This window comes from Strigops habroptila, chromosome 5, assembly GCF_004027225.2.
Source record: "Strigops habroptila isolate Jane chromosome 5, bStrHab1.2.pri, whole genome shotgun sequence".
NCBI classification, from domain to species: Eukaryota; Metazoa; Chordata; class Aves; order Psittaciformes; family Psittacidae; genus Strigops; species Strigops habroptila.
Genome location: NC_044281.2, coordinates 6,307,166 through 6,451,344, shown reverse-complemented (window position 1 = coordinate 6,451,344; position 144,179 = coordinate 6,307,166). Strand labels below are relative to the sequence as shown.

Here is a 144,179-nt window from a genome sequence, read left to right as displayed (position 1 = left end):
AAGGATACAGCTTTGTGAAGGATGGGCGTAGGAGTTAACAACTCTTACAATATTGTTAATTTTAACATGATGGCAACTATATTACACTATGTATATTTCATGCTCCAGACATGTGGGTATGACCACCCCACAAAGCTACGGTCAGTGAAGTGTGTCAGCCAAGGAGGATGCACCTAAGAGCATCATTTCCATTCTGCTATTCATCAGCATCCTCTTCCCTACAACAGGTGAAACCAAATGGCAATCTAACACTCAGACTACAGCACTCTGGATACACTCATCAGCAATACACCTCAAATACATGATAAAAATATATTTAACTTTCAAATACAATTGTATAAGGTACACCAAGAGCCAGAAAATAAAGTCTCGAGCTTTTAAATACAACACACTATATATATATATATATATATAACATATACAAGGAGACAAGAGGAAATCTACATGTGGAAGGAAAAGCTTATCCTGAAAAATGCATGTTATCTATGGTACACAATGGCTTTGCCTGCTAGAAAGTCACTTCCATTTGCATAGCATTGTCGAGAAGTCCAGACCAGGCTAGGAGAAAAAGCTTAATTTTGGTACCACTTCAATTCTTGCACTTGATTCTACTCTTAAATTACAGTTTGCTATTTCTCTTTTGTAGGCTGGAATTCATGCCCCGTTCATAACACGTACAGGGAAAGCTGGGTAAAAAAACCCACACAAACAAACACCACACACAAAACCAAGAAACCATCACGCAAAAAACAAAGGTCAGAGAGTCAAAGAGGTCTCTTTAGGGGGTTGCAGTCATTTGGCATTTTGCTCAAGAGCAGAGTATTCTGCTTCTGACACCCTGGAAGCATCGATAAGTTTAGTGAGACCAGTTTTGGCAGAGTACTTGAAAATAAAGGCTTTCATGAGCTCATATCTGTAGTTGCGGTTAATGAAGCTGTAGAGGATGGGGTTGATGCAGCAATGAACTAGAGAGAAACACTGAGTGATGTGAAGAGTGGCATATAAGAAGTTCTCCATCTGACAACTGAAAGGTATGAAATGAAGGCTGTAGAAGATGTCAAGCAGGACAGCTACATGGTAGGGTAGCCAGCAGACGAGAAACACGACAACGTAAGAGAAAATGATCTTCCCGTTGCTCTTCCTCTCTTGGTCACTGGAGGCGGAGATGGTCTTCGCAAGGAGGAAATAAAAGAGGGCAATAATGGGAAAAGGTATAAGGAAGCCCAGCACGACAGAAATGAGCTCCATGCCAATCAACCACTCTTTGAAGCTCTCCTCTGGATAGACGGGACGACAATAGGTTTCATTGTTGGAAGAGACTGTCTTGAGATAATAGGTGTCTGGCAGAGACACGGAGAAGGCAAGAAGCCACACTAAGATGCAAATGCAGCGACGGATTATCTTCTTCTTGCGATTGCTGGAATTGGTGAAATAGACAACTGAGAGGTAGCGGTCCACACTCATGCAAGCCAGGAAGAAGATGCTGCCATACAAGTTGATGGAAAATATAAGGTGAGTTATCTTGCACATGATTTCTCCCATGTTCCACTGGTTATGCTGGATGAGGGAGACAACCCACACTGGAAGGGTGATGACGACACACAGATCAGCGATAGCCAAATTGAAGATGTAGAGGTGGGTTTCATAGCCAGTTATTTTGGCTTGGAGGTTGACCCACACCACAACCGAGTTGGCCACCAGCCCTGTGACAAAGATGAAAATGTAGAAGAAGGACAGGGTGTACAGCAGGGCACTTTTGTTGAGGGTGCCAGGGCATGTTGTCGCATCGACCGTGATGCAGTCGCCGTTGTTGCACGTCCAGTTGATCTCCGTCAAGTTGGCTGTTTCCAGAAAATCAAGGATGGAAGTCAAATCAAGTGCACTCATGTTTGCTCAGTTCGGAGTTCAAGCGACCTACAGGTAAAACAGGATAAAGAGGGGAGATTGAGATGAGCTCTTAGGCAGAAGCTCTTCCCTGTGAGGGTGCTGAGGCGCTGGCACAGACTTTTCCCAGAGAAGCTGTGGCTGCCCCATCCCTGGCAGTGTTCAAGGCCAGGTTGGACGCAGGGGCTTGGAGCAACCTGCTCTAGTGGAAGGTGTCCCTGCCCATGGCAGGGGTTGGAACTGGATGAGCTTTGAGGTCCCTTCCAACACAAACCATCCTGGGATTCTGTGAAACCACCTGAATTAACAAAGGTATTTCTGCTGCCATCTTCATAACACACAGCACCTGCAGGACACAGCATTTTAGTCTTACGCTTCTAAAGCCCTTTCCGTTAAAGGGATCTATGGAATAAAACACCCAAAGCAGACACAGCAAAACTCCTCTGGCCGACAAGAGGAATAGCACTAGCTTTTTGTGTGGTTTTTTTCTGCTTGCAGCTCACATCTGACATCATCAGGTTGGCTATCATCCCCGGGTGGGAAATCTGCAAAGTACACCGTGGCCAAATAAATGTCAGGCAACTAAATCTGTCTTCTCTAGCATAAATGATGATACTATCGCTTTCAGCAGGGGAATCTTTAAGCCATTTTATCTGCACTCCCTCAAGCGTAGTAGAATTGATCTGGCTGATACATGGTACCGTAAAACATTTACCACAAGCTCTGGTCAGCATCTTGTCAAGCCCAGCTCCAGCTGCATTAAGCAGAAATAGGGAACTGAGGGGCTTTGTACCCTCGCCCAGTTTTAAATTTAAACCCTGCTCCATCCTTCCCCCTTCCCTTGGATTCTCTGTTACACAGCATTCCCTGCCGCTAATGATATCACGTAGCTTGAAGAAAAGAAAGAAAGAAGTCAGAACTTGACCACCAGCCTTAAGTTTTCTCTTTAGAAGAGTGCTTTGATTTACAGAGCACTCCCCCATCACAGCTGGCTCCACAACAACTGCTTCCTCCCCACCCTTCTGCTTTTCTACATCTACTTTTCCTGCCTCTGGAGCGCCTTCTTCTATCGGCAGGCAGCGGACACAGTGAGGTGCTCCTCAGCACTTTCCCCACCAGCAGAAGAAGGGCCCCAGCAGACCCACGTGGCTTATGTAAAACCCAAAGCCAAGCTGCTAATAACCCTTGTGCTTTTGGGGCTGAGGAAAAATGCTGCTCCCCATTGGGACCCTCCCACCCCACAGGACCAACAGTACCACCCACAGCAGCAGCCAGCTGCCTTGGCCTGCGACCCCCATGCTTCAGCCCCACACTCATAGGCTCCAGCATGCCAAAATGAAGATGGAGAGGTGTGTTTCCAAGGGATGGATCCTATCTCGTTCCCCATGGCTTCAGTTGAGCCAGAGCAGTATGTCAGCCAGCCCACCCAGAGTCCCCACCGTGGACACTTCTAGCACCCTCAGCAGTGGCTGCCTTGTCCTTCCATGCCTGCAGCCCCAACAGGGACAGGTACCTCCTGATGCTGGCCCAGCCCTAGGGGCAAGGCCAGCATGAGCTCATGGCTCATGCCATATAACAGCCACCTACATCTCTGAACATCCTCGACCCTACCATAGGACATCTTGGCAGGGCTTACAGGAGCGCAGAGAGAAGAGCTCTGAGCATCCTCTTTTAGTCCCTGCTCCCCAGAAAAGGGACACTGGTTGACACAGCACCTCTCACTCCTCCACCTGCATAATTGTCTCTTCCCAAACCTCCCACCCTCCCCACCTGCCAGAGATACAGACTATGGAAGAGAAGGGAGATAAGGGGGGAGATTACTAGGAAGGACTCAGAGCACTATTGTTCCAGTAGAGAGGAAGCTGGTGGCACTAACAATGAGGGGAGCTCTGCATGCATCTAGGAGAGATCAAATCTCTCCACAAACAGGGCCCAAATTAGCCCTGTGAGGAGATCTAGCCTATCACTTCAAACCTATACAGCCTTCCAGGCTTTCATCCAGCTGGCCTGCTGAAAGATGGAGTTGAGATTCAAACCCAATTAAGCATGGGTTTTGCTGAAACGCTGGCTGAAGAGGGAGCTCAGACAGTGGCAGCTTTCTGTCCTGGGATAGACGATCCCCTGCCTTCAGGAAAGCAGAGAGTGATTTAAGCCATGTCTATGCAGGGCGGAAGGGCTGCCCCCCCTGCAGAGACACAGGCCACCCCCAAGCTGCACCCAGTTGGTGCAGGCACGGGGACTGTACTGCCCAGGCACAGCTCCCCAGGATGTTTGCTTCAGCCCAGGGCTGCAGGGGGGAGAGAGAGATGGGTCTCCTGCTAGACCTCATCTGGGGTCTCACTACTACCGCTGTGTCCCCAGTGCAAACACTTCCGAAGGCCTCTCAAGTGTGGGGAGAATCAGTGTGATCCCAAAGTCCCTGTATCTCAAAACCACACAGCGACTAGAGAAAACTCCCCAAAAGCCACAAAAATCCCAGCCCTGTGGCATGGGCCACCATCTCCTGCTGGTCTCTATGGACAGTGAGGTGAACAGAGCAGCAGGAACCCCAGGATACCCCCATAAAACCCCACCGAAGCAGCACAGGTGGGGCTGGGCATCTTCTAGGAAGGCACGTGGTCCAACAAGGGGAGTAAGCTCATTCCATATCTCAACACCTCAGCTTAAGCCACCCTCAAGGACAGCTGTGACCACCCACCATAAAGCTGCCAGCACATCCCCTAATGGAGAAGAAACTCAGACCTGGCTGCAGGGTGTCAGATCACCGGTGCTAACAAAGAGGCAGCAACAAGCCCCTGAAGCTGAGGCTCACACCAACACTGGTAACACCACAACCATCAGCCTAGAGCAGCAGCTAGGAGAGGGCATCACCGTCCCCGGTGCTCACTCTGGGGATTTTACGGAGCACAACATGATGCTCAGCCCAAATCTCCGCCTGCCTCTACTCCAAGCGCAGGTCTGCTGCACGCACGTGCATCCATCTGCATGGGCCGCCCGCATGCCTGAGCGCTTCCGCATCCCCAGAGCGGCAATAAAACCCTGAACTCGATATGGCCTCCCAGGTTCAAAGCCCTGCTGGCCAGGACGGCGCTATTCCCAGATTACAGCCTTCAGAGGCCAGGCTCTCCATAGTCTGGGATTAGCTGCTGTAACACGAGCTCCGATTCCCACCCAGATTAGCTGGGAGCGAGGGGAGAACCCACCAGAACAACTCCATACAGCCGTCCTGTGCTCCTAAAAGAATACCTTCAGCGCACTCTGCAGACAGCAACAGCATCCTAAACACTTGGGAAGGCAGCTGGAGCTGCGTTCTGTGGCCACTGCACTGCAAAGCGCCTGTCAGGCCATCACCCCTTCACCTGGCAGGCACATGTGCTGTGGCCAGACCCTTAGTTCACAGGAGTTACAGCATGAAGGGTAGGCAATGTACCCGAACTCCTGCTCCAGACACCCAGAGATGTCCCTGGAGCCGATGCAGCCTGCAGGACTGCACCCTCCCCATCCCTGGGCTGTGAAGTAGTAAACCGGCACAAGCATCCCTGCCTGGGAGGGCAGCCTGACACCGCGTGGCAGCGTTCAAGCCCTTGACGCTTTTGGGAACTTCTCAGCACCCCAAGAGCATCTTGCAGCCCAGTCCTGTCTGCACTCAGACCTGCCTCCAGGCAAACGGGGCTTTACCCTTCGGGAGAGGAGAAGCAAATTGAGCTATACCAGGAAAAGCCAGGATAGCTGGTCAGGTTGTCACCTTCACCCTTCCCACGCCAAAGGATCAGCCTGGTTCTCCAACATGGGAAGGCGGGCAGCGCGTCCTTCCAGGACATTTAGCCACTGCAGAGCACTCATGCCTTCAAGTGGCTTTGAAGACTGAACCCGGCACATTTACACTCTCTTCTGCAGTTCTGAGTTGAAGAAAAGAAACCCAAACCGAGGAAAACAAGTGTCTCGTACAGCTCCGGATCGCACCAGGAAAGGAGCACAAAGCCAGCAGCACCGGGTGCCGGTGCGCTGCAGCGTCCCGCGGCAGCGCCTCCGCGGTCTCCGTCCCTCCCGCACACCGCTGGCGAGGTGCGGCACCCGCTAACGCGGCCCCGGGGACACCGACTGCGTGCGAGAACAGGACGCTCCCCCCACCGCGGTCCCGAGAGCGGGCGGGCTGAGCCGAGGGGGCTCCGCGGCGCCGCCGAGAGCCGGGGCCGAGGGAGCGAAGCTTCGGATCCCGCCCCCTGCGCGGCGCGGGGATGGGGACACACGGGGATGGGGACACATGGGTACGCACCGCCCCGCTCTTACCTAGCACAGCCCCGGCGCCACCGCTGCCGCAGCGACTGCCGCCGCCCGCCGCCGCTTATAGCCGCGGCGGGGAACCGCCTCTCGGGGGCGGCCCCGGCCCCGCCCGCACCGGCCCCGCCGAGGGCGTTCGGAGGCCCCGCTGCAGCCTGGGAGGGAAAGGGGGTCGGTGGCTCGTTTGGGGAGTCCGGCAACAGCCGCGGGAGAGCGGGATGCGGGGTTGAGGGCATCAGGCATCCGGGGGCACGAGAGAGGGAGCGACAACAGGACCGGGGCAGGCAGGGAAGGGAGGAGGAAAAAGCGGGTGGCGGGGGAAGGGGGGGGGGGGAAAGGGAGGAAGGAATATAAAACGAAAAGCAAGTTTCTAGTTGTTTTCTGTTTTGTTTTGTTTTTCCCTATAGAAAACAGGGAAATAGAATATTGAATATTCTCTGATATAGAATATTCTATGTTCTATAGAATATTGAGAACCCAAGGGCAAGGGGAGGCAGTGAATTCTCACCTCTACTCCCTCACCCAGTGCAAGAAAAATAAATGCCAAGGAAAAGTGGCAGGAAGCCAAAAACTTGCTAACTAAACCTGAAAATCACAGAATCAATCACAGAGTGCTTTGGGTTGGCAGGGACCTTAAAGATCATCCAGTTCCAACCTCCTGCCACAGGCAGGGAAAATCCACTTCTTCACACTCCTCCTCGACCCAAGAAAGGCAGCTGATTAAAGTGGTCCTGGAGGGGAAGGGGTAGGTCTGTATTTGGCTTCAGTGGTGTCAGCCTGTCTGTCTGTCCCAGGGAAGATGCTAGGATTAGATGACAATCTACCTGCCAACACAGCAGCCGCACCATACGACTTACTGAAGCCTGACAAGGGCACTGACAGCTCGGCTGACATATGGCTCTGAGAGCACAATTAGCTTCAGCATTACTGCCAGCAAAGGGAAGATTCAGCTGTAGGTATTACTCCTCTTGCAGCACCAAGCACATGCTAAAGCCTGGTCATCACCAGGATGTGGGCTGCCACTGGTTCAAAGTGCCACCCTGCAGCAGGACTGCAAGAGGCCACCAAGCAGGTCATCTGGACCACCCCATCCACCACCACCCTCACACCATTGCTGGGGACTCCCTCTAGATGAGGTCTTCTGAACTTCACAGCTGATGGTGAGCAAAGCATTCCAGCATCTGCCTAAATTCCAAGTGCTCACCCAAGCCCATGAACGTTGGTGGAATCAAAGCACGATGAGTTCAGGCAACGACAGGATTAGGGTTAAAAATAAGCATGTACTGAAGCACGGGGCTAAATCGGGCTCTGAAAATCCTAGGGAAAAAACCGTATCAAAATAAAGGCACTCCAGCAGAAGCCCCGAGTCCCTTAGCCAAACAAGTCAGCAGAGTGAGCTTTCCTTACTTGGTGTGCCAGAAACTAACATCAAGTACTACAATTCCTTCTAAAGCTCTCCAAAAACACCGGCCAGCATCTGCAACCACAAAGCTGCTATAGCTGTCCAGGAGTTGCAGACAACCTCCCCCTCCTGCACTCGCTGAGAGCAGAACCCTCGCTTCCACCTTCAGGTTCCTCCCTCCGGCTATCTTTTTATTGGGAGCACGTTCCTCACGCAGGAGAGACAGGGCCCATTCCCTTTCCATTATGAAAGCCAGATTTTGCTCCGTGTTCAGGCATGAAAAACCCACGCCATGTGAAACCACCTCCCTAAAACACGGCAAGCAGAGCTGGACGTTCCAGATAAGATCAGCAGGGGGTTGAGATGCTACCTGCTTGTTGGTATCTGCTGCCAGTCCAAGCGGGTGTCTCAAGAGATATAAGCTCAGATAGTCCTGTGACCAGAAACTCCCTGCAGATGCAGCTATGCAAGCAAGTGATCCATCGCTCATTGAAATGAGACAGGCTGAGAAAGCTGAGCTCATTCAGCCTGGAGAAGAGAAGGCTCCTGAAGGGGACACCTTAGAGCAGCTCCAGTGCCTAAAGGGGCTCCAGGAAACCTGGAGAGGGGCTTTGGACAAGGGCCTGTAGGGACAGGCCAAGGGGAATGGCTTGAACCTGCCAGAGGGGAGACTGAGATGAGCTCTTAGGCAGAAGCTCTTCCCTGTGAGGGGTGCTGAGGCGCTGGCACAGACTTTTCCCAGAGAAGCTGTGGCTGCCCCATCCCTGGCAGTGTTCAAGGCCAAGCTGGACACGACTGGAACTGGATGAGCTTTAAAGACCTGCCCAACCCAAACCAGTCTACGATTCAGAAAAGGGGGAAAGCAAAGCTCTGCAGCTCTTCACCCCACTACGGAGGAGTTTGTGGCAACGTAGCGGGGAGGGACCGGTCACCTTCATGGGGCCCTGCACGAGGTCAATACTCCAGTGCTCAACGCTGCAGATAAACACATCTAAGGCTGAATTCTGACCCACAGAGATAGGTACGGTAGGAGGAGCAGGCACAGGGTGTTGGGCAAAATGTGGCGCTGAAAAGCTTTAACTGCTTATTCAAAGGTTTTGCATTCATACATTAACTGCCTGAGTACAGCAATGTATTATTTTTTCTCCAAAAGCATAATTTTTTACTAGAGAAGGGAGGGAGGGAATGGAGAGATTAAAAATGGGAATTTCTCAGGGCCTGCGCAACCTTTCCCAGCTAGCACTGGGAACATGGGCTGGAAGGATCCTCATTTTCTCTTAAGGTTTCCCTTTGCAACCGAGAAGCAGATGGAAGCTCACACCCAGCCCTTCCTATTCAAGTCAACATAATCCAACAATTAAACAAGTTGGCAGCTTCAAGTGCTAAGGAAGATCTGGGGCAGGGGAAGAGAAAGGCAATAAGGCAAAGCGTGCATGTGTGTTGGGTGTGGAGCATTGGAACAGCACAGCGGGAATCAAAGCGGGACACAGGGAAACATTTCCCCATTGCACACAAGAGGATCTGCCTGCAACAAGAGTGAGGTGGGAGCAGCAGCACCGAGCGGGTGTCCAAAAGCAGCAGCCTGACACAGAGGCGGAGAACAACACGCCGGCCAGGACTGCAAACACCCACATCGAGAGGAGAGAGCCACAGAGAGCCCTAGAGGAAATCAGGCTGTGATCCATGAAGTCTATGAAGGTAAAAAAGAGCTTCCTGCAGTCCTGGGAGCCAGCGCCAAAGGGCTGCTGGATGAAAACGCAGTGCTCATTTCCTCCCTCTTCCAAGACAGCCAGTTCTCTGTCCTCTCCCGGTCACGTTCCTCACTGAATCGCTTGGATGATGGATGGAGGAAGAAGCTACCGGCCTAACAAAAGGAATAAATAGATGACTACATCAGGAGTCACCTCTGAGATCGCAGGCAGAAAGGAAGCGAGCAGTGATTTCCAGCAGGCAGCCGCTGCAGCACTGCCCAGCCTCACTTCCCTTACCAACAGCAAACAATCAAGTCATTGAGCGCCAAGCCATGCCTACAGCAACGTCAGCAGCCCCCGGCAGCCGTCAGGGAAGCCACAGGGCTGCTCTCCTTTCCCGCTCCATCCTCTCCTGTTTGGAAGAGACGCAAGATAAGGACACCAAGGGGAAGAGGACACCAAGGGGAAGAGAGCAAGCAGAAGTGCTCTGCTGCAGAAAGGCACTACTTGTGCTCACAGCAGCACAGGAAAGGCACTCCCAGGCAGCTCCAAGGAGATCAGTGTCCTCCTCTGCCTCTGGGCTCGAGCACACACTGAAAGCCGGGTCATGGGGAGTTTCTCCTCACTCAACACCCCAAGTCCTTCTCCTCAGGGCTGCTCCACCCAGTCTCCCCCAGCCTGTGTTTGTGCTTGAGATTGCCCTGACCCAGATGTGACCACAAACCATCCTAGAGCAAGGCTCCCACTTCCCCTAGCCTCGCCTAGAACACTAACCCATGGAATAAAAGAGAAATCACAGCGCAGGACTTCCCTTTCCCCTCCACTTGTTGGCTTAGAGGTCCATGAGAATTATTTGTGAGGGTTTCTTTGCAGAAAGCCCCATGTAGGCCGGTTTCCATCTCTGCTGCAGCTCCAAAGCTGTATTTTAAACTTCGCCACCACAACAATATGGACCAAATTTAAGAAGAAGATTTTAGAGCAGGAAAACTGAGCTGCTTAGGATGTCACAGGCCTCCAGCACCTGTGGTTTGAAGCACCACACACACCGAAGCCTTTTGAAGAGGTGCTGGTGGAGATCCGTGTTTTCCAGGCACTGTCCAGCCCGGGGACACTGCCGTCAGCATTCACCTCTTGACAAGTGATGCTGAACAGCGCCGATGCAGAGAGACAACGCAAAACACACGACACTTCACGTGGGTCTCCATCAACGGGGCCACCCAGGATTTTAGCTGTTCTTTGTCTTCTCCCCCCCTCCAAAGATGCAGCAGGTTAACACTCCTGTCCAGCCACATGGCAGGGCACTTTCTGTCAATCCCAGTGAGCTTCCCAAAAGCCAAGCACTAGTACAGCAAGCATCCCAGCAGGATCTGACAAGGAAAGGGCTGGCAAATTTACTATTTTCAAGGCAACGAGAGCTTTTGGGAGAAATCAATTGCTGGTGTAATTAGGAACATTACTCGTGCAGCTAATAATTATCGAAGATGGTTTTCTCCTTCACAGTTCATTTCCATCTTACTCTTCCACTAAAATAAAGGTGTTACCTACGGATGTTATTTGCAGCTTCATAATCTACTGACATAGGCATTATTGCCATTTATTTGAGAGTGTGCTGGAGCGTGACCACAAGGAAGATAAACCAGGACCCTGAGCCAGAAATCCTGCCTGCAGCAGCCAGGCAGCCAGCAGTGAAGGTTCTTCAGAGGCATTGATTTTTACATAAAAGCTATTCATAAACTACTCCTCTCCTGCACAGAGCTGTCTCAGATGAGCAAGGTGACATTAACGTGGGTAGGTTTTGACAGAAGCCATGCTATGGAAAGCTGGACTTCAGCCTTGCATCGGCAGCAAGGCTTACAAGTGGCATGCCAGGGACAGAGAGGGAAGAAAGGAGTTTGAATTAGGATGATGGGATCCCCCCCGCCTTCACTTGCTTCCATGTAAAAGAGTCCTGCTAGGTGTAAAACGACTAAATACTACATGCCAGTAAGAAATAAAAAATTCATTAAATCATAAATCTTTTGGAAAAGGGATCTACTGGGAAGATTATATTCATTTTACATGAACATATGAATTCAACAGTGGCATATCATATTGTTCTCTGCGGAGGAAAAAGACATACTGTTTTAAAGTATGATATTTAGAGCAGTCCTTTAGGAAGGAAAGCAAATATAATCTTGGCAAGGAACACTGACTGCATGAGCACCAAGTAAGGGACATTAACAGCAGGGCCCAAGTCCCAGCTGCCGAAAGTCAGTATAGCTTGACTGGAGCTGTTGGAGCTAAGCCCAGGATGGGAGCTGAGAACGAAGGTCACCCCCATTTAGCTACACCTCCTCGAAAATGTTAAGTAAATGAACACAAAGGGTAATTTTTTATGAGGCCCGTTGTGAACAGCCGCTGTTTGCCCGCGAGTAAACACTGACAGAGGTGAGAAGAAAAAGACATCACAGCTGCATTCAGTTTGATGCTTACTGGTTGGGAACTGCGTGGCCATCTCCTTCTGGGTTGCTCCTGGCTCAGCAGTGGAAATTGCTGAGCTCTCCTGGCTCTCAGTCCAGCCAGATACTCAGGATTTAAGTAGAACTAGACAGCCAGCTGCAAAATATGGGCTCACCAAAGCCCTTCTTCAGTTGCAGCTGAATCCTGGCCTCCTACGTGCCTGGTTTCTGTTCTCCAGGAGGCTCCAGTCCTACTGTGGCACATGCCCAGAGATGTCTGCAGCAGACTGACACCGATCTCCCGCCCAAGCTGCAATCAGATTGAGGACAATAAATACCTCCCCCTCCCCTGAGGGACAATATCTGACAGCCATTTGAGGAGCACCCTGCACAGAGCCAGCTACAGCATTTGGATGAGGTCTCCTCACAACAGGCACAATGCTGAGGTGGAATTGGTCTCACAGCCCCTTTCACAGTCACACTCCACCTTTAGCTTCCCACCTCCTTCCTGACCCCACCAGTCTATTTGTTTGAAATAGGAGCATCCTTTCCCCTCTTTCCGTACCTTTAGCATGGTGGCCAGTATAGCTCTATGTGTGATGTAGATTCAAATCTCCTCCAGCTTGGCTCCAGGTGTGGAGGACACTGGGATGGGACTCCTGCCCACTGTGTGTGTTTTCCAGATACTCATCCCCCACACAAGTTCCCAACAAGCTCCTGGAGCGTATCTCCCTGCAGGAGAAGCCTGCAGATCATAGACAAAAACACATGCAGACCTGAGCTCAGATCAGCTTCACACAGCACCATAAGCACAATTCCAATCGTAGAATTGTAGAATGGTTTGGGTTGAAGGGACCTTAAAGCTCATCCAGTTCCAACCGCCTGCCACGGGCAGGGACACCTTCCACTAGAGCAGGTTGCTCCAAGCCCCTGTGTCCAACCTGGCCTTGAACACTGCCAGGGATAGGGCAGCCACAACTCCTCTGATTCTATCATCCCAAGAGCGTTGTTCTGCCATATGATAATATGCTCTCATAATAGTTATGGGAAGGTCTTCAGCAAACATATAAGTTTCTGTACAGTAACTGGTCGCAACCACATCTTTCCTCTGATAATTTGCGATCCAAAGTGGCCTATTCCAGAGGAACAAGGGGAGAAGATAACCTTACCGCACAAGATAACAGTAACTGCTGAGCAGCTCCTGCTCCTGCACCTTCATACAATTCACACCAGTCCAACAATGTCACACTCTTAATCAGCTGATTAACACACTGATAACTGGGCCCATCAGAGAAGATGGGATTTGCTTATCACCCGAATTGCGCAGTACCCTCTGCACAAGAGAGCACACGCATGCAAACTCCAGCTTATCATTCTTCTACCTTTTGCCGACCCAGCCTTCTTGCTGAAAACCTTCCCATCCATCCCAATGGGGTATGAAATTGGAAGCACTATTGGTCCCACTGACAAAACTGCACACAAGCCTGTTCCTAGGTAATTAAATAGCTAGATAAAATAAAAAAGGGCTGATGAAGCATTAACCGTGAACAGTCAAAACAACAAAGTCAGCGCACACAAACCACAAAATCTCTTAATGCAACATTAAGTCAGTGCTATATTATTTATGTATTTGCCATAAGCGTATTCAGCTACCTGCTCGAGAGGAAACAGACTAGTAACGCTGGGTTTTACTCCATACCTGGGCCATGTTCCCAGTTGAGACAAGCAGTTTAGACCAGCCAAACACTTGGACAATTTTAGGTCCTGCAGAAACACTCGTTGCTGAGGTCCTTAATACTGGCTTTAGGTGTGCAAATCACATTGCCAGCAGCTCACTGCCCAATGCCATAGGAAGCCAAAGAGGGTTTAGGCTACTCAGATTATCCAGTGTGAGCACAAGGAGGAGGCAGCCTGTGCTTTAGCTTCTTTCCAGGGCCCCTGGAAAGTTAATCCTATCTGATTACACCACTTCTTTTTTTTTCCATAGAAAAAATAAACACTCTTCTGTACTAAACATAAAGCTGCCTTCTTTTGAAGGAAGATGTATTATCCAGGATAAACTCATTACTTCATTCCATTTTTGTCCCAAGTCTTCAAAACAGTGTTTTTACTTCATGATGCCATATCAGCTGGTTCTGCCACTGTGCCAGGCAGTTCCCAAAAGAGATCCCACTTCTTCTTATAAAAGAACGAAGAATGCAGATGATCTCATGAGTTGCTTAAAGCCTGCATGCCAAATTCCATATATGCATGTTAGAGCCATGCGAACACATACATAAGGAGCTAGGACCAGCTTCCCTTCAGACCACAAACACTAGGAATGCAACAGGGCTTGGAGCAACCTGCTCTAGTGGAAGGTGTCCCTGCCCATGTCAGGGGTTGGAGCTGGATGAGCTTTAAAGTCCCTTCCAACCCAAACCAGTCTATGAATCTATGGTATGACATTGTTCAATGAAGAGAAGTGACTGGTGGATGACAAAACCTGCTGTGAGCTGCCCCAGGAGAGGACCCAGCTCTGAAGCAAGAAGGATGGCTCAGCTGCCTTCCTCACATCAACAGGGACTGCGCAGTACTGAGCTGAAGCCTTGAACTCATTACAATGTCACTCTGTCTTCGGATCCAATATCCTGTAGGGGAATCTTCTGGGAATGTATTTTGGTTCAGACTTGGGTCAAGGAGAGTTGACTTGACCTGAAAATAAATCCAGGCAATCTCAAGCTGAAGAGCTATTGACTACTGTTTGCAATACAATAAAGTGAGGAGATCAAACTCGGCTGAAACCCAGGGCTAACATAAATCCAAGGAGAAAGGGGAACAAGAAAATTCATTCACCACCAGGACAAAGGGGCATTTTTCTCATTGGCAGAATTCAGAGCAGGGACTGAAAGCACTTCCCAGGCAGCATTTTTAGTGCCCTATACAGCAAGCATGTGCTGTTTAGCTGTGCTGCTATCTTCCTCAGACTAGCAGGAAGATAAGAGGTACGTGACTGTATTTGCGTGTGAAAAAGGGTTTGTGGGCTTTTTTTCTTGTTTAGCATCACTAGATGGAGTTCCTCTGCTCACACACAGGGCAGCTTTTGTGAGAGGTATTTTATATGGATCCCCAAGGAAAGATCTCAGCGGATGGGCTCTGAGTGCTATTGTGTGCACGTGTGCGTAATAACTCTCAGCAACTTTCGGTTTATGGTCCAGGAGGAATGCGAGTTGTACTCGCTGCAGCTCCAAGCTGAAATCCTGCTCCTGGCTCACGCTAAGGGGAGTTGTACCATGAACTCCACTGAAGCCTTTCTCCTCTTCCAGGAGCCTTTTCTTTAATGGTCGTTGGATAAAACAATACTTCTCAGGTCTGTACTGCAAGGGGCCTGAGACACACTCCTTTACCCACACTGCAATACGTCATAGCATCACAGACTGGTTTTCCTTGGAAGCGATCTTAAAGCTCATCCATTCCCAACCCCTGCCACGGGCAGGGACACCTTCCACTAGAGCAGGTTGCTCCAAGCCCCTGTGTCCAACCTGGCCTTGAACACTGCCAGGGATGGGGCAGCCACAGCTTCTCTGGGCACTCTGTGCCAGCGCCTCAGCACCCTCACAGGGAAGAACTTCTGCCTAAGAGCTCATCTCAATCTCCCCTCTGGCAGGTTCAAGCCATTCCCCTTGTCCTGTCCTTACAGGCCCTTGTCCAAAGCCCCTCTCCAGGTTTCCTGGAGCCCCTTTAGGCACTGGAGCTGTTCTAAGGTCCCCCCTTAAGGAGCCTTCTCTTCTCCAGGCTGCCCCAGCCCAGCTCTCTCAGCCTGGCTCCAGAGCAGAGCTCCTCCAGCCCTCTGATCATCAGATATCCTCAGGATATCATCTGATATCCACAGAAAAAAAGTAGAAAATCCCATCCTGACACTCCTCCTTCCCAGACCTCAGATCCAGAAGCAGCTCTTTGACTCACCAACTTTGCCCATACCCATAGCACATACCCTACTCAATATATTTCCCAGCTTCTCAATGTTACTGGTTGTCCAGCAAATGCTCAGGAGCATCCTCTGTCCACCCAGCAGTCAAACCGCAGTAGGAGCTTCACTGAGAACACATCGGCCCAAACAAGACTGACTGGGGAAGCTGCTTTCAGGAGATCAAGATAGTCTCTGTGGTAAGCCATGAGCACCACATTCCCCATTTGAGTGCAACTATTTCTAAACATGGCCCAGGGAAAAGTATGTATTTAGTTATTTCACTAAAACCCATTTTATTAACCAACTTGTGCTCTAATGTACAAGACCCCTTTGTTTATAGAGTAAATTATGCTGCTTCTTGCCATCTCCCACTGTGATTGCACGATTCCTGGTCAGATTGTATAATGTTTGATCTAAGAATGCATAAACTCCACTAAACAAAGCTGCAATAGAAAGCTGAATAGCAAGTGGAGACTCCAACCTCTCCAGGGGAAAAGGAAAGGTGAGTTTGACAAAGTAACACGCTGAGAGAGCCTGGGAGTGTTTCAGATGAAATAAAGTACTTTAAGAGGCACTTAATATTCAAACTCAGCATTTCACATCTGCACCCATTAAATCTGTCAGGAACATCACCCCTGGCTCCAGTGAAATCTTCACAAAATTGGGATTTTTTTTACCACTGTGTGAAAATTAACACTTCCAATTGCAACTGCCTGTTCACACTTCTGCTCCAAAAACAAGTCACACGTGAATATTTACAGCCAACCAACACCATCTAACATCAACTCTCTAGTAAAGACCTTCCCAGCACACATCCATCCTCCAGATCAGGAATGAGGGAAGAAATGTATGGATCAGTCTCCCTGCGGTGGCTTTACAGGTAGTGCCCAAACACTGGACATCTCAGGGAGCTCTGGGACAATCACTTCTCATCTAACCTCGAGTGCAGTGGGGATTGCTCTGCTGAGAACTGGTCTAGGGGTTATATGCATGGAAGTGCAAGTATTTTTTAATGGGCACACCTTTCCTTCACAGAAGGTCTCCATCATCACAGCAGCTCTATTTCTCATCCCTGTCTGCTCTGAGACCAACTTAACCCTCCTTTTTAAAAGTCAGTTCCACCTAAACCAGCAAAAACATGAGGAAAACCAATCCTAGAGATTTTCCACCCATCAGCAGAGGTCACAGTGAGGAGCAGACCTGCACAGTCTTCTATCCATTACCTGCCTCTTCTCTGCTCTGGTACTAAGTGCACTGCAACCAAAGTGTCTGGGCTCTCTCTGCACAGCATGGCAACTAGCACCAATAAAACTAAGAGTTGTGCTGGTTCAGCCTGGAGAAGAGAAGGTTCCTGAAGGGGACACCTTAGAGCAGCTCCAGTGCCTAAAGGGGCTACAGGAAACCTGAAGAGGGGCTTTGGACAAGGGCCTGTAGGGACAGGACAAGGAGAATGGCTTGAACCTGCCAGAGGGGAGATTGAGATGAGCTCTTAGGCAGAAGCTCTTCCCTGTGAGGGTGCTGAGGTGCTGGCACAGACCTTTCCCAGAGAAGCTGTGGCTGCCCCATCCCTGGCAGTGTTCAAGGCCAGGTTGGACACAGGGGCTTGGAGCAACCTGCTCTAGTGGAAGGTGTCCCTGCCCGTGGCAGGGGGCTGGAACTGGATGAGCTCTAAGGTCCCTTCAACGCAAACCAGTCTGTGATGCTATGATTAATATTGTAAGCTTGATGAAGAACGTTCTTTTAATGCAGCAAAGTCTTCAACTTAAAGCTGTGGCCATTTCAACTGTCTCTCCTTACCAGTGTGATTAAGCCTGAAGCAGGACAAGAAATCCAAGGAAGGAAAGCCACTAAGGAGAGAGGGGTGGAGAAAACCCTAGTGCTGCCTCACAGGTAGTCACATTCCAAAGCACACGAAGAAACCTCCAGTGAAGCAGTGAAAGCCCAGCATTCCCTCTTAAAAACATTAAAAGCTATGAGCTCAGGTACTGGCTGACGTGCCACCAAGCAGACCTGGAGCAGATACTGCCTACAACTTCGGAAATGCAAGTAAAATATCATCCCCTGGTGGTGTTCCATCCCACAGCCAGTCTGAAGTCATCCATAGACCCTGATGGGTGGTGACTTACACGTGACTTACTGCAGAGCCAAGGAGGCCACCCCACTCCACCCTTTTCAGGCAGGAGGGCCCATCCTCTCCTCCTTCTGCAGGACTATTCATCGCCAGGCTCTGCTCCATCGCCTTTCAGCTGCACCGAGTTCACAAGGTGAAGAAGAAAGAGAAAAGTGATTGTTTTCCAAGCATGCCAGTACCGGCACTTGTCAGAGAGAAAAAGGAGATTCCCTGAGGCTCCTTTCCACTCTCTAAATAGCTTTCAAATGAAAGGCCAGAAAGACATTTGGAGCTGCTCTCAAGTCTATCAGTGTAAATCAGTGGAGCATTTGCTGTCCTCAAGGAAGCCAGAGAAGCAGGAAGCAGGGAACTGCTCTCCTCTGAGTTTCAAATACTTACTTAAAACTGGATTCCAGGAAAGTGAATCAAAAAGAATGGTTGAAAGAACAGGGAGGCTGTTTAAGAGATGGGAAGGTCGTACTTAACAGAGTGATGGGGTAAATTTAACCTCTCTCATCTGAAACAAATCGAGAACTGATTCAGCACCCAAAATGAAACAAACACCTAAACCGCTGTTTAACTCCTGCTTGTAGTGTTAGAGGAAATCCAGTCTTAAAAGCAAGTTTCAGATAGCTCTAGAAAATGCCTTCTCACTCTGCAGAGCATTTTGTAAGGACGACTCAGGTACTCAAGTTCTCACCAGCAGTTGTTTTGCTTGGCTGGATTAAAAGGCAAACAAATAAACAAGCAAAAAACCCCAACGACGCCTTGTGTTGCCTAATGGAAATTTCAGGCTTGTCCTGGACAATTCCCTGGCCCACCAATAGTGCTGGTGGGGAGGGGGGAGCTTCCCAACAGGCAGAAAGGGAAAAAGAAATATTTCTGCATTAAAAATAAATGTTTGTTTTCATGGCAACATTTCAGTCCTCCAGAAGAACGAAAACTGAAGGAACGACAGCTTTCATTGTCAGGCAAGGTTAAGTCATCATTTGGTCTAGATCAGCTGCTACTCCCCACCCTTTGTGGGTGAGCTCTGTTAATATGATTCATCCAATTCTCTCCCAGGAGAGACATTGCTTCGTTGGCATCCCTCCTGTATCCCTCACAGTCCAGCCAGAGGAGAACGGAGGCAGCTGTTCCAAGAGGATTACTCTTCTCTTGCAGAGGCCCATCGCATTTCGTGCACAGAAACAGGAGGAGTTAATCGTGTTCTTGACACGAAAAAGGAAAGAGACGTTTGTTTTCAAGCCAATGATGAGAGCGAAGATGCTGATGACAACCACAGCCGTGTAATCAGCACACACCCACAGCTGGCTCCTGAAGCAAGGCAGGGTTATGTATTGATTACACATGAAGCCAGGAAACGGAGCTGCAAGCAGCAGGATTGCCAGCATGCCAGCTACAATCTCTGCTGGTCACTCTAAGTCCTTTGGATCCCTGAACAAGCTATTAACAGCCAGATGGATGAAAGCAAGGTCAAAAGGCACTTCCAATAGGCCTGCAAGATCTTCACCGAGCAGTTAATTGTTCAAGGCAAGAGGCCCACACATCAAGGATGATTGCTCTTGCCAGTCAGACATTACACAAAGCTTTTGGGGCTTTCCTGGTTTTCCAAGGCAGGCATTTTGTTTTATTCTGCAAGATTTTGGCATGAAATATGTTTTAGCACAGACTGGTGTATGGGTGGAGGGACGGCCAGCCACAGCGGGGCAAACATCCAGAGCCCATGAGCAGAACAACTTCTTGAGAGGAGGAGGACATGCTGGGAGGTCATAAGCAAAGCGAGAATGAATTTAGGGCAGTCACTGGGACTTGTAATTGCTCTCCCAAGCGTGCACACTGTGTTTGCACAGAGCAAAAGGTGCTGCTGACTGCACACGTGCTGGAACTGTCACTAATACTTTGTGATCGCCCAGGAGTGCAGGGCAGGTCAACACGCCACAAACAATTCCTTTGCTACAGAGATCAATGTTCTGCTGTGACTCGTATTTGTTTTATGCCCTGAGCAATACAACTACTACTAGTTCTGCATCAGCTAATAGGAGCGGGCAGGGGGTAGGCTGATGATATCTCAACCCCTCAAGACCTGTTTTGTCAAAGGAGCACCATGCCCTGACTTACCTACAAGAATTTGCTGGCACTCAGTAAGTGTGCCTGGAGAAGCAGTTAGCTAGAAATGCCAACATCCAGCCAGAAAACAAGACTATTTCTCTATGTTTACTCACTAAACAGCAATCTTGTGGCTGATTTAAAACACACCCCTGTAAGATTTCAACCAGCATTTACATTCACCTGGTCAGGAAAGCAGCTAACTTCAGAGCATGAGCCACAACTCACAATCAGCATGGGGAGATTCCAATGGCAAGAGGATTCAAGAAGCAAAATTACCATGTTTATAACCTTTTCAGGAGCTTCAGTGACACATACTTGACACACAGGTTCAGGTAACTTCCCTGCCTTCCTTTTCTCCCTCCTGCAGATGGTAAAAGGGTTCTCATGCCAGCCTGGTGCATGTCAGTGCTATCTGTAAGGACCCTCATTTCTGGGTATTTACAAGTGGTTTATTGCACAGCTGAAAAACGTAACAAGTAAGTTACGCAGCATCTCAAGTGATCGTCCACTTCCATGAGGCACTTAAGATACTTACAGGAATCATTTACAACTGCTTTATAAAATCCCCTGTCCTTTAAAGTGATGCTGATGCTGCAGAATAATATAAATCATTACTGCAGAGGGCTTTCAAAACCGCTGTTACTGAGGGTAACAGGGTTTATGAGCGGGCTATGATGTCCAAGTTAAACGTAGGGGTCGCATGCCTACAAACCAGCTATGTTCTTCACTTCTGAGGGCTTCAGGCTGTCAAATAAAATGCAGAAAGGGCTTCAAAAAGAGTTCAGAATATGTAGGCACACCCCAAGAACCTGCTCTTACAGACACAAAGCCATCTGAACTACTGAGGAGCAAAAAGGCTTTAACACACAGAGAGCTATGGCTTTTGGTGACACGGAGCTATTGGCAGCTGCCCAACTCATTATGCCCAGCCATCCTTTGAAGGCTATCATTTTGTGAAACAGAAATCGATACCCCACACACTGCTCCAAGCTGAGCCAGGGGGTCATGACACCGTATCACCAGCAAAGCAAAGAACGAAGGGATGTGTCAGCAGCCCCAGGCACAGCCGGTTCCCCTTGGTGCAGGACAACACGCAGGTAGGAAGCACAGCGCTGGCTGATCCTGCAGGATGGAGTGAAGGAGGTGAGCCAGTAACACAATACCTCCAGGTTACTGCTGTGAATCTGGTAGCATCAGGGAGCCTGGATCACAGTTCCTCAGGGCTAGCACAAAGGCAGATGCTGCTCATGGGTATTTGCAATAGCCCTGCGTGGCCAAGCTGACACCAGCAGCCTGGTATCAGACCAATGACTCTTAAAAGTGCTGCCTCCACTCAAACCCAGTAACTTCATACAAGAGCATTCTTTGATCACGAGAGTATCATTACAAGTTGCAAAGGCAATGCATATTTAAGTGAAGCGCTTTAATATCCATCAACCTGAGGAATCTGTGTTAGCACTGGATGAAAAAAGGCTTTAACGACATCCGACAGGATCACTGTTGTCCACGTCTTTGGATCTCTGTTGCCCTATCAAGATGCTACACAACCCACTGGGGTCATACCCCTCAATGCCAGAGGCTGGCTCCAGCCGCTTTTCATCACTCAAATTATCACAGGAGACTTCATGCAATTAGGCCTCAAACCCAGCGATGTCAGTTCCTCCGGGGGAACTGCGCCTGCCTCATGAAAGCTACTTCAGCCTTTGCTTTTGCTGCACAAGGTTTACCCTGAGGATTCCTATCAAAGCAAGGCACTAGTCAAGAAGCAGCAAGCCACTGTAGTTTTTACTTCTTTGTAGCTCGTCAAGGAGAATATCAGTGGAAAGGAAACCTCAGAGGCGACCAGGCACAGAGATGTCCATCTAAAGCTACACATCTTGGTGCAAGAAAAACCAAAACCCACCCCTATGTTTTCAGTAGAAGCAAACCTGCTCTCTCTCAGCAACAGAGCTCCATTTCAAAATCAGCAACAGCAGCGGAATGAGCTGCGTGAAGCCAGCTCACACCTCGACATTTCTCCCCACAGACCAAAACCTCCTCAGGATCCACCACCTTTGTATGACCTGGCTGGACACAGCCCATCCCAGGGACACTGTACCTTTTGGTCAACGGTGGCATTTCCCTCTTAGCTGGCCTGGTGAAGGGCTGTTTCGAGGCGATGTTTCTCAGGGTAGCTCCAGCCTCTTAAGGGATTCGAGGTACATGCTGCAAGCTGCTGATCCTGCATGCAGAAATTACAGGGGGAGGATGTATAGGGATAATATTTGCACTGAATGTATGTTTTTCAAGAGCATACTTAAAAGCCAGCTGTGTAAGCAAAGCGAGTAAGGAGCAGTACCTCTAGTGAAGCCCAGCTCTGCAGCACGTGGGCTAGAGGGCAGCTCAAGAACAAGGTAGATTTTTCCTGCTCCTTCCATTCCTGACACTCCCTGATCTGTGCAGTCTCTTGCAGAAACAAACAGGGGCATCCCCAGAATAAAAAGCCTGCAATGATACGACTGCTTTTAAAAACCCCTCCTGAACCCAGGCTGCTGCATCTGGCACATTCAACCTACCTGGATAGGAATTAGCGCCCCAGCAAGACATACTATCTGAATCGAGATGATGCTTCCACTTAAGCAGCCACCTCTCTCTCAGCCCACATTGAAATCCCAAGGCTGACAAGATCAGGGAGAAGAGATGCCAGATCTCACTTCACCAGTCCCCTTAGCATCTTCCTCTGAAAAGCCTAAGGCTTACTTACATGGCCAAACCATATCTTGCATTTCTTCCAATCATGAAAAGCAGCAACGAATGGAGAGAGATAAAGTGGAACGGAGGTTTTCTACAAGAATCAGCCTTGTAAAGCTTTCAGGAATTGCAGCTGACACATATCCACTAGATAGAGACAAGCCGTTCCTAAAAAAGCACCCAGAAGGCAAACAGTTCCATCTAGAGAATAAATTACATGTTGCGTTTTGGATGGGCTGGACTCCTATAGCATATATTTTCACAGACAATTTATGCCCATGCAGCAGCTGTTCACCTAGACCATCCATCACTCCTCCAGCTACCCAGGCATCCCAGAAAATGTGGTCCAATCCTTCCTTTATCCTCCTGGATAAGGCATTTATTCTGAACTGAAACCAAAGAAAAGCATAATATCTATCAGCCTGAATGACTGCAGGGTTTCACTGCTGATGTTTGAGCCAAAACAGTTCCTGAACATCTTCAACTCAGCAAAAGAGGGCTGAGGCTTTCACTTCTTATTGTGTTTTAAAGTTTTATTGTGTCTCTGAAATGGAGACACCATAAAATAAGCTGGTCTTAATCCATATCTTCCCTAAACTCTGTGTTCAGGGGAAACTACAGGAAGAACTAAACCAAAACTTTACAGTTGAAAAATGGATTTAGTTTCATGCAGGGGGGAAGCTCTTCATTGCTGGATGACTATTGTGAGCCAGACATTCCCCTACTGTGGCTGATCCAAAGAAAAAATAGCTGCAATATTTTCCTTTCATTTTTAGCCTGGATCTGAAATGCCAGTGACACAGAGGATGTCAGCATATGGAACATCTCCATCCCTCCTGGCCCTCAGCAAAAAGCAGCAATTGTCAAAAGCCAAGAAAGAAAATGAGGAATTGATCCTTGCCTCAACAACCATTAAGTTGTAGCTTTCCCTTAACTTCCAGAGCTTTATTACACGGATTTTATTTGATGAAATCAATTACAGAGCACACTGGAAGTAAGGTAGTGAATTAGCTTTGCTTTTCCTAATGCCTATCACTTCAGGGTGGGGTTTGCCTGACAGAGGTGTGTGGTATTTAAAGTGATTTGTTTAGGCAGGAATGCGTCTCGTTATTCCCAGGATGGGAAGAAGGCTGCAGAGAGGCTTCCACACAAGAGCAAAGGGCAGAGGTCCTCATGACCATCACCTGTGGCATCTGGTTGCAGGTCCCTGCACAGTCTAACAGCAGCAGTATTCATTTGCTAACATATTCTCCCAAAGCCCACAGAAGTCTTTCTGACATTTTGAACACTGGGAGGGATGGGCAGATGTCAATATCTCCTGGGGCTTTTGGCTGTGTTTGGTTTTTTCCTTGCTGAGCTTACTTTTGCCTGATTATTTGGTTTTATTATTACCAATTCTAGTTCATCCAATACCAGCACTAGAATACTGCAAAAGGCTATGCCAGAGTCAAATGTGCTTGGGCAAGGAGACAGCTTTCCTCTCTTCTACAAATGGTGCATCCACCCTAATACAGCATCAAGTGCTAGGAAAGAATATAGGACAGTTAGAATAGAATATATTCACAGTTGCTATTAACCTATCTCATCTTGAGGTCCTCTGGACAGGAGGGAGAGCCTGACAGTACTCATCAGACACTGCACAAATCAAAAGCAAGTCCAAAGGCTTCACCTGATGTCCGAAGGGAACAATTACATGATAATGATGCTTACTGCAAGGCACAGTCACACTGAGCTGGATACAAAGCCTAGAAAGCACAAGAGAGAGAAGTGCATCACTGAGAGACTGCTAATAAACTGGAGACCGGGGTGAGCAGCACCCTCATACCCCATCCTGCAAAATGCCAAGTGCTGTGGTTCTGATCCAGCAAACACACATGTGGAACAGCTTTCTTGTGCCTCTGGTGCTGGGTTAAGTGATGGGCAGAATGATGGGCATGGTGACATTACCTCAACTGCTTTAGCTAAATATATACAGCGGTCTGTCCTCAGCTGACTGGATCTGAGACACAGGAAACTTTTAAAAGATCAGAAACTGCTCCAGTGTCCTACTGCAAACCAGGTTTTTTGGAGCGCTCCTGGACTGCTTGATAAAGCAATACATTACCACAAAAAGAAAAACCAAATGAGCAAAACCAAGGTTTAGTTTGCTTTAGAGCAAAGGAACCAACAGAAGTGAAACCTCATCTGGTGCCTCTAACCAGCTGGATTCCTGTTTTCACCTTGCTTATAGACTTTCCTCCACCAAGACTAAACTCTGGCTGTCTTTGGAGGGTCCTCCTCCAGCCATGTAAAAAGCTTTTCGCACCCCTCTATGGCACCAGCCTTTAATAAAGCCCAAAAGTCAGACCACTGCTTAGATCCCTTGCTGCTAGGTCTGAGCTCAGGCTGCTGAGCTTTAAACCTCCAACACAGACATGGAGACTAAACATACCATGAAGAGATCTGGAATCAGAAGCACTATGGAGATTTACTTAATTTGATGCTCAACATCAGACTTTTGCTGTACCTAAAGTAAATACTATCCATTCATGGAGGAAACACAGGACTTGATTTTTTTCTCCCCATAAAAATAAGCTCAGAAGAAATGTAAGAGCTACAGCTCTGAGCTTCCTGAGCATCATTTGTAATAAACTGTACATCTACCCATTTTCAGTGGTGGCCTTGGCAGTGCTGGGGAATGGCTGGACTTGATCTTAAAGGTCTTTTCCAACCTGGTTGATTCTATGATTCTCCAGCTTCATAGAAATGATACTGAGTTCAGACTGCCCAAAGTGAGCCCCATGAAGGAAGTTCCTATAGCTTGGCACTGCGTAGATCCCTGTGCTAAGCGAGCTCACACCTACCCCAGTGTACTGCTGGGGCATGTATAAGTGGATGAAGCAGACAGACCAAGCAGGGTGTAGGGAACAAGCTTCCTGCCCAGGTTCCCAGCTGATATCAAATACCAGCACCAGGCAGTTGCTAGCGGATATAGTCCATACAAAAACGAGAGGTCTGGTTTCTGTAACTCACAGCAAGAATGAATGGGCTAAGCTTCACACATGCAAGGATTGAAGCTGTCTTTGGGGAAAGCACTTGCAAGGCAAGCTGACTCTTCTTTCCACATGCCAGCCAGGGACGCCTGCTTATCACCAGCACTTCTGCGTTGGCCAAGGACAGCATGTGATGGTGCACAGTGACAGAAGCTGGTGCCCACAGCCAGGGACCAGGCGCTTGCCTTCCTCTGACAGCAGAAAGCAACACAAATCCCCATGGATTGCACCAGTCTGTGCCCATTCGCAAGTCTTTTGACCTCATTTACCCACTGCTGCAAGTTACTCTTACGCATTTCCCTTCCAGGCTTCCCCTCCATCTACAATAGCATTTCTTACAGTTCCCATCTCCATGACCTGCCTGTTGTCCTACATTCCCACCTGCACACATGAATGTCACCTGCAAAATACAGTCTCAGTCAGATCTCCCTGACAAAAATTCCTCATGCTAACATCAGACATGCTTGAATCAGCAACGAAATGAGAAGAGGCCACAGGAAAGAAGTGGGTTGGGGAAAAAGATGAAGATGTAATGCTAAGCAACCATGTCAAGTCACGGCTGGCCACATCCCATTAACCGTGTCTGAGGGTTCCTTCTGTCAAAATAGCACCTCTGTAGCAAAGGAAGAATCCTGCATGCCCAGTCCTGCAGCTCTTTTGCTGGGCACAGGCTCCTTTGAGGCATCAGCAGCCGTGACCACACATCCCACAGCTCCACAGTTGCACTGCTCTGCAGCAGGAGAACCTAGAAACCACTGGAGGCTCAGTGCTGTAAAACCAACACGTTCAAAGATGCTTTACAAAGTTACAAGCTCCTCTTCCCCATTGCTAGTTCTAGCACAACCACCAGGAAAGATTCCAGCACTGATAGAAGCAGCTCTCTCACCCACCTCATAAAAATGGCTAGAAGTGAGATAATCAGTTCTTTTTCTCTAACATCAACCCAGCCTCCCTTTGTGCTTGAGGATCTCAGGAGGCAGCGCAGAGGTGAAGAGAACACCAGCAACCCCCTTTTAAGGTTGAGTAAACTGAGGCACTGAACAGTTTCTATGATTTACCCAAGCAGAACCATAATCCAAACTTATCTGCATGTGAAATACTGTCTCCCAGACTAACCTAGCCAGTTGAAAACACAACTCTGTGTCATTTAGTATATGTATATTTATATTTCCTAGCTCAAGGGGGTATAAAACTATTTCAAATACTCATTATGCCCATTTCATTAATGTATTTTTAATACTGTAATGTAGGTCAGTAGTTTTCCATTGCTAATGCTCTTAATAACCCATCTCTTCTAAGCACCCCTTCAGGAGAACATGAGCTACAGGACTGAAAAGCACAACTGGAAGAGCTGGGATCCTGGATACTCAGCAACTCTGCAGCGGTCAAAGGAAAATCAGTCTTTGCCTCTTGATAGGTTCACTAACTGTGAGATAAGGAGGATTTTCTTCACAAGTCAGATTATTTGTCCCCCACCACATAAACTAGAAGGTTCTCTTATGTTAGCGGACCTCCTAAAGCTTCTAAGCTTTCCAGACCTGACCACACTGCCATACTGCAGTCTCCAATGTAATACAGAAAGAAATAGAGTGACTGCCTTTAAAATAGCTCCACAGATGATTACCCTGAAATACTAAAGGCAAGATTTAAATCCACAAATACAATGAAATGCACAGTTACAGATGAAATTACCTCCTTAACAGACTTGACCAAATTCAACCCTACTACACACCACCCAGCAGATGAACCTGGCCCAGCCATGGCTCAGAGATCCAATCATAATGAAAGCTTGTCCATGGTTTGAACCCAGGAACAATTAACCTTGACAGGGGGAGATAAGATTCAAGTTTCAAAGAACAGAAGGTTTACTGGGGCTTTGTGTGCTTTCATAAGGCTCTGATTATTATTTTAATGCAGTTGTTTGTGGTTTAGTTTCCTTTTTTCCCTTCCTCCCTTACTGGTAACATTGAAAAGATAAAAGATCCTGCGCTCATGGCAGGAGCCAAAGGACGGCTGAAGTCCAACCTACCTCCACCCCACTGCACTCATTGGATGTGCTTCCAGAGAAGGGGGAAATCAGACAAATAGATACTGTGGATAGCTTAGGATCGACTCGCATCAGAGTTTTTGGAAAAGAGAGAAGAACTCATTAGACTAAAAGGAAAGCCAAAAGCTGTTATGAGAGTGCTCTTTTAGGGGACTAAAATAAGAAGCCAACAGCTCTTGACGTACTTCCCAGTAGGAAGCCTACAGTCATCCGTAACAGTGCTGATAGCCCTCCATGCTTGGCAAGGTTCCCACTCAACCATCTGGAGCTCATCCATGGAGGTGCAACGTTGAGGAAGGAGACGGAGCGCCTGGCAGAGGTGTTCAGATAGCAGCTGGGAAGAGGGTTTTGGCTCCTGAGCTGCAGCGCGGTTTCACTTGACAGCAACTGAGGGTACAGCTCCTCTGCAGATGGTGCAGCTGCACAGGGCGCAGGCAGTCCTAAGCTAACTCTAAGATAACTTAGCAGTTGCTGCTGATGGCGGCAGCAGAGTTCAGCGTGTGTGTTGAAACCCTCCCAAGAGGCTTAGACAAGTAGGTGGGCCACTCGCCCAAGTGACTGCTGCCCTTTGATCAATACCAAAGCTAGTTAAAGACAGCTCACTTCGTGTCTCCAGGAACCACAAAGCCACCACAACTGCATCATGGAGGAATACCTACATCGGTTCTGTTCGCACAAGCTGATGTTTTGATCTTGCTGATGTCTTCAACAGAGTTCCATCCAACTGAGGGCCAGGAGTTTGCTCCGTACCTCCGTCTCTCCTTGAAGGTAGCAGCGATATTCATCCTCCTCAAGGGCTGTTAATGAGAGTGTGTTCTCTAGTTAGGTGGAAGTATGGCTCTGAAGCCGCTCCCACAGCTTTTCCAGACAATGCAGCCACAGGAGGTCTTTAAATAAGAGCAAAGAATCAAAGATGGGAGTGATGTGGTCAAATCAGCTAGGGAAGAAGATGTAGCAGGGAGGTGGGAGAGACCAAATGCACTGGAAGTGCTGCAGTGAAGCAGCTCTGCTCTGGAGCCAGGCTGAGAGAGCTGGGCTGGGGCAGCCTGGAGAAGAGAAGGCTCCTGAAGGGGAGACCTTAGAGCAGCTCCAGTGCCTAAAGGGGCTCCAGGAAACCTGGAGAGGGGCTTTGGGCAAGGGCCTGTAGGGACAGGACAAGGGGAATGGCTTTAACCTGCCAGAGGGGAGATTGAGATGAGCTCTGAGGCAGAAGCTCTTCCCTGTGAGGGTGCTGAGGCGCTGGCACAGACTTTTCCCAGAGAAGCTGTGGCTGCCCCATCCCTGGCAGTGTTCAAGGCCAGGTTGGACACAGGGGCTTGGAGCAACCTGCTCTAGTGGAAGGTGTCCCTGCCCGTAGCAGCGGTTGGGACTGGAGGACCTTTAAGGTCCCTTCCAACACAAACCAGGCTGGGATTCTATGACCCTATTTAAATCACTTGGCAGAGGGGATTGTCAGGATGAGGGGGGCAAGATTCAAGGATGAACCTAGCCAAGCCCAGGCAGAACTCAGCCTCCTCCCAGAGCCCAAAATGGCACCAAACCCACAGCTGAATCACGTCTTATTCCAGATTTTCAGCCACTAGATCAAAGGACACAGGCATAAGGACACAGGAATAATCTGCAGTCTGACCTGACCCAGATTCGTTTTAACTATCCCGAAAAGCTACTGCCATGGCTTTACGAAAAAAACCCACCAAAAACCAACCACTCCCAAAAGCACAGAAGAGCCAGGTTTTAACATTGTGTACATCATGGCCTGGCTTGCAGCAGGTCACCAATCTTGGACAAAATCTGGCTAGAAGGGGGAAGTCTTTCTAGTGGTCTGGAAGCCTTTAAAAAGGGGGGAAAAATGGGCATCACATGCCCAGAAAACCAAGACTCGTTATCAAACTGGCTGCACACAGCTCTCAAGACATAAACAAGCCATAGGCATACTTGATTTTTGATGAAGAAATTGATAATGGCTTCGTACAGACGTAAAGAAATAACTCCTGGGGCCAACCCACCAAACCAGGACTACTTAAATATACCACAGCTTGTGAAAGCTTGCAGAGCAGCGCTCAGACCTGCTGCTGAGCACGGGATGATCCAGCCTCTGCTACATCCTCCTCTTTATAGCTTTAAAGTGCCATCCGAGCGCAGCTTTTTCCTGCTGCTTGATGCTTTCAGATCCTTGACCTGGTAATGATATCACATCTGCTAGCTATTATCAGAGGAGGAGAAAGGCTCTCCCCTCACTTCCCCTCTATGCAAGCCGGTGTGAACCCAGCACAGCACGGTGTTGTGTCTGTGAGAGCTGAAAGCTGTCAGGCTGTAATTCAAACAAACCAGATCTAATCACCTTTATCAGCAGGGTGATAAAATCAGCAAAACTGAGAGGCTACAGAAACACAAGCCCGGGAAGTATTTCGTGATGGGCACAGAAAGCAAACACCTCTGAAGAGCTCTTTTCCCATAGAGATCGCGCCCCACTGAGACCATCAGATCACAGTGGGGCATTGCTGAAGATCAGTGGCTGTACAGGTTCTCTGCCATCTTTTGCAAGACCTAAAAACCATTATTTCCCAAACTGTGCTGCTGGAAGAGGGGTGCGAGACACAGAGGGCTGTGTTCCAGAATGCCCTGTGCCTCCTAAACTGTGGACAAAGCAGTCACAAACCCACCACACGTGGACTGACACACCAGCCAGATGCTTAATAACCTGAACAAGACAGGATCCAGGTACCGTGGAGGTGACCACAAGTCTTAACTTGTTTGCCCACCTCCCCAGCAAAGAGGTGGACCTGGGCACAGGCACACAGCTGGAGATGAGGGTTTTCTGAGACCAGAACCCAATACAGTCCTGGATGGTCAAAGCGGCACAGTGGGGCTGTAAGCATCAATCCTCTACTTGCATGTAGCAGTACCCTGCAGCTGGTTCTCCCTTCCCCTATCAGCAAGCCATCGCCAGCCCCTAATTCCAGATCAACCAGCTCAATGGCCCATAACGGGAACAGTCCTTATCAAGTTTCCTGCCTTGAGCTGCCTGTGCTTTCTGAACTGGGGCTAGTTAAGGTCAGTTCCAAAGGAACCACGTGGAGTCCCTGGCCAGCTAAAGGAGAACCTCTGCCCTTGTATGACTCACCTTCCCATTGCAGAAGAGCTTGAGAACATTTAGGAGGATGAGGAGCATACGAGCGCGCAGCCAGACGGGGAACTTCCTGACATACAGCCCTGTGTAACCGTCTGTTAGTCACGACCTGACCTCCCTCCAGCGAGCGTGACGCAAAACAAAGCTCCACTTACTGATTTCAACACCAGCAGCGACCGTCACGCAGTGAGGGAAAGAGAAGGGTTGGAAAAGACCTTGGGAGGTCACCTAGTCCAGCCCTGTGCCCCGTGGAAGGGTCAGTGCTGTGTTATCCTTGTCAGGCACACATCTAACCTGTTCTGAAAGGCCTCTGGTAACAAAAGCAATGTATTCTAGGGTTTTGCTATTTGTATCATGATTTTGAGCGCTACTTGGAGAATGAAGGGCACAGAAGGGAATAGCTGCAGAACAGCTGAACACTGCACCACAGTAATGTTGAAGGACCCGGGGGAAGCTGCTGATGAGAGAAGGATCTCTCAGTCGTACCTCAGCGCAAAATGTAAGGGCAGGTCCACCAGCAAGGAAACAAGGGCATGAGTAGAGTGCCCCATCTGATCTGGCCAGACAACCTGGGAGGGCTGTGACAGCTGGAAGAGCTGGTGGGGACTGATCCTCCTTCACCACGTGAAGGTACAGACTTTAGCCCTGCAACAGAAGCTGGTCTGACCTTCTTCTCGGGGATTAAACCACCCCAGATAAATGACAAATAAAGCTGTGCTCTCAGTGGCACGGGAGAAGGTGGCTCAGCAAGAGGAGCGGCTGGAGATATTTACACAAACACGCAGACTTCTGCAAAGAACAGTGGAAATGCTTTGCACAAAATCTCATTAGCAAATAAGGGGATTTCAAGGAGCACCATCTGTGCACCACATTGAACACTCGCCCCAGAGCACGGACACTAAAGCACGTTGCATATGGAAACCCAAACAAAAGAATATACAATAATACACAAAGGCAGGGACAGCACATATAGGATGTGGAAGAAGGCAGAAAAGACCTTTTCCTCCCCATCCTCACAATACCCAAAATCCCATTCCCTTCACAGCCTCCCCCCAATGGTTCCTAAGGCATCTCACGTCCATTCTGTGCCCACTATGAGGCCCCATGATGTTATCACAGAGGGGGAAAGAAAGCTTTGTCATGAATGAGAATCAGCTGGCAACCCAGAACCGATCAGTGCGAGGTAACACGGAGGTCCAGTATTGGAAATACTGGTTTTCCTTGAGTGTTTTCCAAGGAGGCCTCCCAGATTTCTAAGGCAAAAGGTTACCTGGAAAACACTGTCTCATCTGTGAGCTTCTTGAGGTCAGGGCCCTGGGAAAAGTCCAGGAGTAGCCACACTAGGGTGACTCTGAAACAAAGCAAGAGACAGTGCTGTGTGAGGGGGTTTTGGAGAGCAAAACAACCCAACTTGACAAATCAGCAGCTTAAATGAAGCATCTCCAGTGACTCTCAAGTGCCCCTTCTCCTTTGCACTTCCAAATGTCTCCCTCTTTGTCCGCCCACCCAAGGGCTCTCCAACAGCATCCTCCAAAACAGCTATTATCGCAATTACTGCAATTAATTGATTTGCATATCCCCAAAGCACCATCATTAGTGCAACACAGCCAAGCGTGTTAGTGTTTAATAATATCAATCAACAATTATTCATAACATCCCGCCCCGGCAGACCTAAATATAGAGACAAGCATTCATGTGAGAACAAAAAGGAGGGGGGGAAACCAGCAGCTAAACAAAAGAATTAATTTAGAGCAGAATTAGGATCATAGAAACAAGAGAGACAAGAGACCAACTCAGATGTCTCGCTCCCAGCTCACATGCGACTCTCCTAACCCGCCTGCTCTCCATTACTTAGCTAGCTGCAACTAAATAAAGTCATTTTCTCCTTGCAGTAAACAGCCAGTGAGCTACAATGAGCATGTACACAGGGGGTAGAAACAACAAGAGGCAGCTTCTACAGCCTGCTGGCCCTGGGTCAGAAAACCACTTTAGCTTGAGAGGGTCTCCATGCAGGACAACGCTTAAGCACATGCTGACATTGAAGTACCTGCTCCTCCTCAGGCCAGGCTCCAGCAAAAGGGAAAAGCTGCTATCCAGTTTTCCAAGCATTTTTAGCAATATGAGCTGCACCTTTTAGGGACCATATGCTCTTTGCTGACCTCTAGATTTGGAGCCAAAGCACACCTGCTTAATGCACAAGTCCTTCAGGACACAAGTAGTCCTCTCGTGCTGGGATAGAAGAGCACCTCACATCAGAGCCTAGAGGTACTATCTGCATGGAAACAGCATTCAATGACACAAGCTAACAGGAAAACTACCATCAGGCCTGCTCTGCATCAGTCCATTTTCAAAACTAAGCTAAGGCATTAATTAAACCTGGGCCCTTGCTCAAGAGACAGGATATTCTGTGAGGGAACCACATCTAAACAAGCCAAAGCTCAAAAGAGCCTGAAACCCATGTTACTGATGCAAACCTGCCACATTTCACACATCAAGAGGAAGGCACAACCGCCTCAGTCTGCTCTGTGATGCAGCATCTAAAATGTACACATTTGCCATTTTTTGTGGTTCCTCCTCCTCTTGATATGGGACCTTCTCCCCACGAGCGCAGGACTGAGATGGTCCATGGCCTGTCCACACACTACACATACCCAGGACCAAGGTACTCTGCTGTGAGAGGGTGAAGACCTGAACAAGGAGCTTTGCCAGAAGGTGCATTTCCCGGCTGCAGCCACCCAAGGCAATGTGAGGCCAGTGTGAGACCATCACCACTGGCGTGACTCTGCACACACAAGGATATGAGAGGGAGCTGACAGATCACTGCCTCCCAGCGTGTTTTGCGTGACTTGGATGTGCCCACATCACAGCCTGGTTTGGGTTGGGAGGGACCTCAAAGCTTTTCTAGTTCCATCCAGCTACTAACTGCAGACAAAACAAAGCTATTTTACGCTGCCCACAGTCTGGACTCTTAGCTACAGACTCGTCCAGCATGACATCTCCCATCCCTGTTTCTTTCATACCTCTCCATGCCTCCATTGGTGCTGGATGCTGAGGGAGGTACTGTACCTTGATAGTAGGAAGGAATCAAACGCAATGTCTCGTTAACAGCATTCTAAAAAGAAATAAATAAGGTTTTAAAGCTCATTTGCCTTTTGCTGGCCAACTTCCCCCGTGCCTGTAACCACACACAACGTGACGGGAGGTGTGCCCAGGAAATAAACTGCTGAAAGTATGAACATGAAGCAAGGAGAACTACGACTGCAGTAAACCACTTCAAAAGGGCTTCATTGTTGCTCAGAATAGCTTGAAAGGAAACTTGCCACTCACGGAAGTTAATCCTCCATCTTTCACCTGTTTTAAAAGAAATACTAGTTTGATAGTCTCTGTTTTCCAGGGGTAAAGAGGGTTTCTGGAGGGCAGGGTCTAAAAGCAAAGCATAAATAGGAAATGTAAAAGCTTCCCTAAAACCTTATTTATTTGTGAAAACACCCAGCAGCTTTTGCTGCCTCCCAATAGCAACTGATGGATTTTAAGGGAAAAGAAAGACATTAGTGGCCACAATGCCGTTTTGCAGAGCAACGTGGAAGGAGTAATCCAAAACAACTGAGCGCCCAAGGATGAAGACCTAGAGAGAGGCTTGCCTGCCTGGGGCAAACTTCTCCCAACTGCTGTAATTACCATGAAAGGGCATCAAGGCCACCTCCCTTGCAAGCTAGAAACATTCCTGTAAGCATTTCATGTGGTTAGCACAGCTTTTTCACTCACTCTAGCAAAGCTGTGACATTGAGCCACAGGAGATGATAGCAGCAAACAGCCATTTGTTTCAGAAAGCAAACCCAGAAGCAAGCTGAGGATGTTAAGCACCTTCCAGCTCCTTCCTACCTCGCTCTTAAACACAGCCATTAAAAAGAAAGTTCAAACCAACCAACAGAACCGAGTAAAAAGGAAAGGCTGCGCACGCAGGACTTCACATTGACAGGGCCACATCCTGAAATGAGTACAAGAGCTCAGCCTGAAAACACAATTGGATGTAAGAGCCAAATTCCTGCCGAGTGCTGGCTGCTGAGAGGTTATCGTGTCCCACCTCCAGCCAGGGAGCGTCCCCATGCATAACCCATGCTCCAGCAAAAGTCAGCTCGTGCCAGCTTTCCTGCCCACAGTGCCTGTGCAGCGGCACTGTCCCATAGCCAGACACCACCACACACTACGTGCTCTTGCTCCACAGTCCAGGGACAGCACATGCTCCTCTCACATGTGGATCTCGACACACGCCAACACCCTGCTCTGCCTTTTGTTTCTATGCGGCTTTAATTAAAGGCAGACACAAAGGGTGGTTTGCACAAATGTGCATGCTTAGGTGTTTCCCTCCCTGGGACCCCACTCACAGGCTGGAGGCTGAGGAGTGAGAGGAGGAGGATGGATAACCTCCCCAACAGTCTCCAAGTCCCTCTATGGCTTCATCCCACACGTGGAGGAGCAGCGTCCTCTCTTAGGACACCTCTAACAGCCCAGGGTGTGCAGGACACATGGGATGCTCCAAGCAAGGACATCCTGCCCTCTGCTTTGCACAACATCTGGGGCTGCCGAGGGGCTGGCCACATGTGTTAAAGCAGGATGAAGCCATAGCACATGCAGGTCTGGCCACCTCATTTCACCTGTCTCAGGGAGAATTATTATTCTGGGGCTGGACTGCTTCTTTTACAGACCCAGAGCTCATTTTCAGAGAGAAAATGGGGGGAGAAAGCCTTCGATCCATTAAGCGCCTTTGTAAAGGACTCACTGTTGGCATCTGACTCTCTCAGTGAGATAAACACACAGTCATTTAGGTTGGAAGGGACCTTTGGAGGCCATCTGGTCCAATTCCCTGCTCAAAGCAGCAGTAAATAAATCGCCGCACATCTCCTCTGCTCCTGCAGCCAAAGGCACAGGTGGGGGACATATGAGGAGCAGGGAAGTACTAAAGAGACCTCAACACAAGAAAAACCTCTCCTGCTCTGACCACCACCATGGAAAACAAGTCTCCTATCTGAGAAGAGGGTGCTAAACCACACGCAGCCCAAACTGACCACCTCGACTCTCTGACCTCTCCCTCTGGAGCCTTGGAATGTCTCCTCTCCACAAAAAAGCAGGTTTTAGCCCTCAAGTCCCAATCAAAGAAACACTCAGCTGCACAAAAGGTGCATAACTGACCCAGAACTGCCTTTGGCCTAAATTTTACCCTTTTCTTCCAAGGACTTGTGGTGTTACTGTGAACCTTGTAAAGCAGTCCTGACCCATCAAGGATCTACCTGACTTCATTTACCCCATGTAGCCAACCTGGGAATAGCTGTAACTGAAGCCTCAAAGGTGTCACATCGCCATACACCAGTGTCAGATAAAGAAAATGCTACAAAGCCTCTGTCTGACTGAGCAAATCCATCTGTTTTACGCTTTGATCTTGATGCAGGAAGCAGAAAACCCCTGTGCTATCCTTCTCCAGCGCAGACATCTTCCCCTGTGCTCACTCCCAGCTATAACCCTGCAGTGGTTACAAGCTGTTTCTCCTCTGGTCTATTTCATTTCAACACACCAAAAGCAGCAACAAGCCTGAAATTGAATCACAGGCACCAGTTTCATTCATAAATCAGGCTGCATGCTTGCAAAGTGAGCTGTAGTTGTTATTTCTCACTGTTTACCACCTCCAAAGCCCGGGAGCATTGTTTTTATCACTATTGTGAGAACAAGAGCAGGGGAAAAAAAAAATCATTTTAAGCTTCCCTTCCCCTCCCAATCAAATATAATGGAGAAAAAAAACCCACCAAGAGGCCGGATGTCAGATCCTCAAGGAGGTTTTTCCTTGAGCTATCTAGGGGAGCTCAGCCTGGTGCTGCAGGTTTCTGAGCCTGAGTTTTATCAATGGGCTGCACTGGGTCCATGTGAAAGGCCAGCAGGTGTTCGAACAATGAGCGCAGGCTGCCTCTACATCTGGGCTACAAAAGCCATCGCTGTGTTTACAAGAAACAGGATAATCAAGAAAACATCCTGCCACGGGTACCTAAACAACTACAGCCCCTTGTTAGTCACTTTTCTCTCACACTGCGCCACTTATTTATAGCACAAGAAGTTGAACCGGGAGGAGGAAAAACAGCAGAGTAGTTTTAACACTCGCTTCCACGCAGGAGTGACGCACGTGCAACGTGGAAGGCATGGACGGCGCCTGACCTGCATTGTTCCTTCTGATCAAGGTGGGATAGTATTAACCCTTCAGCTCTGGCTGGAAAGAATTCATTAGCTGAGCAGAAGTTGTTGCTTTTGCTTCATTGATGCAACCATGTCAGTTAAACCTAATTCGTTCTGGGATGCTCCAGATAGAAACGGAGCCACCACATAGCGCATATGATTTTCCCAGAGCCTAAACATAAAGAGATAGGCAATTATAGAGGAGGGATTGCAGAAATTGCTCATCCATCTTCACCTTCAGCACTTAAGGTTGGATCAGCAGGGTAAAAGAGATTCTTCAATGAACCCAGCTTCAGTGTGCGCTTGAGCCCAGAACCGTGTTGGGCTGCATCCCCAGGGCAAGTGGCACTGTGCTGTTCTGAGTTCTCACCAACACAGGGCTCCCCAGCAGGCTGGTCCCACCAAACCTCCTGCCTGTTTACCACGACATGAGCGAAAGAGGGTTCAGGTCAGCTAAAACCCACTGCCACTGCAGGGAGTAGATAGCAGCTTATGTTGTGTAGCATTTCCTCCTTGTTTGCTTAAAACCACGACAATTTGGGAAGTTTTCAGTGATTCACGGGCACACATAGCCAGGATTAACAGTTAAAATTCTTCTCATTTTTCCATCAAAATCATGAGAGAACTATACACAACATCTCAGATTGCTGCCTGGTGAGCCTATAAAGTGAGTAAATGGTTAGAGGATCTGCATATCTTAAAAGAACTGAGATGGGTCTGTCCCAAAGTGCCATTTCACACGCGATATTGAATGCATCTTCACATTACACAACCAAAAGAAATGCTACTTATTTCCAATATTTGCTTTGCAGAATAATATAGAAGCAACCTTTGCCCCCCGAAGTGACTAAAGCCTGACACAGTGTTTATGCTCATTTATCAAAAATTTCCTAGCTGAAGCCAAATGTTCAAGCCAACCAGTTTTCTAAAACCTCCACTGACAAACGACTTGGATAATGGCCAGAAGCCTGATCCCGATCCCTTTTTCTGTTTCTTTCTCACCAAAAACCCCATCTGGTGCATGTTAATTATCAGTCTGTATGGACTGCTAGCTCTATACTAGTAGGCAGCTTTAAGAACAGCATCCTAGATACTTAAATTGCTGAATACTGATGAACACTTGTCAATACAGAATCAAATCAATACGGTCCCTGATGTTTCCTAACGATAGAAAGCCAGAGCTGTTTGAACCAGCTTCTTTTGAAAGCTTTAATTTTCTCAAACAACATTCTTTCAGGAGAGCTGATTTGGGGTTTTACTTTCTAACAAAGAGAGAAGTGGAGTGCGGCATGGCATTTAATATCTGGCTGAGATTTAAAACGCACGCTCCTTATGAAGTGTGACATTTTATACCTGAAACCACAGGAACATTTCCCACATTTAAGTGATAGAGAGAAAATGCTTCAAATTAGATTTGAACTTTATACCTTCTAATTCTGCTCCAATCCTCCTCCGCCATGTACCACGCTCGGGCCTGATGAACACGCTGGTGCTATATCAAAGTCTAACAGACCTGACTGCCGACAAATCCCCTTCACTTAGCCTTGAAGTAAGCAGAAAACCTCCTGCACATCCAGTAGTTAATGTTAGCTGGAAAAATAGCTCAATGATGGATTGCAAGGCTAAATGAACCAGTCATCACAGCCCAGCTGGCAGAGCCACCCCTCCTGGCTGTCAGCATGAGCTGGTAGCCAGCACTGAAGCCACAAAGTAGACCTAGGTCCCCAAGCTTGCAGCAAAAAGCTGCCCAGAGCTCCTTTACACACTTTAATCCAAGCCCAAAGGAAAAACAAATGCCCATCTGTACGGAAGTCCTGAGCAGCATCTCCCCAGTCTTGCCCATCAGAGCTCCCACTCCTCGCTTTCCTGGACTTGCAGGTCTGCTGTGCAACTCAGTTGTAACCAGGTTCTCCTTTGGGAACAGTTGCCCTGCTGTCACAGCCTCTATCCTTTCCAGGAGAGGTTCTCTGTTGAGTCCTACAGGATGAGAGGGACACTGGCACGCTGGGGTAGGGCTATGGAGCAAGGTGGGTTTCCAGTGTGAGACATGCAGCAAAATCCACCCTCCCAGCACTTCTTCACAACCCGTTTCATCCAGCTCACTAATAGCATGCAAAAGGACCCCTTCAGCAACCCCTTATGACAGCAGGAGATGCCTCGTAGAGCACATCACATCCTACACCTCAGTGAGGTGCAGCACAGATATCCCATGTCTGTCCCTATGGCCGAAGAAGCAACAGGATCTTTTACTCCCAAAGCCTCAACTCATCCATCCCGTGTGACGGAGAAAACCCTCACCATGCAGCCTCTCCCGCTGCATGCTCTTTGGGCCAGCAACACACACAAAAAAACCCACTCCGCCTTCCACCCTGTGCCTTGAGGGACAATCCAGACCTTTGCAAGTACTTTGAAATATGAGTTGCAAAGGCAGAACATTTTTCCTATTATGTTCCTTGCTTTACTTAAGCCCTTACTCAACAAGAGACAGGTGCACTAAGCTCTTTGCCAGGGACCTGTGTCTAGAGGAACAAGGCCCTCCAGTTTCATACATTCTCCCCTTAGAAGCTCACTAGTCGCCTCTTAAGCTCTTAATAAAAGACTTCTTTAAAAAATGATGGCACCCAGTTTCCAAGGCAGCAGAACTTTTAAGCTCATGTTTGCAAGAGCCTAAGGAATTACAGATGCCAGATGGAACACACTGTACAAAACCCATCACCTATTCCTGCTGGATATATTAAATAACACAGTTCTATTTCTTAATGCAACACAATCTGGACAAGGAAGTCATTATCAATGCTATACAAAAACATACAATGTGTGGAATAATAACTACAAATCCTTTAATCTCTGCTGGTACCTAGAGATCTCAGATGGTTGGTGCCTGTAGGGATTATAGGAGACACGTGATCCTGGACTGGAAAGACTGAGATACTTCATGGTGTTGACTGACCATCAGTGGTCTCCTGGACCTCAGCTGCAATTCAGGCTGCAGCGCTCCAGGGGAAGAGATGAGAAGGGAGATAAAGGAAAGGAGCAGAAAGCTGGAGATAGGGATGGAGAGCAGCTGTGCCGAACCTGAAGCACGAGATGCAGCCGTGGTAGAAAATACACCACAGGGCAGTCCTTTGAGGATAACACTGTCCAAACTGCTCGGGCAGACATGCATCCTCTCACTTAAAATTCAAGGATTCAGCTGGAAACCTACAGGAAACCAGGATCTCTCACACTCCCCAGTTACTCCGTTTATAAATGTCTATTTTCTTAGGCTAAACTAATTATTCTCAGTCATACGCTACTCCCATTTTGGCTACAAAGCAGGCTCCCTTCCCACACAAAACAAGCAAAAACACCAGCTCATCTTATTTCATAATTAATTTTACTGCATCACTTTTTTGTAGCTTAATTTCCTATTTTTTCAAGGAAGATGTTGGTTTTTTGGGGGGAAGTGAAAGTCAGCAATGGGCACTCCATCTTTAATACAGTTTCTAGCACAATAAAGACCATCCGTTGCACTGTGACGCCGAGGTGCTAACACAGGGCAATAAATTCAGATTAATAATTAACATCCACATCGTATCAATCAATCTTGTTGCTCTGACTTCGGTTGCTTCAGAAAGCTTCCCACTTGTCTCAAATATTGCTTAGCTATTAATTTTATAAGCTACTTTTGATTGATGCATTACATAATAAGAAAAACAAAGTAATGTTCTATTCCGACTCCAATTCCTGAATTTACATTGAATTACAAGAGTTACTCCCTTTCTCTTGAAGATTTGGGAACGATATCTTAAGGTCTATGGGAAAGGGTATATTGCTTAGGGGTTATGGCCAAATCAGTCCTTAAAACCACACAGACCGATGGAAACAGTACTGCTGGGACCCTGCAGGTAAAACTCTGGCTAGAAAAAGAATAGTTCAGCAGAAAAAGTGATGCACAAATGTCCACGTTGATGAAAATACAAATGCGATGTTCCCATCTGGGCTGCAAAGACTCAGTTAAGGTATTAAATATGAACAAAGCACAAGTCATTTACTGCTTTGAAGAGCCCGCCTAACTTGCAGATAGATCTTCAGACATTGAAAGGAAGCAGGCAAGTTTTTGATGTAAACTGCAGCAGCATGAAGCACCACTTCCAGATTAACACTGCTAATTGCAAGCTGATTTTATGCTCCCCCAAAAGAAAAAGCAACAAGTACTCAAGCTCACTTACTCCTAATAAAACCCCACCAATCCAATACACCAAAAGCAATCGTGCCATGTGCACAGCCATCACGTGGCTCGCGAAATAATATGCCTCAGATGCTTTTTGTTGTGGTCTTAGTTCTTCAAGGTTCACATTTTCGATGTGAAACCTTCTCCTCCAAAGCCATGGGGGCTAGGAACTTTATTTGAGAAGCTGATAGCCAAGACTCTCACCTAATTACATGAGATGGGGCTTCAAGAAAGGGGGGAATAAATAAATAAAACCAGCAAAGGAACGCAAACAGCCTGAGATTTATAGCAAAACTGACTGCTGGCCGAGCACTCATTGTCCCACACTGCTCCATTTTCCCCTTCCCCACCCGCGCTGTGGAGGAGTGCATTTTTCCCCCAAAACCCCCTGTAACGTGCTGTAATCCTGTCTCACTGGCTTTGATTTCCCCCTTTTTCAATAAGGAGCCTTTTAATGTCCTATAACAGATGCTTCTCACCCCGCACGCAAACAATAAATTAAAACAATTATTACTTAAAGAAACTGCTGCTTCACTACCAGCTAGACATCATTTACAAAGAGGCAAAACAGCTCTATCCCCTCCCCACCAATCCCGGGCTTGGAAGCGATGGGTCTGATTTAAACACTGCTTTACAACATGCTCCCATTTCCCCCGTTGCTAATATTTGTATTTTAAAGAAAGCAAAAATCCCAACCCGAGCACATCCTGCCAGGAGGGTGAAGTACCGATAGGTGGGATGGAGACAGCTGCCCCGGGCATCCAGATGTGCTCAGTTCGGGGGTGCAACTGGGGGAGGAAATAACAACGCAAGAGGCAGGTTTCCAGCTGTTGCAAGAGGGGGAAAAACCCCACAAACAATAAGAAACGGGGTTTTTAAGCAGTAGGGGATGGAAAACCACTAAAAACTTGCCTCAGTGGGTGCTCGGAAAAAGAAAACATAGAGGAAAAACGCGCTGAAACCGGGACCATCCCTTACAACGTGCAGCAGCACCGGGGAGGGGATAACACACACGCACCTCGTGGCCCTGTCTCCGCGGTAACGGCGGGGCCCGCGCAGGGCGTTCGGTTGCCCGGGCCTCGGACGAGCCGCTGCCAGCCGGGGCCCAGGCCGGAGCGGGCTCCGCGGCGGCCTCGGCACCGGTGCGGGCTCCGGAGCGGCCCGGCAGCGCTTCGCCATGTCTCAGGCGTGAGTAGCGCGGGGCGCGGGGGCCAGGCGGGGCGAGGGGGCCGCAGGCGCCCGGGCGAAACCCGGCCGAAGGGGGTAAAACACACACAGATACACATAAACCCTCCCCGCACCTCCAGAGGGGAGCACCCGCCGCTCCGAACGCGGTGTAACCGGTTCCGCCGGGCCGTGTCCGGGGCCAGGCCGCGGCTTCCCACGAGGGGATTCAGCCCCTCCACGTCGTGCGATCACCTCGGAAGTGTTTAGGCCTTTATTCATGCTTTTCCTGCCCAGTCAACCTTTCTCTACTTGCAAAAGTACCGCTTTTTCCCCTTTTCCAGGCCAAAATTTGCACATTCTAGATTTCTTTCCATGTAATGAACTCCGTATGCTGTCAGCATGGGGCAAGTCTTCCAACAGTTTATTTGCAATAAGCAGACACTGATGATGGCATTAGATCAAAGTGCCTGCAAGGAGCCATGCTCATCTCTCCAGAAACATTACTAAGATAGCCAGCCTCCTTTTTAAGAAAGTATTACTATTGCTTCCTACATTACTATAGCACTACAAAGTTAGGAACCTAACTGTGAGCATCTTTCCTGCAGTATTCTGCAGTTTGCTGCCTCCCTGTCCAGCAGAACAAGCCCATCTTTCAGCCTGTCTTCATAAATTTAGCTTAACTCAGGTTAATTTTAACAGACAAGGCTCTTAAGCATTTCCTGTAGCATTGCCAGTGCTAAACAGCAAATCCATGCAAACATAATACACATCTCCACACCACATGACTAAACTATATACAGTTCTGTTTCCAAACGAGGTAATAATGCTGGTAAGGGACTCCAAGTTGACATTGATGCTACTTGGCTCACTTAACTGTAATTACTCTATAGCTGTGCGCAGCATGACATTTATAGCTGGGCTAATCCTGCCCTTCATAAATACAAGTCTGAATATACACCAGTTCGTCAATCACTGCATCTATAGAGCCTGAGTTGAGCAACAGGCTGGATAGTTTTGTTTACAGTGTGCCTCAGTCAGCATACCAAGTTTTCAGGACAGTTTGTGCCATTATTTATTGCTCCGTGCTGGATTCAGGTTACCACCTGAGAACCTGAAATTAATAAATATTAAGAAAACCCAACAGTAAAACGTAATCAAAAATGGTCCCAAACCATCAGGAAAAAGTAGAAAATGCTTACCTAAATATAGACAGCCTTAAAGAGTTAATTGTATGGAATCTCAGGCTGGTTTGGGTTGGAAGGGACCTTAAAGCCCATCCAAGTTCCAGCCCCCTGCCACGGGCACCTCACCGCTCCCATAGATAGGACAGGACATTCTGCCTAATGTCTAATCTCAATCTCCCCTCCTGGTTTTTAAATGGTTGTGGCTGACAGTGCTGGCAAATGCATTAGAAAAATTATCAATATTCACTGTTCAGAGCCTTGTGCCTTCCTCCCCAGCACAGAGCTGAGTTGTAATCAATACCAGTAGTTACCATATAGGAGCACTCTTTCCTTTTGCAGAGCAAGATATTTAGGACCAGGCTGAGCGGAATTGGTTCTCAAGTAAGTTACTGATGCTACTGTTACATACTCATAGGATAGTTTGGGTTGGAAAGGACCTTCAAAGGTCATCTAGTCCAACATAACTGTATGTTGCCATGTCATATGGAAGACAGACTCCATCCTATAGACACATCAGTAAGTCCCAGTTAAGTCTGTAGTAGTGATTTTTCAATGCTGTACAGTCACATCCTGTGTACTGCATAGAACTGCAGCACAGCACATAGCTCTTGTTTTGAGCTTAAGGTAACCAGCTGCTTTTTAGACATCTGGAAGAACAGCTGCTTCCACAGAGAAATTGCCTGTGTCTCCTGCAGCCAGTTGGACATACTAGATGTACTAAGTGTGCGTGCAGGGCGGTTGTCTCACACGCACTGTAAGTCAGAGTGGTCAGACTGGCATCTTCTGCAGCACTGAGTCACGCTGCACACAGGTTTACATGGCTGGGATTTCATTATTTCCAACCATTTTATATTCACCGTCCTCAGGGCCCTGTGGTCTGAAGCTCACGGAAGAGTGTTATTCCACTGCTTTAGCTTTGCATTAGGGTAGAGGCAGGACACTCAGTTATATTCTCTTAAGGTCAGTAAGCTCCAGCAGCCAGCCGCAAGAAAAGTCAGCATGGCCAGACACGCTTGACGTGTTCTGAGGGCAGTTGTAGTGCTCACGAGTGAGCGTACCCATTACATTTGCTGTGGGGTTCCTTAAGCAGTGCTGGACATATCACACTTCCTAAAGTACTTAAACCCCAGCATTTGCATACAGATGTATGTTCTGTTCCAGACACTGAGCAGGAGATTTACAGAGATAGCTTTGCATTTACATGTTCCTGCTGTGTTTCTTTTATGAATTTGTTTACCATTTACTTGACCTGTAGGAACAGTGATTTCTTAACTTGCCCTCACACTCCTACTCCGGACACATTAAAGCTGAGCCTTGGGTGCTGCTACCATTTGTACCAAGTTTTAACCAGCTACAGGACATTTGCCACTGCCGCCAAGGAGCTTTAAACAATCACAGCGCTTTAAAATTTCATCTCATGTCACAAATAGAACTTTCTGTGGTTAAAAATTGATCTAAGACAAGATCTTTAGCATCTCTCTTTTTGCTTCTGTTTGAAACAACCAAAGGAGACCTGTGTATTTTGTATCACATCCCCAAAGCTCAGATAAACAAAATGAGGTTGCAAAACCATAACGTAAGAAAACATCAGTGCAACTTTTAATCCTGTCTTCTTTCCCCCCCTTTTTGTGGCTGTATTACGATGCAGTTTCTTATGTTGTGATCACATCCTAGTTTCTTCCCATGGGGCCCCAGCCTCATTCAGCTATTAGGCTGTTGCTGAATATTTCTTTTTATCCCCTCATTCGGGGTCTGGCCCGAGGCCATATTCTTCAAATTCCATCCAAACGCCACAATTATTAGCTTCCTCCTGGGCATTCCTAGCATGTTCTCTCTCATACATCTCTCAAGCATTCATGGATTCATCTTTGCCCCTCTTCCCACCCCTGGTAAGCATTAACATGTTGTCTTGCTTATATAAAAGCAGGAAAACAGAGGCAGAATCAAAATGATCACAACTAAGACCTATAGCTGCAACTCCCTGTCATGCCTCTCTTCATCCTTAATGAGCAGGTAGGGAAGGATCTTGTGCATTACTTGTACATTGTTTCCTTCAGGAAAAAGCATTGCCAGTGGAAATATCCCAGCAGCATATCTGCTAGAAAACAGTGAAAGAAGAGGCTACAGTTCTCAAGAAACTGAGTAGACCATGTTAACTTCAAGCTTCAAGCCTCCTGATCCTAGCAGAGGTAGAGAGGTAGAACAGCACCCAGACACAGCATTCGCCCTTTGTGCATGCAATTGTAGGCAGCTCTTTTCTAAGGGGCTGAGGGAGGGGAAGAAGAGAGGTAAAAAAGATAAAATGATGGTTAATGCTGAAATAAACTTCATTGCCACAGTCAGTGAAGTGCTGCAAATGCTGCTTGGAGCTTGAGTAGGTAGGGTCTCGCCAGCTCTTGCCTGGTTTTGGCTATCTAATTCTCTGAAGAGCTCACTACAGCATCTCCTGCAGCAGCGTTACACAGGGATTGCATGAGTTACCAAAGCTCTTTCCCTGCAAAGGAGAGGAGGCTGCTGTTCTCCTCCCTACCTCCACGGCAAGGGCAGCCTGACAGACAGACGGATCGCCCTTGGCAAAGTTCAGCCATGAATAATGTCACTTAATCACTTTGCAATGTCCTCCTGTGAGAAAACAGCCATGAGTTTGGCTAGAGAAGGTGCTTGAGACCTGCTGAGGTGTGGCGTTGCCACTGCTGTGGGGTGAAGGGGGCTTCCTCACCTTCCCCACGGTGTCCCAGCACATTTATGCCACAAAAAACCTTTCATCCCCTATTCGCTTTCTGTGATAGTACCAAAGACTGAACTTGGAGATGACAGAAGCGCAGAGCTGTTCACATTAACAATGCCACCAGGCTGTATGTTTTCTTCCCGTCACAAACAAAGCCTGTTGAGGTTTATCTTTTACTTTCCCCAAATACTTCAAACTCTGTAAAACACTGTGGCTAGAGCAAGCCTGCTTACAGTGTCATCTGACAGCCCTACATTCACCACCAGCTAAGAAGTTTGGCATAATTGTAAGCCTAATCTTATTTTAGGAACAAGGCAGGCCTGACCAACCTCAGAACCTTGAGTCTGCACTGCTCCAAAGTGCATGCTAAAGGCTTTTACATCAGGAATTGATTCAGACAACCTTTCAGTCTATTTGTGTCATAAGGCCACACTGATCTCTGTTTCTATCTGCACCTCTCCACCCCCAAGAAAAGCTTTGTCTGTAATAAGACAAAAGAAAAAAAGAGAGGACTGCTCCCATAGTATATTTAGCCCAGCAATCACCATGCAATACCTGAGCAGGTTGTAGCAGGGGAACAGCTAACTCTGCTGACCTCAATAAGCCAGCAGTCATTTTAAGTGTGGTGATTTTTAGAAAGAGAAAAGAAAGAACCAAAGCAAAGCAGCAGCATTTGTGCAGCCCCTTTTCCCCTCGGGGCCTCACTTTCCCCTCCCAACCTTTGTCTCTTGTTTCTTTATTTTACAGAGGCTGCAGGGCAGGGTTTCCCTCCCCAGTGTTTGCCCAGGGTTTAGCACAATGGCTGACCTGTCAAGCCCAGAGGATCTAGAGGAGACCCTGAGGACTTGCCCGTACACGCACTTCCTTGTTGCTAGACCCATGTCTCAGTCCCCCTGCTCCTTGTGCCCACGGGAGCCCTGCTCCAGCACGTAGATTCCTGCTGCAGTCCCACTCCACACTCCCTTATTCTCACAAGGCCTGCCAGTGCTTTCTCCATTCCCTGTTCTATGGCTCAACACAGCCCAATCTCCTGAAAAACGCAGGTAGTTTGCAGTGGTGTCATGAATGCTTCAGAAATGTGTTAAAACACACACGATTCAGAGCTCTTGTAATCAAACGGGAGTTTCCAGATTAGGTGAAGAGAGATAACCCAAGTCAGTCAGATGTTTTCCCTTCCATCTCTTTACATGTGTCCATCCAGCAGACAAAAACAGTAGGGCACATGCAGAGCGTAACATTCAACACGCTCTGCATTTACATGCTTGGCATATGAAAGTGAAAGATATTTCTGTCCCCAGGGGACAGCCCAGAAAAAACAGGCATCAAAGGAGCCTGGGTTCAGCCCATATACAAATCTGGAGACAGACACAACTTGGAATGCAAACTGTGCCATGTCCTGAAATAACAGAAATAGTGTTCCCTTTGGCAGCTAAGTAAAAACACCGAGACACTCTGGGGAGAGAGGGGGGAAGAAAAACCACACAGACACAAAGGTAACCCCACTGATGCCAGACTCCAGTACTGGCTCCTGAGTGGTGTGAGGGACAGTTTGCATGCACAGCACAAACCCTTTCAAGAAGAGCATGCTGAAGTCTCAAAATCAGTTCAACACAAGCAGGCAGGCTAACCTCAGCTGGACCTCAAAACCATCTTAGTAAGTGTAAAAGAGATGGGTCGAACAAATGTGCGGAGTTAGAGGGCCCTGGAATACTAAAATGAGGCAGTGTGTAATTTGGCAGGATTTTAAACATCTTGTTATAACTTGAGCAGAAAAAAAAACAATTCTGAAAGCTTCACTCTAAATAAGGAGATCAGGCTTTATTTTGAGCAGTGTAAGTGAGATTCAAACTAGAAGCCATGCTATGGCAAGAGTTTTCTTCAGCCCTTGGTTTAGACTCCGTTTCTACGTCGTGGGAGTGAAGAGAAGGGACACTGGTTAAGAGTTGAAGCCTTAACCTTCCCTCCAAACTGTAAGCTGCCAGAAAGCACTCTGGGGGCTCTGGAGTTAGGTCACTTGATGTGTTTTTAACTCATCCCATTACAGCATTGCTTATTTTCCCCATAACACTCCTATTTTGTAGTTGCTATGACAATTTGCAGCATTACTTATACTGCTACACACATGCAAAGGTTGAGACAGACATCTTTCTTTCCCAGGATTTAATAATCTTATGCCATAAATAGGAAAATTATGCTCAGTGGTGCTGGTTATCTGCACTATAGGCCAGTTAGATGCTTTAATCCAATCTAACTCTGATGCAGTATCATCCTCAGGCACAGACATAGCTCGCACCCTACCCATTACAGAACAGGAACAAGCCTACTAGGTGAATCTGTAACAGTAAATAAAAAGCCAGTGTACTCAAGGCTGTTCTGTACTCCCCCTTCTGCGTGTGGAAGCAATTTTGAGAGAGTTTACAACTTAATGCAAAGGGGGACTGAGCAAATAGGCAAAAATACAAATAGGGACTTCAGGGTCACACGGTGTCTGATTGACAAGGAGCATCAGTGCTGTTCTTTGCTTTTAACACATAACTTTGATGACACGTTACTCCTTCTGACTACCCTTTGAACACATTTTTCTCTAAAGCTGAAGGGCTCCTCAGGATTATAGCAGCTCTGCCAAGTCCCCCAGAAAGGGCTATAAACACCAAGCACATCCGATCCTTCAAGCTAATCCAGAAGGGCTCCCATTTAGATACTAGTAAAACCTGAAATAATGATTTTAATCTAGTTCTGGGAGGGGAAACAAATGGCTGTGCACATGTCCTCTAGGTTTTAATCACGGGGAGCCAAAGCAACACCCAAATCACATTTCTGCTTGCACTTATCTGTTCCCAATTATCAAGTGTCTGCTGTTCCCCATTACATGCCTAACAAACAGAAGCACTAGGGCCATGTCCCCCCAAGTCACTCTGACTGCAACAGGTACACAGAAGCTATCAGCTTATCTGAAAATCTAGCAGTTCCATATAAGTCTTTTCTGTCAATACTTTCTTTTCCAGTGGGCCTGTCCCTTCTTTGCCCTCATTTACACAGAACATCACTGCTGCAAAAGCTCCAAAAATACCACAATATCCATAATCTTAACATCTGACCCACAGCAACGTGCTTGCAATCATCTTAATGCTTATCCGATAAACTAATGCATTATGGTAACAATTATGTTCCGTCATATTGCCTTATGTTAACACACTCTGAAGGCTGGAGCACTGTGTCTTCCTCCTCCCTCAAAAACTCATTCAAAATATAAAAAGAAACTGAATATTAACTGGCTCAACAGGAGGAACCACTTGACATTCCTCGGTCAGAGGAAGTAGAAAGGGAGATTATTGTAAATTGGAGTGGACAATCATGGAATTTGTTCTTGTATAACCTGTTGTCTCCATGCAATAACCTGCACTCAAAACACTCCAGCCTGTGGATACCCACTGTTCATAAATCGTGGTATGGTTGTGGGACAACCTACAGGGCTAGGTTTCCTCCAAGATTTACAACCTCCCCACTGGCAAATGGTCTGTGAGCAGGCACAGCTAGGTAAATACAATACCACGTTGTTTCTTTCTGTGCTGGAAAACCCCGTGAACCTCATACCAGTAGACGTTCTTCCGCATCCCGACTGCAGAGGAAGCGTACAAACCTCCCATTGATTCACTGGCAGAGCTGCTAGGTCAAAGCTAATGCTAGTCTTGTTTGTGCCAATCTTCTCCACTCTGCTGGTTTTGTGTTGTGTATCTCCTGCACCTGGGTTAATTGCTGCAATTAAATCATTTGGGTGGTGCAAAGGGATGTCAATGAAATAGAGAAAAAGGAAGGGGAAAGACCTGGGTGGGCTGCAGAGGCATTAGGAAAAGCAAGACCAGCTGCATCCTGCAGAAACCCAAGTCAGCTGAAAAGTATAATGTGCACTTTAAAATGTTAACAGTGCAGATTCAACAGCAGGGTTCAGATTGTTGGTGGTTCTGCTGACAGCTTCAGGGAGTCCCAACAGCCCCATCAGCATCCTGGACGTGCCGCGCACACCCCACGCTCAGGGCACTTGTGGGCTGGAGTTTGTCTTCCTGCCCACCCCCCTGGTCCCTCCTGCAGCACAAGCCTTGGGTCATTCTGTACTGTGAGATTGGGAATGATAAGATCAGCTGACAGAGCTCCCACTTAGGCAATTACAATCTAGCATAAGCAATGTTAACAGCTGCCCGGATTTCTTATCAGAATTAATACACAAGCACTTGCTCAGACCAGCAAGAGGTCTGCTCTAAAAGCTCATCTAATGGAGGCAGAGCCTTTTACAGTCTTCATCCATCTTTGGCAGGCTCTAGGAACACCAAGCAATAGCTTTGTGGATTAGTCTACATTGCACCATTGAGGCCAGTAGCCTTTATTTCTAGGTCTAAGAAACAAAAGTCAGCTTTCCCTGTTACCTTAGCCCACTGTTTTCCCCTCCTCCTGCAAATCTGACAATGTGACTCAGCTTTTTCTCCCAGCATAACTGAGGCTCAGTGCAGAAGAAACTTCTCAGCTTTGCTAGGAGAGAAATATTGTCAAAGGTGTAAGATGTTTTTGATGTCTCTCACTCCCAAGAGAGAGTCTTCACCTGGCAAAAACAGGACCTAAAAGTGTCTTTCACTACCACAGATGTTAGCACCTTTCAGTGACAAATCTGCTGCTTGAGCTCTTCTATGAATAAAAGCCTCATTGCCCACAGTCCATTTCTTGCCCCTTCAAGATGATTTCCCATGATAGTCTGCACTGGTCCGCTTTTACTACGAAAAGCCACTGACAGCCAGTCCATGCTCATCACATCAGAGCTCCCCCTATTCATGGAATTGTAGGAGGGCTTGTGTTGGAAGGGACCTCAAAGCTCATCCAGCTCCAACCCCCTGCCACTAGAGCAGGTTGCTCCAAGCCCCTGTGTCCAACCTGGCCTTGAACGCTGCCAGGGATGGGGCAGCCACAGCTTCTCTGGGCACCCTGTGCCAGCGCCTCAGCACCCTCACAGGGAAGAATTTTCCCACCAAATTCCTACCAAAACTACCAAGTAAACAGCATTATCACTTCTGGAAATGAAGCTGGTCATAAACAGTCATGTCAAATAGTCCTCTAGCTACTAGACCAGACATTTAGGAGTTGCTTGGAGTGCAGCAGTTGATACCAAAGAAATAAATTACTTTCCTCACTTCACATTTGAAATGGCGCCCACAGCTCCACTCTAACATTGGCACCAACACAGCATTTACCCTACCATTAGCCCTAAGCAACCACTTCAGAGAGGCAGAAAAACACATGCTTCAGAAACATCAATTGGTCCTTATCCCAAACATGCAGAGACATAAACCAGACCTTCCCCATCATAAGGGCTTTGAGAGGACACCCCTTTTCCACGAAACAGTCTTCTCTATTAACACAATGGAATGAAACTCATAACACTATAGGGGGTTGTTGCTTCAAGCATTTGAAGGATGCTTTAAGCATGTAAATGATGAAGCTAGAAAGTTTTTAACTTTTAAGCTTCCATTAATAAACCAGCATTTTAAGATTCCTATTTTTGAAACAATCAAAACCAGACACTTTTGCTAAGGGTTTCTTTTTAAATACATTGGAGTTAAAATCTCTTTATAAATATAACGGCTCACATTTCCAGGCTTGCTTTTTTGAGAAGTCCACGCACATAGAGCCCTGGCATCGTTGTGTGCTAACTCTTGCTTTCATGTCAGGTTAACATAGTCTCTTCTTTTCAATTAGCACTTACAATAAGATGTGGACGGATGCCCAGAAAGACCTCGACATCCAGCTCCAGAGAGAAAGAGAAGAGTTCCTCCAGCCAGAGCAAGACCTCGTGAAAGTATTCAAGATGTTGGCCACTTCCTACATCAAGTACATGCAAATCTTCCGTGCCCTGGAGACGGCCCATGACCAACTCATTCACCAGCAGAAACGGGCAGCAATTCGGCAAGTGCTGGATGGTGTGATTGGCCGGATCCTGGAGATGAAAAAAGAGATGGTGGATCTAGAGAAATCAGAGTTTCATTACATTGATAATATCCTGGAAGATTTAAAGCTTCTCCCGGTAGGTCTGCTCTGTTAATGGGTTAATTCATAGGAGCTTTGCCTATCCTATATTTGAAAGACAGTCACATTTACTTGCAGTCTGTGAAGTTCCACCAAGTGATGGATGCAGCTTCCTGCACGGTCACTAGTGTACTGGGTTATGAGGAATTATGACATTTTTATTAAACATCAGAGCATTATATATTGGAGCGAGATTTTAAAAGCTGATCTGCTTGATTAATATGTTGCGTTTTAGCTTCATCATAACAGCACAGGCTCTATAGATCTTTCTCTTGCACATGTCCTAGCCATGAGGGTGCTGAGGCACTTGCACAGGGTGCCCAGAGAAGCTGTGGCTGCCCCATCCCTGGCAGTGCTCAAGGCCAGGTTGGACACAGGGGCTTGGAGCAACCTGCTCTAGTGGAAGGTGTCCCTGCCTGTGGCAGGGGGTTGGAACTGGAGGAGCTTTAAGGCCCCTTCCAACTCAACCCATTCTATGATGCTGTATTAACTTAGACAGCTTCGCTATTAATATCAGCAGTTTGACTCTGCCTGGTTTGAATGTGGGATTATGTACAAGATAGGCAACTGATAAGGAAGGTCTGCTTCAGTCTGTCCTTTTGCATCACTGTAAAATCAGTCTGGCCCCAGGCATCTTCGAGAGATTACAGGTAGTGCTAAAAATTGCATAGTCTGGTCTATTGGTTTATAGTACAACAAACCACTAACATGAGAAATCTGAGGTAAGTCGCTTATTGTAAAGGAGGCAGGAGCTGAGAGCATGTTCAGTGTCCAGGGTTCAGGACTGCCCTATGCAAAAGCCCTTGACAGACAGCCCGCTAAACTAGACGAGAACGACAATAAGGCAAAGGTTTGAAGCTGCGCTCTAAAAGCAGTAGGAAAGATCAGCTGCAAAAAGGTGGTTACTTCTCTCGCAGACAGCTCCACCTATTGTCACATTCAGGTACCGCTGCTCTTCTACAGTCGGAGCTTCAATTTCTGCCTTTTTCAAGAGCCCGGTTATAACGCGACATAAAATGCCCACTATCATTATAGCACTGGTTTGAGACGTGCAGACATGTTTCTGTTTGCAGTCACGTCCCTATTGCACTGCAAATTTCAGATAGTAATTGTCATGAGTTTTCTCCAGCTCTTTGGCTTTGTTAATCACAGCAGAGAACTATTTGGCACTGTGAGAAGGCATTCTAGAGCATAAACACAGCTTGGGGGAAACTGATCCTTCAAGTTGTGTTTTGAAATCATTAAGCTGTGCTGTTTTCATGACATAGCATTAAATACTTGCAGAAAAAAAAATGGGCACGTCTGAAAAGTCATATTTGACATCTATTTTTACCTACCTCCTACCAAAAAACAGAGTCACTAGAGAGATTTAAGGCTTTTTCAAACATGTTTCCATAGTAGATGGGAATAGAGATTTACATGGGGCTTTTTCTTAAAATATTCAAATATTATTGGTTAAAAACCAAAATCACTGGCCAGTGTTTGACAGATAACTTCTGTTTCTTAAAGAATCTGCCCAGAAAGGATAATTCTAATCCTTCCTTTCACTGTATTATCTTGGGCTAAAGTCCAACATGATTGTAGGCAGAAAGCACAACAGAGTAGTCTCATTTTATATCTTATGCAGTGATATAGCATACTTTTTACTATGTCACTGTAAGGCTAAGCTTCATCTTTCTATAGTTCTGTACCTCATGTTTTTGTATGGTTGCCTTCCAACAGCTGGTCATTCCGTTTCCTGGGGTAATTGTAAAGATATTTGGATACCCAAATCCCATGTGGAGCCAGGAGTGGCTAAAAAGCTGCAAATTTGACTTGAGGATAAACATCACAAGCCTGGCTTTTCTATGCTGGGCCCCAAAGAGAGGTTATGAAGAGAAGTACTCCCACCCTTTCCAGCCTCAGGCTTGTGGCTTTGATCTCATCTTTAGAATCAGTAAAAGTCACTGTCCAGGATCACTTGTAGTTAAAGCCCTAGTTAGATATCGGAAATAATCATCACCCCTGCACTGACTGACTCTCACTGTTACCTGACAGCTAAAAGCCCTCTCATCCCATGTGAGAGTGTCTAGACAAACCGCTTGATTTCTTGTGCCTGAAGACAGCCAGGTTTGTAATCCATCACAGAGAGATTTGCACCATTAAAGTACACCGTATAATCATTCCCATCAACAATCAAGGATGTTAGAAGGTGCAAACAGAGAGCTTAAAGAGGCAAACCTTCAGAAACTTCAGCAGACCAGACCTCTGCATTGATAATATCAGCAACAATAAACACAGTCCCACTTGGAAGCTTTCTTACGCTGCCATAATAGGGTTGTCCTGGTCTGCGCAGTGTGCAACTAAAGGAATTAGTAATGAAATCTTTAAGTTGGCAGTTCACAGGGGCTGTTTGCATTGGCCACAGTCTTCCCTGCAAATTCTTGCTCTAGAAATTGGAGTTCACAAGCAGCACATTTACCACGCATGTGTCAAGGCAGGAGCGGTGCTTTTCCTTTACAGCCAGCGCTTCCCTCGTCCATATCTGTCTACACCAAAGCACTAAGACTGCAAAGGATCAAGTCAGAGGTCTCCCTGAGCAGGTCAAAGCCCATCCGTTTCCATAGCAGACAGAACAGAAAGCACTATGGACAGCATGAAGTCTTGTACCTGTCTTAGGCTCCTTGGGCAAAGGACCAAGTGTTCGCATATACCTGGGGACAACTTGACTGTGCAGCTCCTCATGAGTAGCATGACAGGGTAACTACTGCCTGTCTCCCCCATCCCTCCTTATAAGTAAATAATTTGCTTGAGGAGATATTCTAGATGTTCCTGAAACAGTGTATAGGAAACATGGCACCAGCATGAACCAGACCTATGAAGACACATTCCACCCCTCTCCCCTCAAGGAAATATACTTGCCAATAACTATTCTTGAAGATATGTCTCCAGTGTTCAATACAACACAAAGAACAGGTTATGTCACTCTGCAGCATCTTCACTGTTGCGGGGTTTTTTGTCTGTGTCTTCTTTCATTTCTCAGTAAGGGTGAAATTCTGCAGGAGAGGAATGAGTAGAAGAATCAGTTACAGCTTTTTAATGCTGGAAATGAGTAAAAGACAGCCACTTCTAATCACACCTTACTTTGAGAAATCACAGATACCACAGTCACAAACAGAGAAATATCTGTAAACAAACAGGATTGTGCTTTAGTTCCTTGTAATGGTTAAAAGAAAAAGGCAAGAGAACAGCTCTATTTTTCACGTTGATTAAAAAAAGAAGTGGGATGATCATAGAACCAGAGGTATTCCGTTTGGTGGAATCATGTTGAAATTTCCATCTACCTTGCCAAATATTTTAACAGTTTGATAATAGAATTGAGCCATTATAAGAAGAAAGATTTCTGGGCTCCCATGGTTCAGAAACTGGGTTGATTTATTTGTTTGGTTGAAATAGGCCTTAAGTAATTGCAAAGTAACAGCTCGGCAGCTGTTCCAGAGGTCAAATTCCCCAACACTCCAAAATATTCCACAATTTCAGTCTCATTTCATTGCTTTATAAAGGTGTTTAATTAATAAGTAATGTGATTTTAATGCTCACAAACATCTCATTACCGTTTCTTCCTCTAGGAAGATATAGAAGTACCTATCCCAAGGTATTTCATTAAAGAACAGCTGGAAGTCCTGCAGCAGAGGGAGAAAATCCTAGATCAGATTTTGCTTGAGGCTGGATTGCAAGCAGAGGTAAGCCTAGCACATACTTACATGTTAACATGCTTCGCTTTTTCAGTTTATAGCCACACAATGTCTGAACACACAAGCCGCTGAAGTTAAAAGTACTTTTATAGCAGTTAGGAAGTAAAAGTCTGTTTACAGGTAAGGCACAAATAGAAAATCACATTTAATTTTCCTGTCTAACAATATCCAGTCACATCTTGACTCTGGTTAAGACTGAAATGAATCAACTCTGCTTTATGCATGTAAGAGCATCAGAGAAAGGGCAGCAGTGTGACCAAGTTTAGTAGGTGCTTTAGTTGTGTAGCTAACTCTCATCATGTAGTTAGTCCTACTAAAGTCAAGTTGGTCTTAAGTTTTACTGAACCAGGATTCCTAACTGGAACGGGCAAAACTCGGAGTTCAGGTCAGCACAACTGTTAGCATTTGGTTGTTTATAACCTCTGAACAATGACTCCAGTCTCTTCTGTACAGCTACAGAGCTGCAGCTGCTAGGAGGAGTAGAAATTGAGTTTTGGCAGAGCAAAAGTCATTACGTAGAAGTACATGAGTGCTCTAGTGAAGACTGTTCTGGATTTGATATATTTCTGACCTTTCGGAAATAGCACTTTGCCTACAAGCAGTCATTGCTAACCCCTTGAAATAAACAACTGTGCCTACAGGTCTGGACAGCTTTGATTCATAGATGTTACAGCCATAAGAGACAGTCCCTAATCAGACCACTTAGTCAAACTGCTGCACTGCCCCAACCAGTGAATTCTCTACCAGTAATTGTGCTGGTGGGGAAAGTCTGTGTATTGATCCCACAAAGCAATGGAGACAAGGTTCCCAGGGAAAGAAACAGCACCCGTCAGGCAGAGGCAGGCTGCAGACAGAGCACAGGCTCTTGGCTAGATTACTTTAATAGGTCTCTACAGTAAGTCTCTGGGTAAATTCTCTGCTCTTGTAGCAGTCTGATGGCCTGTGGCGATTCTCTGTTTCAGCACATTACATCTCAAAGCGTTTCTGGTTCCCACAGTTCTGCTCTCACCCCTTTTTAGCATGGCATCCATTAGAGATGAGACTATCTGATGTGCAGCCAGCTCACCTGGGGGCACTGGGCTTTAGCAGGCTCCATTCCTCCCTTGCCAGGATGCCCCAAGAGGCACTGGATTCGATAAACACAAATAATCTCACACAGTGTGAGTCTCGTGTCCTGTGCTGCCCTTCCAGTTCAGTCACCACTGGGATTGCTAGAGGGCTGTCAGCACTTCCACATGCATCATAGCAAGCCACAAACACTCAGGAACTCCTAAGCACTGTGTAACAGACCACGGTATTCTTCAGTGTCCATAGCAGTGCTGTTAGAAGCAGTCTAACATAAAACAAACACAGTTGGGGTTCATCAGAGGAGTTTGCTCTGCAGGTCATTTGTGCTTCTATGTAATTCTCTTTCAGAAAGCCCTGCTCAAAGTATAGTATAGTGAACACCACAATATATAGAAAAGCATTAAATCTGAACTAACTCCAACTAGGGGATTAGTGTCAAGAAAGGACAATAATCAGCTGCTTCATGGGAAGCATGAGGGGTTAACAAGATTGCTGAGGACTGAGAAGGGGGAGTCCCTCTCAGCTGTACTGTTCATATCTGGTTTTCCCCAGGCATTTTCTACTTAGATTAGGCTGCCCAGGCCTGGGCTGGCTCAGAACAGCCTGTCCTTCTGTTCAGCAAGAGGGCTGGGGTCTCAGCAGCACACCCAGTGATCCATCCCTTTAGAAAAGTGTAACGAAGATATTCCATTGCCTAAGAATTTCTCCTTTTAATAGGACAAAGGTCTAATGTTCTTTATGTCTTTTTGTCTCAAATGGATAAAGTTCGGCAGGATGCATAAGCCATATAGAGCCATTCTTGCTTTCCAGTAAAGCATCAGGCTTTCTTTGTCACACATCAACTCATCAAGTTCACTTTCTCCTAAAGGGCCTCAGAAAAAACACATCTCAAGATAGCAAACTTCAAAGGTATTTCAGGAAAACGTTAGGACAGGAATCGCTGCTGTTTGTGACAGCTTTTTTTGTCTTAGAACATTTCCACAAGAGATTCTATTTATTCTTTCCTTTGCTAACTGAAGTAGGCAATTAACAGAACACGCAACTCTAACGCTTGTCTTTGACCATTCCTTTTTGGCTGTGCTGTTGAAGGAACCCGTCGAGGTCATGACATTTGAAGAAGCCATTAAAATTATCCAGGTTGCAGAACGGGCTCGCCAAGGCCGTTGTAGAGCAGCATATATGAAGCGAATTTACCTTGCAGAGAAGAGGGCAAAACAACCTAAACCCAAGATCAGGACGGGTCCAAATCCAGATGATGCTGCCACTCGCATTCAAAAGGTGAAATTTCTGATTTAACAACTGTTCTGGCAGAACCAAGTGACAAGGTTTTGCTCAGAAGAACACCAGTAGATAGAAACACAGCTCAGAGGATGGAAAGCATTCAATAATCGTAGCTTCCAGGGTGCCTAGCAAGGTGACATACATCCTTTAAATCACTTAACAAAACGAGACAGGTCCCTAGATGGGAGATCAATGGAAAGAGTCCTGCCCTGGCAATGCAGGATGACTTTATAACCTACATGTTATTTTTCCATTCTGATTTTTATGACCTCAGTTGCTCTTCCTAGCATCCCCTTGGAATCCAGTGCATCTCGGAGAATTCATGCCTCTTCTGTGATCTCCAGGGAAAGACTTCATTCCATACCTCGAAAAGATGACAGAGGGAGATCACTGTTGACTTCCAGAAAGAGTCCGTACACATGATTAATTCAGATAATTCAGCTCAGTAAGAGATGAGAGCTCAGTCTAAATCTTAAGTCCCAACACTTTGTGTTTAAAAATCTACATCTACCAGAGCAAGGGGATAACAAACCTCAGGATTTGGTTAAAAGAGAAATAGCAGATGGCAACCTGTTAAAGAGTAATAGTTTCAATTGTATATTGTGCCTTTCCTTCCTCTATTTGTTTTTTCCTGTGTCTGCCACAGTAAAGGAAGCTGTAACAAGGCCCATTTATCTCATTAGAGCTTTGTTTACAATTCAGGTTTGGCGTGGATGTATCCAGCGCAAGAAAACAGAGAACCTGAGAGAAGAGGAAATGATATTTCTGGGGATGGTGAGTAGTGCTGCCCTGAGAACACAAACTGCCACTGTCTGTTTGCTCCTCAGGCTTCTGTAATTTCACAGAAGATGAGAAATTAATTTCTAAGATTCTTCCTATTTTTAAAGGGATCTCCAAGGAATACAGAAGTAAACTGAAATGATAGATGGCACAGAAGTAGTGCCATTTGTCTTATGCTGCATGCTTTTGTGCTGTGTATACATGCTCCAGCGTATATGGCAGATGTGAAAACAGGCAGTGCAGAATTTGCCCCGGGTTCTAGAGAATTTAACCCAGGCAAGGAAATTTTATTAATCACTTTTTAATTCATAACTCCAATCCACTTGAGCGGCCCTATTTCTGGAGTAGAATTAAAGCAGCAAAATCTTCTTCAACCCTTTTGCAAGCCACTTCATGTATGTCAAGAGCAGGGCAAAGGGACATAAGAACTGCCATATTAATATAGCAATATTTCCAGAAGCCCATCAAAATATTCTTCATGTTCATACTGCAGAAGTACAGGGAAGTGAACAGCTGTCCATGGTCAGTTAGATTGCATGGGGTGAAAGAAATGAAAGCACCCTTCGCAGAAGGAACCTCTTGGAGAAGGTAAATCTCCTCCCACCAACATCTTCCTTCCTAGCAAGTACCTGAGAAAAAGGATAAGCTCTTCACAGTTGACATTTTCTTTTGCTACCACTGCCTTCATTAGGCACTAATGTGTGTCAAGGCTCACAGCTCTCCAACTCCAGCTATAGCAGCCCTACAAGGGCTCTAGTAAAGCTGTTTCACAGCACCACGTTACAGAAACATTTATCGCTGCTCTGTATTTGGTAGATGTATTTGTACCTCCATGTTCTACAGTTCTTAAATGATTAATTTATAAACTAATAACTTAATTTTGAATGAAAACATGCTTACTGCTTCTCCCAGATGATCTGGTTTATTTTCTTGCCCAGCAATGGAATTACCCTTAGCTACATTATAGGTTTATGAAACTAATTGTACCTATAGCATACCTCTAACGAATATGTATTATCATTAAGAATGACCTTAAAATCTTAACTTTAGGAAGGAACATGTACATTTACCTAAGCTTTGCCATGTTAAATGCAGATAATACCTTATGGATTATTGTCTTTAGTATCTGCTGGTCATTAACAGTAACTGTGGCCAGCATAGCTAAACAGAGTTTTGGCTACTGATTCTGTCTGTGTGTAACACAAAGAAGATTCCCAGAGATTTTAACTAGCACAGACCTAAAATTGTAAATATTTGGGATGTACTGAAAATAAATTAGAAATCACATCTTTAGCAAAACAAGGGATCATTTGCTATCAAATCCCGTGACAGTTTCTGCTGAGTCTTAAAAGTAGAGTCTTAGGAAGGAAATCTAAGCCTGGTATCACTTATTGGAGGGTTCACAGCCAAGCATTCTTTTCATGGTGGCTGATAGTAGGAGTAACTGCTTACTAGGGTACAAATAGCCTAGTTTATGAGGAGGAAATCTATATGATCGTAAGGATGAAGGGAATTAAAACAGAACACATATAATGTGTTCATTTCCTGACCTCCATTCAGGAGCAAGAGAATTGATGTTTGCAGCTCTGCACTCTGACTCATTCCTCTTTATCAAGTGGATAATCAAAGAATAAAGGAAAAAAAACGGTACCTCTAAATAAAAGAAATTCTGTTCCTTTTGCTAGTGTTTTTATATCCCCCATTTGGGTTTCCTTTTTTCTTTCCATGCTGCATTCCCTTCCACAGTCTCCAAAGGAAGCAGGTGGCAGGCAGACACTGGTTCACACTGATAGATAGGCAGTGAGCTCCAAAGGTCAAGTCCCTTTGATGTATGATCACATCAGCCTTCTAAAAAATGACCACAGATCTTCATGTGTAAATATGTTGAATTTGCTTTTCTAATGCTGCACGACTTAGATAAATGAGAAGACCCAGCCATCCATTATTCCAAAGCCCATCCCAAAGGAGACTTGACTTTTACTGCAAAAAGTATCATTTCTCTTATAATTATAGCTGGTTTAAAAATGTCTGTGTTACTTTCATATAAAGACCACTTTGCAAAAAGAGTCCATTTGAAGTTCCAAATAATGCTTTTGGGAAAACTTCAATTACATTGGCCTAAAAACATGGAAATCCATGCAAAGACCAAGAGTTGCCCAGTCTTTTGCTTAATTCAGTATTATTTTCTTTTCTGTCTACTTGCTTCAGAAAAGATTATGTATCTTTTCTGGAATTCGATTCTATTTCATCCTTTGCTTGATGACAGAGTAGAAGCCTATGTTCCAGAGGTTTTTCTTGGCTCAAAAGTAAAGCTTCATTATTATTATCATTTATTAAAGCTTAATTGCAGAAACAGCAGGATTCCCTCAGCACATGTTTTCCTAAATCTCTGATAAATCACAATTTGCTATACTGGTTTAATTTGTAAAGAGAAGCAAGCCTCGCTAAGAGCACATATATCTTGATAACTGTTTCCTGATCTTCCTCACATTGCTGCCACAGTGCTGTTTACTAGCAGGTCCAGCATGACCACCATAACCACAGTTCCAGGCATAGGGCTGTGTTTGAGCCACACTAACCACACTGATGGTGCAAGAAAACACATTAAATTGTCATGAAAACATGCTTGTGCTGTTCAAAAAAACCCCATTTCCTTGCTCTATTTTACCCTGACAGGTCAGTTGTAACATACCATTTTTGCAGTTTTTAAACTGAGGCATACTTCCACTTGTCTGTTTCTGGCATTTATAAATTCTCCATCACTAAACACCCCAGTTGGAGGTTGCTGTGATTGTCTCATATTGCTGCAGTGCAAACTAGCTATCAGCTTGGTGTAACTGAACGTGTGAACTGGATTTTGGCAACTGCTTGGTCTCAGCGTGGTGCAAAACAGCCCAAGCCTAATAGTGGATCTACACTCAGCACTCACCCTAACACTCTACTAACAAGATAGCCCCCTACAGGAAGTTACACTTACAATCTCAGAACACAGCCTGCTGGAAAGAGGAATAGTTGTTTGTAACATAAAATGTTAGGATAAACACTTTTCAGTCAGACTGATCTATGGAAGGATAGGAAGAGCCTGGGAACAAGGAATACAAGGTGACAAGACAAAATCCATCCCTATTTAGGGGCTTAACCCACTGTTACAACTTTGAGATAGTAGTCCAAAGGCCCAGACATCCCCTTGCTCATGTTCTCTCTTAATGAGCACAAGTAATCAATCCCATTGGAGCCAAGTGCTCTACGCTTAAACAATTCATAGGAATGAGCCTTGCATGCTTTGGACACACACACACACATAAGGGCCTTCTTGTCTCACAGATGCATCTATTGATTTATAGTTACACGCCTCTCATACTGCTCTACTCCATGATTTCAGACCTTACCAACCAGTTGGTAGCACAATACATGCTGTCTATGATTTTCTCATGTAGTATTTCCACTGTTCGTTCTATATCCTTTTCACATGAAAGGATCTATGTGATCTTAAAAAAACCCTGTTCTCTCCTCCTTACCTCTTTTAAACATACCCTAATTTAGGCATGTTGTCTTGGATAATGCTTTTATTTATATCTGAGAAAACATTCTACCGAACATTCCTTGTTCTTTGAATTCCTGATAAATATAATTCATTTCATCCAGTCAAGGAAAAAAAAAACAGCATTTCCCAGAATAGCCTTCTGTGTAAACATCACAGACTGCAGCTACATAAATACTATGTGTGATTTAACAAACTGCTAACTCCACAAGTGAGTGACATTGAAAAGGTTTCTTCAGCTCTTGAAAATGGGCAGGTATGGTAGTGGTCCACACCAGGCCTGGTTTTATCCAACATAAGATTAAAATGACTCTTGTTTTACTTGCAACCTGGATGACGTTTTAAATGTCATCACAAAGTTACATATTATTTCACCAGGCATATATATGTATATACACAGTGATAACTAATCTGTCCTGTTTTCAATAGGCATTTTAAACCTGCTTATTTTGGAAATAGGAGGACGCTGGGAAGCAAGGTGGCTGCTAAATAATTTGGCTTTCATTGGCTGGAGTCACACTAAGGATGAAATCACTGCCTGGCAGAGTCCAAAACATACTTGCCATTGTTAGTAGAAGTTTAACAGCATGGCCAGGTATAATATCAGAAATAAACATAACCAACGTTATATAAACTTATACAGTCATGGATATGTTTTCTCTACTTCAACTTTTCTTTATCTTAACAAAAAGTGTTGCATGTCAATAGTTTTATAAACATATATTATACAAAACAGCCATTTTCAATATTTTTTCTAATAAGGCCTCTCCTACAAATGCTTTGTTTGAATGCATATGACACTTTAATTAGCAAAGCCTATTGAAGTGAATCATATAGTAGGGAAGTTTTAATGAATGCAATTGCTTAGTTGTGCCTTTTTTGTGCCTTATTTAGGAATTCAGCCATATAATTGATGTGGCGATCACCATTTGTGTACCATGGCACTTAGATGAATACAATCTTCAGAAGACAAGAGACCTCTTTAAAACACATTCCTTCCCACAGCCAGACAAAATACAATGAGGAAACGAGAAACAAGAACCAAACTTTTAAAGATAATTTGCATCACAGTTTAAAAGTCAGTAGAATAACAGCCATAAGTAACAGGACCCCAGTTGCTTAGGTGGCAAGTTCTTCTAGGTGACTAGTAAGGAGTTACTTGCCCATGTTCACTAGTGGTGAAAGTGACCATTAAAACCGGTTACTTTAAAACTACTTACTTTGCTTAGGAAATTAAGTCCTCCAGAGAAGCAAACTACACTGTAGTACTGAAAATCTATAGCAAAATGCTACACAACTAGTATATCTTTCAAAAGGTTATGGACAATCCTCTCTATAGCAGACCATTTACTGAAGAAGCCCCATAAAACCATGCAGCGTGTGTTTCAGCTGTGCTGTTTCAGGGCTAAGAAAAGACACTGTCCTAAATTAAGTACCCAGTAATAAAAGCTGCAGTAAATCTACCTTTCAGACATAATACGAATGTTAGCCTTAAAACATGAAGTAAAATGAAATGTATTTATTGCATTGAAATGAAGACTATCTTTCCTTGTAAGTGCAGTCATAATGGAACAATTGAAGAGCAGTTAGTTCCACAGCATGGGACCTCCTATATGTAGAACTGTAGCCTTAAGCATGTTTAGCCAGGCTGCACACCTCTAAGTGCTTTATAATGAACAATAAAGCAGCCTGTGTTGGTAAGAGCTGTTGAGCTGACTAAGCAGAAAGACAGGCTAGGAGAGTGATCTGTGCAACTGAGTTCCTAAGTCAAAAGGGAAAACTCACAGAGACTTTCACCACATCAGCTTACCTGGGAGGTGGAGGGCACCTCTTCCATCCTTCCGCTGGTGAGTCTTTTGCTTTCAGGAAACCTAAATTCTCTGCGGGGAGGATACAGGGAGAAGGAGTAAGGAGCAGAAGGATCTTATAGCACTCTCTTCAGCGTACTTGTGACTGATGAGTTGGAATAAAATTCTGCTTTAGACAAATGTCCATTTTGCCTTATTAATTTAAGCAAGGATTTTAAAGACAAAGCCTATCAAACATTAGATAAGCATTTTAAGTTAATGAACCATGTAGTCCTATTTTCCCCCAAACTCAGAAATCTTTGTATTATGTCCCATTTCTACAGCAACATCAATTATTAATATGTATACTTTCGCTGACGGAAGACCACACTAAAAATGTGAGTTTCGTTATCCAGTTCTGGGTCATTAACTGTGAAAAGCTTGTAAATATAATGGTTTATTCACATGGGAAGCCTTCATTAAGATGCATTATTCTACAACTGATGTGGCAGCATTGCATTATCAAGTTCACTGTCTCCATTTAATATTTGTAATTTGTTTCTAAATGAGTTGCTGTTTGTGGGGCAAGTTAACAAATTTGAATTTCACATGGCCAAAGACATTTCTTAAAGATGGGAAAATGCTTCTTCCCCCAAGGAAAAGCTATTTATTAGTTGCTAACACTGTAGATTACCTCCTTTTGATTCAGAAGCAGAAACATCACAGGCGCTGAGAGAAGGAATGTTAGAAATAAATTGGCTTTTGTCTTCTTTAACGTGCGTGTTAAGTGTAGGGGCTATAAAAGCAGCACTCATCACGCTGTCTCAGTAGAACTCTCCAGAACAAGCATGTGGACACGTGGAAAGTTGATCTGCAGCACTACAACACTGCAAGGCATGGGTCAAAGACTGGCCAGAAGTGAGGCATTCCTGCTGGAGCTGTTAGAAACCATCCTCTCACACTGTCCATCTGGCTCGGCACTCCTCCTGCCATTTCACTCCCTGTTTTCTCTTGCATCCTAAGATGGCCAGAGCTTTCTCAGACATCCTTTCTTCTGATGTCTGCTCCTTGACAAGAGAACAGACACTCCACCAGGGCTGTCGTATAGATTCTGTCTCTGTTTGAAGACCCAGGAGTGCTTGAAGACCTTAGTCTCAGGTTTTGATGTTGTCTCCTCATGGCACGATTTCCTCACTGCTGTTGGGTGCTTGCCTCCTCTTCCCCCAGAACAGGAGCCAGTCTTCGGCTCCTGATGTGTCAGCCTCCTGGTCTTCCCTCATGAACAGGCTGTGGTGCATATGTTCCACATTAGACAACCACAGATCCTTCAGGGCTCATTTATCACTGCCAGCTCTGCTCTTCATTTCATGCTCTCCCTCACACATCTGAGCTGGACCGTGTTATTGCCAAAGCTTTTCCACTACAGGAGGTGCCCTGCGTTTGGCAACTGTCTGTCTGCCAACTTCAAAGGATGTCATTTGCTGGTAATGTATCTCCTCCCTGCTACTCATTGCAGCAGCATGCCTGGCAGTGCCAACTCCTGCTCAGATCAAGTGTCCGTTCATACCTGCTCCATCATCTTATCTCGTTGGCTCCTCTTGAACACCTTACCCTCCTCCCCAGTTTATCTGACTATCTAGGTCTGAGCCAGCTCTGCTTTCCCAACGATGGAAACAGTCAAGCAACAGCACATTTCACATCAGCAATGTGAATGCCTTCTCCTCCATGCACATAAGCCCTTTTCCATGTACCTTCATTTAGTAAATATTAATAACAAAAAGATCACTAGGATTGTAAAAGAAGATGGTCAAATGAGAATACAGTCTTACCAGTTTTCCCTGTTCTCACTCAGTACTTTCTTTAGTGAGTTGTCAAAGGTGGGTAGCTGGACTCTTGTTAGTAGGAGTGGTTGCTGTTCCTTTTATTTGCTTGTAGTAAAGCAGTCTTTGGAAAAGAAAATTGAAAAAATATGAAGGGCAAACACAACAGAGCTTCTTTTCATAAGCTGTTCTACAAGGTTATGTCTGTACTTCAGCGTCAGGGCTTTTGAGTGCAGCTCATAAACTAATATCAGGAGATATATTGATAACCATGTGGTGCTCAGACAGGTAGCTGCACAAGTGTTTACTCACGGCTTAGCTGGATTTTGCCGACCAGAGCATGTTCTGTAGCCTTGTTGCTATCAGCATCCAAGCCAGCTGGTTCAGAACTACCTAGCCTGTGTCCATACCAGCTTCATACCTCTAGACTCAAGTGCAGATATATGGCAGTATACAAAGACCGATACCTCTAGGCAGTAGTACTCTGATGGGAACTTCTCTGAGAAGCAGTCCCTTGAGCATTGCTGTAGTGAAACAAATAGTTGAGTGGGAAACTGCCTAGAGGAAAGGGGACCTTGTTCCTAGATCTCGATCTGGGAAGCAGGCCTTGCAGGTGCTCCTCCGATTTCCAAATGAACCCTGAGAAAGCATCATCACATCTGGCTATTCCGAGGTTCATTTGGTATTAGTGAGGTAAATGATGCTGAAAAACAAAGAGTAAGAATAAATGCTGGTGAAGGTAAAGATTGGAAACACTTTGATGGAAACTGAGAATTGACTGAAGGTGACATCTCAGAATGAAAGGCAACATTTTGGGTTATAGGGTGCTGAGGCGCTGGCACAGACTTTTCCCAGAGAAGCTGTGGCTGCCCCATCCCTGGCAGTGTTCAAGGGCCAGGTTGGACACAGGGGCTTGGAGCAACCTGCTCTAGTGGAAGGTGGCCCTGCCCATGGCAGGGGGTTGGAACTGGATAAGCTTTAAGGTCTCTGTGATTCTATGATATATTCAGGAAAAGAGCACGTTCAGCTGCCTTTCAGAAGCATGCTGCTCTTCTTTCTACCTCCTGAATCTTTTCTCCCTGGTGGCCTTGACCAATTCCTCTTCTCATAGCGCAAGTCACACATTGCAAATGCAGAGAAGGCAGTAAATTGCCTTCCTGCACAGGGCCTCTGCGCTTGCTTTGGAGAGCGTGCAATCCCACGGGGTACTTTCCAAAACCAGATTTGCTTGGCACTTGTCAGTGATTTTTGGAACCTGGTCGAAGCACAGAAAAAGATCTTAAATATAAGCTGGCCAAACCTCTGATGGAAGATTTCTCATCTTTGCAGGAGACCTCTGGAATTAGGGCCTGGAACACACTAGAAAATACATCACCAGAGCAAGAAGAATGCATTCCTAAGTTAGGCTGCAATGTGCTGATTAAGGATAAGTTCTATACATTCTGAAGGTGGAAGGCCAGAGCAGAATTATACAGAGTTTCTTATGCAAACCGATAGTCCTAGGCTTTTGTTCACATACACTGCCACCTATATGTCAGTCACCAGCTTTGAAGAGTAAACCACACCATAGTACAAAAACGGGTTATCATCTTTTCCAGTCTTAAGTTTGACATACACTATCAGACTATGATTAGTACTTCCCAACTACATGGAAAAAACTTCCTTCTAGAATTGCAAATGAAACCCCAAAGCTAATTTACAAGTTAATTTTTAAGAGATCATTGCCTACACTTCCAAGGTAGTAATAGCTTGTAAAACACTGGGAACATCTCAACTTTATCAGCCACTGCAAACTGAAAAATGCAAGGTTTCAGACCACCCACACAGATGGGGTTTTTCATGCTTCTGGATTTGCATACCAGAAAGACTTTCATTTTCCTCTCTCAAACTACACATGTAAAAGCAATCACAAAGCAGAAATGAGTGTAAGACTTGAAGCTGGCTCAGAAGCTCTTCTTGCCAAGGTTATCAAATCATGGGAAACTTGGGGAGCTCTAATTTTTATTACAGTGTTTGGGGGGTTGTTTATTCTTTGTTGTTGTTGTTCCTCAAGGGAAGCTGATTTCCTACAGGAATAGGACCAGCTGCAACAAAATACCAGGAAACCAGTGACCAAGCAGCGCGTATGAAAATTGAACAAATTAAACACAATGCTGGCTAATTAAAACGTACCAATGGGAAGTCCAAACATTTGGAAATTCAATTAAAAAACCTCTGGCACCCTTCTGACGTGGATAAAGTTGGCATTTGCAGAACAGCAGCTTTCTCACCTGTCTCATTGAGATCCTAGGATCCCACGCTGGAAGGGTTGGCTTTGTACATTGCAGTGTTGTTAATTAACACTGAAACACTAACAATAGACCATTGTGTGCATCCTGGCAAGTTTTATGTGTGCAGGGATTTTTCCTGGCTTCCTGCAAATTAAGGCTTAAGCTTAGATTCACTGTCAGCCTGGCTTTCCAGTTCATATTAAGTTTCTTTTAATTCATGTATTTTATTTTCTCCTCTTGCTGTTTTCAGAGCCTACCTCCTCACTTAAGGGCAATGAATATTCCGCAGATGGATGCTGGGCAAGTAAATGCCCCGCAAGGTGAGATCCGGGAGAGAGACGACGAGATATCCATCAAGAACAAGCTGAGAGAAACAGAGGGGCTCAGCATCAAGGAAACTCTCCAGGATCAGATTGGCCAGTGTTTCATTGAGTGCAGGTGAGCCCCTTCCTAAGTCCATTTGCCCCAAAGAGCCTGATTTTGCAGTTCTTCCAAATTGCAAAATTCACCTTAAGGTGGTGATCCTGGTCCCAGCTGAAGAGCCAGTTCTGCACCTGCTGCAGAGCTAAGTTCCTGAGCAGCAGGATTCCTAACTGGGGACACCAGAATAGTCATACACTCCTAGCACAGTCCAGCAGGGACCAGAGGTGCATCTTGAAATACTGACTGCATAATCAGGTCCATAGACATTAAAGTGCTTTGGAATTACAAGAAACATACTTAAAGTTTAGGAACACTGACTTTTTTTTCCTCTGTCTGAATACATAAGTTTTAAGAGAGAGAACGCAGTCTTCCATGAGGTAGAAGTATAATTATTTGCCATAGCAAATCACATCACGTCACTGGTTCTGCAATCCAGATGCCTGCTGCTGGTATTATCCAGCAAGCCAATATGAATCTGAAGTACTTTCGTACTTGAGGCCTGACCTTCAAGACACTCCTTCAAATGTAACTTTACTTGCATAGTGCTGCTGATCTCAGTGAAACTTCACGTCTCAGTAGAGTTAAGCACATACTTACACATTCTAAACTGAGTGCTGACACCTATAGTTCTCTCAGGAAGTTTACTTTACTCAAAGAAGTTTTCAGACCAGCAATTTTAATAGGGCAATACTTGCACTAAAGTATATAGGTCCTTGTACTAACAGGCTGGTTTTATGATTTAAGTACATTTTTTCCAGGATTTACCCCATCAAGCGGGTAAGCATCCAAAAGTAAATTGCAAAAGTGCCCAAAAGTTCCAGGATTTAGCAGCAACGTTTCAGCTGCTCTGCATAAAACTGCTCAGCAAAAACAATTCCAGTATTTGTGTCTTGAGCTGCTTGGTGATGTTACAGGCCTTGGTTTTGTCTTGTGGACTAGTGTCATGTCCATTCATCATTCAGTGTTTTTTTCAGGGTACTGGACCTGCCTTCAGCATGCAGCTTCCAGTTGGAAACACAAAAGCATTCCGATGAAATCCTGCTCTGTTGATCACTGGCCTGCTTTAATCAGGTTTCAGTGGCTATGTGACAGGATAGTGTTTGCTAAGAAAAAAAAGCAATCAAACATAATACTCACAGATCTGCCACTGTATTTCTATAAAAGCTATTTCTCTTCTGTCTTGTTCTTTCACCTCTTACAGACACTCCAGACTCCAGCATGTTTTTTCCCAGTCTAGCTCTCCTTTAGCAAGAACTGCAGTTTTACAAACCTCAGTTATTACAAAGCACTTCCCCCGTCCCTGAATCAACCCTGTTCCTAGCGCCAGGTCTGCACAGTTCTTGAGCTGCTGTTTCCTGCTGCTCCCCCCAACTCCCAGCATGTTCCGAGGTATAGAAAGATCTTATTTCCTTTGCTAAATATTACTCATCTAATAGCAATTCTCTAACATAGGTCAATTGCGTCCAATTAACTTGACTCTAGAGCTTGAGGAGAACTAACCGAAATACTGTGCGAACCAATAACTATGTTTCTACAGAAGATTAGCAGAGAACAGTCAGTCTCCCAGAGAATAAGGCTGAGCCATAAGCCTCTTTAAAGACAGCTATAAGACATTATTAAAAGTAAAATCCATTCCATGGAGACATGCAACAGCAGAGCCATCCAAGAGCCTAACCAATCCAAAGGATCATTTGGAAGAAGCTGAAGCCGTCATTCAAATCAAGGGAGGTGGAGAGGGATGGCTGAATGAGCAGTTCATCAAAACCCTTGCTACCTAATGCATAAGCCACCTTGGTCTCACGTCTCTACAGATGTAAGGTGGACTATAAATGCTGAGCTTTCTTATTCAGTAGCCCTTATAAGTGAAATGGGACCTCATTGCTACATTTATATCCCACATGTGCCCAGGGGCCCAACTTTATGTGAGACTTCAAAGCTATAGGCAGACATAGTCAGTATCCCAGCATATAAATATGTGATTAAACAAGTTATAAGGAGTTCTCTAGCTAACCTTTAAGTTAGCTGGTCTGGTCTTGTCAAGTCCAGCAGTCTCGAATCTCATCTAGACTTGAAAATTAACAAAGATTAAAGCAGATGTTTGAATATATGCACTACATTAACTCATCTTGGATAGCTTTACAGATATGCTTTTCCCAAGTAAGTGATTGTATTAAATGGGACTAAAATATACACACAGAGTTAAACAAGGACACCACTGCTTGCAGACAAGCCTTTATGTAGATGTGTTTTTCTGCTGCATCTGAGATAGACTAGGAAAACAGCTCCCCTCCAACCTTGTCCAACCACCACATACAGAGCTGCTTTTCTACCCAACCATCTGAAACAATCCGATACTAAAAAGTAACCAGAAAGCAGTTTTAAGCTAAATCAGTCCATTTTGATAGAAAACAGTTAAAGAGATGCTGCAGGTACAGTTATGTGGCATGCCCAAGTGCAGTGACATCTCTGATAGCACAGGGGCAGTGTCAGACTTGTTGCTGTGAGAGCAGCGTGTTTGATCACACTCCCTGTTATTCTCTCCTTTTAAGTTAACTGTCCATCATGATCTCCCAAATTCAGCAACGCATGCTATAGCCAAGACTAGACAGATCTCATTGATAAAAGCGACGCTGATGATTTAGCAGTGTGGTGGATAAAATCCTGCACCCAGTGAAGCCACTGGGAGAGCTGCCATCAGCTTCAGAAAGGCTGGACATCACCCAATAGCTTAGTTCATTGGAATCCAGCTGAGTGATGCAGGGAGCTACAGGGCTGAGAGGAGTCGGTGAGCTGCCTGCCCTCTTGCTCTTCACAGGAGGCTTCTTTTTAAGTGACCAGAATAGTTTTCCTCACAGACACATCCACTTGCATCCAAAATAGGTTAAAAAGAAAAATAAACCCAGCAAATTTCTCCACATGGGAGCATGTTTGTCATGCAGAGCCAAGCGTTCTGTGTGGTGCCTGCCAGAGACACTGCAGAACTAGCAGGAGTCGTATCCTGCTCCTGCTTGGCTTGCTGAAGAGTGGGCCAGAGCTGAAGATTTACATTATTACCTGCCAGGATATATTTTGGCTCTGCACTAAGCCAGTCTGCCAGATCAACAGCTAAATGTAGCTCATAAATTATTCTTGTAACTAAGTCTTTTGACAGAGTCTCCCATTTTCCATCGTCTATTAAATAAACAGATAGTTAAGGGGGAACAAAGATTCTTTTGAATAAATTTTGCTGTATGTACTAAAAAAAAATAAACCCAAACTTCCATATTTTATCCTCCAACTGGAAAGGGATGTGATAGGAAATGCAATTAGCAAGTATTGTCTTTCAACACAGCTGCTCTTAGATTACAAAAGCAACGAGCACATATTAAACTTCTCCACTTGTAAGAACTGCTGTAAAGATTTACCGCTTGCTTTGCACAAGGGAACAGGCATGGCTGCAGTCATTTCAAGAGCCAAACAGCTTCTTATGAGGATAGGTTCTAAAACAGCAAAATAAAGCAAAACCCAAAGGAACAGATAAATGAAAATGTTCCAGTTGCTTACAGGAATCCTACTGCAGGGAAAACAAACTATTTTGGATAGAACACTGTGCATTTTGCAGCCTTACCATACATCATTCAGTTTATCTGTGTTGACTTCCGTGGAACTCTTATTTGCCTTGCAAAGTATTCACATAAAGCTTTCTAGATTCCTCTTTGGCCTTGTCCCTTTGCACCATACAAGTAGTGCAGTACAAGCGTTCCAGAATTAACAGTTGCCATGATTATATACATCTGAGCCTGGGTTTTAATCACTTGACTCCCACGGATTCCATCCGTTAAGAACAGAGTTTCATATTAAGATATAGCAGTTGCATAGCTGGGGTTTTAGTTTCAATTTCCTGTACCAGTGCAGACCAAACCCATTTTTCTCTAGTTCCCCGTTTTGAGTTTTGCAGTGCATACGCTGAATCCACCATCATGGTCTTCACCACTCTTTACCCACCAACAGTTCCCAAATTATACGTCTTCCTCAGAGTCATCCCTAAAATAAATCTTAAAAGGGGTGGGGAGAAAAGGGGAGAAGGATCCCCTTATTATAGAGAGAGATATAGTAGTATCTTTGTCTAAGAAAAGTCTTCTCTGACAGAAATCAATATGAAGGATAAGAAATCAAGATGAGGTTTTTATTACCAGAGATAGCCTCAAGAATCACAGGGGAGAGCCTAATACACAGGCTTTGCTCTAATGTGTCTTATGCCCTCTAGCTGTAACAAATTATGCTGTGGATTTCTTGGAGGATTTATATGCCAATGCTCAGTGCTCTGGGGAGCATTTCATCAGTGGCATTGCTGACCTAATAACAGGGGATCTAAGTAATAGCGACTTTTATGTATGTTATGTGTTATTCCCACAGATTTGGGGATTGGTTTTCTGGAGGAAGGAGGAGGCGAGGGGTAAATGTGCTTTCATAATAGGTTTACACTTTACTGATTAGCTTTGAATGATCTTCTTGCTCTGCCTGCTGACTTGAGTACTGTCAGAAAAAGAATTGGCCAAGCTTCATGGTGAGTGAATGAGGCTCCTTCTGAAGCAGGGGGTTCCTGCGCTTTATTTATTCATTTTGAACATTCCTGACAGCCAGGCCCAGGCTTTGATGCAGAGGAAAGGGGAAAGAAATAGGAAGTGATCGTGTTATATTTCCCTTTTTCACAAGACTGTTTTGTTGAGCTGAGTTTACTGCCAATATGCCTGTCCATGGGAGTCCCTAGGTAGTAGCAGGGGGTGGGGAAAGGGGAGGTGGGAGGAAGATGAATGGGGAGAGAGAGGTTTTTGCACTGAAACTCCTCAGAATAGGGCAAGTATTCATTTGTGTCAGGTACTGCGCGTATCACATTTCACACTCTCTACACACTGCTCTTTATGAAGTTAATGTTAACGTGCATGAGAAGTTGCCAGGCAATCCATCAGCAGCTGAAGTCTTGCCAACAGGACAGAGACAGATGACACCTCGGCAGTGCCAACCCTCCCCACACAACTCTGGTTCCGAGGGAATTGTCACTTTAAATCCATCTGGACCAGTGTTGTTTTTCAGTCCCAGCTGGCTCATCATTCGTGCCCTCAGCCTGCCAGGAGTGCTTTCCAAGTGACATGGATCGCAGTCTCTACGCAGCATGGCAACAGCTCACAAAACAGCTGATAGGAAAATTGCTCAATAACCAGGTTTAGTGCAGTGAGGCACTATGGCAGACAGGTCTCAAAGAGCAAGCTCCAGTCTGGAAATGCTTGGAACACAACCAGGGACATTACCAGTCCCTTAATCACAGTCCTCTTTCCATACAATGCCCTGTTACTCTGGAAGATGCATTCCCTTCCTCTCTGCCACTCCTGCAAGGGCATTTCTTCTGTAGGAACCTACCAAAAAATACCTCTCTGATGTCTAGTACTTTATATTCAGCACAGACAGGAGTTACTGCCCACAGGAGCCATTTATAGATGGGTGATGGAACCACTCTCTTTCACCTAATCCATATTGTCATTACTTGTTTTCCCTGTCATCATTAAAGGATTGTCACACACCCACAAGCCACTTGCATGTGACATTCCATTTGGAAGCAAAAACTACTAGCCAGAAGCAGCTGTGAGCTCAACATAAAAATCAGGATATCCTGCAAATGGGGATAAGTGGTTGTCTGAAGTTTCATCTGATGAGGATGAGCCAAACTAAATTAGAAAGAGGTCTGTATCTGCACCACAGTTTTCTCCTGTCCTTACCTGTTCACTGGAGTTGAATGTATCTTCTCCTGTCCTCTTGTACTTAGTGCATTGAAAGCCTACACAAGCCAAATTCTTTAAGGTATAGCAGAAAACAAGCAGAAGCTCTTTCTGAAATGCTTACAGCCAGTCTGGGTTGTGTCTCTTTTCCGAGTCTTCTTGTTTTCCTTGGAAAGGTGAAGACAAGCTCTGAATTGTGGGACATGAAGCTCTGAAAGAGGATGGGCACAGACTTAGGTGTCTTCCTCTGCCTAAATGCTTGGTCTTCCTGCAAAATTCCAGAGAGATTAATATGAGACAACGTCCATTTTCTCTATCAGTCATTTCACCTCTGTTTTCTGACAGAGCCAACAACTTCAAATGTTGCAAAGGCAGCAATCTCCATATCCTAACAGTTAGTGCTGGTACCAAGTGCTGTCCGAATGCCAACAGGCCATTGTGCAGAAACAGCTTATGCTTAACATCAATCTCCCTGACCACGGCTCAAGCCTGCTCCCAGATGTTTGACTTCACCTCGTGTAGACAATCCAAGCTAGCTTCAAAATCCAACAGAGCCATGATAGCACATAGCTCTGGCAGCAAAACCTGCCCAGGACCCTGCATCAGTATTCTGGCAGCTCGGTCATGCTGAGCTCCTCGCTGCAAGCAGCCACGCTGCTGAGTTCAAGTACATCTGTGGGAGCTAACATCCTCCCTTTGGGCTCCTGGGTGAGTCAACCTCCAAGACTGATTAATTAAGATAATTAGGAGCTGTAAACATTAATGGGTAACGTTCAAGCCTTTCCTAACACATTCTTAAAGCTTCCACTCGGTAGTTCTCTATTGACTCATTTTGGCAGATATCTTCAGGGCTAGAGTGAGCAACAGAATGGAATGTAAATGCATCACTGGGCTTACCAGAGGAGTACCAGAGCAAATAGCCCACCGGGTTTCTTTAAACAGAGGGAAAATAAGTTATCATAAGCAAAAGGATTGTTTGTCTATGGCAGGAGAGAATGAAGCCCACAGTTCTGCCACCTGTTTTCCCATTGTTTGGCATCATCTATCTAGATTTAACAGCCATTTAAAAGCAAATAAACAGCACGGCTTCAGTCCTTCTTTCTTGCTTATGGGAACACCACACAGTCCTCTTTTGAAAAGTGTGAAAGCCTCTAATTCCAAAGGAGGAATAACTTACTGTGTCCATCTGCAGTTAATCTACTTCATTGGGTGCCCGAGGATTTACAGGAGGCAGGGGATACCTCTGGAAGCTTCTGTGCAGTGGCAGAAGTTGCCTACTTCAGTGCACGCTAACAATTTACGACTGTGCTGACATGAATGGAGGCAGGTTGATGGCTTTTGGGGGGATCAGCCAGAAGCCCCTGGATTCCTATATTTCTCATACTTGGTGAAGCAAGATATAAATCTTGGTGGCAGGTATCTGAAACAGTAAGACCAGTTGAACCCTGGTGTCACGCCTCCAGAGAGGCATTGATAACATCACTAGATCTGCTTCCTAAATCACCACAAACTCTGAAATATGTTGGCTTTCCAGTTTTGTGAGGCTCCTTGAATTTACACTTCAATTTATGATTGCCACCTCTCTGCAGCGATTAAAACCACATGCAAAGGACTGCTGCTGAGCCTTAACTTTGGTCATTGAACAATCAAAAGTTTGAAATAACGAAGGAACACAAAGAAGATTCTTACAACATCACAGGTGAAAAATCAACCTTCCCAGGGAGTTTTCAACGTAAGAAGTCATCCTCATCCTCATTTAATCACCAAGTGCACCATGCTGCATAAGCACATCTTCATCAGCTTTCCCAACACTACTATTCCCTTCCAGATTAACATTCAGATATCTTAAATCCTAAAGTCGTTAGTGGCTTTTCCTGAATGATCTCTCCTTTCCCTGTCAGTTTGCGTTCTGACTTCATTACTGAAAATAGGGTCCTGATACTATTTAACACAGCTAACTCCTTACTCTAAGCAAACTCCCATCCACTTCCAGGAGGATTCATAGAATAAGACACTTGTTTCTGAGCAAGTTTATCAATATCAGGGCTTTTCCAAGGGTGTTACAGGCAGAAACACATATTCTTGCTCTGGTCAGCACCAGTGCAGTATCGGGGAAACTATTTCAGTGCCATGGCACTTTGGGCTTTTCTGCTGAAAACCTCAGTCACAGGCTTTGTGATTTCCTCAGCATTCTGTGGGATGCTCAGAACTTCAGCATCTGCAAGCACATATTCATCTCTTCATCAGGCATGATTTGCATTGCACACCTCTTGCCATGCTTGCATATAAATTATGCATTAGTGACATTAAAAGCTCATCCAGATCTGAACACACATTAGCAAAGCCATAATGACCATGGTTCTTCTTCAGACCAGCCTGTCCTCCTCCACTCCGCTCCTCAACCCGCTTTCTTCTAAACCACTTTGCCCAGAAAGACTTTACCTTTTGCCCACCCCATTTCAGCCCCAGTTTGTCTCCATCTGGGAAAAACCTGGATCATTTGAGCCCTTATTTTCAGACATCTGTATTGTAAATGGACTGACAAACATCTAAACTTTCAGTCCAAATAGTTAACAGCTTGACAAATCTGTAACCAGCTGAGAAACAGAGCTTTGTAATGGATAATGTCAGGCAGGGACACTGGGGAAGTGCTAAAACCAGAAGTGGAAAATGACTGCAGCTGTTTTGGTGCTGTCAGTTGCTGCCCAGTGCACTGCAGTGCACAGCTGCTCATGAAGAGAGTAACCCAGATGAGGTTACTCATCAGAGATTAGAATACAAGAGGGACGAGAGCAGTCACATACTTGGGAGACATGCCCCAGGAAGCCTCAGAAAAGCCAGCAATAGATGAGAGGAAGCAGGTCTTGCACGACCTTTCCCCCTATGCTGCCAGTAACCGGGCTTTCCAAGTCCCTTTTTTGGTGCATAACTTTTCCAGATATTTTAGGGGATCCACAGCCTCCCCATCACAGGCCCAGTTCCAGCAAGTTAGGCAGTGTGATGTGGAGACAGCCATAGGTGTAGTTCTGCACATAAAAACAGGACACCTCTTTATTCTCCCTCTCTCACTCACAAGAGAACAGTATGGAACATGGGAGTAAATGGATGCAGCATGTAAGGCCAAAGCACTAAGCCTCAGCACACGCTTTTAGGGGTACAGCTGCTGCTCAGCAAGAAGAAATCAGAGGACCAAAACCTTAATCTTAGTACAAGGACAAGTTCCTCTGTCCTCTCCTGCTGGCACTTCTAGCCTTGTTCTTGCAGGCATGCCTATCCTGAGCATTATTCTGTAGGATGAATTCCTGGCTTCATTTGCTTCGTACTTTTTGATTTGCAGCACTGCAGAAGCAACACTGACTGTTACAACAAATTTAGGTTAGATTCCCTTTTCTGCCTTCTTCACATGGCTGAAAGTGACCCACAGATACTCACAGTCCCTTGGCCTTGAGCCTAAGCCTCCTGCTTAGCATTAAAGCTCCTAAAAATGTTCACTCCTTTTTATGTCTAGAAGTCTGGAATCAGCTAAAGTAAATAGCATTACTCTGAGTTGGTCCCATTCGCAAACAAGGAAAAACAATCTTGTAACTAATTAGTTCTTTTTCCTAAAGTACTCATACCCATCTATAGTAATACTTAGGGATTAAGAGTCTGAAAATGCTAAGTGTTACCAACATAATGCAACAAACCCCCCACTGATAATTCTCAAGGACGCTTCCCAAACCTGAGATTTGTTTGTTGTCATAGATACTCACAGAGACACAAACAGCAGTTACATTCCAGGACTCTCACTTGCCAGCAGCAATAAGCTCTACACATCTGAAAGAACAGACTGGCCTTTTCCTGGCAAATGCTGCAGCAGTGTGCCCTGTTCAATGGGTATGTTCTGTTCCAGTTCTCCCACACTTCACTTTCTTCATTCCTATCTCAAGCAGACTCCTAACACAGGCAGAAACAGGGAAGTGGGATATTTAACACTGATAGTTAGGGTCCGATTTTCACCTCAGAGCTGGTTTCTGTTCCAGTAGTCCAGCTAGATACCTACTGTGCTTGACAGAGAGGGGCCTGCTCTACCTTCTGATCTATTCTTGGTTTGATCAGCATAGCATAGTCTTAATCAATAAGAAAGAAAGAAGGGAATGAATCCCATGGCAAAGAGGAAGAGACCCAGCCCAGCTATTTTTTTCACTCCACTGTGGTAGGGAGACGTATATTCTCCAGCAAGTTAATACAGAGCAGGTAGAAGAACCAGTTTTCCCCACTTCCAACAAGCAAAGTGGATGAAGATCTGCTGGAATACAGGAACAAGAAACAGGCAGAGAAAAAAAGAATCAGGAGTCCCACTGGTGCCTGGTAGAAGGACAGAAAGGCAGTGACAAGCCAGTGGCTGGCAGAGAAGAGGTGTTTGAGGGATATTCTGGGAAGAGAAAGACTAAGGAAAAGCTTAGAAGTAAGGAGAATAAAAATGAACAAGAGGCACAGAGCAGTGGCTCCCAAGCTACAGCCCTTGCTCCACAGAATTATCTCTTTGGAAAAGCAAGCAAAGGAGGTAAAAAAAAAAGAAAGACATTTTCAACCTTGGCTCTGCAGAATGCAAAGAAGAAAGGAGACATGGACTGACACAAGCAGAGGAAAGGGGTAGCAGAAACAGTCACAAGGAGCTGGAGAGGCAGAATTGGAAATGGAGGGATAAAAGAGGCATAGAACTGGGGGGAGGGAAAAATAGGGACAGTTAGAACCAAAAACTGATAGAAAATATGAAGTGTGTCCAAGGCAAAGCAAAAAGAGCGCTACCCAAATGTGTATGGCAGCAAGCAAGCTCAGGTGGGTGTGTGAAAAAAGACTGGATTGTAAGGAAGTCATGTTTGAGTATGGAGAGGATGGAGGCATACAAGTGGCTGGGCATGACAGCCTGTTACTCTTTCTCAGAAGAGAAAATAGATTTAATTCCAAAATAGAGTTGTTTCACTCTTTTCACTGGCAGTGGGGTTTTCAGAGTTTACATACTGGGGACCATAGCAGCCAAATGACTGATGGAATAGAAGGCTGATTCAGGGCAGTGTGGCTTCAGTATGCCAACATCTTTAACAAACTGTTGACGAGTTACTTAAGTGCTGAATTCCAAGTGAATTCCACACCCAGAGACTTGCATCATCTAGCATAGAAAATCCAGGTTTACACTGGGAATTGGTCTAACATCTAGCACACCTCTAAGAGCACTTCTACTCCCGTCTCCTTTCTCCTTGCCCTCCCTCACCTTTACCTTGGACAAAACAGCTCATCTCTTTTCGAGTCAACCATCAAATACGCCATTAGACTCAAATTCAGCTGCCATAAGGTACCACTGAGAGCACAACTTCAGTGAAAGTAGGTTCTTGGGTGGTTAATAAAACATCCAGAGTTAATTAAATCGAATGAGCTTATACCCTTCAGCTTGGGGCATAAACCAAATTTCAGTAGGGTTAAGCAGAAGTGACGGGCAGTCAAGGAGGTAGAAGGACACAGGCAGCAGAAGCAGGTTATCCCGTCAGCCTCTAGATCTCCACGGTGGACTAGCTGGTACAGGCTCCAGGTGAGAGCAGAACACTGACTGCAATCCCAGGCTTGGCAAGCACATCAAGGGCACATGAGGCAAGACTTTTGTTTTTCTTTGAGCTGATTATTCCCCTTGAGAGCACCAGACCAGCACTTTGTGAGGTGGGCAGTGTGCTGCATGGCTTGGTAAGCATCTAGGCAAACTCTTCCCAATACAAAGCTAGCCTTAAATTTCATCTGACCAAATCCTATGCTTCGATTGAATCTTGGCGTAACGCTGACAAGGTTCGAAGGTAGCATTTCTGTGGGCAGAACAAGATTTTGCCTGAAACCTGAGTCTCTTCCATTTCTTCCAGAGTCAATGTGTTTCAGTTTTGCTGAGAATTTCAGCACGGGGGGGGAGATAAGTCAGACTCCATCAGGCAGGTTGTTTTTATTACCCAGGTCAGAGTCCAGGGCTTTGAAGTCATGGTGCATTTCAGTCCTGTGCAGATACAACAGAAATTAGAACTACTTATACTACATTACTTTACACAGGCCCAGCTATTAGCACCACAAACTAGCTGTGTTTTGTTTTGTCTGCTGTGTCAGGCATCCTTAAGACTTACGCAAGAGCATTATTTCAAGTTATCCATCCTTTGCTGAATAAGAGACATTTAACAGTGTACATTAGGGGGGCTGCTAGTTCTCCTCTAGTTGTGCAAAATAACTACATCAACATAGTACTGTTCAGTGAGATCCCATACCAAATACAATATTGTTTGACTTGGGCAAAGAGTGTAGAACCGTAAAAGAGCTGGTTCAGGATTTTAGTGAGATTTTTACCTAATCCAGGAAACTGCATTACCCTTAACTACAATCTGTTCAAATACTCCCCTCTCTCTTTGAGCATCTTACTGACTCAGTAATCCTTTGGTGGTTGGAAAGGAAGTTTTCTCTCTTGTTTTGTGCTCCCCATCACACAGGGAGACTGGCTCTTTCCCACAGATTTTTCTGGAAAGTGTTCTAATCCAGCAACCATTTTTGAAGATACTGGTTTAAAGCATAGCTGTAAGTTAAAGGCTACACTCTGTGTAGCTGCAGGAGTCCTCAAAGTATTCCAAGTCAAAATACAATTGCTCCAAGGGAGCAAATTCCAGAGCCGGAGCTCTGCCATCTTTTGTATTGCATACATGTGCTTCCCATCATGGGTTCAGCTCTCTGAGCTGCTGCAGAGGGGGTAATGCTATGCCCAAAATATCATTTCACCTTCATCCTCTTCTGGGAAATCATGTGTAATCATAGGTTTATTCTTCATGTATTGCAAGGTTTGCAGTTGCAGGAGGCCTGGGAACTAGTGGGAGTGAAGGTGGGAGCAGCTGATTGTAGCCTCTCCCACGTATGTGCCTGTATTTCATTCCTGTCAAAACCTAATCTGTACATTCTTTGCCTGAGGGAGCTCTGCTATCCTGTAATAAGGCCATTCCAGACAACTGATCCTCTATACGGGCCTGTGAAACAGTACATTTAAATCTTCAGTATTGAAAAAGCATACACAAAAGAAGTGTAAGATGTAGCGAATGAGTAAGCCTGCCCTTCAAATTTGCACTTCCCACACCACCTTACCTCTTACACCACTTTGATAGAAGGAAGTTACTGATATTCAGGCACTTTGCTTCTACCAAGAGTATGGGCTGCAAGTCCAGCTCCAGATTCCCAAAGGACATCCCTATGCCTGTAGGCCCTACCTACCAAAGAGATGCTTAAAAACCACATTATTAAACCATCATGTAAATGAGCAATAGTAATAAAAAAAGCTCCATTTTGTGCTTATAACTGATTAAATTTGAGTGCATCCCACTGTGTAGGATGTGCAGAAGAATTGGGCAATGCCAGATCGCTACAAAAGGTATTCAATTCTGTATCAGGCTCCTAGATTATCCATAATTTTCCTATTTTTTTCCTCACACCTTTTTAAATCACCAAAGCAGAGATTCTAAACTATTCTTCTTGCTACTGAGCTATTTGGTGATTAGCATTGAACAGGAGTCTGTAAACATGTAACTTTATATACAGATTCTCTACAATATTCTCCCGTATCGATCCCATTTTTTCCTGGTTTTACACTGTTTTACATCTGATTGTGATTTATTCAGATAAAGCTGCACAAGCCAATTGAGACAAACATCGAAAACTCAAGCACTGTGACTGCTTTCATATGCATGAAATTGCCACAGATCTATCATGGAATTGTTCATTTAGACTCTTGTGCAAACAGCAGAGAACCAGGACTCTTGGAGTGGACAAGAACGTTAGCAGCAGCAAAAGACAGCAACATATCTGGTTGCCTTCTTTAAAACTTAGGAACATACTATGTGCCATTTGCAGCTTCTTATTCCGCACTGAAGTTTTTCTTCTGCATCACAAGCGCTTTCCAAGGAAGTGCAGTCTTAGCTCTGAGTAGTGCCATTAGCCCAGCACTACAGTGCTGGTCTTAAATGAAGTAGCAAGCCACTCTCCCAAGCAGTAACGTGATGCCTGGCAGATGCTGATTACACATTGTCCTTTACAAATGCTTAAAGTCAAGTCATGGCCAGGCAGCAGGTCAGAGGCACAGTGATCCATGAATGGGACAACCATGATATAGTGGTTGAAGAGGACAGTATGCACATACAGATCATTTTCATCCAGGGAGGCAAAAAACAAGGCAAGTTAGACTTATGCCGGACTAGACTGTATTGCCGCATTGATACCATAGGCCTAAGGCAGATTTAGAGTTCTAGCTACTAAAAATGTGTCTGGTGCCACCTTCAATATCACCTCCGATTTATCCATCTATATCACACTGTGAAATCAGCATGATAAATCAGATAAAAATCACATCATTTTACCACTCTTGCATCAGGTAGGCTGGGTTGTTTTAACCACTGACAGAAAACGTTATGTATTACTCTTATGTGCAATATTTATCCTAGTATTTAAATAAGAGTAGATCAAAGCACAAAGCTTCTTTGTTCATATTCAGGCTTTTATCCCCAATTTTCCTGACATAAAGGGTGCAAATGCTGCATAGCACATGCAAGGAGTTTGGCATGCGCCAAGTGCATTGAATTTATGATGCATGCACACAGCTATCCATCCAGCACATAAGCCATAGGTTCAGGGAGAGCAAAGTCATTTCAGAGAGTTTTTGATCCACTGCTAAGACCCTTGGAATACTTCAAGTACCTTTCACAGTCAGGGGGTGGCAGAAGAAATACAGCACGAGCAAAACCATTGCAGAACAAGGAGGAGGGCAAAATCCTGAGAGAGCTGACAGAGAGCCTATGTGCAAGTGACACTTCTCCAGGTGCTCAACCTGCCCAGGGCACCATTTCTCAACCCTCCTCAAAGCATTATCTTCAGATTCAAGTGACAGGCCGGGGTAAAACAATTTAAAGCAGCCATGCCCAGTTTTACAGCCTTCTTTCCCATCCAGAGACATGCTTTGTTCAGCTAACACCTTGACTTCTAAGAAGCAAAAGCAATTGCTCAGATTTCTCATAAACAAATCCCACAGGACAAAATGCTCTCTCTATTCCATTCCAAACCCCAAAGAAACTTGTGATGTTGGAGGGCAAGTTATTTCTTTTGGCTGGCCTTGCTACAAAAATCGCATGCTTTATTTTCCTCTTTACAGAATTCATCTTGTGTTAATAAAGTACTGTTGATTCCTTCTGGCTGACTCTGCAGGAAAGCTATTCTCACAAAGCTTCTAGTCTGAGCCGAAGTAATCTTGCTTAAAACTGGCCATAATTGTTTCAGTCTCTTAAGTCTAATACTAAGCACAGGAAACACTGCCAATTCAAGTCAGGACTTGGTATTCTATGAAGGCAGGATAAGCTGACCAGAGGTAAGGAATTCAGTAAACACAAGGAGAATTTGACCTGGCGTTTCTTTGAGCCAGCTTCTGTAGTTCTGACCTTGCTCTAACGAGAATGGAAAGATACAAGAAAATCAAAACAAATGAGTGTTTAATGAGAGTTGTGAGCTCCAGAATACTCAGTACTCCATCAGCCAAGTCCCCCAATCGTGGTGCTGGCCCCTGAGGGGAGTTCTTCCTCCGCAGGAAGGATTGCTCAACCCACTGTCCTTACAGCTGAACTGAATTCCTCTGAAGGCTGTAGACAGTCAACAGGAAGCTGACACTGGAAATAAGCCTGGAGACAGTCTGACAATGAAGGAGGGGGAGCAGCCTTTCACCTTTTGAGACAGCCCCTTGAGGAGGATGGCCTGCTTCACAGCTCTGGTAAACATGGGCTGATAAACCAGTCAAAAGAGAAGGAAAGGCAGGAAAAGAAGCGTAGACCTAGGAAGCAAAGCACGGGTGCAGCGTTCAATGTCGTATCTTCTCTGTAGCTTTCAGAGAAGCAGGATTTCTGGTTTTCTCAGGCTTGTTTCTGGTAAGCACAGATTTTACCCCAAACACAAGTACCTCCAGTCAGTTTGATGAATTCCTCAGTAACAAGGCCAACAGCTACTTGAGACTGCTGTGTGACACCATGACATGCCCTGCTCTTAGTTCAGAAACCATTCCCTCCAAGAGCAGGGATGGAACATCCAGGTGTCCTTGGGTCTACCAGGAGGTGCTTTCACTGTGACTGCAGATAGCCACACACCAGCCTTACCAGCAGCTCTGCCCAAACCTGTTCTGCATGGCAAGAGTCAAGCCAAAAACCACTAAGTAACCTTATAGGAATCTGCTTTCCAGTCCCTTTAATCTTATTTTCATTTCCATACCATGGTGGGTAAACTGAATATTTGTCTTCTCTAGGTTTGTCTAAGCTTTCAGCATGGGTTGGATGTTACTAGCTCTTGCAAAGGAGTTCAGAAAGCCATTTCTCCCAGTGCTAAGTTAATTCAGATTTGAGCTCTGAGAAAGCTTTTGGCAATACTTTTTGAGGGTAGGGAGGGACATGTAAAATCAGAGCACCAGAACATTGTGTGAGTGTTAATATTGCCAAGTTTTTCTGCTTATTTTTCCTTTTTTTTTTTTTTTTTTTAATTTAAGCCAATATTGGAACTATAAATCATTTGGTTTCTCCTTGGCATTATTCATGCCCATATTGCCTCTTGTTGTCTTTCAACAGTTTAGCAGTGATTTGCAGTGCTGCCTTCCCACATCTCCTATTCTTTTCAAGAAGAAAAACGTATTGCTGTTTTAAACCAGGAATAATTTGTCAGAGTTTCAAAGGTAACAATAGACCAAAAAATTCTTTTCGCTCCTTTTCACCCTCTGGTTTTTACAGCAGGAAGCAGGATAGCCAGGAATCCTGGCAGAGGAGGCTCAGACCCACGTCTGCCTGAGAGGGAAAACAGTGATTCCCTTTTTCTTTTCCCAGTACACTAATTACCTATTGCTATCCTTAAAAGACCAGGAGGATCCTTGAAAAGGTAAAGCAGCTTCATGACAAAGCAGAACAGACTATTTCACCATAAGAACTCAAGAAGCTAAAGAACAACTGTACTGGGTCAGCCAAAGGTCTACCTTTCCTGGCCAATAATACTACATTGTAATAAAACTATCAGAGAGAATTACCACAGCCCACATTTAGGTCCGTCCCCTCCAACAACTGTTCCCAACTATTACTTGGCTTTGAAGCTCACTTCTATCATTTCAGATCTAAGGCAGGGATTGGGGACCCAAAAGACCATCTTATTATTATAGTTACTGTAATAAAGGCTATCACCTTTCCCCACAAACCTTTCGCACTCATTCCTCCATGGGAGTGTTTCTCCTTGCACATTGTTGGCTTCACAACATTTGATCTTAAATTTTTAAAGCTGAATATTTATGCAGAACAATAAAATTTCCAAACCTCCAAACACTTCTCCCTGCAAGACACTCCACTGAATTACTTCCATACATAACAATTGCACATATAAGTAAACGCTTGGAGGATCAGGACCTTAGATAAAACATCACTTGGAATATGTCTCTGTCCAAACCCATTAAAGATGACAAGAAGCCTACGGAAATTAATCTTGCTTTATAAGTAATTCTGTATTTGAGAAGGTTGTTTTTTCTGGAAGTATTTTTTCAAAGAGCTAAAACACACAAAAGGAAAGAAAATGCTGCAGCAGAGACACCTAAAATAAACCAACACTGCTATTTGAGAGAGCCCATGTCAGGTAAGATCACAGAAACAGGCAAGAACTACAAAATAACAAGGGGTTTATTTCTTTAAAGGATTCCCCCACCCTTTGGTTTTGTCCCTTTTCTGTGCAGAACACTCTGCTGTCCCTCCGCATACAGCCCCTATTCATCCCTTTTCTTCTGCACACAGCCCACATCTTTTCTTACCCTGAAAAGAGTTAAATGCTCTTTTTTACTCCAAAGAGCAATTTTTTATTTCTCCTGACAATGCCTTTTATGCAATTAGCTTGAGAAGCCATGGCCAGAAAGAAAGAATAACACATGTAAAACCATGCCAGAGGACAGAGTAGGTAGTAACTTGTTGAGTCTATTAGCAGACAAAATGTTTAAATCAATGGTGTGTTCTCATAAATCAACAGCAATATTTAGCCTTAACTATAACCATCCCTGAGCAATGTGGAACAGAGAGAAAACACTTAAGCAAAAACCAACAGCGATGCTCCTGGAACAAGGAGGGGAGTGAGCAGCAGATGGGTAAAGGACAGCGTGGGGTTACCTCCAGGCAAGGAATCGATTTGATAGGTCAGAATGGAGGTGCCACAGCATTCAGGGTTGAGCAGAACTTCAGCAGAAACTGCCAATAACAAGGAGTCCTACCAAGCCTGGTGGTGATTTGGACATGCTGAAGAACCATTCTAATCTAGTTAAAACTTGGACGTTTATGCAGGTTGTGTGCTAAACCAGAAATTGAGCCCAGAAAAGCCAGAACTCTGTGCTACACGATCGGAGACAGAAGGATTTGCATTGTAGACCAGAGATGATCATTCCTTTTTAACTATACTTGATAGATCTAAGTTACTATAAGAGGAACAGGTTTCGAAGAGGGGAGAGCAGTAACAGTGAACAAGAAAACAGAATTTAACTCAAGAAACAGTGCAAAAACCTCATCAGACCCCCTTCTCTCTTTTTAGTTGGAAGTAGAAGATTGTCTCTCTTCACTCCTCCATCTTTGTTCATCCCCTTACTCTTCTGATTGAGCTGGTTTGATTCAAGTTTAGGGCCCCCATTCATTCCAATTAGACGGCTTTTCTGTAAAGCTGTTTACTAAACCCATGCTTTGCTCCTGTTGACAGGATTTCACTGCTTTCCAGAAAAGTAATGGATTTCTCACATACCAGTTTCTAAAGGTCCCTTCTTCAGTGGGGCACTGTGTCCTCTGCACAACAGAAACTTTTAGTAGTTCTGTTAAAGCAGTGGCTCTGACCCAAAGAAGGATATTTTGCCTATCTTCAACTCTGGCACACATCACCTTGATTTGAAGCAGTGCAAACAAAGCTCCCAAACACAGGTTGCTTCCCCAGCCTGTGTTTGTGCTGGGGGTTGCCCCCAAATTTCATTTGTTCATTTAGGTGAACGTTTTTATTAGAACTGCATCCTCCATATGAAATCCGATAAGATTTGCTTCTGCTTTTGCTTGCAGTCCTTAGCGCAGTGTCAGCGCTCCCACTGAAGCTATTGCGTTGAAAATAGGAGTTGCTTCTTCCAGGTCTGGCATTTACACATTTTTATGACATGCTGGAAAAGCACAATTAGACCATTTTCCCCCTGCAAATGCTGAGACAATAATAAGTAACAGATTCATTGAGTTTTGACTTGCCTCAGAACTAGGTGTTTCTGACATGTACCACATCCCTCAAATACATTACACGCTCCAATACTCTTATCAAGAGCATAAGCTTTTTACGTTCTCCTCTCCCCATCAACATGCAGCCAGACTTTCCTGACCACCGGTTCAGTTTGACAGCTCTTCACTTTCAGTGACATGCAGAGAACGCATCAGGGAGTGTGAACTCTGGATGATTTGTCAGATCCAGTGATTGATGTGCAAAGAAAGTGCCAGGGTACTATAAATATTGAAAAATCAAAGAAAATGCAGACCAAGTAGTGGGGTGTTTTGAATTCATTCAACCAGGTAGGCAATCTAAATAACAAACACAGGCTGAAATTCACACATCTCCAGTGAGCTAAAGCCCTACAGTGACTGTAGATGGCTCAACCTTTGGAGTCACCAGAAAATGCAGGTGCAGGTGTAATGCTCTTCTACTTCCCAGTTCAAGTTTCAAGCTAGTTGCTGACTATGGGAACCTCTGCAGCTCCACCTTCTCTAAGTCTTGGTTTATAGGTTGAGTTGTGCCGCTAGTGCCGCATAGGTAGAACCAAGAAGGATTTTCCAACATAAATCTCTCATCTACACTTCCAGCAAAGCAAAAGAGCATGCTAGGGTCAAGTTTGGAGCAAGTTCTTATACCATCTGGATTCATTTTCTTTCAGTATTATTGCTTAGAACTGATTCTCATCATGAATACTTCATTGTTTCTAGGATGTTTCAAAAGGGGAGGGCAGTTTAAAATTATCTGACCTATTGTTGCAAAGCAAGCTCAAAAGCATCCTACATGTTTGTGAGATCCTCCTCATTCAAGAGCTGTTCACTGTGGGATGTGCCTGGTAGGACTCTCTTGAGCCCTAGAGAGCTTATCTGATGGAACAAAGATATAGGAATAGCCTTGGCTGTTCATGGAGTGCATGCTGGCTGCTCATTTTACCCTGGCATTTTGTCATTCTCAACCACTGGAAAACAAGCTTATATAAAATAGCTTTGTTGAATCCAAATTAGCATCTCATGACAAATGCATGAGACAACCCATTGTGATGGTTCTGAGTAGAATGCTGCCAAAAAGTGAATGGAGAATGAAAATTGAGATTCATTACATTTCAAAATGAACCTTTGACCAGGAAGATCAATGACTGCATTTTTCTGTGCAGATTTACAGGCCAAATGAATCCATGGTTTAACCTCCGAACTCAGAGGCTAGCATAAAGAGAGGAATTTGTCTACAAAGGCCATGTATGTGCATGCTTTCCAGGCATTACAAGATTGCAGTTGTTTAAACCTAGAAGAGAAAGAAGAAAACCCAGAAGAGGTCAGACAGGGAAACGAGACTTAAGAATACTGCTCCCTGACAAGTGGACAGCAATTGATCTGCTAAACAACAGTACACAGGAAAGGATGAAGTCCAGAAAAAGTAAACAGATGTCCCAAAAGAAAACTACCACTGAAACCTGTGGTATTTATCTCCTCTCAGGGTCACTGATGACCACAGGAACTTAGACCCTGCATTGCCCTCAACTGAAGACCCAGTCGTAGAATCCTAGACTGGTTTGGCTTGAAGGGACCTTAAAGCTCCTCCAGCTCCAACCCCCTGCCATGGGCAGGGACACCTTCCACTAGAGCAGGTTGCTCCAAGCCCCTGTGTCCAACCTGACCTTGAACACTGCCAGGGATGGGGCAGCCACAGCTTCTCTGGGAAAAGTCTGTGCCAGCGCCTAAGCACCCTCACAGGGAAGAGTTTTTGCCTAAGAGCTCAGCAGAAAATACAGATTAGGACCCGGAATCTACTTCCAAATATCCAAAATTCTATTGAATTCTCTAGCACTCAGATATACACTCACCATACGTAGCCAAAGGGGAAAGATTTCTGTCCCCAAGAGCTGTAAATGATTTAGAAGTGAAAAAGCCAATAAAAATACCAAATATAGCACTAATAAATATTGAAAGCTGGCACTAATACCACATTCAGTGGGCAATGGACTCCAAAATGATTCTTCACCCGCAGTGAATATTGCCTTTCCTTCCTCCCAGCTGGCATTAGTAAAAGTAGCAACAGTCTTCATATCAGATTTTGAGCAATTCGCTACTGCAAGCCAGGCCTGTAGCAGCATTTAAAACAAGACTGCATTTAACAGAAAATGGAGCTATTTTCTGTCTGTTTGTAAAAAATGAACCCTGGCCTAAGTAAACTGGATGATGCCAGGTTTGAGGCCACGATCCCATTCTTACTAGATTAACAAAAGTAATGATAATAGAAAATACACTAAGAGCCCTTTGTTCATGCAGGCTGATTTCTGGGGATGCAGTGGCCAAAGTTGTGCATCTGTTTGCATATAGAACTAGTACTTGTTGAACATGCAAGTCAGTTGCATGTTCAGTTACAATCACAGACAGATATTTGTTTATTCTTCCATAATTGGTGTTACATTAATACTAGCTAGGGGTCAAAACCCTACACGTGGTACTGTAGAAACGCAACAGATGCTCTGTTCCGAGGATCTTCATTTAAAATTGAGTCTACTGCTCAACAGCAGGTTAGGAAAGTCCCTGAAGATACCAGTTGTTTAAGAAAGGGAAAAAGAAAACAGTTTTTATGAATCACATTGACCTTTTTGAGCTATTTTCTTCTCCAGGGAAAATGTCATTCCATTTAGAGGAAGCATTACCATTCTCTTTGAAAGTAGGAGAAGGATTTTTCTCAAGTGTCAAGTGTCATTGGAACAGAATATGGTTTGGTAACACCATAAAGATGGTATTGCCAAACAAACAGGAAATCTTCCTAATGAGATCCAAAAAGCTACTGAAGTGAAAAAAGGTTCAAGAGTCTTATAATATAAATGGCCTTTGGACTGTAAATATTGCTTATATTTAGTCTCTTTCTCAAAGGTCTGGAAGCACCCTACATTATCCATGCCATCCATGAAGCCTTACCACTTCATCCATGAAGCCTTACCACTCATTGCCCCCCTCACCAAATTGTGCAAGTATATTGGAACTGTGGAGGGTGGAGATCCACCCATGGGAATGCAATCTAGAATTTGTAGATTAAAACCCAATTTAAATAAAATTCGTATTTGGTTTTTTTTTTTTAAAGCTGGATGTTGAAAGTGGAGAATAGAGCTATAAACAGGAACACTTCAAGCTAAGGCTCTGCTATAAAGTGATGTGCAGTCCTAAGAAATTCTCTAAGAACTCTCAGTGTTTGATGAGCCACAGAACAAGAGACATGGGTTTGTAACCGTTTCAATGAATTTCCTGGCCAGAAGGCCGCTGTCATAGGCAGCAGCTCAGCTCTGTGTGTTTGAACAGGAGGGTATGCTTCCCCACCAGCTAACAACTTGGCCAACGAGATGGAAAAGTTCAGATCTTAATTCCTTTCTCACTTGTATTTCTCACACAGGCATATTGTGGGCAGGTTCCCTGACTATCCTGCTGAAGAGGCAGGAGGTTCAATGGCTATTCTTTCTCAGAATACTCCAGAGCAGGTACTGTCACTCCTTTAATGAAGAAGGTTGATGGGATTGGGGAAAGCATTGCCGCAAAATAGGTCTAAGTAACAAGTTTTCATAACAACAGCCTCCAGTATTCCTGAGTGAACCAGGCGTCGTGGCTATTTGTGGGCTTCCTGATCTCTGTGGTCCTTAAAGCTCCCCTGTTGAGAGACACTGTTGTGTTCACCAGCTGCCTGCAAATTATGATCTAACACAGGCATAGTAAAACAGCATTTTGGATTCAGTCCTTCCTGGAATCATAGCGAAAATCCTGGGGCATACAAGCAGTCTTTGTGTGGTTTAAGGAGATGTAAATACAGACTAGCCCAGCATAAAGCAGGATACTCCAACCATCAGTTGCTTTGCTTACAAAAACAGGCAAGAAAACGGATACAAACAGCTCTCTGTGCCTTACTAAAAGTGAGCTCGGGGCATGCTCCTGGTTTTAGCCAAGTTCAGAGCATGCGAAGGTCAACTCTGCTAGCCTCTAAGCCTCTCTGTTGTTCAGTCCCAGACAGTGCGAAGGAGACCTGTTGGTTGTGTTTTCGGCTACTAAAGTAGAAACACATGCCAGATTCAACAAGGCTTTGTTGGCTGCTCTGAGCAGCAGGGGAGCCACCCAGCAAGTATGGCTTGTTCCTGGAGAAGCCTTCAGGGAACGTGATGCTAATTAGACCTGCTACCAAGAAGTATAAACACAGTTCAGAAAATTGTAAAAGAAGTTATACTGAGCAAAACTGGATAGGGTGGGAGATGCTGGAGAAATAAATTCCTCCTGTCCTACTCCCAGCTTTGAATTCCCACCTTCATCTATTTTGCCATTTTTCTTGGGCATCTGCTTTCTCTTTGCATAAAAAAAAACCTAATAAAGGAAGCCAGAAGTCTGGAGAGATTGTTTTACTGCCTGTCTTCCCTGCAGAAATAAAAAATAGCTGGGAGAAAATAAACTACACCTATTTCCCTAATACATTTTCATTAGCAATTACCCACTTTTCAAGGGTTTTCTCTTTTTTCTCCCTTTTCAGCCAGCCCAACCAACAGCAGAATGTCTATCACATCACCTTAACAGATACCCAGAATACAATTGACAAAAGGAAGTTCAGTACCATCATGATTTTTACCTGAATGTCAGACAAGTAAAACATTTTTTGTTCAACCGAGTCAGCTGCATATTAAAAATCCCTAAGGCAACTGGGCTTGTTCCACTCTGGTCTACTGGGCAACATACGAAATGAAATCCTGGCCCCACTGAAGTTAATGGGAGTTTTGTCCTTGACTTCAGGGGAGACAAGATTTCACCTCTTGTATATATTAGCTTCTGTGAATGGGTTGGTTACTCCTCAGTTAAACTCCATGAAAAATCAAGACTGAACCGTACTTAGAAAGTGAGCATTTTATAAGGCTTGGGTAAAGACACTTTGGGGAAAATAAAATACAAATTAATCACTTCACGAACCATTGCTGCGTTATTATACATTCTATATTTCTTTATCCTTTGACAACTCTGACCTTGACTTTGTAATGGAGCTGGCCTCCTGCACAAACTGCTTCCACGGCATTTTACAAATACCTTTCCAAAAGTGAGGCCAAAGAGATCCCCATGCAAAGTACTTGGTGGTTTAGTCAGGAGAATGCATACTCTCTCTTGACTGAAGAGAAGCTTCTCTCTACACACTCTTAAAGAGAAATTCAAGGTTCTGAGACATCAGTGTAGTCTCCTGCATCTGTTCCAGATGTCTATCCCTAATGGGTTTTCATGTTTTGCTCCAAAGATAACCAGCAGATATGACAGTTTTTAGCTTTGCCCTTATCCTGCTGCCAACAAAATTATGATCTCTTCCTGTAGTTCATTAAGTCTCATGACCATGAAAACAAGCCAAGAGAGTTGGCATTTAGCAGGCACATTCCCCCTCTTCCAGCTCCCCCTCGTTTCCAATCTTAAATAACTTAGCAGAAAAAGAGATGCTTATGAAGAGTTTGGTTGTGCATTCGATTGCATTGCCACATTACTGTAATCACAGCATCAGATGCAGCAGCATCTAGAGAAGCCGGGGGAGATAAAAAAAACTATGTGTTAACTGCTGTGCAAACGTATACCCCTGATCCTGGCTTGGCACTCTGTGCAATACTACTCTCTAATTAGTATTCATTACTACCAACAGCTGAAGATCCCCATGAATCCCTGTAATCAGTAAATGGCAGTGCAAGAGATCCCCAGAAGATAGTTAATATTAGCAACCCTGACTATTCCCAAGTAGAGACAGTACAACACTACTATGCAATCAAATGCTGCAATATTCACACACTTTTGCACCGCAAAAGTTTAGCAAGACTCTTGAACCGACGTATAAATAGAAAAGCCAATTTGACTTTTGTGGGTTTTCAGTTTAGAGGAAAATGTCTTTTCGGCCTCGAAAGAAAATGTTACTGGGGAAGAGTCATCCCTCAACAGGAGTCCTACATCAGGGGCTGGGGGAAGGCTAAAATTCATCTGCTCTTACTGAACACATGCTCTTCCTCAAGGTTAAGGGTTTTATAAGGGCTTTCAGCATCATTTCAAAAAGAGGCAACCTCGCAAAGAAAAGGGCAGTCTAAAATAATTTAGGAAGACATCTGCTTTTATTTCCACTATGAAGTTTTCTTCAGGGGAGAAAAAAAACCCTGTATTATAATGTGGGTGAATTGCTTAGTGTCTCAAACTAACCCTTGCTTGCCCTTCCCTTTCTTTCCTGCTCTTTTGTCAGATTTCTTCAGGCAGCGCCTTGTAGCCAGAGGAAAAATTGCTCTATATAGAAGAGCACAAGCCATTCAAGGTTAGAAGCACAGCCAGCTTCACCCCAGCTCCCAGTCCTCTGCAATTATAGGGCTGCTGAGAGCAGGGGTGAAAGCAGAGCTGGAGAAGCTGCACCAAAAGAGCATAAAGAAGGTTTATCTGACACAGAAAAGGAAAAATCATATTTGCTCTGTCATTCTCTTCTGGGAAGCAGGGAGCCGCTTCAGAAAAGTCAGGCTCCACATGCTGATGGCATTGCCAGCTGCACGATCTTTAAGGTTCCTTCCAACCCAAATCGTAGAATCATAGAATGGTTTGTGTTGAAGGGACCTTAAAGCTCATCCAGTTCCAAGCCCCTGCCACAGGCAGGGACACCTGCCACTAGAGCAGGTTGCTCCAAGCGCCTGTGTCCAACCTGGCCTTGAACACTGCCCGGGATGGGTGTCCCAGGATTTCACCAAAACTACTTGGCATCTCAGACTACATATATGAAGCCAAAGCATCCAGGAAAGAGACTGTACAGGTGTTATTTGGACACACAAAAGCTCTGCCTGCAGTCACTGAGCATGTTTCTAGATGTGGCTTGTTGTGTCACACTGCGTTTCATTCAGTGCTAATTGCAAGCACCATTTTCCTGTTGCCTATATGAGCACTTAGTTCAAGACTTTGCACCATAGCTCGTACTGCGGCTCTGAAAATACTAAACATGTATTTTTGTGTTGCCATCTTACAAAACATATGAAGAAAAGACAGAAGGATAAGGACAGTTCAACAATTCAGTCCAATTATAGCAGGTTCATAGAGAACAGGAACTCTGCATAACCCCTTTCAGTATCAATCATCGGTATAAGAACATGAAAGCAAATAATTCCAATCAGAGTCTGGATTTACTTAAATTATATATATATGTACTTATACTATCACCAGTATTTACTCAAAAACACAGCTTAAAATTAAAATCTTTTCTCAAACAAATGTGTGTTTAGAAAAACCCACGCCTGAGGTACTAGAAACTATTACAGTGACCCTTTGGTAGGGAGCAGAGGGTGGATGTATCAAGGCTGGATTTCTACCAGAGTACCAGGGCTAGAATAAAGGATAGACTTTGAGTAGCTCTGTTGGTTTTGGATACAACAGGCCTGCTGGGACACTAAAACCTATTTTGAACTCTAGTCAATCTGTTAATCTATCCGAGGGAACGAAATGCTTCACTGCTTATCACCGCAAGATATGACTGAATGGTGCTTGGGGTTTAAATTACCATATTTAATTAAATGTAAGATACTGAAATGCTTGGGGAAATCCACTAATGAAATTTCACTGGCTGCAAAGCATAGCCCTTGTCATTGTCCTCTTCCACTGTGCAGGCTTCAATGCATTAAAAGGCATTCCTTACAAAACAAGTATTCTTACTGTTCTAGGAAGCATGTCTCACAATTGGAAATATTTCATTTTCTACTCTTTCATGGTACTGCCAATAGTAATGTTCCATTAATAAACTTCAATGACCACACAATTTCTGATTTACACTCATCAGTAAAGGATCTTAGAATTCCTCTCAGGGACAAGGGAGCACAATGGAAGGTGCCTGGGAACAAGAGAATGGTAGGAAAAGCAAATTTCACCCTCTGCCTTTTTCAGATAATAAAGTATAAATGGCCAGGAACTAAAGTTATGGAAATTGATGTAGCCGTACCCAGTTATCAGCTGCTGGTAGCTTGCAGGGATAAAGATGCTGGGCTATCCATGTGTATCTGTCAGAGTTTGTCACAATATCTCTATCCAGTCAGCCACCAGAACAGTTTCAGTCTTTAGCCATATATTGAAATTAGACATGCCTTGAGGCAAGCTCTCAAACTCTATCTCTATAAAATCAATCTGCCTTAGAAACACTGGGACAAATTAATAATCTGTGTTCCAAGTCCAGAGGGAATGTCAAGTTGTATGTCATTAGAATACTGTGCTTCTAGGTGGTTTCAGGAATTGGTCTTACTATCCCTCACAGTTGGGGACATAGAAATCGCTTCTTTCCTTATGGGAGATTGGGATAGTCAGTACCTGTGCGAAAGTTTGCTGGTGGGAGTGCCCTCAGCAAAAACTAGAAGGACTTCTCTATAATGGCCAACCCGTCTGGAATTCATAGGGGACCACCAAGAGACATATTGGATATCATGTTTCCCCAGTATGGGAAAGCTAAAAGTGAAGGAGGAAAAATACACACTGGTTCATACCTCCTACAGGACATGTAAAACACACTTTACACATGAAAATACTTGGCCAGTTTTTCCCATTTTTTCCTGTCTCTTTCAGGTTGCTGCAGAACTGGCTGCCAAAATGGAGAAGGCTTTGGAAAAGAAAGACCAGAAGGACAAAAAAGAAAAAGGAGGAGAGAAAGAAAAATCAAAAGACAAAAAAGAAGAGAAAGCTAAAAAGAAAGTAAGGGCATCCTGCAGTAAGAACAGCTTGTGAGAACAGAGCCAAAGTCCAGCCTAGTCAGCCATCTGTGGGCAGAAGCTAGTAATTTAGATTAGATTGGTCACCAAGGCTTCAGGCTTGCGTTCAGAAGACAGAAGAACTGGCTGAGGTCAGTCCCTCTCAGCCTTTCAATGACCTGGCTGATTCTGGGGAACTGATTTGTACCTTTCGTATTTTAGGAACGGCCATTTGCGTGGCATGACTCAGTTCAAGGGGAAGAGCAGCAGCTGAAGGTGCAGGCTGCTGAAGTTGTAGATGAGGGGAAGATACACTTCAGGGCTTTGACATCATTGCCCTGACAGTGTGCACACACTTTTCAAAGCATTGCTGCTGCTTTTTCCATGCATATAACAAAAGGGTGCCCAGGTAGCTAACCAAGCATTGCCACTTTTCATGTGGGGTACAGAGAAGTTAGTTACTGCCACTCCCAGCATCCCTGGAGCTGCCAGAAGTATGCCAAGGAGACCACAGCACTGCACCAACATTGCTCCTTCAACACCTTCCTCATCTGGGACACCCATTCTGCTGGAGTGCACAGCTTAGTCTCAGTTGGCTACCGACCTCAGAGCTTGTATGGATTTCAGTCTCATAAGTACATACACACCTGGACAGCTGTGTCCTTTGTTCTGCAAGCTAGTGTTTTATAAGCCTCTAAATAGCAGTCATGCATTTTCAGTCCACATTCTTAAGGCATGAGTTATCTTTCGCTTTAAGTCACAGTGGACACCACTTAAAGTGAGATATACTCCCCAAAGCCTTTGATGTACTAAGGCCTGTTTTCACAGAAGGTATGCTTCTGAATTACTTTGGGAGTAGCTTCACTGAGGAAAGCACCTGTGAAACAGTGCACTGACCAAAGGGCATCTTCAAAAGCAAACTATGCAACAAGAATTTGTAGGCCTTTGCTGAAGCAGCAACTTTTGTTTCCCATCTACTTTATTACATAAACAAAGTCGAAACAATATTTTATGGGGTTTTTTTAGTAAGTGTCATTAATCTCTCTGGGAGTGTGTGGAGGAGAAGGCTGAGTTTTCTGGGGCAAAGCTGACTCTTCACTATGAGTTTTACACAGATACATTTTAAATCCTAGCCCTAGAATAACCATTTAACAAAAAAGATGCTTTTCTTGGACAACATCCATTAATCTGGCCAAAGCTCTCATAACAGCTAGCCAGGAATCCAAACTACGTGAATTTAGGAAGGATCAGTCTATCTAATTGGGAGGTAGATATCCAAGTGTTAACTTGCAACTCAGCATCTTTGCTGGTTGATAACGCTATTTGGGCCATATGAAACGATGTTTGGGGTTTTCGGATTGGGGTTTTCTCCCTTTTGTAAATGAAAAAGGAGAGCAGGCTGAAGGAGCCGCATACATAAACGTGTTTCCCAAGCTCTTTAAGCCTGATCTTGCATCGCTAACTAGGAAGGGTGGTGGCTGCTTCTGTGCAAACAGGATATTTGTTAAGTTCTGGTCACACATCTTCAGTTGTTTGTCATCAGGGTGACACTGTCACAGAGTGCAGTATCACAGCATTAGTGAAGGTATCATACTCCAAGCAGTGGAAGGTAAAATTACTGGTACCACTTCATTGTATCCTAGTGGCAGAGCAGAGCCAACCCGTGGGAGCAGCAGAGGAGAAATGAGTGTAAGGCCTGCAGACCTAAGCCAAGTAATACTGATGCCAAGTTGTTTGTTGCCAATAAGCCTTCTGGTGACTAGTACTAGTGCCAAGTTCAGCTCTCTGGGACCACTTCATGGTGTAACCCCTTAAGTCAGTGTACACACTGCAGATAAAAGTATATATGTGAAGCTAATAGCTTAGAAAAGCTTTTGAAACTGGGGAGTTTAAAGACCATTGTAATACACAGTTATAGAAGTCCGTAGTATCTCAGACAGCCTATTTCCTTTTGGAAGCATTCTTGAGGGTGTCCTCTAATGGATTTCTGCAGCTTTGCCCTTGTCCTTGCTCCTTCCCAACTCAGCTGGCCCAGAACAAACCCCTGTGATGCCTCTGGTCTTGCAGAGGCAATGAAAAAGGCTGTTGCAGACAGTTGAGCCTAAGTCAAAATGAGACACTAATGTTCAGGCACATTGAAAACGTCAAACCCAACCCAAGCTTCTGAAACCAGATGGTAACTCACTCATAAGCTTAAAAACCTGACTTTCACAGGGTAAATTTGATTCTTTGTTGGTTTTGCACGTCAGGAGATAAGAACCAGTGATATCAAAAATGAATCTCAGTCCCCTCCCAATTGTTTTGAAATGGGGTGAAATAACAACATAGAGCTCTGGGACTTTATAACTTCATGTTGTTCTCATGTCTTCAGCCATCACAACTTCTGTCTAGTAAAATTCTGAGCCATTATATCAGGTTCTCTAGGGTTCATTGAGAAAGAACAAAGGGAACATTCTCTCCAAGGTTATGATTCGGACAAGGGTGGAGGGAAATAGTATCTAAGACCAGTTGAGAAAAGTTCTAACAGCAGGACACTTATTAAAATAAGTATAGGCTATAAGTCACAGTGATGCAGGCAGAAAAGTGCCCCACTTCTAGCTTCAGTTCTTAAAGAAAACAAAAGTTTGATCCCAGAAGGAAACCTAAATATTTCTCAAAAGCCTGATAGCAATCTCTTAAGAAGCATATTTGATATCAAAGTAACTCTGTTTGCTTTTCTGTGTAAGGTGCTGATTTGATTTCCCATTGGGCTCCTAAGAACAGAAGAAAACACCACCACACACACAAAAAAGGAAAACAAGCAAAACCCACAGCTTCAGCACCATATGTTCCCTCTTTTCAATAGCAGAGCACATGTTAGACCAGTCTGGCGTGCTTCACCCTAACATGCTGCAACCTGTCTTCCTCACTGAACATGAGTAAGGCTGTGCATCCCTCGATTTCATCCAGCAATGTTTAACAGTGAGACATGTTTTGTCTTTAGTGAAACCCATTAGCAAAATCTCCACACCAAATGTGCACAATGGAGTCAATGCAAAAATTTCCCTGTTGTTGAATGAGAAACACCTAGTGTGAGATAGGCTTTGGAAAGCTTCACAAACATGGTCAGACTGTTATTTCCATATCTCTGCTTAGACTGAAATGTATGCTGTTGGTTCAAGGTGCCTTAGTGCACTTAACACAGGACAAGCATGGGAGCAATCAACTGAACATAGGAAAATACACTAGCTGACTCAAATGAAAAGAAGTTTGAGTCCAGAGGAGGCCACAGAGATGCTGCGAGGGCTGGAGCAGCTCTGCTCTGGAGCCAGGCTGAGAGAGCTGGGCTGGGGCAGCCTGGAGAAGAGAAGGCTCCTGAAGGGGAGACCTCAGAGCAGCTCCAGTGCCTAAAGGGGCTCCAGGAAACCTGGAGAGGGGCTTTGGAAAAGGGCCTGTAGGGACAGGACTATTCTATGGTTCTATGGAACAATGCTGTCTCATTGCTCACATTAAAACAAATATTTAAAAGCCCAATTAGAATTATGACACTTTCATACTTGCAAAGTTTCTATATATTAATATTCTGACTTTTCACAACCTTCTCCACTCCCCCATCTAGGAAGAAGATGAAGGCTGGAAAATGGCTCCAAGTAATTTCCTTTCAATAATGGAGGAAGGAAACAGTCAATACAAAGGTCAGTAGAAAAAGATAACAATTACAGCTAGGATGTTTTTCTAATTCAGCTTAATCTGAATGTCATTCCTGTAAGGTCAAGCTGGGCAGCTGCCCAAACTACTGGAACATTACACAAATGAAGACATCAGATTGAAAGGTATTTGGGAAGGGAGCCTTTCAGTACCTCAATTCTTCTTAGGAGTCTGTCAAAATCATTGATCTAATGGTACAGGAAGGTACATTTCTATGAGTAAAAGTGACCAAACTAGAACCAAAGTGCTTTAATGTTTGTGCAATGTCTTTTCCGAGGGCAACAAAAGTGACATCTGAAAGAATTCAAAAGCACTACTGTAAATGAAGCTTCAGCATTAAGGTTTTCATACTCCTGTAACTCTGCCTTCCTCTGTTCATGGAAAGAGTCCATGAATTCATTCACCTACACAACCTTCAGCTAGTCAAATTATTTTTTTATTACATGTTTTAATAGGAGTGTCCCTGCCCATGGCAGGGGGGTTGGAACTAGATGATCTTAAGGTCCTTTCCAACCCTTACGATTCTATGATTCTATGATTCTATGATCATCTTTCCAAGCAAAGGCACAAAAACTGCTGCTGGACCACGAATATACTTGGCTTCATACAAAGTGTGTGCAACTTAAGCATAACTCAGAGCTAAGAGGCTGGCTGCCTTCTCACTTTGAGAAAGCACCCAAAAATTAGGGGTTTTCTCACTGGGAGAGAGGGAGATTTTCACAAAAGGACATCTTGCTCTTTTTCAGATCGCTTCTATCCTCTCCTCTACACTCGATGCTTGCCCATCTCTTAAACACTTGTCCTCAGTATGTGCTCTAGATACGCAGGTTAGCAGTCCCTTGTGCTGTCCCTGGAAGTGCACTTGTTTGAAGTGGAAAGGAGCATCTGTCCCATGAACTATAAGTGAACAGCACAGTAAGACTCCAAAGGTCAGAGAAGCCAAACTGAAGCCCTCAGTTGTTCAGTGTGCCTGACCCAAAGCTTTCGGGGTTTATTTTTGCTCTATTTTATGCAGATTCTATTCTCAAACTATTAAAGGTCTTTTAATAATTGTTTATTAACTATTAAAAGTCTGCTCCCCACTCTGTGGAGTTAGAGTTGCTAAAATTCCAAATAGGAAAAGGCTCCATTATTCCCTCCTGCGTACAAGTTTCCTGCCTGGTTTGGGTTGACTGGAGGGAAAGAAGTGTACAACTTACTGAATATAAATCAGTACAGTTTTGCTTGATAGCTGACTTCTAGCAGTGAGAGTTTTCTTACATGTTATAAATCCTAAAGCAGTGTTCCACAACGATCTCAGCATTTCAATTACAGACTTTCCCACCCTGTTTTTTGTTCCTCCTCTACCAAGCTAGAACTACTACCTAAACTTCACTGGAATTCATGAAGACTTTTATTCTCCTAGAACTGTATTGGACAGTTTCACTAGTTGCCAAACTACATTTGCCAAGCTCCAGCTGAAACACTTATTTTACATACATACTGTTGTGTGACATCTACTTTTGCACTGGAACAGCAAGACTTTAAGTGGAGCAAGTATAAAGCAGTCTGAATCATTACCTCCATCTTCGTGGGTTTTGCTTCTGAAGTACCTTGTGCTGTGAGGCAGCAAGATGCTATTTCCCCCATTACACAGCTGGCCAGTTGATACTTACAACTTGCTCAGTGTTGCAGAGGATATTTGAGTTCAACCCAAATACTCTATAGCCCAAACTCTGAGATGTGGTGATATTACATATTTTTAACCAGGCGTCAAAAGATTCAAATCCTTTTTCCAGGAGATTGAAAGTGGCCATTTTAAGGGAAGCTTCATGCTTCAGATACATTCATTTCCATTAACAGTCACAAGCTCTTCTCTGAAATTCAGAAGTATTGGAATTAGCTACTAGTCCGCAGAGTGAGAACTAGTGCTGCTGAGATGGCGATTGTTAACAGCCACATTAGTGTGCTAGGCTGGCTTTTGAGTCCTGAACTAGAGAGGTATGCATATGAACTAATCCAAAGAGAAGCATGCATGCTATTTTAGAAGAGGTCATATAAATTGCATTGCATACACACACTCACGCAAAAAATAGCTCCTGTAGCGGGATGACCCTGTCTGTAACAGAATACCAGGCTCTTCTGACCAGCCACTGAAAACACAACATCTTCAGCCTCCTAGCCTCACTTTAAAACTAACTTTGAAACATTCTGTTGGTCTGTAAAAGAACATAGCCTCTAACACCTGTGAGTTATTGATCTCTCTTTTAAAGTGAAAGACCTCTAACCTAGCGGCTAATACAGCACAGGGAAAACTCATTGCCAGGGAATGTCAGAGGCACAGCTGCCTAATCTGTGGGGATGTCCTGGTTTGCCTGCAGTGGATGTTACCCACTAATGAAGTCACAAAACAGCAATAAACAATATGATTAAAAAGACCCCACAGAACAAAAATCTATGGATCCTCTGAACGCAGAACTGCTGTGAAACACAGCACCTGTTGATCCAGTCAGGAAAGTGTTTACAAACTCGTATAACTCCCATGTAACATCCCCTTTCCCCAAGGCTGAAATTCCAGGCTGGCAAGCCGGGAGGAGGTACCTTTTAACTAGGGCAAATCAGCTTTCCCTCTTAAAACACTACATGACATCTGTCATGCCATCTGATGACCTGCAAGTAATTTAAAGAAATTAATGTCTATACCTTTGAGTTTCATTCCTCATTACCAAAGAAAATCCACCATCCTTCTCCAGCTCTTCCATTTTCAATTGTGAAATTGAGAATACTCACCTGCAAAAACTATTCCCTATGTGTAAAGCCACAAATACCCTACACATAATTGGACTCTGAAAAATTATAAGGAGTAGAAATAGCAGCCAGTGTTATAAAAACTAGGCTAAAACTTGAATGATCTCCTATGGGTACTGTGAAAACCTTCCTGAATTTACAGTGCCTTAGAAATGACAGTGGGTAGAGGGAAGAGTACCCTCTACAGAACAGATTCATAAAAGGAACCTATGTTTTAAAGTGTAATTCTAAATCATCTGGAAACTGAATTAGCACATACTGCTGGAGATGAGCTGTCATTTATAAAGATACTATCAGGGCTTGAAATGCAAGGAAATACAAGGTATGAACTCTCTTCCTTTAAATTACCTCCAAAATGTAGAAAGAGGGCATTTCCATTAAAAGGTACCTTTTGCTATTAGTGGAAAATCCAGACATGCGCCAACCTTGCCAGACTTCATTTAGTTTTCTTTCTAAAGAGCAAGTTGCAATTTGCCTCCGTAAACAAAGTTACAGGGTTGGGGGGATGATCATCAGTTTGCACAAGCTTGCTTTGTTAGGTCTCCTTATTACTTGTCCTTTACAGAACACTAAGAAATAGAGGTGCTCTATCAGGTGGGCCTTGTCTCTTTTTGGGAAAGACTTCATCTGCCTCTCAGTTACTGCATCAAGCTTTAAGCTCCCGAAAGTTAAAACGGTCTCTGTGTGGCTGTATATTGCTTGTGGGCTGGATACAGGTTATCACTCTGTGAGACTCCCTATCCCCTTTCACTCCCGTTTCCATGTGCTCAGTGCAGGCTTCTATAGAATCATGCAATAGTTTTGGTTGGAAGGGACCTTAAAGCTCATCCAGCTCCAACCCCCTGCCACGGGCAGGGACACCTTCCACTAGAACAGGTTGCTCCAAGCCCCTGTGTCCAACCTGCCCTTGAACACTGCCAGGGATGGGGCAGCCACAGCTTCTCTGGGAAAAGTCTGTGCCAGCGCCTCAGCACCCTCACAGGGAAGAGCTGCTGCCTAAGAGTTCATCTCAACCTCCCCTCTTTCAGCTTAAAGCTTAAGCATACTCCAGTGCTCCTGGACCATTTTCAGCCTCATGTGAATTACTACAAAGGCTAACTCACAAGGTCACCTCAGCTTTAACTTGACATTAGATAACTGAGCAGGAGAGAAAAAGGAAACTTTTTGATTTAAATTAAACACCTTCCTTTGGTCTCCAAGCCTGCGTTATGCCAGCCAAGAGACATGCATAGAGAGTACGCTCCTCAGGACAGGAGTCATTTTTGACCTCTTCATGGTAAAGATTTAAGCACTATGCTGTTAAACAGAGAGAAGAAGAAAGCCAACATTGGGCACAAGGTGGTTTGGCCAATGCTGTAGTACCTGCTCTTGAAGATGAACAACACTCCAGGCATCCAGCTTCGCATCCTCCAAATGGCAACCTCTACATCCCATTATCCTCCTCAAGTCTGATAACAATTTACAGCCCAAGGCAAAGAAAAAAGTTAACCTCAAGATTTACAGATTCTAACACAACAGGGCCGTGGACTTGGGAAGGGTCCCTAGAGCCTGCTACTTTCATACAGCTAATAATTTAGTAGAAGCTGCTGACAAGTACCTATTTTTTGCCCCCAGCAGCAGTTGGAGAAATCAATGGCTTCTGTAACTTTCTTCCCCTTTTTTCTTTCTTTTGGATAACAGCCGTTTGGCAGAACAGAGACGAGGGATGGGATTTTCTCCAGGATCATGACCCGGAGCTGATGAAAGAAGAGAAACGGGAAGAAGTGGAGAAAGAGATCAGAGTGCAGGTGTGCTTACAATAGTCCGAGGACACTAATAATGTGCATTGCCTGTGTATGTTTCTCTACAGCTGTAAGAACTGGCCCTGGCACAGACCTTAGCTCCTTCCAGAGTCACTGTGATCTGTTCTTTGCTTTAATGCTTGTTTGGCTGAATATTTGACTGAGGTGCGGTGGCAAAGCAGCAGACTTAGGTTAAACTCTGTCTGTCTGCACAGGTTGATGAATTGATGCAGCAGAAGCTGGAGAATCTCAAGCTGGCTGTGGATGGAGAGAAGAGTACCAAACCCAAGAAAGGGAAAAAGAGTGATAAGGTAAGAGCAGCAAGTTGGGAGAATTCAGAGTATATCTCAGTTCTCTGCCCCAACACAGTGGTATTCAGTGCAAACCTCAGTCTCAGAGATACCGGTATCAAAACACACGCCCTAAACATTCACTGAATCTCAAGTCAGAATCACTTAAAAAAAAAATCTTTTTTCAAGGCCTTTTCCTTTAACCATTATTAATCCTTAACCTTTATAAACATTGCTTAGGACAAGTTGAACTGTTCCAGATATAACTCATTACAAAACAGATCAGATTTTCAAGAGATACACACCCTCTTGAACTCCTCTAATGCAGTCAACCAAGAAAATCCAAGCAATTCCTCTCTTTAAGGTGACATGTTCAGATTAATACAGTTTTCCAAGGAAGGCATAGATCTGGGTGCCAGGAATTTTTCCGGCTGCTGGACTGGTTAATGTGTTTCAAAACCATACAGCAAAAATAAATAAAATTGCACTCTATGTTTTGGTGTAACCTTTCCTTTATCCATAGCAACACATAGATCACCTACAGCAGGTACACATGAATTATGTTACTATTTACTATTGAAAGGTTTGGGAACTCACAGTTAAGCCAGTTAAGTATAATGTAGGTCTTTAACCTGTTTTATGTGTATTACTCACTGGAGCACAGCACATGTCATGTTCACATCTAGTTTCACAGTATTACCATACACAGAATTCCAGAGCTCACGGTTCCCTAAATTCCTTACCCAAGCATTTAAACTATAGATCATGTCAGTGCAAAAGAACTCAAAGCTTACAGAGACCCTACCATTCAATCAGCAGATGCACTTCAAATCCTCAGGGCAAATAGCCAACCCTAATCTCATGTTGTATTTCATTTCTATAATCCTTTTAAGTAAGCAAATATTTGCCGTTGCTATACTTCTGCTCAAATTATCTTTCAAAATGCTCTTTCATCTGACAGGGGCAATTTAATGACACAAAACTGAAGCAGCTCTGAAAGCTGATACCAACTGGGTTGATGAATCCCTTTCAAAAATAGGGAGGCTGAAGATATATAGACAAAACATTGCAACCATCTTCCCAGAGTCATCATGGGCAGATGCATTTAGATCAGCTAAACTCTGCTTCAGAATGTCACAGTAGAATTATAGAGTGTTACATTATGTTGTTTGGGTTTTTTTTTCCTTCAGTACAGCATCAGAATAGTTTGGGTGGAGGGAGGTTATTTAACCCTTGTTTTCCCAACCTGTGCCAGTAGCCCGAGAGAACAAGGTGTGAGAAGAGGGGGAAGAAGTACTGATAAAGTAATACAAGTTCCCTAAAGACTTTATGGGGGGGGACACGACAGAGATGCAGCACAACCACAACCGAACAGTTGCCTGGGGTGGGGAATGGAAGGAGGTATGCGGTTTTAGTCGAAACACATCTTCCTTGTGCAGAACTATTTGAAATGGCTGTTTGGCATTGGCAAAGGCTTTTTTCTAATTAGTATTTGCATAAATATCCCAGTCCATAAACAAACACATACCTCTGTGCACAGCCTTCAGATCTGCTTTGTGAAAATCTGGCCTATATAATGAGAATCATATGAGCTGGAAAGTTTTGGAAGCAGCTTATCCATTTGCTATGCAGCAAAAATCCCCTAGGTTTTCAAGGCATGTGTTACCCATACCTCTCCACCCCAAATATGCAGTGCAAGTAACAGTGGATTTGGGTTCTTGTTGTAGCCATGAACATGCCTGAAACACAATGTAAAAGCATTCTCAGGAGGATTCAACATTCTTCAGCTAAATCAAACCTTTTTCTGCACTCTGTCAGTGGGGAATGGACAGCAAGGATGATTTCTTTAAGTGAACTCTTATAAGTGGAATTTTCTGTCTAGGGACAGTTACCCCAACTTCCCAATGCTACATTTGGCCATCCCCTGTGTGCTAAGGAGGGATTTCTTCTCCTTTCTTTGCAGGAAGACACCACAGTAGAACTAAAGTGCTTTTTGTTGTCAGAGAACACTCATTACTCAGGAGTAGATGTTCTATGCCTTTTCAAGCACACCTTAGAATAAGTAGTTTACAATTCACAAAAAATTCTCTAAAGTCCATATTAAAGAAAGTCTTAAGGTGACTCTGTGATTCTATTATTCTGTGCTAATATGCAACAAGCCACTGTGCTATCAATTGTGGCACAGATTTTGTGCCTCTATCCATGTTGGAAACATCTCACCCCACAGATTGTCCCACTATTACTTGCCCTTAGGGTCCAGCATTGATGGGGTATAAAGCACAAGTATCCTTGTTAAGAAACACTGTGCTGGACTCTGATGGCTCCAGATCTGATGACTGTCTCAGGAGAGTGGATGAGGATACAGCAGAAACAAAAGGAATGTGGTTCAACTCTGGTGAAAATTGCGTTTTTCTTCACTATGCACACGGTGGCAGCTTGTCATCTGCCCAGCCACAGATCAGCAAGCTAATATTGTTAGCACCAGTGTAAAAACAGGCTGAGGAGGGAAATTGCCTCATACTGAGGGATAGGGCATAGATGTCTAGGAAGGCTGGCAAAGAGATATCATAGAATCATAAAATGGTTTGGGTTGAAGGGCCCTTAAAGCTCCTCCAGTTCCAACCCCTGCCACGGGCAGGGACACCTTCCACTAGAGCAGGTTGCTCCAAGCCCCCTCTGTCCAACCTGGCCTTGAACACTGCACAGCTTCTCTGGGCACCCTGTGCCAGCGCCTCAGCACCCTCACAGGGAAGAGCTTCTGCCTTATATCTAGCCTGAACAAAATGTCTAAGTCCCCACTCAGCCTAGAGGAGCCTGTTATAAAACTGAAAGAGAGAGGTCTAGCATCTGCCAAAGTGTTTGATGTCTAGAACATTGATGGCATCCTTGTGTCAGTGCAATCTTTTTACTGATATGTTGTTCTGAGTCCACCCCTTTCTGCTGGCAGCCCAAGCTCAGCACAACTCACCAGCTTTACAAGTATTTGGTCTAGATGGATGCCATGTACTGAACCATAGTACGCATAGGATTTAGCAGCCAATGGTGTTTCCCTTGGCAATCTTCAGCCAAGTAAACCACAAGCTTCTTTAAACTGGATTTCCACCCAACTTAAGAGCTGCCAGATAAGCTCTCTGCAGTTACTGACTTGGAAGTTATGTTTAAGTGCTTATCAGAGTGCTTTTTATTAAGCCCATTGTGCTGGTTTTCCTGCTCTGCTCCCCCAAGGATTTGTTTCTGATCCAAGCGCAGGTAAAGCAACCCATTGCAAGTGAACACACCCACACATACACAAAGGCATGGTCGGAATTGGGAAAAAAAAAAAACAGCAAGAGGGGACATGGGAACCTAAGTGTGTAAAAGTTGTTTCTAAAATAGGCCTTGCTAGCATCTCAGTGCAGCTTTGGATATCTCTGATGCAACTGGGCAGCAGCAAAGAAAACCACAAGAGCAAGGCGATGACAAGAATATCAGCTTCAGTGTAGGGAACTAGATAAGAGCAAAGCTATAGTGAATAAGACCCAAAGGCAGGCTGGGTCAAAAGTGAGGAAAGGCTGGATTTGAGGGCAGTGACTCGGAACTGCTGTTGGATTTTCTGTATCTGATGGAGATTAGTATCCAGAGCTCTCAGCCAGCTGTAAAGGGCTGTAACCTGTTTGAATGCTGTAACTAAATCCAACAGGGATCATAGCTCAGAGCCCCTCATTTAGTAAGAGCTTAATAATTAGGGGGAACATAGAATCATAGAATGGTTTGGGTTGGAAAGGACCTTATGATCATCCAGTTCCAACCCCCTGCCATGGGCAGGGACATCTTCCACTAGACCAGGCTGCTCCAAGTCCCATCCAACCTGAATGGAGCATTCACAACTTTCTTGGGCAACCTGTTCCAACATCTTTGTCTCAGGGCTTTTTCTGTACAAGTATCAGAAGATGCTGTCTGTATCTTGGCATTGCAGGAAAGCTGCAAACCGGAGCAGGCGCACACACAAGCACCACACTTGATCCAAGGAATCCACTCACTTCATACACTGCTGCTTACACACTATCACTTCCTGTAAGCCACAGGAGTACTTTCCTCTTGTTACTTTTCCACAGACCTGATGGCAGCAGGACTTAGATAATCACAGCTGAAGGGTGACACAGATCCTGCAGTTCCAATGTGGAACAATTCCCTCAATGAGACATTTTGGCTACCCTGTCCCTTCTGGTGACAGAGACACTCTGCTCTGGAATCTGCTCTGAAATTACGTCCATGTTTGCTCATAGCAACCTCTGAGCTACTCAAAACGTTTTCATGAGCCCACCCAGTCAGACAAGATACTACACTGAGCACAGAAGTCAGTCTTCTATCATCTGCCAACTAATAGCTAATACAGTTCACTACATGTGACTTACCAAAGCAGAAAATAACCAAGTGAATGGATGGCTGCACAGAAGCTAGGCTGACATTTCAGAGATAGAAACAAGGAGATTTCCATTATAAATGATGAGCATGTTCACATTCATTAAACATTATCATTTTCTAAATAAAAGCCGTTCCCAAGAAGACATTTTGGAGGAAAGCCATTGTCTACAATTCAGATTTCCCTTTATGGCATCTCAGTGTTTGCCAAATTTCCCATAAATGCTGTTTATGTTAATTAGGAAAACACATTTTCCCCCTGCATAGTTCATTTTTGTGTTGCTCTTGAGTTACGTTATTGGTGAAGCTGCCTTGAGGACAATACCAGTTGGCCAATAAATTCAACATATGCTTAGTGTCTTTACATAGGTAGAAATAAGCTTTTCTTCCCAGTCGGACCCCAGGATATGTAATTTCTAGCTTGTTGGAAGAAAGGTTAAAGAGGCAAAGCTGGAGGAACAGCAGAAATAAACCACTGACAGTTTATTTCCTCAGTTGTTAAGCATGGCATATGCTTTGTTCTTCCCATTCCTTCACTGCAAAACAAAGCCCCACTGGCACATTCTAATGACTATTTGCTGCCAAGCTTATTTATGTAGAGAAACCTGAGGTGTAGTTCTGCAGATAGGATTGTTGGCATTATTCCCATCCAAAACAGAAGAACATCACTTTCTCCCCGTTAGCTTATCCATATAGTTCTGGGGTTAGTGTACCTTTTCATCCAGGTGAATGTTTGTTGCATTGCAAACAGTAACAGCCCACTGACCCATTTACATTGTGACAGTCCTTGGAAACTTACAATTAATGTACTGGAGAACACTGCTCATCCATTCTAGGAAGACAAACACCGCCAAAAACCCCCAGCATTTTCCAGAGGATTGGATAGGACTTTTTAACTCAACAACACAGCCTCTAGAGCTCTGCAGAAGTCTTCACTGTTAAAGAAATTACTGTATTCCCAGGAAAGCGAATATAAACTTTCGCAAAGAATAAGCTGAAGAACTAAGCATTAAAGCACATGCTTAAACGTAAGCCATGGAAGAAATCCCATGGTGCACAAACGCTGCTGTGTGAATAGTTATGATGAAGTAATTCTAAAGTGCTTTGCAGAACTTAAGTATGGACACTAGAGGTGGGCAACTAGCATGGATTAATGATGTCCTCTTCACTACTAATTATCCCTAACTGTTTATGGCTTGTGAGCTGTAATTAATGGAGGGGCTTGACATTACTGATGCATATCTTTCTTATTTATGTTTTCCATGGGCTTTTTGCAGTATGTAGGGAAGTTAGACACAAGTCAGAATCTTCCCATAGCCTAAGCATGGTGAAAATACCAAGAGAAGAGAAGTACAGGTCATGTTTTTCTGGCCTCTTTAAGCTTCTTCCCCGAGGCGATAGGAAAGTGAACGCAGAAGGATGTCTGATGGTTAGGAAGCTAGCCAGACTCAGGAGGGTTGGCTTCAGATCCTGGTCCAGCTGTAAGCACCCTGTGTGACCCTCAGGGAAGCTCCTTACATATTTCACAGACTCACAGAATCATTAGGGTTGGAAGGGACCTCTGGAGATCATCTAGTCCAAGGCAGGGCCAACCAGCGCAGGTCACACAGGAACGTGTCCAAGTGGGCTTGGAATGTCTCCGGAGAGGCAGACTCCACAACCCCCTTGAGCAGCCTGTCCCAGTCCTCTGCCACCCTCAATGTAAAGAAGTTCTTCCTCATGTTGAGGCAGAACTTGTTGTGTTTTAGTTTATGGCCATTGCTCCTGCTCCTGTCACTGGGCACCACTGAAAAGAGTCCGGCGCCATCCTGGCTCCCTGGTCACCCATGCAGGTCTCCTGCCCCCTTTGCCCGATTTCTTCATCATGGGGATATACTGGTCCTGGGCTTGCAGTAAGTGGTGCTTAAATAATGACCAGCTCTTTTGGACTCCCTAGTCTTCTAAAGACCTATCCCATGGGATTTCTCTACATAAGTCTTTAAAGAGGCTGAAGTTAGCTCTCCAGAAGTTCAGGGTTCTAGTCCTGCTTACTGTTTTGCTGTCCCTCCAGTGTAAAAAAAAGCATGAACAGTCTCTGGAACAGCTACTTGGACCCCATGCCTTTTTCCTTTCTGCTTCCCTCTTGGGCAAGGGCCATACCCACTCAACCACAGAGTTGTGCTGCTCCAAAAAGAAGAAGAGTTTTCTCTCAGAGCAAATGATCCTGGGATTCTTTTGTATACAATCTCCACTGCAAGGAGTGGGACTGATCCCTTTGAAGTACAGTGCTCTTGGGCACTCACTGGGGAGGCGACAGTGGCAGGTCAGGTATACAGGCTCCGTGATTCCAGAAAAAATCAGCAGCCACCAGGTTACTTCATGCAGAGTCCAGTTCAAGAGCACCTGCATGAGACATAGGTTGGACACAGCTCCTCAGGCCAAGCAGCACTTCAACCCTCCAGTGCCTTAGTGAGGCACTTATAGATAGAAACATGTCCTGTGCTCTTATAAATGGGGATATGACTTCCTTTCCCTCCAAGCATTCAAGAATATGATTTTTCCCTTTACGTTCCTTCAGTGACAAGGGCCACATTCAAACACTGAAGCATTTGCTGTTCTAGCCCTCACTTTGCTTCAATACATTCAGAAACACATCTCAGTGCTAAGGTCGCTAATTCCTGTCTATTTTTGTGGTCCTCAGAAAAAAACAACCACAAGGAAGAAGATATCTGAGCTGGAAGAAGATCTGACTCCTGACAGGTAAAGAGAAGACCTGCTTACCTGAGATTGAGTGCATCCTTTTTGCATTGGATACACTATCAACCCATTTAGTTTCTAATTACACAAGGTGCATCTCAACACGGCTATGCTTACCAGCATCAGGAACTCTACAATACATAAAACCTCTTTACCAACACTTATAAATATGCATAAAAAAAAAAGGGTAAAGAAAAACACTTTTACAAGCACATACACTTCAGCTAAAATCTTTTTTGCATTCCCAGTGAACACAGCAACCTTCACACAGCCCCTTCCTGCCCGGTGGCTTTGCAGCACAACAAATAACAGGCCAACAAAACACTGCTTTCACGCTACATAGCGCAGATCCTGTTTTTCCCCACCTTCGACAATGCATACAGATTAAGATCCCCATCCTACACCACCACACCACCAAGGCCAGTCACCATCAGCTTCAGCCAGGTTAATTCCAGCATGCAAAGGTAAGCACATGCAGCATTTAGGCAGGATATAGGCCCCATTTGCCCTCTTTTCCCATCGTCTCTGCAGGTGCAGAAGCACCAAGCAGCTCTGGTGAGTGTCAGATTTTCCATTTCATCTGAAACCCGATAAGGGAGGCTGTAAATAGGCCCCTGTACTCTGTAAATCACCCTTCATGTACATATCATAAATCAATCTTACGTATTATAGAATCATAGGATGTTTTGTGTTGGAAGGGACCTTAAATCTCATCCAGTTCCAACCCCTGCCACGGGCAGGGACACCTTCCACTAGAGCAGGTTGCTCCAAGCCCCTGTGTCCAACCTGGCCTGGAACACTGCCAGGGATGGGGCAGCCACAGCTTCTCTGGGCACCCTGTGCCAGCGCCTCAGCACCCTCCCAGGGAAGAGCTTCTGCCAAAGAGCTCATCTCAGCCTCCCCTCTGGCAGGTTCAAGCCATTCCCCTTGTCCTGTCCCTACAGGCCCTTGTCCAAAGCCCCTCTCCAGGTTTCCTGGAGCCCCTTTAGGCACTGGAGCTGCTCTAAGGTTTCCCCTTAAGGAGCCTTCTCCAGGCTGAACCAGCCCAGCTCTCTTAGCCTTATCAGTAAGAGTTAGCATCATAGAATAGCTAGGGTTGGAAAGCACCTTAAGATATCTAGTTCCAACGCCCGCCAGAGTTCTGGCAGACCCAGTGATTCCTTGTGCACCCTTGCTCTTTTAAGCATCCTTATTTGGAGGATTTAAGAGGATTTCTTTTTCTGACACTACATTTTCAGTGAGCTTGTGATGTATTCACTGACAAGCCACTGTTCTTCACCTGTACACATAACACAAACACAGAGATAGCACCGCTGGGACCTGCTGGCCCAGCAGCAGTGGTGCAGACCCAGCTCCCAAGAGATCAGGTCTGGAGAACAGCATTAAGACAAACACCCTCAATCACTGCAGGGGGAAGCATATGGGATTCACCCCACGAATCCATTTTTACAAGACATACTCAGCAAGACCTGGACTAGATCATTTTGGGGGCTTATACTACACAGGCAGCGATCTCTCTACCTACTTTAAAGAACCTCTCCAAGCAAATATTTAAAGTAAATGTGTCATAGATTATAACAGAGCATGACCTCTCCTACAAAAACAGTGCCAAAGTCTACCAAGGACACGTATATTCTGTGCTTTTAAAATTACTCTTACATATACCTGCTTCTTTACATATAAACTTACTACAACACACAGCCATTTTAAGAACACAAACTTTGTAGCAGTGGCTTTTAATCAGAGTTTATCTGGCATTTTGGCTCCATGCTTTGCTCTTCCCTGCTGAGCAGGGAAGGAGGAAGCATTAGAGAAATAACCAAGAGAAGCTGAGGTTCAGCTCTGTTTTGGCATGGAGGACAGGGCGCAAGGGGCTTCAGTCAATAAAGACTGACCACATCACACTTACTTGGAGGAGACTCGGGGCATGCATCATGAAGCTTGCACAGTAAAAATAATAAGACAGGAAAAGTAGAAGTCATGCTCCCAACAAAAGTGTCAGGTTAGTCCCACTCTACCTTCTGCTTGCTTTATGACACATACTCGACAGAAATCACTGAGAACAAGAGTCAGAGAGGCAAAACCAACTCTGTTGAAAGGGAGTTCCAATTTGCATTTGCTTATTACTACTCTTGTATTAATTGTGCCACTAACACTGCATAAACATGAATCTTCCCAGCTGAAAAAGACCGCAGACCTCAACTTAGATATCTAGTTTTATTAGCCAGCTGAGAGTCCCTACTAAGTATTTTTATTGTAGCCATACAAGAACATCCCAATTAAGATAGATGGCAAAGACAAAGAAAAGGAAGAGGATGTGCAAAGTGCACAAACAGTGAAAGACCTATAAACATTCAAGTCAGTATTGTTTATGCTAACAATACAAGAATTTCCACCAGGCTTATTCATTTTATGTAACCCTTGAAGCAGTATCAATCTGTAGAACCTGGTGCCAAAAATGTCATTGAAATTAATAGGCAGAACTCCAAAAGAGATAGAGAACATTACACCTATAGACAACCAAGTACAAGTGTCAGTGTATTAAATCCTCAATTACTGGGAGCTATTTCCAGCTACTAATGGAGATAGGAAAAAACTGTTCCATTGGAGAAGTTAAGCCCATTTCCACCATATGTTTCCCCCCAATCCTCCTCTGGCCACCATGACCCTAACACTGCAGTAGATGGACCACTGGTTGCTCTGATCGAGTCATTCCCAGCATGTTCCTGACAAGATGAGACTGTCTATTGCAAACAGAATAAATTCCAAGAAGAATTAATGAATTACTACTAATTGGAGAGCTAAGTGAATAGCTATAGTAGTGTTAGGATTGCCATTACTGTATCATTTAAAAATAATCTCCCAGTAATTGATACTAATGAACAAGTCTATTACACAAGTCATAACTGATCCTGCATCACCTGGAAATGGGTAATGGAATCAGTATGAGAGAGAGGGAGCCACGTGGTGTGTGAGGCAGGGAGAGGTTCCTTGCCATAATGCAGAAAACTGTACTTACTGATTTCATGTTGATGGTACTAATCAACTTTACCTCTGAGCTACAGAATGCACTTATAAAGCTGAGGAAACGTAACTCTCAAGCTAGTTCAGTTACTGAAGGACTGAGCTTTTACTGACAGTGCCCTGGGATTTCTGAGTGATGTCTCTTATCCATAGGACCATCGATTCTCTGTACAAGGAACTAGTGGAAGAAGGATTACTAATAAAAGCCAAGACGGTGAATCTCTCAGATTATGTTGGTAAAGTACACATTTTACAGCTAATATGGTGTTTAATCTTACCAAACCTCCAGCCATTCAGTGTTCACTGACCCCTGTTTCCACTCAAGAGGGAGTTCAAGAGTAATTACACTTTCAGGACTTTCAAACTTGAGTATCTATGCAAATCAAATCTGTTTCTGCTGGGTGTCTATTACCTTTCACTTCTGCTGCTGAAACCAAGGGCCTCTTAGTAAAACTGATGCTTAGCTCCAAGCACTAACACCTGGAAGCCTTGAACGGTTTTGGCTGTCATGAGCCACGCTGAGGTGGAACCAGGACATTCTTTAAGCAGCAGTGGCCAGGCACTGGCAAGACAGTGCAAGTCTATGAGACACGGGGTCATAATCCATCCAGAAGACTTCCCAGAGAACAGCAAAAATCAGACCTTCAGTATTTGTTTGTTCAGCAGAGAAGATTCACCCCCTCACCTCCACCTCCCTCCTGCCACGAACTTCAAGCAGTGCTTTGAGGCATATCTGGCCCTTCATTTGAGTAAGATGTGCCTCTGCCTGATTCTGCATTTCATAGTCCTCTTGCCCAGTTTCTGTTACCTGCAGCTGCAGTCAGACATTCTTGCCTATGCTTTACACAGAGGGTGGAACCAAACCACCACCATTTGCAGGCTGCACAGGAGTCTGACACCATCTCCAAAAACCATTTGTAGACATACTGTAAAATCACAGCATCCTCTGCAGCAAAACCTCCAGGATTCAGTTGTTTCAAAGGCCATTATTGTTTTAATTTGCAAACACCCAGAAACCACAATGCTACTGGCTGTTAGTACAGCATAAGAACCTAGCTTTTCTGGCTTAGATACATACAGCACCCCTAAATGCTATGTTTAGATAAACTTAGATAAACACCAATTATTGCCTTCAGAGTCTTTGCCCACTCTGTTGAAGGCTGAATTAACAAGTATTCTGCCCATTTTACGCTCATTAAAGATAATGAAGCAAAGTAATGGAAAGTTTTCACCATTCCTTTGTTCACCCAACCAGGTTACTTTTGTCTAACAAACATTCCCTGACCAGGGATGTTTTTAAAGCACAACTTGGCCAGTGGATAATCATTAACAGATGGTAACATCAAACTTGGAAACAGGCTGAGGTGGCTTTGGGCTATCTTCTCTTGACCCTGAGGTTTGAAGCTGTGGTTCTTCTGCAGCATAGAGCAACAGATGCAGAGCTATTATGAAGTTGGCATAGATTTTTAGTTAAAAACCAACCAAACAAAAAGCCACCACCTCCCTTGAAGGATCTGAGGACACAGTCAAATCTTGCAGAAGTCCTCAACTGCTCAGCCATTACAGGGCTGAAGCCTAAGGAAGGTCACTTCCTCCCAGTTCCTGGGAAAAGGACAGAGATGGAATTGTGCTGCACAGCAAGTAAAAGCACTGAAATGTCCCCCCTCTATGACAAACTGACATCACTGAACTAATTTTCTTGGTGACCTTATCTAAATTAGTCAGAGAGTATCCGCTGTGATTTATGTTCAGTTGCAATTAAACCCTTTGATGCCTTCTAATTAAATCTGTGAAGATTAATTCCTATCCAGTTCTTTTGATTTCTCCTTAAATAAAAGATAAAACCTGAAATGAATTTTGTTCTTCAGAGGGGAGGGGGCAGTTGCACCAGGGCTTGTCTTTCTGCCACCAAATTACAACTCCACTTTCTCTCTTAACCGTTACTGCTAACTTACTCCTGCTCCAAAAAGCCCTAGTGCTCTCCCTTTTTCATTCCAATAAAACGTTCTTTTTTAAGATATTGCCCATATTGACATGCAATTGATGCTAAAAAATAATCATTGACTACATCATCACAAGTAGTTTTCCTGCTTGCGGCCCATCCTTCTGGATCTTTGTTCTCTAACATGTCTTGTATACAGACTTTGACAGGGCAAGCAGTGTGATTATGGCTCTGTAACAAGAACCGAGGCAAGATTCGATCAGTCCAGTTCATGTCAGGGATTTTTAGTTTTCTTGGGTTTTTTTGTTTGAAGAAAAACAGATTTAAGTGCAAAGCAAAGAGCCCACCAAATGAGGTGACACACTCCAATGTCTAACATAGCGAGAATCCGAGATGTGATGCAGTCGGGAGAATGCTTGTTAAAATAACTTTCCCCCTTCTTGAAATCCTTCTGCTAGAGTGTGTTTCACTGAGATCCCAACCCTGCAGAATCCCAAAGCTAGAAATCCTTTTCCAGTGACTGTGATTTATGGTGCTATTAATGATTCTTCTCCACAAAGTTTCTTTCAAAGGTTACTTGAGACTGACCGCTCTGCTGAACACCTTCCACAGCCTGGAAGGGGAATCCGCAGTGTGTTTAACTTCAGTTTCCTTTGCAGTTCACCTTTCCAAGTTTCTCAGGGCCACATTCCACACCAGTATTGCCCTGAGTCCCTGTCCCTGGACAGTGCTGGGTTTGCTGACAGCATGTTATATTGGTATTCTATGGTAGTTTTTCATTACTTGAGCTATGCATTCTCTAACAATGCACTGTCACGTTTATGAAGCCCATGCTTTCTCCCTACAGGCGAGTACAGCTATCTGGGGACCACACTCCGTCAGGCAGATATAGAGCCAATGCCCTCTCTTGCAGATGTCAGACAGCTAATAGCACTGTATGGAATATTGCCATTAGGTAAGAGCACAGCAAAAATTACCAGAGGGCAGAACACAATGGCTTTGCTTCCTGTCAGTAACATGCATTTTTACTAGCTTTGACAAGGCTTGATTAATCGTAATCTAAAGCATTTTGCAGTATAATTGTTTTTCAATTAAGCCTTCTGAGTGAAGACCATATCAATTTAATAGTGCATAAAGGAGCTTGCACATGCTATTGTCAGGTATTGCATTTCCATACCATCTCTGTTCGCATGTTAACAGTTTGTGAATGGCAGAGCATAAAAGGAAATCACTGGGGAAAGATAATAGCTAAAACAAGCTCCACTGATCAAAATTAATCAAGTTAAGGAAAAGGCTAAGGTTGCAATTTACCTTTTACAAGCTGGCTAATGTTACTCAGTACTAAACAATGCAATCGTTTAAGGAATTAGTCTGGATACATTTTGTATATCAGAGAGAACACTTTTAAATGCCTTCGCAGTTTTAATGCCAGACTTAGCCAATACCTAACAAGACTTTGCTGGGCCAGGTTGTGTGCTTTTAATGTAAAAATCTATCCCATATTTTACTTGGGAATGGCATATGCCAAACTCTAGTGATTGCAGGAAGTGCCTGCCTGTCTCAAGGGTCTCTACCCATACTTCACTTGCACCCTTTGCCATTCCTGACTGGATTTCAGGGAGGTTTTAACTAGGCGTATCCTCCCCCCAGGCTGTGTCATTGTCTGCTGTTCCCCTTTATAGGGCAAAATAACAGACAAGTTAGTTTTGCCATTCGGGCAAATGAAGCAAAGCTGACACAGAGCTTCTGCTTTCCCCTCCCCTTTGCACACCTTCCAGACAGACCAGTGCTCGGGCTGTTCTGTACATACATGCTCTGAGGCTCTTCGCAGGCATTTCCTGGCTCCCCCTGTCCCCAAAGAGGGCATGTGCTGTAGAGAGCTCAGTGCCATAGTGCACAAGTCTGCTTCCTCTGGGTTTCAGGTTGAGCTGTAGGGCAGCAGGAGCGCTCTATCTGAAGACCAGGTTAACAAACAGGATGCTAGGAGCACCCCTTCCTTCAGCCTAGATAGGGCTGCTCTTGTCTAAAACACTCTCAGCTGGTTTTTAGATAAACTCTCAGGGGTTGGCTGCAAGTTTGACCACAGTCAGCTGAGAGAGGTCAGCAGTTATTGCTGTCTGCACTGACTACAGTGTGGTATTTCATATAGCAGATAGCTCCTCCAAGGTTATGTTTTAATGCTATCTGAGTGAAATCAAGCCCCCAAGACACCCCGAGGCAGGAGAATCCATAAATTTTCTGCTGTTTAAAATTCTAGGGAGAAGAGACCCTGGACTAGTTAAACAAACAAAGTATTTGCTGTAGCATTTTTAAAATGCCTTTGAGTAAAGAAAGTTCTTGCATGAGCCAAAAAGAGGCACAGGAATGGTTTCACCTTTTGGGTGATACGTTATGGATGACATTTCACTTAATTGGTCTCAAAACTAGTTAATCATATAATGGTGTATGCATAGAAGTAAAAGTTTCTCTTTTTGAGAGTCACCTGATGACAAGGAAAGCCCCAGCTTAAAAGGCATTGAGAAAATTATAAGCAGCTGAAGGAGAAATAATAGCAGACTCAATATTTCATCTTTAAACTCAGAGGAGTCTGCTGCTCCCCTCATAATAAATGGATGTGTAATAGGAATAGATTGGTATGGAACCACCAAATATTAATAAAGCCTGGGTGGCTGACAACTTCACTACACCCTGCACAGCCCTGAAATAATGGCATTCACCTTAGCACTCGGTTCACTGTCATTTATTTGGGACATTAAAGCATTAGGACACAATAGGTAGCCTGATTGGATTTGGTTTTAAACAAGTTCTTACTTAGCTGTCTCCTTAACCTAGAGAACTTTTCCAGGCTAAGCCAGAGACTCCCGGTGCAACTCAGCACTTTTGGGGCCAGCCTCCTCCACTAGTCCCATAGTCTGATAGACACCAGTCCCAAAGACCTTCACAGAAGCAGCAGATGCTCACACAGATTCTCGAATCTGGCTTTGTAACAACCACCACCACAGACACAGAATGTTTTTAGGCTTCGAAGCAGCGATGTTACAGGACTACCACTGTGTACAGATAAAGCATTTGACATTTCCTACTACTTCCATCTCTGGAGGTTTACAGTAACCTAATTCATAGAGTAACAGAGCTGCAGGGAAAACAAGTTTAACGCCATTGGCCACCTATATCTTTCTGTTGTTCTGTTTTCCACAACACAGACATTTCTTCCAGACTTCCCCAGGGGATGGACATATTTCTTGCAGCCCAGAACGAATTTGCCTGGAGCTGCCATAGATGGAGATTTAGAAATGCTGAGCAGTCATTGCTGCTGGCAGAGCAAGTAAACCAAAGCAACCCTGGCACTTGCATTTGTTCACCTGAATAAAAGCAAGGGAACAGAAAAGGATCCTCCTCCTAGCAGATAATATTGTACCTGCTCTGCAACATGCAGCTGCCAAGTTCCAAGCTGGGGAATAATATTAGCTCTTCTGCAGATGAGCTAACACCACACTCAGCAGGCATGCTTAGAGCACTTGTAGGGCTGAGAGAGCTGGGCTTGTTCAGCCTGGAGAAGAGAAGGCTCCTGAAGGGGAGACCTTAGAGCAGCTCCAGTGCCTAAAGGGGCTCCAGGAAACCTGGACAGGGGCTTTGGACAAGGGCCTGGAGGGACAGGACAAGGGGAGAATGGCTTGAACCTGCCAGAGGGGAGATTGAGATGAGCTCTTAGGCAGAAGCTCTTCCCTGTGAGGGTGCTGAGGTGCTGGCACAGGGTGCCCAGAGAAGCTGTGGCTGCCCCATCCCTGGCAGTGTTCAAGGCCAGGCTGGACACAGGGGCTTGGAGCAACCTGCTCTAATGGAAGGTGTCCCTGCCTGTGGCAGGGGATGGAGCTGGATGAGCTTTAAGGTCCCTTCTAACACAAACCTGGGATTCTGTGATCAGCAGTAAAGGATTTTGGAGTACAGCTAGCCTCAGTGACAGACAGTCAGCGTCTCCAGTGCTCACTGAACAGCAATAACATTTAAGAGGAACAATTACCCCAAAAAGGCAGCAGTTAAAGGAGATAAAATAAAACACATGGAAACATCTGGTTTCAACATCACTGACAAACACAGCTCCAACAGATCATCCCATTAGTTAGTTTTCTTTCAAGATGGGGAAGCTGGAAATTGTCAGACAGCAGAAGGAAGGAATTCTCTTAGTCCTGTGTGCAACTTGAGTCTACGGCCTTGACCAATTGCAGAAAGTGAGGACCTGCTCTCACAACAGATGCAAAGCTTAAAGCCACAGGTACATCTCTGCCTCTGCCTGGCAGATCAGGGAGGGAGTTAACAACTGCTGTGTAACTGAAAGCAAGCCCCTGCGCGGAGCACCAGGCCCATCTGTACAGGTAGTGACCAGCAGTAGCTCCATTTCAGTGCTCTTATCATGTGTCCATGCTCTAAAGTTTATCAGTGAGTTCCTGTTCTTTGATCTCACATAGGTTCAGAGCTAGAGCTTGCCCGTCAGAAGGTGTAAACAAAGGTGGTTGAGTTTTGTTACTAACAGGAATGTTAACTCTAATGTGTAAGGTTCTACAGAATTGAACTCAAGAGCACTTGTGCCATATAAAGGAAATAATTAATTCACATTATAAATTATTGACGGTGAAGTGGATGAATCATTCCATTACCTTTATGACAGACTTAAATTAAAGCAATAATAATGCCATATGGCTTTTTACAGGTTCTCAAATAGTCCATGAGAGGGCTCCTTTGGTGAAAGCCTTGTTACTAGCTGGACCTGCTGGTGTTGGAAAGAAAATGTTGGTCCATGCCATCTGCACAGAAACAGGAGCCAACCTCTTCAATTTATCTGCTTCCAGCATTACTGGGAAATATCCAGGCAAGAGTGGCCTGCAGATGATGCTTCACATGGTTCTCAAGGTACTGTGTTTCGTGTACTTCCCCACAGAGTTAGTTCAGTTCATCGCATTTCCTATGGAACAAATTGGGAATTGAATTGTAGTTCCTCCACACTGAGGAACATGCATACAGTCATACTAGGGCAAAGCTGCCCAATGTCCAGAGGACTGCTAACCTAATGGGAACTCTCTCCCTGCTTTCAGGCTTTCAAAGCCATGTGCTGACAGCCAATGTGTGCATTGCTTAGAGGACTTAATACCTCTCAAGAAGTCACTCGTAGGAGCCATGTTTTTCGTGTTAACATTTGTGCAAGCTTTGCGTTACCTTGAATATGAAAAGCATCACAGATAAAGGAAATTCTGTGCTGTTTATGTACACATCAGTCAGGAATGCTTGCCATGCAGCATTTAATCAGATACTACACAAGGGGTGGTCAAATATTTCCTCTCTGGGACTGTTGCTGTTGCTCTCTCCTATACTGCTCTATGTTTACCTGTCAGCAAGTGTTTCAAAAGAGGGAATCCTAGTTCAGGATTACATTAACAGAAATGTATGAGAAGCCTGGAAATGAAAGAAGGCATACGAACTGTGAAGAACATAGCCCAAACCCTCCCCGGGAAGAAAAAACAAGACACTCTCCTGGCAGGATTCCTTCCACATTCTCTGTGCTCAGTGTTTCTGCTAAGGAAGGAAGCTGGTAAACATTTCCAGACAAAATACTCTTGGAAAGAAAAAACACAGTACATACACTAGGAAAAGCCAAGTAAAATAGTTTCACAATGCCAGAGGCCTACTAACAGACTGAATTCAAATGGGTTTTCCCTGGGCTGTATTATCAGATGTATTTTATTAAATCCACCATTACAGCAGGTTTGTGACAGGTGCCTCCATCCCCAGAAAACCAGGAAAGACAGGTTTCCCAGCTAAAAGCAAAGCAATCCCCAAGGACGCCATCTCTTGCTGGTCAGAGTAGTGCCCAAGGAAAAGCAATGGTGCTGTGATCATGCGCCTTTGTAGCTGTAACACTAGCACTAGGTCTAGCACTCCCTGACACAAGCTAGTGCCATTAGACTGAGCTAATACTCCCTCTCCTCCCTCCGCTCTGCACATTTCACCCTTTCTCCACTTAGTTTCTCTGCCCTTATCAATAGCAAAACATGTGTCTGGCTGCAGGCACAGCGCACACACCATCCTTCCCATCATTTAGTCCCTGCTACAGCACAAGGCCTCTAAACACAGGAGAAAGGAAGGCAGCCTTTTTACTCCTATAAGAATGTTCCAGCTGAAGTTATTAAGGTTTTTTTATACATGTGTGTATATATATAAGAAATATGTACAATAACTGGAGCATATATAAAATGTGTGTGTATATTTATACACATTAGATATGTAAGTCTAGATATACACACACACGTATGCGCATAAGTCCAGATAGAGGTAGATAAAACCCCTTAAATTTTTCCACATTACCTAAGAATAAATTGAATTATTACCCCCAAAATGATGGGTCCAAGCTGACTTGTCTACTGTAGCTCTCACAAAAGCAGCAATGACACTTTTGTGAAACCTCCATGAGTTAGCAGGATGGAAGTAGCTTGCAATCAATCATGTCGAATAAGGGCTATTTAAACACTTGCTTAATCAAAAGGTGTTCCGACTGCAACAGCAGTGCTGTTTCAAACTCTGCTCCTTTAACAACAGAGCTAACAGCACGGTATTTCTTCCCAAGGGATACATCACTTGCATGCTCATTTCTGTGCAAACTCATACTGACATAGCACCAGCCTGTCTTAGCATCATTCAAATCAACTGTGTTCAATTTCCATTCCTAATTCCTTTGGTTGCTTCACCTCTCCTTGCGACCTTTTGTCCCCAGGGTCGAGTCACTGATTTGTCCAATCTGCTGCTGATTTTGACTCAGATTCTGTGGGTTCTCAGAGCCAGGCTGGAACCAATCCTCCAACCACACAGGCTCTCACCTCTGCAGCTACAACCCCTCTTTTTTTGCTCTCAACAGTGCCAAATATGTCTCATTTTCCCTATGTCTGGGGACTCTCAAGTCCCTGCCACTGTCATCCACTCCATTTGTCCTACCAACAGTTGCTTCTTCTTTGCAACATCCAGTGCTCCCATCCAGCATCCTAGTCCTGCACCTGGGATGGAGGAACTCCACGCAACAGCACAAAGAGGTCTGGGCTGTAGCCCACCAATTAGACAGCAGCTTTGGAGGAAAGTACTGGGGCTTCTTAAGGTCAGCAAGTTGAATGCAAGTCAACAGCGTGTCAATGCAGAAAAAGTCAGCCAAATACTGGCCTCTGTCAGCGCGAGTAGAGCCAACCTCTTACAGCAATTACTTATTCCTCGCTATTTGGCACTTGCAAGACCACAGCCAGACACTGTGTCCAGTATTTGGCTACCCTGTAATTAGACAGGCACTGACAAAAAAGCGGATCCAGCAGAGAGCCATGAAGAGAAGGGGACTGGAGAGTATGAGATAACTTGAACAAATCCAGTTGTTTCAGCCTAAGAGAAGACTGAAGCGAGAGGGAGCCTCACTGCTGTTTTCACAGGGGCTTCATAGGATAATACAGAGAACAGAGCCAGACTTTTCCCAGAGGTGAACACATACTTGTATTATTGCAAAACTACAGTGTACAGTGGCACATAGAGCAGACATGCCATGAAAGCCAATGGTATCTTGCCACTGCCATGGAGTATTTAATATTAGACAGCTCTCACTCTACTATCTGACACACCATAGTACACCTTGCTCAAGTGCCTTGCACGCAGATGATCACTGGAAGATTCACCACATCTCCATAATCAGATGCTTCTGGTCATGGTTTTTGCAAACAGCAACTGTGACTGTTGTCAGGCAAGCTTTTGACTCCAGCTTTCCAGAAGTGCCTTTATATAGAGTTAGTCAAGCAGAATACACACCTTCTACTTATAGTTGTAAGCGAATGACAACGAAACATGACAGTTCTTTTTCTGCTATCTTATGATCCATGTAACCATTGTTAAACACCAATGTTTAATATATAATTACATTTAGTATCTAAGAATTAATGGTGCTGTGATAAAGGTGAAGTAACCTTGCACTTTCAATTACCTATCACATCTGCAAACAGAGTTTCTGTAATGAAAGGAAACTCTGGAGAGCAGAAAATGACCATTAGGAAACTTTCCGTCCACGACTGAGTGTTGGCTGCTGGCAGTTGTTTCGTGGGAGACACCCTAAACAAGTGAACAGCATTGGGAAAAAAAAAAAAAAAAAATAAAAAAAAATGGAACTTTAATTTGTTTCAGATGCAAGAGCCAAATTCTTTCTTTTTCCCCTCCCTTATTTCAGGGAGGAGACTTGCAAGAGACATACCAGCCCTGACCCAAAAGGAGAGGCTTGCGTGTTACTCAAAGCAGGCTTTTTAAATGTCATACAGAGGAAATCACTTCTCATAGTAGAACAGGAAAACACCAACATCTCAATCTCCTATTCAAAGGAAATGTAAGGAAGATTAATAGTGAATAAGAAAGCTATTGGAAAAAGCTGTGAACACCAAGCCTGAGCACTTGTGTGTGCAAAGACACAGCAAAGCCTGCCAGGTCAGCTCTGCTTCGGAGTAAAGAGAGGATCTGTCTCTAATGTAGAAGCACTTCCCAGCAGTCCCCAAAACAAAACTCGTCCTTCAAGTGTGAGCCAGAACATGCTGGAATATTTCAATTAAGCCGCATTTTCCATGGATTGAGCCACCCTGAACTCAGTGGAGCTCTCTGCCAGCTTGTACCAACCAATGGCTTGGCTTTCTAGTGCTCCCATCAAGGCACAAACCACTGCCGTAGCGCAACAGCTTATATAAAACATGCTAAGGAGGGTAGTGATGCATAGAAACAAAATTAAATCCAGAAAGGATTGAGGAGAGAAGGTAGAATGCATGACTCCATAACACAAAAGTGTAAAAATGCAGGGTAGTTCATAAGGCTTAACTCCAAGGCAGTAAAAATGACAAGCACGGGCCTTCCATTAGCAACCATAAGGCAGCCATGAGGTTAATCACTACCAGAGTGAGACAACCCCTCTCAGGTCCTTTACCAGAGCCACAGCAACGCACAGAAAGCACATTGTACAGAAAGCCACACATGGGAATGTGTTATTAGTGCAACACTGACCAGGCTAAAAGGTTGGGAAAGAGGTGGCCAGGAGGAAATACCAGCGGAGAAGTCATCTCTGTGTATCAATAGCTCAGTGTATGCTTCTACTGAAGCAGTATATGTTTGCTGAAGCAGTGTATGTTTCTACTGAACAAAAAGCATTAACAGAGCACCAAGCTGCAGAATAGTTAATCACCATCATTGTTAGAAGACTCTTCTCGGGTTATTTGATTATGCTATTTAACAAGACTATAAAAGTGTTTTACCAACAAAGGAATACAATGGAGTTTATTTAAGATTAAATTCTATAATCCCAGTGTTTAGAGACAAGATAATTTTGAAGTCTGTCACTAGTCTTTTTCCACTGAATCAGGGTCATTTACCCATAACCACTGCTGTGCTGTCCCTTCAGACAGGTAATTTTTCTGGCAGGCTGAAAAACTAGGTACAATTTACCTTAGTACATTGACAGAAGTCTCTGTGTATTTATCATTAACATGCCACACAAGACTCTCTCATTACCGTTGAAGTCTGGGAATGGTCTGGTCAGCCTTTCTTCCAGGCATCCCAAAGCAATTCTTTTCTCTCAGTGCAGTTCAGCCTGCTAGAAGCCTAAACCCTTGAAGTGTTAAATATCACACCAGTGCTCAAATATACAGTGTTGTTTCTGTGATAAAGCAGCTTTACACTATCAGTTTGCTCTACATTTACTCTGGTGTCAAACAATGAAATGCATCCTGTTGGAAGGCAGTATTTATAGTTATTTTCTGTCTAACAAACCAGGATACAGTGGCATCATCGCTGTAGCACTGGAATATTTGCCTGGTAAGGCTCGCACAGATAAGGGCTGTTCAGACGTTTCAGCATCTTGCTGCTGTAACTGCTTTGAAGCAATTCTGTGAGTATAAACTGCAGAGTATTGAGCGGCTGCTGGCTCGGTGCGGTATTAGAAGGGTTAAGGAGCCATCTGCTGGCAGCTCCGACAAATTGTTCATACCGTTTCAATTACAAATTAATTATGTACAGTGCATTTAATTATCCGTGGATTCAAACTGTCCGTGGATAATTCAGATGAAGCACTTTCACGGGGGATATACAGTCTGCTGCAGCTCTGCCAACAATTTAAATGAGATGCCGATGGATTCTGGGTGTCTGATCTGTCTTCGGGAAAGAAACAGCCAAGCCTATACACAGTGTGTATCAACACCAGAAAAACATACACAGGCCACTGTATACATTTAGATCATCACCTCAAAACAGAAAGCACAGGAAAGTCAAAGAAAGCACCAGAACTGAGGTTATTCATTGTATTTCCACCTCCTCAGTGGGGAAATAAAAGGGACAAAAACCACCAGATGACATGTGACAACAGTGAGCATTCTTCCTTAGGAGCTCAAATGTAAGTATAGTCTGATTGAAAACTTACGGTCCCATTTCAGAGGGCTGCTAACCACAGTGGTCACCTCCCAGCCAAATGGGAGAGATCTGCACCTCCCTGACTGCGGTGGCCCCACTGAAAGGGCAACATGGGTTCCCTTTGAAGTACGCAAGCAGAGCTCAACCACTGCTAACAGCTTTTATAGCCTCTGTAACCTCCCCCACCCTTATTCCGCTGTCACATCTCACTGCAGCATCAGGCACACAGGTATGGAGAGTATATTGCTGAACAGCTACGTGACTCCTCAGGCATCATACAGCTGCATTACCCGCACTATGAGAAGGGGACTGTTCTCCTTGGGAAGCAAACTCACAACAACATTAGCACATGCATTAGAAGAGAAGTAACTCTTGTCAGAATAAAGTGGGGAGAAAGCACCACAAAAATAGGAGATCCTACAGTGACAGGGCTTATTGGGGTGGTAATACACACACACACTGTAAATCTGAGCAGACAGCATGCCACCAGCTCAAGCTTCACAGGGGAAAAGGCAGGCTTCAAGGGGAACAGCCACCCACTGCCTCATATCCCTCCTGACACCCTCTCCAGGAATGCACAGAGCAGGAGCGCAAAGTGGTTGTTAGGTTTCAGAAGGTGACAGTCAGAAACATCAGAAAGCCCCAGCTGATCAGCCGTTCATTAGCGGTGCCGAGCTGGGTGAGGGTCTCTGAGTCACAGTTTCCACTCATCACAGTAGATTCCATCCCGGGTGCACAGAATGCTAAAGCAGCTCTTTAAGAAGCTGTAGATTTCTTTCAGCAACTTAAACCACACCTCTGTTTTTCTTTCCAAGCCTTAATGTTACAGACAATGTCAGTTCTCCCATCTCGGCTGTGTGATCACGCTACCACATTACACTTCTTTCATCTCTTGCCTCCAAGCCTGTTTACAGGCATCCAGGAACTAACTGAATTCACCTGCAAGGGCAAGCAAGTAGGACTGACTTGTGTCTTCTGCAAGTGTCTGAGCCCTTGACTAGCAGGGTACTCAGCAGAAACTCCCTAAGTAAGGCTGCTGTACAGCTCAGTTTTATGTTTTATGAAAGCCACAAGGTTGCCCTGTCAAGTGTACCTTGCAGAGGGTGTGCAGGCTTAGGAATATGCCAGACATACCTCTGAAAATAGATAAATGGAGATAGATAAAAGAAAACATTTGGCCTTAAAATTGCAGATATTATTACTGTACAAATTTATCTCTCATGTGATTCCAGCTCACATACTCAATACACTGCTGAACTGAAAAGTCGCCCCTTAAGATGTAGATGCAGATAAACATCCACATAACTGCCTACGTCCACACATCAGTTTCTGCAGGATTTTCATATTATTTTTCATGATACAAAGTTTTTCTTTTTTAAATTCTCATTATTAATGCTAAACCCTGAAGTCCCTGCCTTCCAAAGGAAAAAGCTCAGCTTTCCTTGATGAAACTGTTCTCAACTCAGTGGTACCACTTGACATATTCTAGGACTGATGAGTTACCATAAATAAAGTGTCACATGCCAAAGACAGCATTGTTTCCACTTCACCCCATCAGCAGCACAGCAAACAAGTTTGACATCCCTCATCTACTATTCTTTTCCCCATCTTCAATCCATTTTTACAGTACAGACACACACACGAGATTGGTGCTTTTGAAACGTGTCTATAATAATGAACTATGGTGCTTGGAAGAAAGATGTGCCTGACTTAATTCTTCCTGCGCTGTCTGTCAATCAAACACTGGGCTTCTGATGTGTACAACCTATAGATTTTGTAAGCTTCCTTCCTAGAAGCAGCAGCTTCAACTTGGGGAGGGAAAAAGCAGGACAGAAGACTGCTGTGTCTCTCGATGCCCATTGACTCCTCGAGCCGTCACTTTTGTTGCTGAACAAACTAACACAGCTCCGAGAACCACTGGAAAGTGATTAAAATTTGGCAGCAGAATGTCTAAACCCACTGGCGTTTCTATAGCAATACGGAGAGTGATGGGAAAAAGCCTGTAGCATTGCTGCCATCCTGCTGTGAACCAGAGGTATAGTGCCTCTGACTTTGGAGGCAGAAAGCCCATTTGTATAGAGACACACACACACACACCCCCCTTTCAGATTGAAGAGCTTCTGTTTAAATTCGTGGACTAACTGCAAATTAAATGCTATTTTGTAAGCCAGAAGATTGTACATCAGCCTATGTTGCTTAAAGCTTAGTACCATCGCTTCCCATGCAACAGCTATGTCTTGCCTGCCTCCCCCATCTGTATTGCCCTTGGAAAACCAGGGAGCGATCCTAAAGCCAAGGGCCACCGGTCTAAAGCTGGTGGTGATCCATTGTTTGCCATTGAACTTCAAGTCCAGACTCCCTTTTGCAGAACTGCAACTGAATTTGGGTTGAGAAATGAAAGATAAGCATAACAGTCAAAACAATCGCGTTTGGATTGGATTCTGAATGATAGAATCCCAACTAGAAACACTTTGGCTTGCCAAGGCTGCTAAGCAGAGCCAGTGCTATCCATGAGTGCTGAACATTTCTGGAAAAAAAATAAAGCAGGCTTATTTTAACAGGTGAAACATGGATTCAAAAGCATAATTATAAGCTCCCAGGTATGAAATTGTAGCCATTTTAATCAACTTCTTGCCTTCTCTCCTCCATTCTCTCTTAAGGTGGCTAAGCAATTGCAGCCTTCAGTCGTGTGGATTGGAGACACAGAAAAGATATTTTCTAAAGCAGCGTCGAAGGCTGACAGAGAGGTGAGGTGCTCCTTTTTCATTTCACTCCAGATAATTTCTTCTGTTGCATTACAACAGGCACAAAGGAACAAGTGTATTTCTTAGTACATACCAGTGTGACCAGACTTGCCAAAGCTTGCTTGATAATAGCTTGCTCACTAACATTTTTTGCTGTTAGGAGAGTCTTGTGACTTCTTCAGAGCCCCCAAGAGGTCACATTTCTCTCCTACACCTATACTTGCTTTATTTAAAAATAGTCCAGTCACTGCTCATAGTGCACTGAAAAGTAGAAGAGAATAATGGAGGATTTCAAAACACAAGGCAGGAAACTAAAAGTTAAGCTGAGCTTAAATTGTTCAGCTCTACTAATGTGAGAAATTGGATGGAGCCAAAGTGAACAATAAAGTGACAAGGATAAATTTCTACTGTGAAAACAAAGAGCCTATGTTAAATAGTTAAGTTACAGATTATTTTCTTGGGGCTCCCGCTGCTTCCATTCCTTCCTCTCTTGTGTGGCTTCCCAAGTAGAAAGAACATTCAAACACTGCCCAGTAGGCACAGCAACTCACCCAAAATCCTCATTAGATTCATGTTGCTTACAAACTATTTTACTTCTAAAGCTCCGGGTGAAAATAATTAAACCTCGTTTCTTTAAGGTGAGTCCTGTACATTTAGGCTGTGGGGCAGACACAAGCCTGTATTTCGGAAGACCAGTGAAGCATCCCCTTGGATGAGGCTGTTATTTCTGTGAGGGCTGTGAGCTGGTGAATGTGCAGTGATTGATGCCCTCTAGTGGTCGCCACACCGAAAGGGAACCTCTCTCTTGGGCTCGAACCTTGACAGCAAGTGCAGATGGGGATTAAAATTAAGACTAAGGCCAAAGATTGCCTGGGGTGCTCATCATCTTTGTCTGCTTTGATAGCCACTGGTGTGGAAAAGCTTCTCGTCCTGCCCACCTCTGCCCTCGCTGTTGTATCCAGAGACCTGCAGGTATTTGACTAAAGGTCTCTTGTGGTGTTGGTGGGAGTGGATGGCTCCAGGTTTGAAATCACTTGTGTCCACTCACTTGTAGCTACCATTATCTACTCTCAGGCATTTCAGTGAGATGGGATTCCTCGACCACCCTTACCTTCAAACCTAAAATAATGTGATAATTCTCACTTTTCTAGAAATATTGCATCCTGGAGAACATTTGTACTTCCTTCTAATAAACAAGAGGAGCAGGAAAGCTTGCAGCCTATGGGTAGCAACAGATATATACATCACAGAAAGTAATTTAGCCAGCATAAAAGTAAACCCACATTTCAGCCGTTGCCATGACCAGATCTCTCTGGCAGAGCAAAGGCGGAAAGGTCAGTTAAAACTTCCAAGGTAGATATGTAATAGCAGCTTGTTTTATCCTCAGAAAAGCCAAGTTCATTTCCAAAAGCTTCCCAACAAGGCAATGGCAACGTTTATACAAGATCCTGTGATTTGAAGTCATGCCTTCAGACAGCAAACAGTGTTTGGGTGTGGACAGAGCAGTCCTTGCTGTTCTTTCTTTCTGAGCAAGAAACAGCAAAGACTTCTCCTTTGCTCCAGGACAGACCTACTGTGCTAACAAGGCACATTCTTTGGGAGCAAGGCAGGCATCCTGCTCTTTTGGGAGGATTGGGTGCACGGACACAAGGAGGTGATGAAAAGATGGCAGCTGCCGCTGAGTGATGGCCATAGGAATAGTTCATGCAAGAGCAAAACCAGGAGTGAGATGTACTAGCCTGGCAAACAACATGCCCATGCTCCAAAGTGGGACCTCAGCCCTATTGCTAAGACATGCTCAACTTGTTATCATGGTTAAGCAATTGGCAAACTCAGAAAGGTGCAGAGCATGACCCTGAGAATAAAAAGAATGAGAAAAACAACATATTGTAATTAAGTTTAGCTAGAGAACAGCCACGTGACTCTATCCCTAGACTGTTGGGATTTCTTACTGAGTTCCCAATTTCCTCTCTGCTATAGCTTTCACTCCAAAGAAGAGAGCTTTGTCTTCTTTCTGTCTGCTACAGCAGACTACAGAAAAATGGGATCAAAGATGGTACATGCGATGTAGATTCCCAGGTGTTTATTATTGCTCTTCAGCTGAGAAGGTTTACAGGACTTGGTTTCTTCCTTATTGACATGAAGGAAGGCTGATCTGAAATGGAAACTCAAGTTTTTCAGGGAGCTATTTAGTAAAGTCTGCAACTGAGCAAGCACTGGTGATGTTAAAGTCTCAATCATTTCTGACAAGAGACTTCCAAGTCAGTAGTCATCTTTGATACACTATCCTAACCCAGTTAATTCACTTATAGCTTTATTGACAGTAGAGTGACACCACAGCAATTGGATTAAGCTTCTCCAGTCAATATTCACTTGGAGATTATCAAACATAAGTATCTAATAACAGGTTTTGCCCAATACTTAATCTGTTCTGTAGCGGTAGTTAAATGTTTCTTAGAAAGTCAAATAGTAAATTATTGCATTAATTCACGCAGAAATTAATCATGAGTTCAAAGAGTTTGTGTTCTCAGGTTAGAGACTTGGCAAGCTAGAAATCACAGCAAGAATTAGGGAGTGTATTTTTCACATGTAAACCATGAGTAGGAGTTGGTAGACCATAACCTCCAAGAGCAGGGAGGATTCCAGACTAGGCTACATTCCCTGGCATTTTTCTATCCGTTAAGGTTTATGAGGTGCACAGGTCCAAGCAATATTTCTCTTTGAACTGGAAATCAGGATTTCCTTCTTTAAATTAGTTGCTTCCTTCCTGCTTTTCAATGACAGGATCAGCAAATTCAGTAGCAAAAGGCACTAGCACAAACCCACAGATGCAAAAGCAGAAATCAAGTGTTTACCTGACTTCATTAACAACTCTTTCCTCCTTGTATTCACATGAATGTGCTGAAGATGGGCCCAAAAAGACTGGAAAAGATGCTCCCCAAATTCCTGAAGGCTCTGAGAGCACCGGACAGAGTGCTGCTTGTGGGAACCACTGACCGCCCCTTCGACGCCAATCTTAAACCTTTCTGCAAAGTTTACCAAAAAATCATTGTGATTCCTAGGCCTGACTATGCTTCAAGATTTGGCAAGTATTTCAACTCATCCTGGCTGTTAGTGGTGGTTAAAAATCTATGCTTATTGCCTGGTTAGCCTCAGAACTGACTTTACATTCATAGCCCAGGTACATCTTGCTTCCTGAATAGAGCCTGATACAGGCTACCCCAAAGACCAAATAATCAAAGTGGAATTTAGAAGAGTTTAAAACACTGTTCAGTGATGCACACTTTTCCACGAGTTCAGTGTTCACCAAGTTCAGCCCAAGCTGGTTTTCCCCTCTATGAAGGAATTTCAGTGCACATTTTCTATTTTAAGCTTTTTTTCCACACAGGGATTCTGTATTTCAGTTATTCCTCTCCAATTTCCATACCCCAAACAACACACTTTAGGAACTCTTCATAAACAAAACCATCTCTGAAGGACTTAGTTTTGTCACTATCAAATTCTATTTTTCTACTTACAGATTGCGAGAGTCATTGTCTAGGCATCCAAGGTTTGGCATGTCTAGTCTGTCAAATGCTTACAGTGATAGACAGGCCCTCCCAAAGCCTGACAAATTCACTGAGTGCCCCGTATGCTGAGATTCAAAGCTTGTAAGGAAAACAGTGTCTTTTATTAGACCAATTTACATGGCTAGAAAAAGACAAACTTCCAGGAATGCAAGTGTGGTTTCGGATTTGAATCACCTTGAAGTCTGCAATAGCTCAGCATTGACTAGGAAGAAATGCTCTAAATTAAGCTTAATAATGTGAATCAATTACTACAAGAAAAAAGGTATCTTCTCCGCATCCTTCAGATGTGGCTGGTAGAAGGGCTTTGAGCTGAAAGAGGGTAAATTTAGATTATATATTGGGCAGAAGTTCTTTCCTGTGAGGGTGCTGAGGCGCTGGCACAGGGTGCCCAGAGAAGCTGTGGCTGCCCCATCCCTGGCAGTGTTCAAGGCCAGGTTGGACACAGGGGCTTGGAGCAACCTGCTCTAGTGGAAGGTGTCCCTGCCCGTAGCAGGGGGTTGGGACTGGATGAGCTTTAAGGTCCCTTCCAACCCAAACCATTCTAGGATCCTATAGGGGCTTTTTTGCCTGTGGTTTAATCACAGGTCTGGGGCTATTCAGAATGGCTGAATCCTGAATAATGCTTCAAGTTAGGACTCTCAGTGGTGTGCTTCTCGTACCAGCACCTCCTAGCACAAATATATTGATCACTACATCAAGGAAAACAGACTCTCTTTATGCCACTGATCTCTGATAGATCATGTCGCAGAAGAATACATTAGTGAAGGAAACCACATGCAGTTCAGGGACCTGGCTACACAAATTGTACCTTGACTACAGCATTACTCCACATAGTCACCTTATTACAAAAACTGTGCAACTGGATTGTGAAGTCCAGTTTCATGCTGTCTTTCACAGGGGCAGCCAAGGTACTGAGATGATGCGTGTTTCAGCAAGCTCAAGATAGGTTTTTGATTGCCTAGCATGCTGTAAATCTCTTCCACCTTCAATAATTTTCATAATGTGGATTGGAAATGGTCTCTAAGCAAGCTAGCATGTGTTTCATGTTATGTTACAGCTCTGATAAACTGCTAACAGATAAGCAACATGAATAAGACCTAGAGAAAGGAGGTGATGGCAGCTGAATTTAGTTGTGTTCACTTCTGGGGATTGAACTGTCATTTTCTCGGATTCTCACCACTAATTTGGAGTCAAAAAACAAAACAAAATACAAGGCCAGCTGAAGGGATTTCAGCTGCAAACTTAGGAATGACCCAGAAAGTGAACTCTGGACATTTTAAGGCAGATTAAACTTGTAGCTTTACTTCTTTGACATCATCTCAGCTATGACAGCACCTCGCTTGTTCTTTAGCTCCAACCTTCCCAAAAGTTCAATGGAAAGATGATTTTTACCATAAAGTACTCACCTTCCAATACTGAAAATTTTCAGTGCCTGACACCCAATTTGAGAACTAAAGAAACTTGTTTTTGTCAGAAAAGCCATGACATAACAAAGATTCATAGCCACTGCACACAGCTACTTGTCTGCTACGACCCTCCCTTTTGTTACAAACCAGCATATCCCAATCTATGCACAGTGGGAACAGGAAACATACAAAGAAAACCATTAAACTGAAAATTCATGATCCTATACTGGTTTCTTGCAATTATTCACCCAGCAAGTTAGTACCTTGTCACACGCATGATCCTACGTGCAACAGAAGCTGCCGCACACAATATATAGTTCAGCTCACCCTTGTGTGCATCAGTTCCTCTTTTATAAATTAGTAATTCAGCCAATAATTATTGAGCATAGCTATAATTCAAGTGGAAGATCACAATTTGCCCGAGTGAAAAATGTAGTCCAAAGTTGTCAATAGTTATGGGCACAAGTCCATGATATCGACATTGCAATTGAAGGAAGAGTAAGGCAGGTTTTCTCCATTACATGACTGCCCCAACATTCAGTACCATTAATTTTCCTCCCAGTATTTTCATACCACATGTGAGCATTCAAACACACGACACTGATCAGAAATTGCCTGTCTCGCTCAAGAACCTTTCTAATCATTATGCATGATACTTGTTTCTTTCCAATTTGTTTCATATAAGGCTTTAAAGGAAAGCATGGTGAGATGGCATGGAAGTTTCATAAAGTTTCTCCCAGACTGTTACTTTACATAGGATAAACCAAAAGATTATTCCAATTAATTTCTTTTTGGAAGCAAAATCTCAAACATTAACACAAACATTAAGAAAACCTTCATGTCACAGAGGTTCACAGCTAAAAGATACAAACATGTTTCCTTTTTAAATAAGCAAATCTCAGAAATTGACACCTGGCCTTTGCAACATGTGCCTGCATAGCTGGAAGCCTTTGGCTTCCAAAGCAGACAATTGAGGCCCCATAGCAGCCCTCAGTTCAGTAGGAGGAACTTGTGATCAGGGTCCCAGAAATAAAACCAGCCTGTTAATAAAAGTACTTAACTCTACACACCCAAATGGGAACATTCTGGACAGGTTCTCTTCCTGTGTGTACACACAAGCATGTTTGAGTAGTTCTTGCCATTTTTACACACATATCCACGTATGTGCCCTTAATGACTTTCTGAAAAGTACTGACTGGTAGCCAACAAATGATCACTAATGGGTTAAGAACAGATATGCTTAAAGGCCACTTCACCACAGATCTGTACATGAAAGAAACAGCAAACAAGAAGAATTGGAATCTTGACTTTCCTGACTGATATCCCTTATTTCCCCGTTTCAATTTCAAAATGCAAAAATATTTTTCCTGCTTTTCTTCATGCATGTCTTTGGCATTCTCTCTTTTTGTTTGTGTCCTGATGAACAGTGTTATGGAAACACATCATTCTGCAGAATGGGGGAGCGATCACCAACTTGCTGAACATAAGCTGCCTGGCAAATGTGTCTGATGGTTTCACCCCAGGACAACTCATCCAGGCAGTGCAAGCTGTGCTGAGCAAGCTGCGCCTCTTGCAGATGACCAGAAAGCCTCTGAGGACTGATGAGTTCATAGATTTTCTGGCCACACAGGATCCAGTATACAGAGAGGAGGAAGAAGCATTTAAGGTGACATTAGGAGTTATGTTAACTGGCTGTCTTTGATCATCCCCTGCCATGTCCTTGCCCATTTGATCTAGAGGCCTGATGGGTTGGCACATCACTATTTAAATGGTGATGTATCACTCAACAGCATCAGACACCCATCTCCCCCATTTGGGGTTATTTGGCAACCCAGGCTGCTGGGCAGCTGGACATGCCAGGCAAGCAGTCACTATTACAGGCAGCATCTCTGTGTGGGCAACAAGCCTGGCATACTGCTTTGCTGAACCTCCTGCCTTCACGCACCTCATGTTGAACAGTGGTCTTCACATGCATAGGTAAATTATGCAGGTGCCATTAGTATAATGCATTGGTCCTTTTTGCTTTTAGAGCTGACATGTTCAGCAAGCCTGGCTATGTTATCTTGAGGAAGCAAAACCCCTGGACATTCAGGGTCTGCAGGGTGTTCCACATAGGTATCAAGTTCTAAGTCCTTATTTTAAATTACTTCAAACAAGAATTTTCTTATAAGAAGAGTTTTCATTTTGGGGGTTAATAATTTGTTTCTGCCTCAAACTCCCCATCCTTCTCCCCACCTTCAGGACTATAAAATCCTGAAAGCAAAACCTAGTGCATTTGAGATGCATTACATGTACCTCAAATATACATGGATCACCCTGCAAACAACTACTTTTCCCCACACGTAGTTCAGTAATATTTACTCTTTCTTTCCCTGGACTAGGATTATATTTATGTAGTGGTTAATTCTGCTTTCACTGTCTTGCTTTTGGTTTTCCTATTGATGGGAACAGTTTATAAGGCTTAAGTACAGGTCTACAATTTATTTACTGTAGTGACTTCAGTGTAGCTTAGGGACAGCTGAGCTGGATGTGAACTAGCGAGTGTGCAACACTATGGCTTAGCAGCACTGACACCCCAGAAGAAGGGCATAACATTGGACTAAGGCACTTACTAAATGCTAGTAAAAGCCTTGGCCACCAACAGGAAAACCCTGCTGCGTACCAAGGAGCTGCAGGCAGCCCACACCAGGGGCTCCAAATCAGATAGGACTTCTGTACTGAAGCCAGACGAGCCCTAAAGAGCCTTCTGAGCCCTGAACCCCCCCCCAACTTCTACCCAGACCCACTCATAAACTGTCCAGTTCTTCCAACTGAAAGGTTTCCATTTCCTTCTGCTCTTTGAATCCCCTCTGGGTTTGAATCCCCAAAGCTCCTTGCACAATAAACAGGATGCTGTTTCTAACAACTTTGTCCAAGTCTTCTTCAACTGCTAACCTAATGATAGTGCATATTTCTCCCAGCCCTCTTGAATACCGTCCAATTTCAATTTAGAGCCATTTGGCTCACTCAATGCAGGCAGCATTTGTGATATTTGGCAAATTACTCTTTTTTTCCTCATGCTTCCTATCTAAACCAATATCTTTCCTTAGGGAAAGGCTAATGGTTCAGTGTTGCAGCAAAAGGAAAAAAAACCCTATCATTCCCAGCTGCAAGTAGTAATCCATTTGTACCCTGAAACATGAGAGCTAGTATTTAGTACCAGTCCAACTTGAAAATATTATTCCACTTACTATCAATGTGCTTGGTCTGCACAGCACAAAATACGCAGGCAGCACTTCATTTTGAACACAGCTAAAAGGATCCTGTCCTCAACGTCCCATGGCAATCATTTCCTTGCATTAATTACAGCCCCTAAGAAAGTATTTCCTTTTATCTGTTTTAAATCTGTTTCCCTTAAATGTCATGGACCCTTGCCCCAGTACCTGTAATATGGCACAGGGGAAGAGGGTTGGTAAAATGGCCTTGTGCATTAATTAACTCCAGTATCTTCATCTCTTCTCACACAGAAGCCCCACTTCCTGAGCCTCTAATCATTGCCATTGCTGGACCTTTTCTGTTGCTTTGTCCTTTTCTGAAGTGGGGCAGCTCAAATGCAGTATTCAAAGAGATTAGTGATTAGTGCTGTGATGAATCTCTGATTTCTATTCGCTGGAAACATGAATCTCCCCTGTTTGACATTTATATTCTGCCAGTGTTCTAAAATGAATATAAATAATGCAGAAGTTGTGATAATGTGATTTCTTCAGTCAATTTACTCAAATTTCTGCCCCAATTATACATCCAAGTTTTTGAAATTACAAATTATTGCACCAGCGTGATTGATACAAATCCCTACACAGGAATAACATTAATCCTAGAGGAGCAAAGGGCAGTCCAACAAGCACACTAGGTCTGCCTGCCAGTGACTGTGCCAAAATACTTATAGAAAACCCATACCAAAGACTTCGGACATCATTCCTCCAACAAGCAAACGTTTTAACTCTGATCAGTCACTTACTGTCAGTAACTTACATCCCCAGCTCAGATACTGGTGCATGAGTGATCTACTACTTTTCTTTTAACTATATCTGAGGAGCTGGCTTCATTAATCCCACATAGTCACAACCAGCACCGTCTTTCTTATCCCACTCATGCGAAGGACCAGAAACAGCCATCTCCAGACTTCTCCCTGCACCATCCTGTCCCAGCTATGTCTGTTCTCCCTGACAACAGGAATAGCTTGGCCTGAGGCCTTCTTTAGGACAGCAGAATTCAATTGCCCAGGCTGCTGCACTGAGAGCACAGGGCTTCCTCCCAAACACCTCCCATGACACCATCTAGATGTGGGTACAGGAGAGATTGCATCATGTTTTAAACAGCAGAGTCCATGTTTTTGAAGGAGGGCAGTGGGAGCAGAGATCACAGAGTTCAGGCTGCCCAGATGGACATTTGACAGCTCTCAGACTTCATTTGCCTGCTGACAGTATTTAGTCTGCAAGAAGAGATCCAAATAGGGTGCCTGACATCAGCCCTTTTCTGGGGCACAAGAAGCTTTTAAGCAGCATGACACCAAGAAGGACCATCTGAGACCAGGAAAGGAGCAACAGGGTTTTTTCCTCCCTATACACTTCCGATACCTCTTCTCTTAGCTACTTCACTTGCTGCTGCCTCTAACACATACTGGAAAACTGGACAAGGCAAATCTCTAAGGGCTCAAGCTGGAGGTGGCATTTTGGATGGATCCTATGGAAAAGGCAGACTTTACAGGATGCCACATTGGTCGGAAGGTTGAAGATGACAGGGACTCAAGCAAAGGGCAGAGAAGACACAGTTGCAGCATTAAATAGTGTTCTGGTCAGAGAAAAGACATCCATTCCTGAGGCAGCATGTGGATAAATATGGTCAAGGAAGGCATTTTATCAATCAATCAACACCTAGTGGCATTTTAATCTCTGGTGTAGGCAGGACTTTGCTGATAAAGGTTCCTGTATGTATGTACGGCGAAAGAGCAGTTCCTACACACTACTAACTTTAAAGCTTTTCACTTCACATTATCTTCACATGGCCTCAAACTGCCTTGTTGACATTACAGTCCAGGAGCTTGGCAAGTTTGCAGAGCAACTATAGCAAAATCATTTACAAGTCACAGGACTGTGAACAGGCATCTGAAAGCAATAAACAGGTTTTTAATATTAGGGGTTTGCTTTGCTTCTTAAGCTCTCTCATTGAAATAAAAACTGTCTGGTTTGATTTGCAGAGCCATGAGAAGTATATGCTTTGTCTATTGCCAAGTTTCAGACCAGAGGGAGTTTTGACAAGAGCTGTATACCCTGGAAATAGGGTTGATCATAGAAGTTCTAACATTTCCATAAGTATAGCAACACAAATGTCCCAGCTAAGTATTCCTGCTAATGAAGCACAATTCAAGCAAGCAATTGCTATACTTCTTGTTATAATAATGTTCTCAAGAGACAGAGGGATTTCATTTCTGCTTCTCCACAAGCCAGCCAGGATTATAAGAGTTTGGGGTTTTTTAAGGAATGCTCCATTGTACCAGTAAAAAGTTGAAGTGGTCTTTTATTTCTCGTCCAAGGTTTATTAAAACATACATGTGTTTTGATTCTTCAGGCTTGGTATGCCAAGACCCCTCTGGGCAGGGCACGAACCAGAGCCCTGGCAGGCAACACAAAAGCAGGAAAAGGGAAAGGAAGTAAAGGAAAAGGGAAAAAGTAACATCCTCGAGGATTTTGCAGCTGGCAATACCCATCACAGCTCAACTTCATCCTCATGGAAGATGGCAGGAAAGCAGACACATTGGAATAACACACCCCAAGTTAGAGGTATTCCAAGAAAGAGAATTCCTTTCTGAATGAGTTTTAAAAAGCTAAAACCCATCAGCTGAGACATCAATGTGACATGTAGCTCTCAGAGGGTAAAGAGTTAATGACCACTGACTGGCTTGAGCATTATTTATTTGCAGAGATTTTAGGGGGCAGAAGGGTTCATTGCTCAGGACTGTAACATGCCATCAACTTTTAGGCTATACGCATTTATTTCAGCAAGTAACTCTCCTTAAAAATTGATGTCACATTAATGTCTTTCATTACTTTAATATCCTATATGCTTTATAAAACTAACTGCTTTATATATCTGTAGGTCTAATGTGTTACAGTTCTCAATAAAACTATTACAGCTATAAAGACTGCTTTTTAATTGGGATGGATTATAAGACATTTAATGCAATCTACCACAAGCTGAATATTTACACAGCCCCATGAGGACCAGCACTGTTCCACCTTTTGATACCTTATCGTGGAAGAATTCGTAGTATGCGGATCTTAGCAGAAAACATGAATAAGCAGAACAAAAGCAAAGCAGTCAGGTGGGGTTCATTTGGTGGGCATCCCGAGAATCTCTTTTGCACTAGAAAACAATGCCCAGTTACTGTGTTTGTGCAAAGAGCAATATGCCTGTTGCTTAAGAACAGAACATATACAGCATATACAACATATACAGCAGAATAGAGCATTACGTGCAATATCCAAATATCACAAATAGCAAGTGCAAGAAACTAAACCTTCTGAGTGATATTCCTCAGGGGTCAGGATTGGGACTGGTGTTGTTCAACATCTTTATCGGTGGCATGGACAGTGGGATTGAGACACCCCCAGCAAGTTTGCTCATGACACAGAGCTGTGTGGTGCAGCGAGACCCTGGAGGGAAGGGATGGGATCCAGAGCGACCTGGACAGGCTGGAAAGATGAGACCATGTGCACCTCATAGAGTTCAACAAAGCCCAGTGCAAGGTGCTGCCCATGGACCGAGGCAATCCCATACAGGATTTCATTCACCAGGCTCTTCTACAAACAAGAGCCACAATTACCTGTTTTCACCTCTAACTGCAGCGTACCTGTGTTGACTTGACAACAGGTAACTTGCAATACCTATTTAACTGGAAACACAAGGCACACCAGCCCCAGGGAGCTAAAGGGCCTCTCTGTACCTTCACTATAGACAGGCTGGGAGACACAAGGAGGGCTGCATTGCTGAAGGAAGCTGCTCAGGTTTCCTCCAGCACAGGCCAGGCCAACCTGCCCTTGGGGAAGGACAACACATCACACATACTCTGCCAGTTACGATTGACTCCAAGTACAGCCCTGCTCACTGCTTATTGAGGGTCTTACCAGTGTGTCTTCTACATAAAAGCAATTGATCACATTATAAACGTTCCCGCATCTTTATAATATCCCATTCCTTTACTCCCCTTACTAGAACAGGGTTATTTCATCCAAAATATGGTGGCAAGCAACTTGCAGAAAATGCCCCTTTACCTGGATGGTCAGTACAAAAAGCCCATAAAGAATCCTACAGTCAACTCACTGCACCAAAAATAACCCATATCACTGAGCACAGCAGAGGGAACTGGATGGCTCTGGTTAAAGTGAGTTTTCTCCCCAAGGGAAGAGCAGGCTGCCATGCCATCACATTCCCCAATTACAGAGCACCCCAGCTCAGGCTTTCTATGCTCCTCTTTGGCTACTGTCTGGTACAGGGCTCCCATGGATTGCAGCCATCCAACTTGGAGGCAGCATCTCCAGCCCTGCCAAAGGGAGTGCTTGTTAGATGTCCTCTTTGTGACACCTCAGCACGTTTCTGATGGACACAAGTCTTTCCCCAAGCCACCCCAGCAGTGATCCAGCTGCTGGAGCCTCATCATGACCCACAAAAGAGACACCACAACTATGAGCTGCCAGCCCCTGGATGTAATGTGCTTGCAACAGAGCAGCTACAAACTGGCTTAACTTTATTGTTTCTTTGCAGCAGGCACTTGGCTTCACAGATTTGGCAGCACGTCCCTATTAGGCTCTTCACCCTTGGAAACAAGAGCCAGACTCTCCAGAGAGGTGACAGGGCTTGTGTTAAAAACCTCATCTCTGCTCTCATCTGCAAGGAAACTAATTTGGATAATTCTGTCCTCAATCTTGCCGACAGTGGAATCCTCCTCTCCACAACAGGTTTGACAGCAGAACACAACGTGATGAAAAGACCACATTTAGGCTGGACGTAAGCAAGCCCATTAACTCATATTTCAGCAGGTTCAGTGCAATCTCAGTAGCAAAGTAACACACTGACTGGCAACATCCATCTCCAGGGCACGACTCCAACCCCATGCAGAAAGGATGCAGGAACCTCTCACCATCCCAGGCATGCAGGGCAGAAGCCTGCAGTTTTTCTCCAGTACCCACCAGTCTATGGGAAAAGGCACTGGGGCAATTCATCCTTCAGGTATAGCTTGCAGCATTGGCTGTGTTCAGTGTAAACTGCATTCCTTGGTTTTCCCCATGGGGATCTGAAAGCCTCAGCTGGTGTATCTACAAACAGCTCTGTGGGTGGGAAGAGGCAAGAGAGTGGACAAACTCTGCCCTGCGTAGCTGCCAAGCCCTTGCTCTCCTTTAGAGCTTTCTCAGGGGGATAGAATGAGGAGCAATTTTATTGCTATTTATTATTACAGAAAGCGAAGCTGTCACA

The 144,179-nt window shown here is 44.5% G+C and overlaps 2 protein-coding genes across 6 annotated transcripts in view; one reads left to right on the top strand and one right to left on the bottom strand.

Annotated features, from left to right (window-relative positions):
* The window catches only part of ACKR3 (atypical chemokine receptor 3), a 6,331-nt gene extending 85 nt beyond the window's left edge, over window positions 1–6,246 (bottom strand). Inside the window, exons 1-3 of one of the 3 annotated variants that reach the window (XM_030487865.1) lie at window positions 5,630–5,645; window positions 2,303–2,429; window positions 1–1,914 (exon numbers count right to left, since the gene is read on the bottom strand). The exon at window positions 1–1,914 is cut by the window's left edge and continues 85 nt beyond it. In XM_030487865.1, the coding sequence (XP_030343725.1) occupies window positions 793–1,887 (1,095 nt within the window). In that variant the 5' untranslated portion in view covers window positions 1,888–1,914; window positions 2,303–2,429; window positions 5,630–5,645 and the 3' untranslated portion in view covers window positions 1–792. Of the gene's footprint in view, window positions 1,915–2,302; window positions 2,430–5,629; window positions 5,664–6,174 lie in introns of those variants that run through there. The other 2 variants (XM_030487864.1, XM_030487866.1) reach the window with 2 other exon arrangements.
* Window positions 6,247–42,311: 36,065 nt separating this feature from the next.
* IQCA1 (IQ motif containing with AAA domain 1) lies at window positions 42,312–141,850 on the top strand. Of its 3 annotated transcripts, XM_030488457.1 has the most exons (20): window positions 42,313–42,423; window positions 43,926–43,967; window positions 52,057–52,381; window positions 55,992–56,105; window positions 58,275–58,463; window positions 59,169–59,240; window positions 68,915–69,102; window positions 91,557–91,641; window positions 96,731–96,856; window positions 100,451–100,526; window positions 105,007–105,113; window positions 105,323–105,418; window positions 112,479–112,537; window positions 115,712–115,794; window positions 118,348–118,455; window positions 122,209–122,408; window positions 130,613–130,699; window positions 133,604–133,781; window positions 137,099–137,337; window positions 141,279–141,846. In XM_030488457.1, the coding sequence occupies exons 3-20, from the start codon at window positions 52,070–52,072 to the stop codon at window positions 141,381–141,383; spliced, it is 2,424 nt and encodes an 807-aa protein (XP_030344317.1). In that variant the 5' UTR covers window positions 42,313–42,423; window positions 43,926–43,967; window positions 52,057–52,069; the 3' UTR covers window positions 141,384–141,846. The 3 variants fall into 3 exon arrangements, with proteins under 3 accessions (XP_030344316.1, XP_030344318.1, XP_030344317.1); XM_030488456.1 differs by lacking the exon at window positions 43,926–43,967 and having other exon boundaries at window positions 42,312–42,423; XM_030488458.1 differs by lacking the exons at window positions 43,926–43,967; window positions 118,348–118,455 and having other exon boundaries at window positions 42,312–42,423; window positions 141,279–141,850.
* Window positions 141,851–144,179: the final 2,329 nt, after the last annotated feature.

Excerpts from the sequence above, each read along its gene's own strand:
- IQCA1 (XM_030488456.1), top strand. Across the intron at positions 91,642-96,730 it reads CTCAGAATACTCCAGAGCAG|GTTGCTGCAGAACTGGCTGC; the intron begins GTACTGTCACTC and ends TGTCTCTTTCAG. Across the intron at positions 130,700-133,603 it reads CGTCGAAGGCTGACAGAGAG|ATGGGCCCAAAAAGACTGGA; the intron begins GTGAGGTGCTCC and ends AATGTGCTGAAG.